We start from the raw sequence: 122,208 nt of genomic DNA on the forward strand, positions 1-122,208 counted from the left end.
CTTCACGCAATTGTATAAGTTACGGTAAACAATACATCCATGGAACTTACCGTATCAATTTTTTTATTCTATACTTGATCGTTTTCAGATAACGTAGACGGATACCGATTTTCCGTATGAACGGAACTGTGGTGTTGGGTTTTTAAACAATACTTGCATTATTGTGTGTGGACACATCCTTGTATTACGCTATGCATTCACCGCAGACAGCGTAATTTGGATTCAAACCTTTTAGGAATAACAAAGTCTGTCATATTACAACAATATCTGATTGATCAATCAATCAATATCGATAAATAGGTATAAATCGATCAATCAGATAAAATAATAGATACGTTGAAAAAAATAATAAAAAAATTCCAAAAAAAAATAAAAAAAAATATAAACAATTAAGAATTCATTAAAAAATCCAGAAAACTTTACATTTTCCCCAAAAACATGAAAAATAAAGATTAATTAAATCAGACTTTTGTAGTTTTAATCAAGTTAATCACTTAAAACGTTTTCACTTAAAAATGACAAAATAAATGGTTAAATTCAACCAAAACCCATTGGCTGCCAGCCAATTTGACTATTTTAAATTACATTTTTTTAAGGAAAATGTTAAGAATTATTTTTTCAGGTGGACAATACATCTTTAATCACAACAAATAAATTAATTAACCAATCAATATATTAAATAATCAATCAAAACCAATAAACAAATAAATGTACTAACCCATCAAGTAATGCATACATTAATAATAAAGTAATGAAATTGAGAAACCACATCGTCATAATTGTTTAGTGATGCTTTATTTAAATAAATTTACAAAATCAAATTGATTTTTAGTAAGTATACAATACCCAAGCTAAACTATATTCACAACAAAACATTTATACCTAGTGTCAATTTGCATATTACCACCTGGCTCAGGGATATAGGAACAACAGTAGCCAATCAAATTATTACCTATTTGAATAATTATCACCTGACACCTGTATCTTTCACAGTTAATAAAATAATACGAATATTAAAATAATAATAAAATATTAATATAAAATATATTGAAATATTACTAACCCTCTGGTTAATTAGCATTAAAATCCGTCCCCAAAAAACATCGTAAAATTAATAATTCTTCTCTTTATTTCTTTAAATCATGGCATACATATTGGCTGCTTTTTTTTCTTAAAAATTGCACAAGTTCTAATTGAATACTAATATACATATAATCAACATATTAGCATTTTACATTGAAAGCCTCATCTTTGAAAGCTATGCATGACATACCCAAATGGCACTGTAGTAAATTAACAATATTTTGTACTATTTCTGAGCAAATACATTTTTATTTGATACTAACTAAAATTAGAATTTGAAAGGAATTCTTTAGTCATAATTATATAGGTTATGGGAACGTTAGTTCAATCACTTGTTTTTAATATAAAATGTTACTTGATGTCGTAGACAGCGAGTACACACTGTAAAAAAACCAAAATAGTGATGTGCCATATAAGGACATGATGCCTTATGTCATATCACTACCATATTTGGGCACATCACACTTTTTTGTGAAACTAGTTTGATAATGTAGACTGTGCTTAAAACAATGTGTACATTTAAAATTGTATGTGTATAGTGTATCATGTAAACTTTTGATGGTAATACAGTTTGAAGAGTAAAGAGTCTTTCTGCTGTTTATCTTTAAGAGTGTGTTTGTTGAAAGTGTTTAGAATCACAACCTCTTTGACATTATGTCACTATTGATGACAGTGTGAAAGCGACTTAAAGTGACTTCAGTTTGCCAACATCATCACCTTTCACACACGATAAGATAATCAATTTGATTGTAATGAATTAAAAAACTTGTAAAAAAAATACAAACTGTGAATTAAATATTATTTTTTTAGCGCTAAATTGTTACGATATGTCACACTCCTGCTGTCATCAATAAGATGTTCATTTATAAATAATTAGTTGTTACTACTAAACTAACATGGACTTGTTGTGGCATGGTAGTGTGGTGCTTAGTATGTTTGCTTACAAATCAAAGGTCATATGTTCAAATCATGCAACATTACTTGATTTGTAAGAACATTATGTATTTATTTATCGGCAATGGTTTAAGACTCACTCGCTTCATGTTTTTAATGGTATATCTTTTTGGATATGGACTATAAAACCGTAGGTCCAGTGTAAACAAATTGCTTGTGTGCAGTTTAAAGAACCTAGTACATCTATCGAGACAAGTAGTATACCCCGGTGTACTAGTTTAAACATAGCTACTGTCTTAGTAGGCCTTATAGTTCCGTGATAATCAATGGTTGTGAAACTTACAAAGATGAAGATGAAGAGAGCATGTATTTACATCCAGTAAATAATCACACAATGCTAATATAAATTTACAATAAAATATTGTCATCATTAATTTCAGCCCTATAAGTAATCTGGATTTACTACAAGTCCTTTCTTCTTGCGACCCTGAACCGGTGACCCACGTGAACTTCGCCTTATACTCATTTTCTCACGAGGGCTCAGTATATCCGAGTTACGTGGGCTACCGCTTGCGTTGCTATTTCGTGGACTCGTTTCCGTTCCATTTTTATATTCAAATGAAAAATTAGATTGGCTTGTCAGTTGCTCATCTTTTGCACTTTCTTTTCTATCCATTTCAGTTGAATTTGACGTTTTGTGGTAATTTGATAATCCTGGAATCTCATCACTAATTTCATCAAGAGTTCGACGGTTTGTTTTTCTTTCCAACGCTTCTTCTTCGTCAGAACTTTGGCGATTTATGACATATTTGGCTTTGCTGTTCAGAATAAAAAAAAACATATGTAAAGACAGTGCTAGATATATTATAAGTAATACTTAAGTTTTTTATTTTATTTATTTATGTAAAACATATCTATACAGGATAAAAACATATCAGGTATAGATATTGCACCTGTTTTACATATGGTCCTATTATAGAAAATAGAAGGTTAAAACATGCTAACAAAATAAAAAGATATTTAACAAGATTTATCAAGGAATTTTATCATTAATACAAAAGTTTGCAATTAGAATAACACCTTAGTATAGCAATGATATTTACCTAGTAAATTATATTTTACTTCTTTTATTACATTAAACTGGATGTTAGTAGTGTGATTTATTGTACTAATATCATATCTCAAAGATAGTAATAAAATGCATTCCTAATAAGAAGCAGAAAAACTGCTTTGAACTGTCATACATCTCAGATCACTGAGGAGAAGATCTGAACATCTGAGATGTTCCTCTTGAAGGGTGAAGGACAGGTTGAATGTCTCTCATAAAGAGGAGATTGCTTCCTGAAGTCCTTTGGAAAGGATGCCTCTCACGTGGAGGAGGAGATGATCTTCCTCTTTTGGATGAGTTGGAAAATAACATCCAGCACAGAGGAGATCATCTTGATCTTTGCAAATAGATGAATATAAAGCTAGTTAAACCCCATATCATGCAATGTTGCCCTTCTTTTTTACTTGGCTTATTTTGCATTTATAATGCTAATGTTTTAAAATATCTTAATAAATGGCACCATTTCTTTAGTTATGTCAATTCTCCACACCAACAGCGAGTCATCATTGCCAATAACAGACTAGTAATGATTTAGTAATGAAAATGTCATTACTAAAGCCATATTGCTTCCAACAATGACAAAATTGATAAAACATTACAGTGTACAAATAGGTAAACACAATAAGTATTGTCTGGTAATTCAAAATAGAAAAACTGAAACTAAATGCACACTTAAAAACTTTATCTATTTTAGTTAGTTTAGTTAATTTAGTATTTTTATTTATCTTTTTAAGCCTTGTCTACACTATCAAATTTATGTGACTAAAAAATGTGATGTGCCCATATATGTACATGATGATGCCATATCACTACCGTATTTGGGCATATCACTACCAATGGGAACATCACACGTCAAAATAGACAGTGTAGACAGAGCTTTGGAACATTTTCACAGAATCTAAGTAAAACATCATTCTCTAATAAAGAGTTATCTCATATTGAATCCAAGTTCATTTTTCGTTAATTTCATTTTAATAGATTAAGACATAAATGTGTTGTAAGTACATTAAAATTACTCAAAGAGATCAGCTTCTGCTCCTAATAGTCAATTGTCTTTTTCATCATTAATTATTCGTCATTTAACCGCTGACGTGTTTTGTAAGAAGCAGAGTATAATTTTAATATCTTTCACAGAAACTCTAAAATTTATAATTTTTATTCTGAAATGGTATGATAATTAACTGATAAAATAGAATTCCCAAATTTCATGTGAATGATGGAATAATATTACTGATTTCATGGTAATGTGAATATTGTTTATTAGGTGTAGAAAATAGAAATCACATTAACTTAGAGCAAAATAATTGATAATCATCCTATACCTACTTGAAGGAAAATATAATCCAAAATATCATCGTAATGAGACAACATTCCATTGAAACATAGAAACTGCATAACAATGAGCTTTAAATACAGTGTGTAATTAATAGGAAGTTGAAATACAAATTTAATATGTACTTTGAGGCATGAATGTGGGCGAAACCTAGCGCAAATCAATTAAGATTTTAAATATTTTGCCACCGCTTAACGACAAATCTCGTTGGCGCTTTAAAATAACTGTGTTAATTAGTCCCTGTAGAATTGAATATCAGAACACCGTTTCATTTGATACCTATGTTGATGATGATATAATGTATTTTCAATCGTGTGCAAATCGCGGAAATGTTTTTAAGGAGCTTTGCAAACTTGCGCAGTATCTATCTGGTTTGCTTCAATAATAAATTCAAAGAAACTTTATAAATATATTAATTGCATTAATTGCATTATACAATACAAATGTAATACTGATTAATGTATTACTCTTTGAAACATAAAATATATATGTATAAATTTGGTTCAAATTTACAGAAAATTTGGCAGCCATCAAATATATAACATTGTTAAATTAAACGGTTTTTTCTTTAGTTTCTATAAATTGACAATTTTGCCAGAGGGGAAGTATGTTTCTGGAGGTAATATAATAATGTTATTTAATAAAAATACAAACTGACATTTTATAAACTATCAATCTAAAGCGAGAAGAGCAAAATATTTTCATTATTTAGATAAATTGCTTTTCTACGTAGAGCTAACAGGATGCTACAAATTACACACACATTTTAATATTTTCTAGTATTTACTTTAAATTATTCATAAAATTTTGTTTTGTTATGTTTTTGGACAATTAGCTGTTTCCTGTTTGTGATAGTCGTTCAAATATTTCATTTATTTACATGAACTATGAGACACTTTAATAAAATATGTCTGGTTTTGATAAAGTTGAATGTATCCATATAAAATGGTTTCAATCTATGCTACATTATAAATATTTATTATAATGTCATAAACACATTATGCATGTAGAACATAAATTCTAAACCGCCCAGTGATATACTGAAATTTAATTAATTTATTTGAAACGAAAAGATGAGGAAATCTGTGGGAATGAGAAAAAGTTCGCACCCGGACCTCCTGCTTTATAGATACGTTTTCATTGTGCAATTGGGACTGGACCGTTTTAGAGGTGTTTACCACCTGTTGGTCCTATCCTTCACTAAGGTGTGTTTTGTCTATTTTTTGCATTAAACATCTCCATTGGAAACGCTTATTTTAAGATTACAGTCTGGGAAATAACACAAACTGTAGGAAATATGTCTAAATTTGACATAAATATACAAGGCCATTGTTTAATAAGAAAATGAAACAAATTATGCTAAAGACTTATTTTTTACTATGTAAATGAAATAAAAAATGAAATTCAAGGATTACAAAGAGAATTGAACCTGAGATGGTGCTGTTCATGGCTATTTGATATTTTATAACAATCACATTTGATATTGTGTAAAACATATCAAAATATGAAATTAAAATTGTCCTGTCATATTATGCTAAAAAGTGTTGTTTAAGAGTATGTATCTGTCCATGGTTAAATATATTAAAAACATATTGAGGTCTACATTTGCTGTGCTAGACTCTCTCTCTCTGTATTACTGTAATGTGTGGATTAGTTAGGAAGCATTAAGAAGATAAACATTAGTTATAAAAACAACATTAATGTTGCAGAACATTATGTGTCCATACAATGTGTTGTACATTAGTTAATAAGTTGCTATGTATTGATGATTTTTAATGATATTGCAATATATTTTGATTTATTTTGTTATAGTATTATATGCATTTTTAATGTTTATACAAATTTTATCCTAAATGTTTTTTATACAGTCAGTGCAATAGGAGACCTACTAGATAGTGATTAAGTTCGCTTTTTAGGAATCCTGTCTCTGCCTGGTTTTGTGTGATGTTTTCTTGTTCTTTGTCCACGTTTTTTTATATTTTATTTTTATGGGGACAAAATAAATGAAATGAAAAATGAAATAAGTTCAACCGAAGTATATATACATCAACAGCAATACACATATTACCATTGTAATTAATACTTTGATTAGATTGTTTATAATATTCAAAATGATACTTAGAATTTAGCTTAGATTATTATATATAAAATGAAGGGTATTGCATATCCAAGTCATTCGTTTGAAGTATTACATGTCAAGGTGAACCTGATCAACGATTACTCATTCTAGCTAATCACATTCTCTTATTAGAATTATTAACTAAAATTAAATACAACAATTTAAATTAATCTTTAAATCTATATCACCTTCATTGATATGTTAATCTATGGAATTAATGATTAGGATTTATATATAATCCATTAATATTAATCCCAAGAGTTAGTCCCTTAATCTCAAGTAATTGTGTAAAGTTAATTTAATATGTCGATAACTATAATAACAATCGTCAAATTTCTCTTTACAAATATGCGGGATAGTCATTTTCTACTATTCCCTTGGTTCTTGTATTAAGATCAAGGTAATTAAAGACATATTTCATGATCAAAGTTGATAGAAGTCAAGCCCATGGACTTGAATCATATTCATGCTTCTTATTTGAAACAACTTTGTCTCAGATGATAAATTAAGAAACAATTGAAGTATGCACTGCACGTAGGCACTGTATAAATTCAGGATAGTGTTTGGGGCGGGAGGTGCACGCTCTCCCTTTTGACACCTACAATGAAATCATGAATTACTTTTCTGATATATATTGCTAGACGCGATTATGAGATCATATTCCGAATATGAGCACTGTTTCTATAATTTGACAGTATGATTTATATATATTAATGTGCTAAATAACACTCGCCTGATAAAAAAAATGATGGATCTTGCCCCTGTATGTGGTCAGTGCAATGCAATAACAACAATGTAGATTATTAGTTATTAGCTGTACTGTATCTACTCTACAACTACTGATAGCAGTATGGCTAACTATTACGACTACTCTCACAAATAAAACTATTCTACACTATCATCCTTACGACTATTACAACCTCATTCAGTTTTTTTTCATTCCAAGGTTTAGCAAATAAAAACTAATTTTCACTAAAAGCTCAATAATTTGCAAATATCTGTATCGGTAATGGCTGGAATTAGCTGACGCAAAAGCCAAGTAAAGCGCTTCCCCCACCACGACTGCTCATAAACAGACTTGTTTGTCACTGCTTCTGATAAACGAGGTTTCGTCATCAGAAATCATGTTGTTTTATGAACTTGAATGAACTCAGATGCTTTCAATACTTTGTCTATAATAGATATTCCGACAATAATAATGTTGCTATTGTTATTATGTATCAAACACTTTCTATATGAACTCAAATGCTTTGTCTATAATAGATATCCCGACAATAATAATGTTGCTATTGTTATTATGTATCAAACACTTTCTATATGAACTCAGATGCTTTGTCTATAATAGATATCCCGACAATAATAACAAATGTTTTTATTGTTATCAAATACTTTCTATATGTTACAGAAATATTAATAATCACATCATAACAATCATAACAGCTCATATTAGTAATAGATCATTTGCGTGGAGCCGGCCATATCAAAACCTATACGCCAGCACGCAACTGAATCTTACCAGGTGTAGGAATCGTATCAGATTTCGATGAGAGTATTTTTAGGGAATTTTCTCTACCAAGAAAGCAGTCTTGTATTTCTATATTATATCACATTCACAAACAGGCAAACTAATAAACAAACAATAAACAAAGACAATACTTTAAAAAAAAATGGCAAAAAACAATAAAAAAAAGAAAGTTTATGTAAAATATTAGGCACCCATCACCACAACTAGCAAAATGCATTAATACTATGCTGAAAAAAAAAACAACATAGTAAAATGTATAGATTGGTAGTGAATTGAATGATGATGTGACTTGTTGCATGTTGAAAAGATGCTATAAACGAGTCACAAGAAGTAAATAACAAACAATTTCACCAAACAAAACACATAGTATTAGCCACAAGCATAGATTTAGTGATTTTTATTTCCTTTTTTTAGTAAACAATCTACCTTTAATATCCATCAGTTCTTGATTTTCTGAATAGAAAAGATTAAGAGAAAAAGAAGAGTGTTAGTACAGAAGAAAAGCGCCAAGACCGTCACCGTCACTGATAAACATTTGGTTACTTAACATTGTTACTCATAAAGCATAATAATAAGCAAGAAAAAACCCCTAAGGTTGGCGTTGTCCTTGACTGGCATGTTAGAATGGCCGCAGAGTAATATTTGAAATAAGAAAAAAAAATTAGTTAATCAATCTTTTTCTACATTTTATTCTGAACAAAATGTATAGCTAAATAAATTTACTTGGAGAAAAACTAGTTGTGAAAAAAGAAACCATAGAAAAAAAAAACCTCAATAAAAATAAAAAAAGCAGAAAATTATTTTATCCAATATGTAACTGTTTTCTGAAATATAATGTATCATGTCTACAGTTTTGGCAACACCGCATTCCAAAAATCGATAATTCAGATATTCAAATTTTCTTCCCTTAGGCTGAAACAATTCACTTGTTAAGATATTTCTAAGTTTACTACCTGTAATTGACAAGTACTATCTTTGATTTAGCAATAATGTTTATAGTCAAATACATTTAATGTTCTGAGTTTTCTAGCTGAACTTTCAAATGTTATCATCCTTGAAGCCTTCCTGGATACCTACTGTCACCCTTGGACACCTACTGTTGCCCTTGGATACCTACTGTTGCCCTTGGATACCTACAGTTGCTCTTGGATACCTACTGTTGCCCTTGGATACCTACTGTTTCCCATATATACCTACTGTTGCCCTTGGATACCTACTGTTGCCCTTGGATATCTACTGTTGCTCTTGGATACCTACTGTATCTCTCCCTGTCCTTAGATACTAACTGTCACCTTGGATACCTATAGTCGCCATTGGGTACCTAATACCTTCTTAGATACCTCCCTGTCCTTAGCTATTACCTTGCTGGATACCTAATGTCTACTTATTGACAAACACTGCTACACAATACAAACTATTAGGACCTGTATAAGTTAATTTTTGTACAGACAGAAACTATTTTATATTATTATTAATATTTAATTTCATCTACTAAAAGCCTCGAGGAAGTTTTCATAATGTAGAAATAAAATATTAAACCATTCATATTCAAAAAAGCAATCCTTTATAGATCATATAAAATGTTAATTTAATACATACAATGAACAAAAAGGATGAAAAGCTTAGATAGTATAGCAATACTGTGGTTAGTAAGTTTGGCTTGCCTGTAGCTAAGTTCTGATTAGTGTGAATTAGACAATGTCAGAAGATGCAAATACACTTGAATGTGAATTGCACAAAGTGTATACATACTTATGTATTGACTTGCACACTCAAAACACACTCAGTATGTCAAAGATTGACAGAATTGGCACATTATAAGGACCTACTAGAAAATCTACAATATTAGGATTTATAAACAACTTTATAATAGGAACAAAGAATAGCAATAATATGTATTTATTATGTCATCTTGTATTTTAAATTTTTTTTTTGTAAAGGGACTTAAAAATATTTCTCATATGTAACACGAGTTGATTTGAAATTACCAAATGAAAAACATATATACTGTACTAGAAAAAATCAAAATCAAATAAGTTAAAACTGCCTCAATATAAATTTATTAAAACGACAAGATTTAACTTGTTTGATTTTGATTTTTTCTTCTACCCTGTTATTATTAATTATTATACTGTACTGGAGTTACCAGAGCTTACTCTTTTTTTTAATTCTATAATTAAAATAAATGTTTATAAAATGTTTTTCTTTTTTTGAATGTGTTTAATTAGGAAGCAAGTACATTCAACAATAAATTATAGAATAACAGATCGAATAATTAAGTCATGAACGAACATGAAATGTCCCTGACAATGACATCAAATGTATTCTCATACCTGTCCTCATTATGAATTAAATTTATTGTTGTTCATCTTCAACTAGGATAGAATTTCATAATTTCTTTCAATTGTGTCAGAAAACCAATATCATAGCCACCTATGAAGTCCAGATTATATTCCCAATGAAACAAAATAATATTAATGCATAAATATCATATTTCTTCTTGTCCTTGTAACACACATATCAAGGATTTTGTGATATAAAAACACTATTAAATTATTTTTTTTCATTCGATATCAAACTAATATCGATTGCTGCCAAATAAGTGTATCATATTTTATTTGAGTTACATTTTGAATTCTGAATGGTTTGGTTTGAAAGTTGAAAACTTTTATTGGAAATACAAGGTAAAGTTACACAAAAAATGAACTGTCGCTGTAACAAATAACGAATCTTTCAATTCCACTCTCCTCAAATGAGACTTAGTTTATAAGCACGATAAATTATTAAATAGTTTATCCATCCTGTAATTGGCAAGTTACTTGCTGTTGAATGCGTATGAAAAAAAAAAAAAAATTTTTGGGAAGAGTACTCTACATCTCAACTTCAGGCAGTAGTATATGAATGTTGCCATTCTACTTTCTGGGATGTAGCTTTATAGAAAAGTCAAAAATTGTTAAAGCTTTTAAATTGTCGTTTATGATTGTTCAACCCACTTGCGTTGCTCTTACATCCTTGTGTTGTGTCCTAATGGCAACAAAGCTTAACGGTGGGTGAGAAAATATAAAACAATATTTTCAGGTATCTATTTTTTTTCTTGGGTGGGTGCTACGTTGATTAGGCTAGGGGGTGGGAGGCTTTAAAGGCCCAGCACATTGTCTCACTTTGTCTCTATGGATATCTTCACCAAGGCTAGTTATCCACACACAAACACGTATTTTACATGAAATAACCAAATTGATTTATCTAATGTTCTTGGGCTGATATCCAGATAATTGAAACAACGGAAATATTCCTAATGGTTACATCTGATTTAACATTTAATCCAAAATATGTAACAAACACAATAAGACATTTTTCAACAGCATTCGTATGAACATAATAAAATGGTTTAAATGTTAAAGGTAAAATCGATGAACAGATATTCTATAAAAGTGAAAGTACCATGTTGAATTAATATACATTTCTTTTCTATTTTTTATTTGTTGTAAATCAGCGTGAATTATTTTAACAAATTGAATTTAATAAAAACTACAACTTGGTCTTGTCTGTTTCAAAATGGCAGATGTTAGAAGTAAACTAAAATACCTCTAAAGCAAAAAAAAAAAACATGATTGAGAGATTACATCACTAATACTTTGGCCCTGTCTGCCTAAGATGGATGTTGGGAGGAAATCTAGGGAGGAGGGGTTCAAAAACAAGGATGACAAAAGATATGATTGAGAGATGAGATCACAAATAATCTAACTTTGGCTGATCAAAAACAGAAGAAATTTAGGAAGAAGGAGGTTCAAAAACAAGTATGACAAAAGATATGATTGAGAGATGAGATCACAAATAATCTAACTTTGGCTGATCAAAAACAGAAGAAATTTAGGAAGAAGGAGGTTCAAAAACAAGTATGACAAAAGATATGACTGAGAGATGAGATCACAAATAATTTAACTCTGGCTGATCAAAAACAGATGTTGGGATGAAATCTAGAGAGGAGGACAAAAGACAGTGTTGACAAAGACGCTAATACTATAACTCTGGCTTCTCCAGATTATTAAAAACACAGATGTTTGCGGTGGAAATCACGGACGGTTTTTACATAATACCGGATCATAAAGACAGCAGAAAGTCTTGCAAAAACAACATATTGATTATAACATAAAAAATATGGCAATTATTTATCATGGTAATGAGAATAAATTACCTAGTGTGTCTATTGCTGTAAAAACATCAAAATATAGCAAAGCATCGTTGTAAAAATTGATTTTTTGTCTGTGTGTGACTCGGCATTAAAATACACTTTAGCGGTTAGTTCACTTTGGTATTTAAAATTTCAGAGAATCTATAATATTGGAATGTTATTTAATTCAGAGAATTGTATGTCCATATTTGGTCTTAACCAATGAAGTACATTAAACGATTAAAATACAGTACATCTCTGATATTGTTAAATATGTTTAAAAATTGGCACAAAACCACCCTAAATAGCACTCGTATGGGACATAACATTAAGAATTTAAATTATTTATTTCATTTGATAAAATATGTCATTGAAAACTTTTGAATAAGAGATAATATTTATTTACTATTAGTAAACTTAAATTTGATTTCAACAATATTTTATGAAAATGCTGAAGCTCATTATAAATACAAGAAATTCATAGACCATCTCAACATATGAATACTCATTCTCATCCTGCCTTCAAAGATGCAAATATATTATATTTTTTCTAGGTAGATTTAAAACCTGAATCCCACAGGGCTTATTAGTATTCTCCAGATAATAATTCTTATTCATTATTTCCATTCTATTACATGTTATTGTGTGAATAAAATATATGAATAAATTATTACATAATTCCCACAGCACTGATTCTGTACTGTACTGTATAATAATCTTGTATTGCGCCGGTTTCCATCAAAAGGATCGGTGCCTATGGCGCATCGACACAACAATGAAATGAAAGAAATAATCATGGTATCAAAAAATCAGAGGTAATGTTACAATTCTTGATTTAAAAGAGTTCAATGAAATTGAAGATTTAACATGTTTCGAAAGTTGTATAACATACAAATATGGTAATTACTTGTCTAATATAGACAGTCTTTATCCCCCACTAAAATTAACAACCATGTCTTTCTAAAATAAAACAATGACTATTTTTATTTTTTTGCAACCCAACAGATAATTTTTTTTTTCATTTATGAACTATTTAGCACTATTAAACTATTTAAATATTCTCACTGGGAAGTTGTATAATATACAAACATGATAATTATGTTCTTGTCAAGTATAGACAATACTGTAATAGTTATTTTCATCAAATAAATTGCATGTTGTCTGTAAAAAAAATGTGTATCAATTTTTTAGATTATTTAAATACAAATGATTGATTCATTGTTCTTACACAAACTGTAAAATATATATTTCCCATTTTTAAGTGATTATTTTGTCGTATATCCGTAATAATTGGTAGTCTAGTCTGATTTGAGTACATGATTAATGTAAATGACAACATATTAAGGAGGCTTCGCAACATTAGGAGCACGATAACAAAAACAGATTCGTCACACATTTTGAAACTTCTGTCTGGTTTCATAGAATTTGACCAGAATCATCCATAACAATGACAAAAGCAAAAAATGTTTTCTAATATTCTAAAATGGTTTTATATTACGCTTTTCAAATGTAAAAATTGATGAATTAAAAGTAACGTAGTGTGTGATGGGTAAACAATAAACGTTGTCAATTAAAGTCGCGTCCAAAAACGTGGCATGAAAACTTGTTGACTGATCTTGAGATAAAGAAGTTGAATAAAGTGGTGAATATTATCAGAAATGAGATTTAACTAATGTAGAATAGACAGAATTATTCAAAACGGGCCTTAATAACAGCGTCATCAATTCATTACTATCTTATGATTGGTAATAACAACCGCATTAATATAAAAACACATTAAAACATTTGTAGCAAATGTATAAATTCTAATTTGCATTCATCGCTTTAAGCTAAGCAGTTGAATCGTGGGTAACTAGAACGAGATCGATTAATTTTACTTTCAAACTGGTGACTACAATGTACAAATGCACTTTTCTTAATGACGTCTTCTTCCTTCCTTAAATCGTATTCTGGTAAAACACTACATGTGAAGGATTGTGAGAAATAGGTTGTAAGCGTGCTTCTGACACATGCTTGTGCATAATTCATTCTTTAGTACTCAATATATTGAATTGCTGTAAATCTCCTGGTAAAAATACCAGGATAAATAAAATATGACTTTTAATAATGATGAATTACAATGTAAAGTTTGTAAAATCAATGTTTACTTTAATTTTCAACAAGCTACATCATCATCATCATCAAAAAAACAAAAAAAAAAATGCAAAAAAAACCCCCAAAAAAACAAAAACAAACAAAAAACAACCTCAAAAAACCACACACTCTCTATGCCAAAATGAAAATTCTATTTTTAAAAATTTGTCTAAATATTAAAAAAATTTATTTTAAAGTGCAGTTTGTTACCATGATGTTCTATTTATTTGTTTCATAATTATTGAGATGATTATACAATACAAAAATACAATAAAACTTCATAATTATACCAAAACTCTGGGGAAATTCATTTGGTTGTGGTAGTACAATTATATTACTAATAACAATAGTTATTAACTTTATTTAGACAACAATGATGATAGTTTAAGTTATATAACAAAAATTTGGAAAATGATAATGATGAAGTGTGATAATGATAAAGACAACATAAACAGACAGTGAAGAAGAAGATTTTAATAAAATGATTACCTTGAAAATGAGTCTTCTGAACCAGAATGTTCCGAGTAAGACGCCCTCAACCCACCACCATGTCGGTAATCTAAACTACTTCCGCTGCTAAGTCTGTTTCGAGATGAAGTTGAGTACGTCCGGCTGTACCGCCTCAGAAACGAATCATCATCGCTTCCTTCATCACTGTAACAAAAGTTTAAAATTAATGATAAAAAGAAAACATATAGTTATAGTAGTACAGCCAACTCTTCCAAGTATGTCTGGTTTTCCGAAAAGTCTGGTATTCGAAATGTGTTTTTATCAAGGAATTTGGGACCTTTAGGTCCCCAAGAAAAGTCTGGTATTGGGAGAGTTAACTGTATTAAACTTTAGAAATGGGAAAAGTGATTTTTAACAACTTATATGGAAAAAATACCAATTTAAAAATTTTAATTAAATACAATAACATGGAAACCAAACATTTCTTTATACGTCTAAAAATTGACGGAAATTGAAAATATCACAACTTACAAAAAGGTTATATTTTACGAATTTCTTGCATACTACTCTAAAATTTAAATCAATTATCAATTTAAATTCTTAAATCTACGTTGTAAAATATAATTTAATCATCGAACAATTTATGGTTTTACTTAACTTTTGATTGCAAAATGAATAAAACAATTACTTAACAATTACTTAATGCCGATACATAAAAAATGTAATCAAAATTTATGGATATATTATTGAATAACAGCTTATGAGAATGTATATGAATCAAATACTAAAGCAAATCCCAATGGTATTGAAACAATTACATAGAAGACATACAATCGCAGGATACAATTTGGATTCTTATATATCCGTCAATTGTATAATTTCAAGTTTGAGAATCTATACCTTGAGAATGACAAGATTGAACCAGATACTTTGGGATTGAAAGCAAATTTTTAAACCACGTATTCAAATCATTTCATTCAAATATCGCTAGTGTGCAAAAAAATGTTTAAAAAATTACAGAAATTGATATTTGAAGAGTAAAAACAAAGCAGGCTAAATTTAAAGAAATATATGCTGCCCTGAAACTTTAACTCAAAGGAATGTAAAGGAAAACAATGTTGATGAAGTGTGTTGTACTGCATGTAATTTTCATTAAAAAACAAAACAAAATTGTACTGTGTATTTTGCCATTTCTAAACAAAGTTAAATGTATAGTTTACACAAAATACTTGTATTTCTTTGTTTTGTTAGCTATTATAATTATATTACTATTTGGACACACCTTTATTACGAAGGAGTGCCTGTGACAAAAAAATGTGCCCATATATGGACACGATTATGTTGAGCATTATCACTACCATATTTGAGCATATCACTACCATATTTGAGCATATCACTACCATATTTGAGCATATCACTACCATATTTGAGCATATCACTACCATATTTGAGCATATCACTACCATATTTGAGCATATCACTACCATATTTGAGCATATCACTACCATATTTGAGCATATCACTACCATATTTGAGCATATCACTACCATATTACTATTTAGACACACCTTTACAACAAAGGAGTGCCAATAAAATGAAGAATGAAAGTATTTATTTTTATTTCATCGTTTTTGTTTTTATTTATTATTTTATGTAGTAAATTGTATTAGTTTAAATGTATGTGTATTGTTTCTGGGGTCTTTCTCGAGACAAGAAACTTGATTTCTTCTAGAGAAGACCCTAAATGATGGCTTATTACTATGTTTTTCATTTATGTACACACCTATATATTATACTGTATAATGCCATTGTTGAACAAATAAATGTTTTTTGAACTGAACTGAACAGATGGCAATTAAATATTGTTATTATCTATTATTCCCACAATGCCTACTAGTACTACCACCACTGTGAGAAAATGACATGTTTCTATTGTAGTGTTATAAACAATATATAACAATATATAACAATATATAACAATATATAACAATATATAACAATATATTGTTTGAAGGTTTGCATGGCGAAATCGAATGTTGATATAAAGTTTGCAGTACACCACACACTGAAAAGTTCAACAGTTCTTTTCAGTAACTAATACACGTGGTGTACCGCAAACTTTATATCAATATATAACAATAAAAACAACCTTGACAAAAATACTGTTTTTGTTATTTATAGCCTGGCTTTATAAATTGATAAATTAATAAATATGGGTTGATATGATTAAATATACCTATAAAATATACATAAATGTTTAATATCCTTATAAAATATACATAAATGTTTAATAAATGCTGATGAATATACTTATAAACTGAACGAATCAATTTGATTCAATAAAAGATGTAGTCAATCCAAATTATATTGAATATATTAAAAGTAATGACATAAGCTTTGAAACGCCGTACTTAATTAATGAAACTAAACAGAAGCCAGCGACTATGAAATGTTGAAACCAAAAGCTTCTCCTTCTTGTTAACTTATACAAATTAATCAGGTGAAATTGTGTGAGTAAATGATAATTAATAGATTGATTTACTTCAGCGCTACAAGGATAGTGTTGGTCCATTTGGGGTTTGTAACGATCAGTAATTTATGCCGGTGTAATCTTTTGGGATTTAGTCTATGAGTGAATTTGGTCTGGGTAATAGTAGAAGTTAACCACAGCTATGCCAATACACACAAGTCATAGGCAATCAATATAAATAAAATTGCTTGAAATATCAATGTTATATTAAGGAATTATTACTACTGGTACAATCCTGGTGTAGCAATTGGAGCTACAAATGGATAAATTATCTCAATATTTATTTTAAAAATAATTTTGATATTGAAAATGTGTGTAGTTGGTCGCTTTTATAGATGCTTTAATTGTAGAACGTTTTTTTTTTTTTTTTGGTTTTTTTTTTGTCTCTTTCTGTGCTCTGTTCTGGGTTGAACAACTAGCATAGGTGTTTAGCACCTGTTGGGTCTTTTCTTGCCTTTTATATTTGTTTTGTCTTCTTTGTATTGTATATGACAGAAAACTGAATAAATAAAATAAATGGTACCGTAAAAATGCTCATCTTGATATAATCTGGGATTGAACTATGGTACAGTTCTATTTACTTTCATGTTTAGTTTAGTGTATAGTCCAACTATACTCAAATGAACTATACTCAAATGAAGATGTTTGCGATATATAGTATTTATTTTCATATTTATATATTTGGACTTATTATTTTTGTTCTCTTTGTTATGACTATGGATGTGAATTTCCGAATTAAAAGATGAATTATACCAAATCACCACCCCCATACTCACGACTAACATTCATTCGTCAAACCCCGCATCCTTATTATGACATGCCTTCTAAAATCTATGCATACATTACCATTACCATCATTTACCTATCACCTCGAAAATCAAGAAAATCATTTTACCTATCAAATCTACTACACAAAACAATATTTACATGCCTAAAAATAGTAGAAATGTGACGTACATGGATGTCACCAAAAAAAAAAAAATTTTTTACATACATTGCCATCTGGTGGATATGGACAAAATTAAAATCTATAAATAGAGATGACTAAGAGGTTTTACTGGTTTAAATAAAAGTAGTTTACTATTCAGTTAAAAAAAATGAAGCCCAAATATAAAATGTATGTATAACAGCTTTATCCAGCTATCATTCTTGTATACCGTACAAGAGTGATTTTTATTAAGCTCTGTCCACACTAATATGGTGGTGATATGCCCAAACATGGTAGTGATATGACATCATCATGCCCATATATGGGCACATCACATTTTGTTGCATAAAGTTTGATAGTGTAGACAAAGCCTTAGTTTGTATTTATCTGTTTTTGTATCTCAGAGCAAACATGATTTCTATGTATATGCTAAAATGCAAATGACAATAAATGGAAGTAATTTTCCACTAATGAATGAATGTAAATTCTAACTCATTTTAATATTCTAACTCATCCAAAGCAAATAGTAAACCAGGATTCACTCTAAAAACAGTAGCTATAAATGAATGACTTTATATTTACATTACATATTTTATTGGAATCCATAAAGAAGAAATCAGACAAATATCTATGATTGCGTGCAGAGAAAAGATAAAATAATCTAAAAGTAGGACACAGAAAAATAGAGAAGCTCAGGATTTACCATAATAATTAATTACTTACACAGCACTAAGTAAACCCAACAACTTTTTTGCTTGTTTTACATTTCAATTAATTTAATTGAAGAATATATTATGTTCAAATACCAGCCAGAATTAAACAAGGTAAACTAATAAATAAAAATAACACATCTTGTGAATTTCAATCTTTTTCTTCAACATGGAGTCATTCTGGTTTTACTGTATTTAATATAAAGTTCAATTTCATACATATTAATTTTTAATGATGTATGTTTTTGTAATCAATCGTTATTAAATATGCTGTGTGGTTTTATAAGCACTTTGGTGTTGAACTCAAAATGGAGCTGTAACTTGGTCATGAACTGTACTTCCCATCAAATCCTGTGCCGGTTTCAGCCCAGACTTAGGCTATGTTCAGACCCATGGCGTTAGACCGTTTTAGCGTACAACGTTACTAACAAGGTCACATTACAAACGGCAGAGAAAAAAATGAGGTGTTCAGACCCATAGCGTACGATTATCGTTACAACGGAAGTGCGTCATTCAGGTTGGTTCTAGTTGCATATTCATGTGCTCTTACCCACGTGTTTAGGCCTAGATCTCAGCCCTACAATTATGACAAAACTTGCCGTAAATAAAACATACCTCAGCATTTATTTAAGAAAAATATAGTAAAGCCAAATTTCTCTTTCTATTGTTTTATTTTGTAGTAAAAAACATTTTTCCCAAGCTCTGGCGTTACGAAAATAAAGCAGGCCTCCTAATGATGAAGATGGAGATTGTGTTAACCACATGGGTGGAAAAAATTGATTGTGATTACCAGTCAGTTAAAAAAAACCCCTTAACTTGCTAATAAACCCCTAAACTTGTCCAGTCTAGTCTGCCTTGTGTATATGAATGAGTGACTTGATGTCCCACCACGCTAGTTTTTAGCTTGAATGAAATGCGTGAATGGCTCTCAGCTTGGCCTAGGCCTAAAAGGGGACGGGATCGTAGTCACTATGTTTAAATACAAGGTGAATTTATTTATGTCATTTGTTAGAAAATATAATGGTAATCAATTGATACATGTAGTTTGTAGCTTAGTTTTTTTTAACAGTTGTATTTTTAGCCTAGTTAGGCCTTATTTATTCTGGCCTTTTTGTTGTTGAAATCCATCTCTCACACGACGATACAAGATGTCAGCCTAGGTCAAACCTTGTTTCGCGTCATAACAGGAAACGTTCTGATTGGATACAACGTTGACTTACAGTAGCGTCGTACGCTAAAACGGTACTATCAACCGTTTTCCACTACAACGCTACAACCGTTGTACAACGCGTTGTACGCTAATCCCCAACTGTTCAGACACACATTCTTTTAGCGTCGTACGCTAAAACGGTCTAACGCCATGGGTCTGAACAGGGCCTTAGTGCAAATAACTCACAACTCTTTCTACTCAAATGAGACTACAACCTTTATGTGACAAAAAAAAAAATGTGATGTGCCCATATGAACATGATTTCATATCACTACCATATATGGACACTTTTTTTTGTCAAACTAGTTTAATAGTGTAAACAGAGCTTTAGTTTATAAGCATGATAAATTATAGTTTATCCATGTTAAGAAAATATTGACAGAATATGTCAGTTTAGTACTACAAGACCTGGCGCGTTGTTAGACAAACATTACTGATGTGTATTTAGTATTATACCAATGATGCTATAAATAACTAACACTAACTAACACTAACTAACCATATTCAGTTAGATTTAGATTTAGAACTACAAGACCTGATGCGTTGTTAGACAAACATTACTGATGTGTATTTAGTATGATACCAATGATGCTATAAATAACTAACACTAACACTAACTAACCATATTCAGTTAGATTTAGATTTAGTACTACAAGACCTGGTGCGTTGTTAGACAAACATTACTGATGTGTATTTAGTATGATACCAATGATGCTATAAATAACTAACACTAACTAACACTAACTAACCAATTCAGATTCAAATGTATTTATGATATGTAGACATTCATCTAATGTATGTTATTCTGAAATATTGGTTGAAACATTCACTTGTTTTAAGGGCTTTTGGTGGAATTTCAATGAAAATATTATTCAAATGTATATTTACTCAATCAATTTAATATATTTACACAATTATAGCTTAATACAATATGGATCATGTACAGTTTAAAAATGTGGCTTTAGGTGGTAAAGGGAGATACATGCAGACATGGCTAAACTACATGATGCTAGGCACTGCACGAATAATACTCACGCATTATATTTATTTAAGGGCTTGGAAATCGTTTACAGAATTTAAATAAACTTGCGATCATAGATGTCTACATACACATAACATTTAATGTTTGTAGACATGGTTTAACTACATGACAAAACAGTACAATGATTGATAATGTATGACCGGGAAAGAGTGAGCTCATTTTCCCTGGTATTAACAAAATAATAATTAATCTGAATATATGTGTTGTAACAGCGAGTTGTGCATAGTTGCTTGATCTTGGAAGTGAATGTTGTAATCAATACAACATGAATGAATGGCTAATGGATGGATCCACACAGCTCTCCTGACACATCTCATTCAATCAATTTAAATGTGTCGTCAAGGAAAACAGTCCACAGTTTTAAAGCTTATAGCTAAATGACGCATTAAGATGATGATGCCACGTTTGATGGTAAAAACAATAGCTGCGTAAAGGCTAGATAATCATGGTAGATTCAAATGCCATCTTCCTCTAACAGGTAGAATTACTTTAATTACGGAAATACTCAATCTAGTCACATGATGAAGCAGGTAAACACTATCTGGTGACAGATTTTCAATTTACAAATTTTAAAACAAAATGTGGCAACAGTTGTAGATATTGAAAAAATAATTTGAAGAGAGTTTATCCATCCTGTACTATTGGCAACTTGCTCGCTGTTTGGATGTGGATAAAAAAATTATTATTTAGCCCAAAACAAACTATAATTTGAAGAAAAAACTGTTTTAACCGACACCACGACTGTCAGATTGTGTGTTAAATCTAACTTATTTTGTCTTTTTATAAATGAAATCATTATTTTTATATTTTTTATTTTTGCAGAAGTGCATAACTTTATTAAAACTACAAAATTGTTAGATGAACATCAGCACATGCTTAATAATTATTGCTTAGACCATTCAGTGGTCCTCTGAGATTAGTTTTGTCAAAGTTTGTCTACAAGTTCTACTGTTTCATAATCATTCAATGCTGTTTCAATATACTAAAATACTCCTAATATCTACAAAGCTTTTTTGACAACATCAATTGACAGTTTTTCCTGTAATCACAACAACTACTGTACATTATCACTCACCTATCTAATTCACTATCACTTCCTATATCATCTTCTAACGCACTTTGTAAATCTTTTATTCGTTTAAAAGCCAACTTCAGATCTGATTGTAATCGTTCATTTGTTTCTTCTAAATTCTGTACATCAACCTCCTATAAGTGAAAAAAAAAAGAGTGTTTATTTATGTATCCTAAAAGTCTCAAAGTCTTAGTTAGTTTAAAGAATGTTTCAAACAAAATATTTTGGCTTGGCAAAAGAGTTTCTTTTTCTGGGAGAAGGTACATTTTTTTTCACCGTTAGATTGTTTTTCCAATTATCAAACCCCCAAAAACCATAATTACAAAGACAGGTAAACTTACAAACTCGTGTTTCTTTTTGGTGGCATCAACCTCCTTTCGTTGTATTTCTGAGTATTGCTCTCTAAGTTCCCTTAGCTCTTTCTGTAGTCGTTTCATAGCATCTTGATTTCTTTGATCTTTATGTGTCTTCTGTTCCTTCTCCGATGTTACCAGCTCAAGATTTTCTTTCAATCTTTCCATTTGGGCCTGATATAATAAAAACACATTTTTATTATATCATAAAGCAACCTTATGGGAATGTATAGATTATTATGAAGAATTATAGAAAAATAACTATGAATGGTGTTCAATGTAAGTTTAATGGATCAGATACAAAATGCAAATCGTTGCGTTGTGAATTCTACGTTTATGTCCTCATTTGTACTTGTCATAAAAATTGAAGAAGCAACATTAAAATGTTGAAACATTTAATCTTAAACGAATGCAATCCATGTTGATTTCAGAATACACATCATTACTTTGGTTATAACATTATTTTGGTAATAACATTAATGTTCACGTCAAAAGGCCTGTAGCAGTATGTTTCCTTTCTTTAAACATCCTGAATGATACATAAAATCCGCAAGAAATTTTTTTTTTCAAGCACGTAACTTTTGTTTTAAGAGCTCTATTTCCAATATTTCATATGCAATATTTCATATATCAATATACATTAAATTCAATATTACATTAATGTGAATAGATTTCAGGGATTTCAGTAATATATTTATTTTCCATGGCTTTGAATGAATGAATAAACTGAACATGGAAGGGCATGGTAGAATGATTTAATAGAAGATATCTGCTTTAACAACATTCACCGTGAATCAGGTATAGTGTTTAGACAAGCTTTCGTAAACAGTGATATTCTACGGACAATAGAGCATAAAACATGGCATGGATATTAAAAGATAGAATCTTAATTAAGCAGGACTGTACACAGCGTGACCATGGCAATTAAATTTATTTATGATTTTAAATTCAATAATTTATTTATAACAACATTTTTTAATGAATTGGTAAAATCCAGGTATTGAAAATGTATGTGAGGTAACAACATGTTGGTATTATGTAAATTTTAATTATCATGAAGATTATGCTTATTATAAGTTAATGTATTATCATGTCTATTATTACCATCATTGGTTTTACTGGTATGTAAACTACCATATTGTGAATTCAATTATAACTTTTTTTTAAAGCATAATTTTTCTGAGAAATAAATACAATAAGATTTTAGAAAAGGTTGATATTATTATTTCAATCTGGTCACATGAAAACATACAGTATAAGATGTTTTAAAGATGTATTGTCCCTTTGTCAAATTCCGAAAAAATAAAAAATAAAAGATTTTGAAAAAAAGTGGGTCATTTTGAAGTATCATAATAGTTATTAACTTTCACCAAAAATTAGTCGAAAAAAAAATCATTTAACTGAAATACAGACGTTTTTTGGTTCAAAAAATAACTTTGACTTCCAGTCAAAGTTTTCAATCAAAACATACCTCATAATGCAACACGCTTATTTGGCTACTCTGTATGCATACTCATAAAACTTCCTCGCGATCTGTGTGAAAACACCTTCTCAACCGTGAAGAGTTGTAAACAATCCTAATTAGCATCATGCATAATGTATACTCGTGGTTTGAAATCTTTGTTTACTTTCGCTCGCGACGATTTTCCAGACGAAATGTAATTAATTAATTTAGCTTTTAATTACGTAAAATTGTTGTTTTTGACTCAAATTTTCGACTTAAAGTGAATAACTTTATTATTACTTTGATATGGCCAATTTAAATTTAGAATATTTTGACCTTCATTTTTTTGTGTTTCAAGGGACAATACATCTTTAAGCCCATACACTTTTTTAACCAATTACTAAAAAAAAAAACAACTTCCAAAAATAATTTTATTTCTTTTATCAATGTTTTTACTTCTTTTTTTAGGTTTCTTGTCTGTTCATGGTAATATATTTATTGATTGTAAACATTTCATTCAATCTGGCCCCATTTTGTGACTTTTTTAGATGTTTTTTATTAGGGCTGTAGCCACCAGTATGGTTGGTAAAGTTTCAACCTGACCACTTTTTGACAGAGGCCTTTGACAACCCAGTCGCTTGAACAGAGATTGTTCCTTTTTCCTGTGAAAACCGCACCACTTTATTTCTTGTGGCTACATCGCTGTTTTATTGAAATAAACAGTGCAATAATTAAGTTTTTGTGATTTGTTAATTCTGTTGCAAGATGATAAGATACCTTTAAAATCAAAATCTGGGATATTTATAGTCGATAAGTGTTCAGTATGAATAAAGTTGAAATTTTATAATAATAAATATTATTTGTTTCATTTAGAAAGACAAGAACTCTAAACATAGAAACCATATGTAATGGGTATACAGTATATTGAGAAGATCTAAAAATAGGTTGCTCTAACCTAGATATTTATTTTATTTACTTAGTCACAAATCCATGCTGTGGTGATTGTACCCTGCTTAAAAATGGAATAACCCTTGGCTGTTGGCTGAATAAAAATGGTTTTGTAATACAGTTGATATATACCTAGTAATCATGCACATACAGTGTGTGTACTTACATAGACACATTCAACATGGAAATGCAATTAAGAATGGTGTAATTCGAATGATATATTGCATGTTTTATGTACTATAATCGGTAAGCTTACAATATTAAGCCACGGGCAGATTCTAAGCAAGACTTGCTTTTTTTAAAGACATTTATTAGAATTGAATTATTCATTTGAAGGCATAGTATTATTTATAAATAACCTCCCCCACCAATTCCAAGCCAAATTAACTATACTAAACCATAAAGATATTAATATCTCTATGCACTAAACTTATTAGCTCTGTCTACACTATCAAATTAGTTTGATAAAAAAAAGGGTGATGTGAAGAGAAGTGCTAAAATATGGTAGTGATATGACATCATCATGTCCATATATGGGCACATTTTTTTAAACATAAAGTTTAATAGTGTAGAAAGAGCTTAAGCCAATTGATATACTATGCAGAGCTTAACCCAATATATTATGCATACGAAAGAGAGTGAATATATTGTTGAATTAATGGAAATACTTGAAATCTTACATCATTTCTCTGCCTTGTACTGTGTTCCAAATCCAGCTTAGCTTCCAGGTCTCGTATCCTAGCCTCCAACCTCGTTACCAGGTTCTTCTCTACCATCGTCTGCCCCATATATTCCACTTTATTACTAAGTTCAATAACCTAAACAGGTGATAAATCAAAGTGAGTAATGCAATAAGTAACTTAAGATAAAACTGTAAATTGACTTTTAACTTAAGTAAATCATTGTTACATGTACATTGATGTGACTGATTTATAATAATACAAGTGTCTATGACCGCAGTGTAAACACACCACTATAGCTTGGTGTGGTCCTACAAGCTGCTTGTCTGATTATAATTAATAAATTTATGTTGGTAAAGCACTGCTTCCTCAGACTTTAGCAATCAGTGCAAACTTAGTGGTATGAAACAGGGGCGGATCCAGCATTATAGAATAGTGGGAGGGAGGCGCTAAATATTTCATAAATGATAAAATCGATCCGTCGGGTTGCACAATAATAAAAATAGTCATTATTTTATTTACAAAACGACATGGCTGTTAAATTTTAGGGGTAGCTAAAGCCTGTTTAGCCCCTGCCTAAATCTGCCTCTGTGAACACCAGGTTAATCACCTGAGAACTATTGTATTATTTAAAGTTAGTAACTTCTAACATTTTCCTTTTTTTCTTTATCAGTGTCGCGACAACTTGTAATAAAGCAATTCCTTTGGCATCCATACGTTAATTACAGGGCATACATTGATATTGAAATTAACTTATTAATATCCCAAGAGTCTATGTAGAATCATGAATGTTGAGACAATCTACAATCAAGATAAATTTAGAATCTAGAGGGAAGACAATTTAGGGTTTATATTTCCTACATCCATCTCATACACAGGTTGAATACTGGATAGTAGGAACTAAGTTTGTACAGCAAGGCAATTTAGACTCCTGGGTGGCAGGACAATATTGTATTACAAACTTAAATATAATTGCTTTAAAGCATTAATGCTCAAATATTTCCTTTAAAATAAAAACTAGCATTTTGATAATATCAAAAATCCTGTGCCATTAGATTCCTGCTATTGTCATTAAAATCATATTCCCTTAAGTCCCTACTTTGAAACTATTTATAATCATGGCGTAGGAACAATATGATTATATTAACACGTTCTTGGTGCGTTGTCAAGATAAAAATAGCTGGAACAAACTTTCTGTGACATTCAATAAATGAGTCCATCCGGCACTACACCTGCATCTAGTTGGCTACATATCACAGATATAACATTTATTAATTCACATAGGAAATTACAATTCTCATCCTATTTTTTACGACAGACACATATTTGGATGTCAACACCAAGTGTATTTATTTGTATGGGTGCTCTAGATATGAAAGGTCTTCATTTTTTTAACTTCTACACTTACTGTAAATCATGCTCATAATGTGTCTACTGACCTACTTATGTGATATAACTGCACCTATGTCACACTTATTTATTGTTTATAAATTTATTCATAATTTAAATTTCATTAATTCTATAGCATGATGACAGTAATTAAAGTGGCGTCTTTAATATTATTGGATATAGTTTGGTAATTATTGAAATATACATACAGGGATTCATTACTTGAAAAAACAGAAAAAGAATTATTTAAATTTAAAGATGTATTGTCCCCCAAAAACATGAAAAATGAAGATTAATAAAATAACACTTTGAATAGGCCATTTTGTAGTTTTAACAAACTTAATAATTTCCATAGAAAAAAACTAAAAAAAAAATATCTTTACTTATAAAATGACAAAATAAACGGTTAAATTCAACCAATTTGACTATTTTTTGCTCTAAATTACAGTTTTTTTAAGTAAATACATTTTTTTTCGATCCAATTTTTGGTCAAAGTGGATAACTATTAGGTGACATTAAAATGGCCTATTAAAAAAAAATGTTTAAGAATTATTTTTTAGGGAGACAATACATCTTTAAGTAGAGTACACTACGTAAAGTAATTGATATTTACTGCAGAACATGTTAATAACTGACAAAAAGTTTCATTTTGCTGGATAATTAATAATAGTAATAATGGAATGAGGAAAAGATTAAGGTCAAGGTGAGGTCAAGGGCAAACTGTAAATCTTATAAAACAGCTTGCAAAAAACATTTTGTGAGAAGCGTGTACGTAATTAAAAAGTAATCTGTCACCTGTACGCCACTTGCAACAAACATTAACTACTGTATGTTCTTAGTCATGCTTGAGACACAGTTCCATTTGATGGATAATCACAGAAGAACATTATTTGGGTGGATGCAATAAAATGGGGGGGGGGGGGGGGACACAAAATGTTAATCCAATAGAAACAATATTTTTGTGTAGTCGAAAACACTTTATAAACAGTAGTTTGGGTGATATAGAGAGTTCCATAACAGAGGGGGACAAAGATTTTACTAGCCAATGAAAACAATCATTGTTGTGTAGTAGAAAATATTTTTTAAACAGTAGTTTGGGTGATATAGAGAGTGCCATAACAGAGGGGGACAAATATTTTACTAGCCAATGAAAACAATCATTGTTGTGTACATTGTTGTGTAGTCAAAATATTTGTTAACATTAGTTTGGGTGATATAGAGGGTGCCATAACAGAGGGGACAAAGGTGTCCATCCACGGGTATTTGGACAATGATTTTGTTTGTTTGTGTTTACCTTCTCCTCTAGCTGTTGCTTCTGCTCTGTTAAATCTGAAATCTGCTGCAAATTTTCTGATATTTTAGCATGATCGTTTGATGCCTGAAATGAATCATAAATTAATATTTATTTTATTAATAAAAAAAAGTCAAGTTTAACTGCATGTATATCCTCTTATTTTCATTTGATTTCTTGTATGTATTCTAAGTTGCAGTCACTCACATAAAACTTAGCAATATAAAGCTCTGTCTACACTATCAAACTTTATGTGATGTGGGTATATTACTACCATATTTGGGCACATCACACTTTTCTCGTCAAACTAGTTTGATAGTGTAGACAGAGCTTTATACACAATAAACATAAAATAGAAACTAATCCAATACCTGGAATACGAAGGATTTATGTTTCTTAAGAAGTTCATTAAAATCTTCATCTTGGTCATCAATTCTTGACTGCAACTCATTGTTCTCACGATTTAAACGAGATACTTTCTCTTCAGACTAAAAATAAACACAATTAATCAAAACACTTAAATCATAAATCATTAGGTATATTAGACTTGTCGCTAACAACTTGCTGAAACTCAAAGATCTACTCGTAACTGCTCGGATAGGGACAGCGAGTAGTTTAAGGAGCTAGCTCTCATCAAAAGACCAATAGGTGTATGCGACTGGTCATTTTCGAGCTGCTGAAACAGCTTGCAAAAGATTTACTAGTAACTGCTCGGATAGGGACATTGAGGAATTCAAGGAGTTAGATCTTCTTAAAACAGACCCGTAAAAGTTTAAATATAACACTTTTTCATGTATAAAGGTAAAACTGTCCTGTCTGAAATTTCTATTACCATATATAGCAAATAGATTTTCTATATTACAATCTCTAAAAGGTAAATTATATATTGAAATAATGAATTACATAATTTACAATAATCTATTATTTATTCTAATAATTCAACTTGCAGAATTAACATTTGAATTAATCACACTAATAATTCTTGCTAAATGTTCTTGCTCAAAGCTAATGTGTCTAGTAGCAACAATTATTAAATAAAATGATCATGTATATGTTATTGCCCCGAGCTATTCATTTCGAGTCAGCATCTAAAATCGAGACTTACTTCAGATTTAGCCCGTAAGGCATCGTCAAGTTGGGACTGAATATCGGCAAGTTCCGTCTCAATACTTTGACGAGCTTTCACAGCTGATATGACAGTGTATTGCGTGTCTTCCAGCTAAAATGAAACATTCATGTTTTAAGTCAACTGCAGGTCACAGGATTAATTGATATTAACATACAATAAGTCATAAAAGTAACTTAAGTAATAATGCATGATGCTAAAAGCTAGTCTAAGGAATTAAAATATTGTTTGAAGGTTAGCGTGGCGAAATCAATATTTCCCTTATATTCCCAGTTTCCTGGACTTTCTACATTCTCACTCCTGAGGACGATCGAAAGGTCGGGAAACTTCTTTCTCTTTTCAGAACTATATACATGTGGTGTACCACAAACTTTGTAAAAGGAATTTGTTTGTTTTACCATTTAATATTACTACAAGCATATGCTATCATTGCATTTAAAAAAAAAATAATTGTGCTCAATAGGCTAATTTTTACTATTTACATATTTATTTAAGTTTTCTTCATATAGAGTATTTATTGTATTTGTTTTCTCTTTCATACCTTTTAGTGGCAACTTTCGTTGCTGTTGGTTTTGATGAAATAAAATAAAATAAAAGGCCTCACATTTAATGATTTGATGGCTGTTCTGTATATCAGAATTTCAGGAGGACTGCTACATGAATATTATAACAAAGGTTAATAAGAAACAACAAATAAAAATACCTCATTCTTAAGTTGTTTGATCTTAGCACTAGTACTAGCTGACGTCTGTTGTTTGTCTAACACCGTCTGAGCATCACTTAACAATGCTTTAGTCTTCTTAAGATCCTTACGCAGTCGACGCTCAACATCCTTGTCCCCTTGAGACGACTTGTCACGTAATTCTGTCAGTTTTTGTTCTAGGTCTCGTTTATCTCGAATGGCTTTCTGCCGTTCAGAATATTCCTCTTCAATTTGAACCTCCAGTTGTTTTAACTAGAATAATAATAAAAACAATGATGAGAAATACTGTGGTAATTACCATTGGTACCACTGTGTACCATCATTACCCATGCTGTTACCATAGGCACCTACATTACCATGAACCATTATCATCATGACATCATCAAGAATAGACATCTATACCAACTTTGCTAGTCTTATCCATCGACAAGCCCTTTTATAGGCGCCACAGTACAAGCTTTAATACAGGATCCTCAATAATGGTCTTTAAAATGTCTTAATTATATTATATGTATTGTTATTGAAATCAATAAATGTTCTTGAAATGAAATCTATTAGGCGTTACAGTACCATCCAGAAACATCTACTATAGCTACATCATCACAACAAGCTCCTCTAACTACTACCTATCAAACTTACCTTGTTCTGGCAACTTGCCCTCATACTTTCAACTTCTTCATCTTTTGCTTCAAGTTCTTTCTGATTGGACATTTTCATTTTTTCATTCTGCATTTCCAGTCTTAATTTGGCCTGAAAATAGAGAATAAAATAAAAGATAATTTAGAAGTCATATAAAACAAACTCAACCACCATAAATCCTAAATCATCAGACAGATCCGCTGGAAATGAGGGTTTAAACTTCTCATCATCAAACTAAACTGACGACAACAAACCTGTAACATGTCCTTTCTTAATTCTCCGCCTTTCTTTACGTCTTTCATTTTATAATTACAACCTTTTCTCGTAAAATCTCAAAGTTGTTTATATTATTACAGGTAAATGCCTCCCATTGTTTACATAAGCTTTTATATATCTTAGCATTGAAATACATAATCTTTTCCTTCCTGTATTCAAAGCGGATGGAATGACCGTGACAATTGCCAATGGAAGATTATAAACAAATTCTAAACCTCAACAACTCTGAAGATAAACAAATAAAGTTTGAAATATTGAATCATAATTGCTTTCCTCACTGTTTTTCAGACTACACTTTATATCCTGTATAAAACTTTTAAGCGTTGTTTACACTATCAAACTTTATGTGACAACAAATGTGATGTGCCCAAATATGAATATGATGATGTCATATCACTACCATATTTGGACCCTTCTTTTGTCAAACTAGTTTGATAGTGTAGACAGAGCTTTAGCTTGCTTGCTGAATGAATACCATAAATTCCTGTTGATACTAGTGTCAAAATATTGAATCCTATCCTATGCAGTATGTAACGCTTTCATATTAAATGTATGTATGTAAAATAGGCCTTAATAAATGCTTGTCTATTTATATTAAGAACAGAAACATGAAATAGAACATGTTTAATAATAACATGTTGAAATAATAATTAAATAATCAATTGTAATTATATTAATAATATAAAAATGTAAGTAAACTTAAAGTGAAAAACAAATCCAGTGAATTTTAATAGAAGCTTAAACTAGGCTTGGTGTTGGAAACCATGTCAGATACGTGGCTAGAATCCTAGGGACACTAACACATGTGACTTGATTCATTGCTTACAGGCACAGACATGCTCAGTTCATTATTTTGTATCTGTCCTACGGGCCTTCTACAATCTTCTCAGCTGTCAGAAACACTTTTCGTGTCTTTATAACAATGGGTTCATTTTTAGAAAAAAATAAATTAAAAAAATGTATGTAAACTAAAAATCTACTTGTAGCTTCGATTCTAGTTACCTTAACATTTTCATTTTATGTAAAAAAATCAATAAATCTATTAATGTTCTTTGCCTGATTTGTTTATATACTATACTAGTACTATACTATAACGACGATAAGAATTTAATAATAGTTTTTTCTTTGAAAATAACAATTTCTAATCATATACTGTTTTTATAGGTATAATAAAAAATATAGTCTATAGTCACAGAGTTGTGATAAATATTAATGACTTTATTTTGGTAGATTTTCCCTAATAAATCTTGTTTAAAATTTAATTTTTCTTGATTTCCAATAGCGTGCATTCGTTTAGGATCACATTACTACTATGATTAATATAAGTGAAGTACGAGTTGAATCTAGTTGACAATGTTTCATGTGGGCAGTAGTATTTTGAATTAGACCAAGGATAAAGTCATTTGTCATCTGTTTTTACATCCTCAATTTACGTTTTCATATTAATACACAAATCCACCATGACTAATTTTATTTTTGGAGGACAATTTAGGCAGAAAGATTAATCTTATTTACATTAACTTTTATTATACTGTATCTAGACCAATTCTATAATAAAGTGTGCGTATCACATGTGACCCAACAATGTCACATGTGACAGTGTATTTACCCTTTAAGAATAATTGCTATGAAACGCACTGTTCATATGTATGCATATCTGCACTAGACACAGTTCTAAGACTCCATAATTATCAGTTGATTATTAAGAATTGGGATAAAAATTATAATAATATAAAGACTTTGGTAATAGCCGAGATAAATGAGACTTCATAAACTATAGAACTAACCAGATTTAAAAAAATAGCAATGTGAAAATATGTGACAAGATTGCTTACTGGACTTAGTAGACTAGAAATATGCTGGATCTAAGATCAACATAGTTTTTGACTAATAAGCTCAATGCATTCAGGTCAGTTTAGCATAAAATGTACTTTGGTCGGTTGGATCACATCTGAGAGCCTCAAAATGCATAAATAAATGTATCAAATGCGAAGGCAGTATATTTTGAGGTTACTGTTAGCATAGACATATCAAAGTATTTAATGATCTATGCTGTTAATATTATCTATATATTTATTCTTTTCCAACCAACAGGAGGAAGCCCAAACAAACAATACACATTGAATAATACACAAATTATACTAAATGAATAATAATATTATTACAAACATACGGTAAGTAACAAAACATTGTAAACATTTTTAATTATTAAAATAAAAAACACCTTGGCAGCATCACTCAATATTGTCATTATAATTATTATCTTAAATTATGGTTGTGTTGTGGAAATTATTATTATGGGATGTACCTGTTGTAGCATTTGAATCTCGCCAGCTTGTTCGTCAAGCTCCTCTTCTTGATCTTGAACTTTGGCCTCAAGGTCACGCCTCGCTTTCTTCAACACCAGGACGTCCTTTTCATCTTTACTTCCGTGACTTGATGCATCGTTTAATTCTGATTGTAGATTTTCCATCAATGTTTCTTTAATGGATACCTCTGATTTCACATCCTTTAATAATTAAAACAAACATACACTTTTCACTATTTAACAATGCATCATTGTTATACATTTTATGTCTATTTATAAATGTTAAGCCCTGTCTACACTATCAAACTAGTTTGGAAAAAAAAAATTGTGATGTACTAAAATATGGTAGTGATATGATTAAATATGGTAGTGATATGACATCATCATGTCCATATATGGGCACATCAGATTTGTTAGTGTAGACAGAGCTTTAGAAATGTATACAGGTATTATAATTTTATAGATAATTGTGACGACTATGTTATTGTAAATTGGGAATTTCTAAGATTTTTGTATTTGAGATTTTAAACCTGTGTTTTTAAAGATTATCCCCTCATTTTTAAAAAATATTACATTTATAAAGATCACATTTCTTTAGGGGTGAAAAACTACAGATTTCTACGAAGAAGATTCACAATACAGTATGGAGTTAATAAATTATTTGGCAAGTGAGGTTAATCATTCTCTTATATCATCCAGTAAGCAATCCCAACGGCATAGGATAAAATATAAGCTGCACTAAGTGATGCATTTTTCAGGCAAAGAAACTTTAATGTACAAATCATGTCGCATCGCAGCTTGAACTTGGCATTAGCAAATGGCTAACTTGGGACATTATAAATTTATTCCTTAAATTCCCCTGCAGCAAATAGTAAAACAACATGGTTGTTCACGTTACTACACATTATAATTAGTAGAGAAGAATTAATTCATACGTTGTGGAATCTGTACCAAGTAATGCAGCTCTAATATTCGCAATGTTATATAAATCAGTAATTCCAATAAAAGTTTATATCGTGATATAAACGTGGATCTCGAGTACACCAGCAGTGAACTGATACTAAGTATCTGTCAATGATGGCCATGTGCCCTCAGAAGATGATGGCTACAAGAACAGTTACAGTAACCAACTATACAATTCTGGCTGCCAATTTGCCAAATATAAATAAATAAAACAATGAAAAAAACACAACTTGAATCAACTTAGTGTTACATTCAAGAACCACATACTGTGACAATAAATGTTTACAAAAATGAAAGTGGGCCGGATTTGTACGTGACATTTTCTTGTCATTGTTCTTTTTTTAAACCTTATTATTATTCAATTTTATTTTCATAAGATACATCATTATGTAATAACATGAGAGTTTTTATTACGTTTCATTGTTGTTATAGACTATGTTGCTATCTTTTCTGCAATTGAAGGAAATAAATGTATATTTTGATTTGATTTGATCTATATGCATTATCAACAAATGTATTTCATTTAAATTGTATTGAAGAATTCAAGGTCTTGGAATGTAATCCTCAAAGCTTCTTGCTAACTAACCTCAAGTTCCTGCTTAACATGATAATTTTCTGATTGTAAAATATCTCTTTCACGCTGCAATCTTTCTCGTTGAGTTTTTTCTTTTTGTGCATCTGCATGTACTTTGTGCAGTTCATTATCAAACCTAGTATTAACACAAGGGTGAATTTAATGAATGAAATAAATATAACAGAAATTGACAGCAAATATATTAGCCATTTACAGTTTCATTAAAAAAGATAACTGGCTTGTACTGCAGCTTTTTTTGCAATATATCATTAAAGAAGGTAGTTGTATGTGTAAAACATCTTAACCACCAAGCTACAACCTCACTCACGCAATTCAGTGGCGTAATGCAGAGGCTTGAGACCCCTGGTTTAGGCAATCTAAGTGACCCTCCAAGTTCCAACGCTGGAGGCCTCAGGCGTTTTTTTAGCCTTTTCGGCATATTTTTTTTTCCTCTGGGCACTGCTCATTCTCCCCCTATAAGCCCCGGGGCCCCCTGGGTTTAGCCAGTGAGCGCTCATAGCCGTTATGCCACTCACTCAATTCAACTCTGACCTTTGGTCTGAACAACCACTGAGCTACTGAATGAAACACCTACTTTCTTTGTTTTTTCTCCAGTTCATTGTTTCTTGCTTGCTGACTCTCCAAGTGAAGATGTAAGTCTTGTGCTTCTCGTACTTGCTTCTGATTCTTCTTCTTTAGTGTTTGCACCTGTTTCTTCCAATCATCAATGTCACCGTTTGCTTCTATTAACTATAAAACAGACGTCAACTTAATCAACTTTAAAGCCAAAAGTGAATTCACTATCCAGGGCTCTCACCAGCAGGAGTACTGGTAATTCCTTTTGTTTTTGTGGTTTTTAGTTTTCATTCTGGAAAATACTGTACTAGACTTAGCCTACTCAAGACAAACATATACAGCAGATGCTCTACATAGACGAAGTTAGCTAGTCTTTTGGAGATAAATTGTTTTCATCATGAGATAAAAGACATTTGACAGGATTTGAACCAGGACCCTGGGAATGACTCCACTATCAGGAGCGTGGTTAGTACAATTTGCTCATAAGAAGATAACATAGTTAGCTAGCAACATTAATTTACCTGTTTTTCAAGTGATTTTTTAATGGAATGTTGTTTTTCTGATTCTTCTTCAAGTTCATGTTGTAATCGTTTTTTCATCATCTCCATTTCTCGTCTTAATCTCTCATACTTCTGTTTGTAAATTGAATCTGCGTAAAAGAGAATTAGTTTTCAAGTTCTTGATTGTACTTACTTATTTGTTATCATATATCGTATCAGATCATTTATTTTTGCCATTAGAAATTACAGTGCATAAAGCTATAAAAACAGTACAAAAGTAAATAAATTAGGTAGGATTATCTAAATGTAAAAAAATAACAGTCAAGAGTTTTTTTACGTACAAATGTTATTGTTTTAGAAATAAACGATGGAATGTTTAAGTGTACAAATATTCCAAATTTCAAACAAATGGTAAAAGAAAAATATTCATAATTTAGTATTATAATAAAATCATTTGCTGTAAAAATTGTACTGACAAATATAAATAATGATTAAACTGATAATGATGTCATACCTTCTTCTTCTTCGTCACTGTCATAATCTGGATCAATATAAGACGTCCTGACAACCATTCTTGCCTCCATTACTTCCATCTCCATTTTCTCCATCTTGCGTTGTAAATTGGAATGTGTCGTCTGTAACCAATCAATCCAAACCAATCAATCAAACGTTTATTTTTCTTATCTCAATAATAGTAATAATAATAAAAAAAAAACAGTTCATGTAAAGCAAAATGGGGCAAAATCCTAGAAAGCACAAGCTTGAGAAGGGCTACCAAGAAATAGAATGCACTTAAATATCATTAAATAAATTAATCACAAATTAAATCATTAGTCCTGTCTTCTGGAAATCTATTTTGTTTTAAGAAAGCATTTTGAAGATTTTAAATATTTGGGGATTCCAAAATTTAAGATAAATTCTCTCATTTTTTAGAGAGTACTTTATTATGTCTTACCTTGAGTTCTTTAAGTTCCTTGTCAAGTCTAAGTCGCTCTGCTGTTTCAGCTTCTAACATCTCTGTGGCGTGGTTAGCTGTTTCGTGTTCTTCTGTTAAATCTGCTGATATTTCAGCCATCTGTATGAAATATAAATTGTGTGTTCATGTTAAACTTTACTTTAAGAAATCAACACAGAGTAATTTTCTTCTCTGAGACCAATTACACAAATATCAACTTTTTTTCCAAATAAAAACTAAACAATAATCTGGTTTACCTTTGACTCCATTTTCTCAAAATTTTCTTTGAAGATATTGCGTTCCTTTTCCATCCTTTCATACTTTGTTTTCAATTGGTCCAATTCAATCTGTAAAAATTGTAAAAAAAATATTTTAAAAATGACCAGAAAACATAGATATTGAAACAACTTAAAAGAATCAAAGTTGAGTTGTTTGGTACTTAGTTCTTACATCTTTCATCTTAAGTTCTTCTTCAGTACGGTGTATATCCAAAAGTGGTAGAACTTTAGTGTAAAGACGCCACCATGGCCATGCTTGCACTTTGACAAACTTTCTTACATTGCGTTGAACACAAGTTATTGCCAATCGCTGAATCTACAAAAACAATTGGAAACATTATTTACATTAACAACTATTAAAATGTATAATTTCTGATTAGTCATGAAGTCTTGAATTTAAGATGTTATATTATTATTTATTGATTGAGTCTCACATACAACAAGAAAAAAAATAAAAACAAACAAAAGACCCAAATGGAAATACATTTTTTTTCTTAAACTTTCTTGGGTTATCCTCAGTTCATTCAGTTAATATTGTGATCTTGTACCTTTTCTTTTTAAACATTTTTTGTCTGTAAAATTGAATGAACTGAAATTAAATGAAATTAAATGAAAGAATGGAGAGGTTAACACAGGTGAATACACACCTCTAAAACTCTGTATTTTTTAAACTTTATATATAAATGAGTATACATAAATAGGAAAATTTATTGATTTTTACAGTTATTTTAATCATTTTGAAATGTAGTAAAATATGTTGTTTTCGCCTAAAAGTATAAAGATATTGACGATATGTAAAACAGGGTTGCTTCAGTTTTTAAACCTGTACAAACATGTTTTACAAAAAATCGAATGTAACAACGAATAAAAATCAAAAGTATTGAAATCACATGCGTCATTAACTAGGATTACAAATGGTTACCTGAAGGCATTGGATTTTTATCTTTTTAAAAAATTCAGTAGTCTTGTCTAATTTATATTATGTTTCAATGAATCAAGAAAACATAGTTGTACTGATTACAAATGTACAATGTGTATGCTGGCCGCAAGACATAAAACACAAATTATATAATATATACCTTTAAATGTTTGAGTTTTCTTCTGGCTAAAACACCTTTGCAACGTGCTTGAAATTCAGTCACTATGTCACTCACTTTATCATCTCTCTGCTCCTCAAGGCGAGACAGAGATCCAGGGCGGAAAAAAATCTGAAAGAAGAAGTTATGGAATACTAATGAAAGAGATTCAGGATGGAAACAAACTTAAGCATAAAGAAGAAGAGATGAAATAAAAAGCAAAACAAAGAATATGAAAGAAGAAGTGACGGAATACTAATGAAAGAGATTCAGGATGGAAAAACCATAAAGAAGAAGAGATGAGATACAAAGAAAACAGAATCTGATGAACAAGTGATGGAATAGTATTGCAAGATGGAAAAAAAGAAGAAGGAATGAAATACAAAGCAAAACAAAGAATCTAAAAGAAGTAGTGATAGATTAATAATGCAAGGGGTACAAGATGAAACACATAGCAAAACAAAGATAGAAGAAAAAATGAATCTTTTTCATGTAAATACAGTAGTCATTAATTACCTTAATCTCACTTCGATATCGTTTGGTTGCACAAATAGGACTTTTTGAGAATTGCTCCATTTAATAAGATCAATTGGATGGAAATCCATCAGTTGAAATAGAATAAATTGTGTTGTACCAAGACAGCATCACACCAATAAATGCTAAATAGACCTCATTTGATATTTGGGGTACAACCCCACTTGAAGTTAGTAGGCCTAAAGGAGGTGATATGTGTTTAGAGCCGAGTAATATAAACAAATTACTATGGTTACTACTAAACACACAGATATCAGCTTAAAATTCCAGAAATTCTTACGGGCAAAACCTAGCTAGGTACATCACAAAGGAGAATCCAATAAAATCGTTCTACAGTAGGCTAGATGACATAAAATCCAGAAATATTCACTATAAACTCTCAGTACCAGATATAAACAAACAATTTACTCATAGAACATAAGACATTCTTCTGAAGGCAAAATAAACCTAGGGCATCAGTTCAAATATACATGAGTAAATCCAGAAATATTCACTATAAACTCTCTGTACCAGATATAAACCAAAACTTTTCTTCTAGACCATGGACAATTCTTCTAAATGCAAAATAAACCTCAGTCAGTTCAAATATATATGAATAAATCCAAAATGCAAATATCATAAAACAAACAGATCTATAGGACTATGTAGAATAAGTACAACAATGTTGTGTGGTAGACAATTATGGTATAATGGCAACCTGTACTATGCAATCTGTTGCAGGCATTACAGAACACAAAACAATATGATTGATAATGGTGTAATTAAATCATACATCTATGCTAACTCAATTTAAGTACAGCAGCACCTATTGATACCTATTGATAATTAGTCAATTATCTACTAATAAATTAGAATAATTAACTACTAAGATTGAATGTATCAACTTTAAGAAAGGATTAACAATAAAGACTCCAAATATAGTAAGGTAGATGTATTCATTTGCTATACATTGGTTTGTCTAAAGATGCTGTGTACTAGTTCTTGTTAATTAGCTTTATTTTACCACAAATCTAACAAAAGGTGTGCATGATGTAAACTATAATTCAAATGGAGAAATAGGTTAGGTGTAAGAAAGATAATCCAAATATAATCGATTTAAAAGCTAGAAATCCAGAAATATTGCCAAATTCTCAGTAACAAATGTAAGCAAAAAAATGATAATTAGCCTAGTAGAACCTAGGGCATAAAGCCAAATGAAGTAAAAGGGGAAACAACTCCTAATCAATGAATACTGACTTGTTAAAGTATGTACATATTAAAACATGTAAAAGCCTGTGAATATAATATCTTACAATAATCCTACCAACATAACACAAATCATGTACAAATCATGTAGGTTTATTTCTTCTCAAATGCTGTCGATGAAATCATTTAAAAAAAATAAAAACAAAAACTGAATATTCTCCTAAATTATAAACCTACTACTATAATTGGACAAACCAAACCCTTCTCAGACAGTATACTTAAGTTTTGCTTTCTCTTCCATTGATATCCTTAAGTGCTAAGTAACTTGTATTTATATGTTGTAACAATTGTTCCTATTGATCTTGTTGAAGAGCTAAGTGTTTACTTTAACAATTACTTTTTCCAGGGTTTATGCTAATTTATTGATTCTGTAGTTACTTAGTTGATAGTGCTTAACATTTAAGTTTTCCTCTTGGAAAGCCTATTTATACTCAATTTTATTTTGTTAATGTTCTAAAATTTTACAACATGAAAATAACATTACTAAACTAGAAAAAACCAAACAATATACTATATACATAAAATTGTTTTACAGTCTCTTTGGAGATTCTAAAATCTAATAAAATATCAATATTAAACTCCAACAAAGTTCTTGCGCATTACTTAAAAAACTTAAATAATTCTAGACAAACCTAATAAATGGTATCCACACTTCAAAGCAACCTGTTTGTACTACATTCCTTGTCTTGGTTAGAATAAGAACATGGACAACATTGAAGAAAGGACTCTACTAAAGAGAGACTTCTCAAAGTACTACTAAGTACAGTAGCAATACCAGAAGCACACTATTAAGTAACTTGAGCTAGTAACTTAAGCCAGGGAGGTACTATTAAATTCAGGTTTATACTATGCATGTTAAATTACCAAATAATTACCTCCTCCTTGACTTAGATATTTTACTCAATGATAAACATGTGCAACAGTTTATACTATATTTCTTTGAAAATCTGATATATTCCTCTTTTAGAAACTTAGATAATGAAATTACAATACTTATTGAATTAAGTGGCTGACTTGAATAATTACCAATTTTGATAATTTGGTGTTGAATACACAAATAAAATAAAACAAAGAATGTGGTATATAAATTACCAATATAATATTACTACTAAAGTATAACTTCAATGGTAATGAGGAACCAGCATGAGAGACTGTGAAAGACCTAGAGAGAAATGGCATGAAAAATTACCCCTAAAGCTCTGTCTACACTATCAAACTTTATGTTACCAAAAATGATACACATGATGATGTCATATCACTACCATATTTGGGCACATCACACTTTTTTTGTCAAACTAGTTTGATAGAGTAGATAGAGCTTAAGCAATTGCGATATAACCTGGCTAAAAACAGCACAACATAAACAGTTATGGAGTGAACCTGGAGAGGCCCTCACCTTTCACTTATTATGTTTGTTTTGGTAGAACATTGGGTTACAGAATGTGTTCTAAATGTAAATCGATTAGATTGATACTCGTTCAGTACAATTAAGTATATTTTATAGAGGGAGCAATACATTGAGAAATTGCCTCTGTGGTAAAATAAAAGTATGCATAGATATCCACTAGGATGTCTGCATTGCATAATCCTATTATATTAAAATGCAGTTGCCAAGGACATTACCAAGAATGCGTCAATTTTAACGATTATAAACTTTAATATCAGAAAGTGCGGATTATAAAATTGTGCTGTGATTAACATCAAGGATGCAGAAGCAAGGGTTAATGACCTTTAAACTATTAAACACTGAAAGGTTAATGAACTGTGAAATGCCAGGGTAAAGTCATGTGATCTAATAAGAACTACAAATTGCAGTTTGAATTACAAGTTCAATTACTAATGGGTATGAAGGTCAGTCCAGAGGTCAACTGCTTTAAGCCAATAGGGTAACACTATCCTCCATTTGTCATTGTGGTCATTTTACTGATATGTGTACACATCTAACTATACTACAGTCAACTCACCAGGCCAAGTATGTCTGGTTTTCCCCGGAAAGTCTGGTATTCGGAATGTATTTTTAATGGTAACAAGAAATTTGGAACCTTTTGGGAGAGTTTCTGGTTTTCAGAGAGTCCGGTATTGGGAGAGTTGACTGTATAAGAATTGCATAAAATATACAATAAACTGTTTTTAATACCAGTTTTGTAAACTAATTTAATATAAATTACCTGGCTAAGACCAATACGAAAGTTAGTAGCATCAACATCCAAGCATTGTAGTAAATCACCTACAGCCTATAAAGAAAAAGAAATTCAATTCAACATTAAATAACACATTGCATCAAAAGTCAATATTTACCAACATGTATTGTACTAATAAACGAAAGGTGGGGATATGACATCAAGAAATATCTGTGAACTTCAAAGAACTTCAGAGAAGGAGGAATGGAAAATAATTGAGGAGTGTTACACTAAGCAGTGGATGACACATGACTTTTCAGTATTCATAAAGTAAAACAATGTCACTTAGTATTGACAAGAAGCTCAAGAACAAGCTATAACTACATTTTTACTGAGTGTCAACGAAAAGTGGTCCACCAAATCAATCGCTCACCTTCTTTTCATCCAATATCGGTTCTGTCTTCTCGTTGCTGGTATCCAAAATATCAAACTTTCTGCGGAATTCTGGAAACATCATGCATTCTGGGAAGCCTGAAAAACAAAAAAATTATTTTGAATAACTGAAATTTGAAAATAAAATCTATTGATGTTATAACACACAGACTTTTGGAGGGAACTGTTGAATTTTTCAATTGCGAACCGACCCTACGACCACACCCGGTTACAGGGACCAGAGACACTGACCCTACGACCACACCCAGTTACAGGGACCAGAAACAGTAACAAATTACACAAAAACACCTCATTATGATAATAAAATTATCAATGGGTGCAAAAAAACACAAATATTATCAGTTTTAAAAATATTATACTGGACTGTTACCTTGTCTGTAGAGTCTTGTAGCTTCCAGTACCTCAAGACCTTTTAACTGAGCCACTAGTAATGGGATGTCTAAGGGTAGATCAGTAATCGCTGCACTGGAAGACTTATTACTTCTGGTCTCAACTAACCCTGCATCAGGCTTAGGTAGGATACACTGAACAAAATGCTGCTTGGTTCGTCTGATGCTGTCTAACAAGCCGTCCTACAATAATAAGAAAATAAATATGTACCTTTTTCTTTCTACAGAAGGAACTACAGACAAAGGGTTAGGTTCAGGACAAAAGAAAGTGTTTGCGCAGGGGAATTAAAAGTGACGTGAAGGTAAATATTGCAACAAAAGACTTCACTCTATTTAGAAATGGAAATTCACTCTATTTAGAAATGGCAGTATATCATAACAACATAATATAACCAAATAAAACTGTCAATTATGTCCTAACCATGCTATATCTGTAAATACTGTGTAGATTAAGGTAGTTTTTTTTTTCTCTCTCTGGGTCATGGTGAGACAAGTTTTTTACTTCTAATCATGACCCCAATGATGGCATTCCTTTCTCTTATTTACCTCTTCTTGTGTTTGTATTGTATTACTGTTTCTTATTGTTTATTATTCTTGTATTATTTGTCTTACCATTATTGAATAAATGTTATATTGAATTGAATTGAGATAAATTATGCTTACCGTTTGAAATTTAACTTGCAAACACACAGATTTTCTTTTTATAGCAGCGGTACCACTTGTCCAAGCCCGTCGTATACTTGAGGCACGGCGTAGGGACGAAGCACCTTCTATGCCTGCAACAGAACCCATCATAGTTGCAGGAAGTGATCCAGACATGCTTATAAACAGGCTACTGATGTTACTCCTATGAAATGAAATTTTAAAAAATATGTATTTATTTACAATTGTGATATTTTATTTAGACAGCCTTATAAGATTAACATAGAGCATGAATAGATTTTCACATAAACATGAATTTCAATCTAACTTTCAAATTGTTGTTGTTTGGCCATAAGAAGTCCTTTTAAAGCTCTGTCTACACTATCAAACTAGTTTGGAAAAAAGTGTGATATGCCCAAATATGGTAGTAATAAGGCATCATGATGTCCATATATGGGCACATCACATTTTGTTGTCACATAAAATTTGATAACAATGATAACAAACAAATACATTGCTATCTTACTTTTGTGAATCTTGTAGAAGTGAGATAGCCATCTTGACTGATGCATTTTCTTTGTTATACTTGATCCAGTTCCTAATGTTGTACTGTACTGAGATGCTTCCAAGTAGATGATTCAGTACAAATGTGTTCTTCTCAGCTCCACTACAAAACAGTCCATCCACTGTCAAACAGAAATACAACCAATCACTTTTAATTTTCATTATTCTTGAATTACAAATTGGTTTCTACAAGTTGCTCTTAATGATAAAGTCTTTTATTTGTGCTGGATCATTCATTCATTCATCTTTTATTTCGGAAAAAAAAGTAATTCTCCATAGCTCAAGAACAAATTAGTGTCTACATTATTATAAACAGATTTTTTTATTCACCACAAAACTAATGTTTGTTTTGTTGAAAAGTTGTCTTTAGTGTAGGAAAACAAAACCTTTTCAAAAAAATATCTTTGGAAGGAAATTAATTTAATTATGTTTGTTTGATTAATAATATTTATCCTAAATGAGAAAATTTGTATAGGTCCTCCATGAACAAGATCTTTTTTTTTTCATTCCTCTTCCTGCTAATGGATAAAGCATGATTTGTAAATGTAAACAAACTTACATTTTTTGGATTCCTCATTGTAATTCAACTCAACAACATCCATAAATGAACTATCTGAAGCACTCGGAAACATGGACTCCTCATCCAGTAACCATAGCAACCCCTTTGGAAGACCTCCATCTTGACCAGATGTACGAATCTAACAATAGGAGACAAATTTTAAATTTTTAGGAAGGAATATTATTATTAAAAGTTTCAAGATGTTTTAAAACATACTCTTTCTTGTGTAAAATAGCTTTGTAACTGCAATTAGATGTTGCACATACAGCACATAATTTTAATTTATTGTATTAAATATTTTGAGTATTGTGTACATCTTAAGTAGAGACTTACTGATTGCTGTCTGTCTATCATTTCAACCATTGCAGCTGGAGTTGACTCTTTCTCATCAAATCCCAAGTCAATGTTTTCCTGAAAACAAATCAACATTAAGAATTAAGAATGAAAAGAAAAAGGAACTCTAATGCAACACAAACTGATACTGATATTTGCATCGATAGTATGTGTTTTATTAATAAATACCATAAATCTTCTAATAGTAACCCACACTCTATAAGCCAATCTATAATAATAACCCACTACTCTAATAGTAACCCCCCTTCTAACCCACCCTAAAAAACAATCAAAGAATAATAACCCTAGGTTACAATTAGAAGATTTATGGTAGTTTAAAGTATAGTGTTGTTGATCACTGGGAAGAAGTCTCAAGCTGGCTACACTATCAAACTTTGTGAGCCAAAATATATGGACATGATGATGTCCATATATCACTACCATATTTAAGCATATCACTACCATATTTGGGCACATCATTTTTTGGAGCTTTACTTAATTGAGTTTCAAGTTACCTGTGCATATCTGTCATGTTGAGAAGTGAATGTTGATTCATGAAACAAAAGCTGCAAACGCTCTTGCGCATAGTTGCTAAACAAATCCTGCAGGTTGGCACCTTCATTGCGACCCACTGATGTAGGGTTCTGGAACCCACATGAGTCCAACACAAGTATAGAAGCTACTGTACGGTATGTAGTTGATAATTTCCTGCAAAAATGAAAAACTAGGTTGTTGAGGTTTGTAAACTCAGTGAATTTAATAATAGTCAGATAGTTAAAATGACAGCCTCAAATTTAGTGTAGACTAACTCAAGTTTTTACAAAAAATAACCAAAAACCTTTAGTTAAGTTAGTGTTATGTTAAGCTCTGTCTACACTATCAAACTTTTTGTGAAAAAAAATGTGATATATATATTATATATGGACATGATGACGGCATATCAGTACCATATTTGGGCACATCACACTTTTTTTGTCAAAGTAGTTTGATAGTGTAGACAGAGATTTAGGCTTCCCTGACATTTGTTGCATTTCTATGATATTTTGTGTACTAAAGAATGTATTTAACAAATTCTTGCTCTTTTTATTTGATACTCACTTGTTAATCATGGACACAAGAGCATTGACACATTCCTGATAAAGACCAACCGCCATTCCTTGAAGAGCTTCTATTGCTGAAGAATTACTGCCATCACCAGATGGTGACTCCCTGCCTTCTGTGATATTCCTAGCCAATGGACTTCTTGTTGGGGTTCCTCCTATTCTGGGGTTAAAACAAGCTCTTGCTAACTCCTCCAGTGACGATCCGAGGATACTAGCAGCTTTTTGGGCTTCAACGGGCCTAGCAAACTGTGAACGTACACTCCCTGCTCCTAAAGGTTAAAGGTTAACAATGTTACTATAATGTTATTTTAATTTATTAGTATTGCAACACTTAATGCAAACACAAGTTATTTGAGAGAATTCAAAACACTGTTTTTGTTTTATATATATTGACTAATTGCCAAGGATAAAAATAAGCAAATTCATTCACTATCCTCCTTAAAGGTGGCAATCCTGTTCACAAGACAAACATTAAACTCAAGATGCTCTACATAAACAAAAGTCTTTTGGAGTGGAGTTAAATTGAGGAATTGAGTGAGGAAGTATATCCCAATGTGCCTGCATGAACAAAACAAATTAACATGACCTAGTAACCAGTTCCAAAGTGCCACAAATCAAACCTCTATATTACTTTGTAAATCATCTGTGATTACCTTTCATTGCCCCTGCAGCCCCCAGGTGTATAATAGCAGCCACAACACTCCACAATGCTCTACACTCCTCTGATGTAAAGCCCAGAACTTGACAAGCATTCTGTATCTTGTTCCACCCATTCAAAGCAAGCTGCTTATCCTCAAACTAAATAAATAAATATAAACAGACAATGTCATTTTTGGGAAGTATTTTTGAAATAAGAATTAGCTAAATAATTCCATTAACTGCTTTATCAATACGGTTCGACTAAAAATGGAATACATTTAATTTTTACTGAATTAGTTTTTTACCTTTTCAATGCTGAAACACAAATATTTACATGAAAACACACATAACAAACTACTGATTGAACCAGTATGTTCAATTTACTAAACAAATACCAATTATAAATTGTTTTCAATATATGCTAATTAAACTGAAATATGTTTTGAATGCTAATCTGATCAGATCAGTGTAAATCTCAACCGTGCCATTTGAATAGACATTTATTATTTAGAGTCTAATATATTCTATTTCCATCAAAACAATATGAATTATAGATAAACTGAATATATAAGTGAATCTGATGGAAAATATGAAACGAGACAGTACTTTGTGAAAGTACTACTGCCTTACAAGATAGAGATAAGCAAGTCTTTTGACACTGATCATAAGTCTATACAAAAATAGTTATAAATTGTGAATAATACATTTAGAACCAGAATAAAGGGGACACCTTTGGGACACAAACAAAGTGTGCTCTTAATAGGACTGTCGTCTGAATAGGAGTGTACCAAAGGTTTTACTATATTTTATCTTACTCACCTTGCAATTCATGAAGTAGTTCTGGTCAGAAACTTGACCAAGATGAAGTTCTTTTCTGTGTAAAAAAACAGAACAAAACAATAAAATTCATCTATTTATGGTGTGACTGCAGAAACATTAATAGGAACTTGGAATCCCTACAGAAACTCCATTTTTACTTGTGATTTAAATGTGATGTGTCCATATATGGACATGATGATGTGATAACACTACCATATTCGGGCATATCACTACCATATTTGGGCACATCACACTTTTTTTGTCAAACCAGTTTAATAGTGTAGACAAAGCATAGTATATTACAAATGTTGTGAGGTGTTTTCCCAAATGAATAATGAACAACTATAAAAGATTAAGCTGACTATATTACTTCAAGACTGTGTCTGCTCCTGCCAACAATTGATAGAATATATTAAATGTTGGTTCATCTTCTGGTCGTCTCACTACACGGTATTTCTCTAACATCAAGATCTACAGAAACAATTACAACATGTTGTATTCAGATATTTTATTCTCAAAAGATATGGAAATACAATTGTTTAAATGTCATACACATCCAAACAGTGAAGTGAGTTTACAACTCTGACACTAATTCAGGACTTAAGCCAGGACCTTAGGTTTGAAAGGCAAGCATGTTAACCACCAACATTAACTACAACAATTTCAGTGACAAGTATTTAAGAGTGCTTGTCACCAAAAATCAGACATATTCGTAATTTAGTGGCAAGGGTCAACATTTCGAATTGGCTCATATTTTGCACATTGGTAGACCTTGATGTAAGTAAACCTGATGTGTAGTTTGTTTGGTAAAATATCGCTTAGTTTTCGAGAAAATCGAAAAATAACGATTTTCGGCCAATTTTGTTAATTTTTGGTGTATAATTTACATTAAGTTTAACAGCCTCTGGAAGCCAAACGTAGCTACCTAGCGTTTAAATATTTTACACTTATGTTAACTAGCATCTTGACAATAATTAAGTAAAGTTTCAAAAAATTTGATGAAATTCTAAGATTTTTACTAATTAATTACTAATTAGCATATATAAAACTCTTAAAAAGTAGGGTAAAAACAAACGCGTTTTTTTTCATGTGCGACGAATTTTTTTTTAATAAAAAAATCATCAATCTAAAGTTTAGATACTAATATTTATGAATCAAGTAAAAAAAATTTGGGGAAACTTATTTGCGCTCCGCGCCAGAGCCACAAATTTGTAAGAAATTCAAAGATTTTATCTGTCGGCAAGATCAATCGGATGTACCTATTGTTCTCTATTTACATATTTAAGGTAAATTTTACTATGAGAAACAAACTTTAAAGGTAAACTGAAAGGTCCTGAATAATTTGGATTTACGTTTTAATATAAACACAAACTAAAAATAAATTTCTAGTAAAATTTAAACGACTAACCCATGATGAAATTAAGCAATTACTATCTGAGCTCAACATTATAACTCGCTTAGCTTCATCAAGCCTGTTATGTTTTCCACAAGGTGAATTTATTCTCGCGAATTGAACATTTTTTGCATGCGCAGTTTATTTTTATCAACAACGTGTTCCATTGGGCGTGCGCGTATACGCGAAAATGTTTGATTTGCGCGAATAATTTCGCCTAGTGGAAAACAGGCTTTACAACATAATTTTCTTATCTTCTCATATAGGGAGTTTTCGCACGAGCACGTTAACGCTATTTTCCAAGCTCCGCCCACTTTGTAAACAACTTGATCTGTGCGTGCGCAAGCATTACGAAAAACTTTAGTTACGTGCGTCGAGAACCTTATTTCTGAAAAATAGCGTCAATGAAAAACGTTAACCAAAACATGATTAAACATGCCTGGCTAGGCTTAGTCTCTAAACCCAAGGTATTCCGTGATTTGTTTTAATACTTGTGGCGTATGTTGCGTGCGCTACACATGTGTTGCGTTCTACACTTCCCGTCGAAGCGCGAAATCAAAACGAGCAAGTACATTAACGCAAATGTTCGCTGAACTCTGTTGTTATGCAAATGAGTAGAATGGTGACAACCGTTAACGTTCATGTGCTCGTGCGAAATTTCCTAATAATTCGTGGCCTAAACAATAAATTATTGTTTTACCATTGTTTCACCCCTTCGCTTTATTAAAAATTTACAGAACGCGACTTAAAATACTAACAATTTAGACAACAGAATCATCCCACATATTAAATTGTTATTTTAAAGAATTCTCACAGACACAGTTTTACCTTCGCTGCTACCTTAATCAATCGAGCAACTGCACGTGGAAACCAGCTTTCCCAGCAAATCAATGTATGGCTTCTTGCGCTTTATGGTTATATCTGTGGTATCAAGTTCAAGAGAAGTACACATTTCTTGCAACATTGACAAAGAGAATTTGGAGAGCTTTTCTTGAGCTTTCAGTTCACAAATATTATGCCTTTCAAACATTATTGGATGCTGCAAGCCTATTGTGTCCAGTACGGTTTGCGACAAAATTTGAATTTCTCTTTCTTTTTCCGTTTTTGAATCGTCTCCATTTTCTTGGACTTCGTCACCATCTTCATTACTATCGTAATCATCATCTTCGTCATCATCATCATCATCATGAACGGCTGCATCTGTCCTCCTTTTTTTAGCTAAGCGTGAGAAAAAACTTGCAATCTGCTGTGCTGTTAAAAATTCACTCTTGCTAAATAGATCCGATCTCATCTCTCGTGAGACATCACATGGATCAGCTTTCTGTCCTGTCTGCTCTCCAACGTCAAAAACATCAATAAGGTAGGTTTTCTGTGGAACAGAAAATCGGGTTTTTTTTGCAGAGGACTTTAACGCCCAGCCCATTTGCAGGTCGGGGCCAATGTCAAACCGTGGCAAATCGTTGGTTCTTGTTGGTTCTGGATTTTTAGAAGTACCCTCTTCTAGTTGTGTTGCGTATAATTTCATTGCCCTGTCATATAGTGTTTCATGTTCTAGTGCGTTCTTGTGATTTTCATAATCTAAGTGTTTCTCTAGGGAAGAGTATCTCTGATATGACCTAATGCAACCTTGTTCGCGACAAAAGAACAGTTTGCTGGGGGTGCCAGGACTTTCTTCACTTTCTATTTGTTCGTCGTCATTTATATCAGCTTGTTCTTCATGAGATGTCTTGGCTTGTATTCTTGCTTTTACTGTAATAAATGATACTTGATTTTGATCAGACGTTGTATCCTTGTTATGAATTAAATTGGGTAGTTTCGAGGGCACACAGAATTTACTCAAAAGTAGATTTTGTCCTGCACCAATACCATACGCCATCCACACCTTCATGGACCTGTTTCCGTACTCTATGTTGTTGATGTGACTCACGCCTTTCCATTTCCCTGCTGCACAAATAGTACCAGTAGGTAAAGCACAAACTATGACTTTCACTCCAGGAATGCCTCCAAAGGACTCAATTGCTGCCTTCATCTGCTCTGGATTTTCAATATCTTTTCCTGAATTAAGATATTTATTCATGTGATTTTTGATATGGGCTGCCTTGCGGTCACATGCGCCCTTCCCCCCTTGAGGGTCCGAAAAATCAATACGTCGGATTTTGATCTTCGTTTCTTTCGCTATCTTTGGTAACGAGAGTAATGTTAGGGCAGAGTGGTAGCATCCTGCATTATCTTGACGCAGATACACAGAGTGTATATCGGGTGCAATAGATGGCAGCTGCCTCAACACATCGTCGATGATTGCCACAACAGTAGTACTATCCTGACTGCAAGATTTAAAAATATGCACAAACGTAAGCATCTGTACCTCTCTATCTTTATTCTTTTTCGTCAAGACCGTTATGTGCCACGGAAGTCCACGCTTTCCAAACCAGTCTCTTTGGCTTTCGCGGTATTTACGTGGTACAAACTTCATCGCCCAGTCTAAAACAATTAGGGCACAACCAGGATTCAAATCTCCTAAAATATTATGTCGTGCAGCGTCTTGGTTAATGGATCTTAAGATATGCGCCTTCCACGTCTCGATGTCTTGGACTGACCGTGTAATTACGTACTCCATGTCATCTTTTTCTTCAGAAGAGCAGCGCACTTCGTTTAAAGCTTCAAGAATTTCAGACAAAGCTTCTGGAAATATACGACATCTGTCACATCTTGCATTGTGGTCATGATCACAGACAGTGGTAATATTTGTCTTCGCAAGAACTAAGAGCATACGCCCTACAATGATCGGCAACTTCAGAATGGTTAGAAATGTGAATCTGCAATAATATATAAAAGGAATTGTATAAAAAATGTAATTAGTCTTGAATGTTTCTTACATGCTTTACTGAGCAACATACAACGCGCTACTTTGCCTTTTTTATTATATTGTTTTTCTATTTATACTGTAGCAGTTATCAAGATATTTAAACAAGATTGTTATTACCTTATAGTCACCTTTTAGGTAGCGCTTGGCATCTTTAAGTTTTTGGTTTGTTTGTTTGGCCCAAGTCAAACCCATTTCATAGCAATCTCCCAGCTTATCAACGATGTTCTCCAGGTCATCGAAGGCTTTTCCACCATTGGCAGAGATATAATCAAGGCCCTGTAAGGATTTGCGTACAGAAGCAGAACAAACACTGAGAACTCTACGCAATGTACTGCGGCTCATAGGTTGAAAATTCTTCTCTTGACAGTAACTCTCGTATTGAAGAATACATTGTTCTGGGATAAGATTACGCACAACATTTGGGATTTTTATAACTCTGTCTGTAGAAAGTTTTAGAGTTTTTTCTCCAAATGGCAAGTCTTGTATAACTTGAGAACTTGTTATAAAGGTAACAAAGTGGTCAATTTTCCCTGGCTGTACGCATACTCTAGTGTTCTTTAGAGGTTGAATTACAGAACCTCTACCATGTAACAATAAATGGTGTTTGGCCACGTTAAAACGGTATCTAGTCAAGTTAGGTATCCATTTCTGCAGTTCCTTGAAGGTAACCTTATCAACCATGATCGATAAAATCTGACGTCTTGTACTCCAGTGGTTAGTATGAAGATAGCATTCTGATAGAGCATCTAATAGAGAAGAATCGGTTCTTTCGTCAGCTTCTGTGGTTTTATCACTTGATAAGCCTTCAAGTAGAGTAGTCGACTGACCAGGTGCGATTTCTTCCAGGCACATAGAGACAACTTGACGAGCCTTGCGCATGTGGAAACGTTTAGTACGGTCTGAAACTTGCTCCAGCGGTGCAGATAAAGGATATCTAATTGGACTGACGTCCCTTGAATTGAGAAATGCATTTAATTTTTCTCTTGGTGTAGATTGAATTGATTCATCTTCTGAGGTAGCTGAAGCAAAAGTTGGATCGCAAAATTGATATAGGCTCATTTGAGTATCCATAACATCACACGCCGGTGTTTGACAAGTTGGAGTGGCTAATGGCATGTAAAACTAATCCTTATTACTTTCCTGAAAATAAGAATAATATTGGTAAAAAATTACTACTGACTTTGATTCAATTATTGACGCACTGATTCGTGATATATATAAAATTATGATGACAATGGCAGGGAATGCAGAAAATATTCCTCCTACCACCAACATACGAAAAAAAATGAACAAAGTAACATGAAACACATTATTTACTTAATCTTTCCGCCAATAAATGCGTATTCATAAATGTCATACTGTACGGTATTTTTTAACTTACAGTTGTTAGTGCGCTCATCTGATCGACGAGACTAGGGTTATTTGTTTCAGTGTTCGAGGTTACAGGTAACAATGACTTCAGCATCTTACGGCAAGTTGAACAGATACCTGATAAAAAGAGTAAAAACATTTACTTACAGGGTTTTGTTTAACAGTTTAAATTACATTAAATATATAAAAATAAAAAAATTAAATTATATTTACCTGAACCAACTTGCAGGAAAGTTCCTGTTTTCTTTAATATTAGTTGCGAATCTTCTTTGCTAATACCCCTATCGCACTTGGGTCCCTTTCCTTTGCTTTGGATGTGATTAGAGAGATCAGGCGGCACTCTACATCTGTTGTTATTTCCTCGAGACCAACCTAAGCCAAGTTCCGATCGATGCAAGGGACAAACAGTCCAACTATGTATATCAGCGGGCAAGGTAAACATGGCTGCTCGACTAAGAATTAGGTCTACCTCACTATCGATGCCCGTAAACCTAAACATGTGTCTGTGTGCAGCGATTTCCTTCTGGCATGCTTGTAAAGGTAGGACTTCAGTGCTCTGTTTGCGGTCTTTTCTATCGAATCCACAAGCTCCGTCAACAACCGATTTAAAAGAACATGAAATCTCCATCTTGTTTGAACTTAAAGCCATCAGACAATAAGTATATATAAAAATTATTTTCAACACGTCTTTACATTGTAAGACATAAACTAAAATGGATAACAAATCATTTCCGTTGTCAACGCCAATGAAGATATCGTTGTCTATCGAATATATGCAGTAAAGTGTTTTGTCTACTGTGGTTAATGTTTTGAAACATTCTCGTTGAGTAAGTTCGACCAGGTTCGACAAACAGGAAAACGATAACAAGTTAAAACAAATGTGTTTTTCAGTTTTATCCTATAAACTATGAGAGGATGGAATAATTTATAATAATGTGGTTTGACAAAGAATAAGCGAGTGATTTTTAGTTACTTGCTTAATTTTGTATATTGATTAGTAATTGAAATTTTACCAGAAACGTATTTTTAGTTTGTGTTTAAATTGCAACTTAATTCAAAATTATTCCAGGAACTTTCAGTTTATCTTTCAATTTTGTTTCGCGTAATAAAAGTTTAGCTCAAAGCGACTTAGATTGCTAAATAGATAACAATAGGTACATCTGATTGATCTTGCCGACAGATAAAATCTTTGAATTTCTTACAACTTTGTGGCTCTGGCGCGGAGCGCAAAATAGTTTCCCCAAATTTGTTTTACTTGATTCATAAATATTAGTATCTAAACTTTAGATTGATGATTTTTTTATTTTAAAAAAATTCGTCGCACATGAAAAAAAACGCGTTTGTTTTTAACCTACTTTTTAAGAGTTTTATATATGCTAATTAGTAATTAATTAGTAAAAATCTTAAAATTTCATTAAATTTTTTGAAACTTTACTAAATTATTGTCAAGATGCTAGTTAACGTAAGTGTAAAATATTAAAACGCTAGGTTGCTACATTTGGCTTCCAGAGGCTGTTAAACTTAATGTAAATTATACACCAAAAATTAACAAAATTGGCCGAAAATCGTTATTTTTCGATTTTCTCGAAAACTAAGCGATATTTTACCAAACAAACTACACATCAGGTTTACTTACATCAAGGTCTACCAATGTGCAAAATATGAGACAATTCGAAATTTTGACCCTTGCCACCTAATGTTTGATTTTTAGTGACTGGCTCTCTTAAACAATAGTACCTAGGTTTATTTATTTGAGCAAATAAATTTTAAAAAATTGTAGCATTTTAAAAATAATAATTGTAAAAGTACCTGAACTGAACCAGCTGCAATTTGACCAGAGTAGTCATAATCCAACGAGGTCACTTGGGCAAAACGTGTAGCGTTTGAATTCTGAATAGTTCTGGCATTTCCAAATGCCTCCAATAATGTTGAAACAGCTTGCATTTTATCAGCTAACAAATAACAAAAAACAGTAAGTGATTGAAGAAATGGTTCATAGAAACCAAAATTAACAGAATGGTAAAAGAGATTTTGGAACCTTTTGGACCTCAATCAAGGTTTGGTTTTAGGAGAATTTTAGGTTTTTAAAGTCTGGTATTGGGAATGTTGACTGTACTCTACAAGTACGATTTTGGGGGAACAAGGACGAAAAGGGGAGGATCTTTCCATGTGTTATTGCTTTTGCAATAATTTAATTTGCACAATTTTTTTTAATTTTTATTGTTGATATATTAAGATATTTATTGATATGCTATATTGTCCAGCAGGTTGACACATATGCTATGTTCTGCTTAGTAAGAGGATTCACAGGCTCTTGTCATAGGGATTTAGTTCCCTTTTGTGTTTCCTGCCACTTACTTTGTAGTTGTTTGTTTGATAGACAATAAAGAATAAAAGACAAGGTCTTAATTTATAGTAATACCTGTTACTACATTATTAACCGTTCCAGCAGCATTAGCCAGGTAGCCTATGACATGTTTAGCATTTGTAGATTTCCCGCTGCCACTTTGCCCCATGAAAATAATGGACTGGTCCATTCGTGATGTAAGCATGTTCTTGTAGGCCGTCTGAGCAGTTGCGTAAATGTGTGGGGGCATGTCCTCTGGTTTGCACCCCTTAAACATCTGAAGAACCTATAGTAAGGCAACAAAAAGTGGTTATATTTTTTTTCAATATATATTTAACAATTCATTCTTCAAATATTAAATGACTTTGAAACGGATACAATTAACGTGATTTGATTTGAACATTGAATTGCTGTTTCTCATCATTTTATCTTACTTATATAAAAATACTTACAAAATGTTATTACTATTACTATTACAAACAACTGACATAACTGACACAATTTTTACTGGATATTATTTCACGAAAACAGTAAGATTAAAGTGCAAAGGGAATCATGTGTTTTAATTAATTAGGTAACTTTACTAATAAATTTAAACAAATGTTAATCAAATAGATGAATATAAAGAAAAGTATTAGTTAGGTTGAGTCAAAGTATTTAAACTAAAGCTCTGTCCACACTATCAAACTTTATGTGACAAAAAATATGATGTGCTCATATATGGATATGACGATGTCATATCACTACCATATTTGGGCATATCACTACCATATTTGGGCATATCACTACTATATTTGAGCATATCACTACCATATTTGGGCACACACTAGACAGAGCTTTATTCATTCACTACACATACTGTTTGACAGTTAATTACATACTTGACTTTAGAACCGTTTCTTTTAATGACTTATAGAATGGAATCTTTAAGAGAGTTGATAACGTTGTCTCATGGGGAATCATACAGTTTTAAACAAATGAGGCTTAACTTCACAAGCAAGTAATGACTAGTATTGAGTATCTGTCTCCCGATCTGTCTCTATAGCTTTGAATTAAAATTACTTTAATATTTCATTAATAGAGTGCGCTGATAATTGTAGTGCTTTAGTTAGATAAAAAATGATACAACAGAAGACAGATATAAATCCAAATGCATCTATATCAACCTTGAACAACAAATAACTAATCATCGTCTGACGAAGATCTGATGGTATCAGATCGAAACGTAACAGTACTGTTGGCTTACTTTTTACAATTAATTTATCCTTATTTATTGTATATAATTACTAATTAGTAAATGTTTAGTGGTTTGATATTAAATTTAATAATGATTTTGAAAATTGTGTGTATGTGAAAAAAAATATGAATTTTTTTTTTTAATTATGAAAACGTTTATTGAATTAAACACTACTTACACCAAGTACTCTCTGTACAAAAAGAAAATCAATTTTAGAAATATAATTGAAAAACTATTAAGAATCATTACAGGTAAGATTTCACCTGCACAATTGTCTGCAAAATCATCTACTAAAGAGGGGAGGAGATTCTGTAAATTGTAACTAAAAGTCATAAGATATGAAATCTAGTCCAATCTCATGATGGCATATATCGTATATGGTGGCCATATTGCGCTGTGACAGTGGCCATTATTTCTGCATCACAACAATTTCTGATGCAAACAACATAAACTTTTGTTATGCTCAATATCTCTTTCTTTTTTATTTATTTTGTTGTTTTATATTTTCATAAATAATAATATTTTCATGTATTATACATACTGTGTATGTATTGTCAGGGGGGGGGGGGGGCCTCATGAGACAAGCTTTTGCTTCTAGTGCGGGCACCAGTTATTATTGTTATAACTGAATAAAATGTGTAGGAACGGAATGAATATTAATCAACTTTTACCATATGGTCTTACCTTATCAGAATAGATAGGCAGTGAATGCATTGGATTGATAACTAGTAGATTCCTACCACTAAATGTATGTATAAGGTTGCTAGCATAGCGTTGACGTAATGTATGTAACACGCCAGACTCGTTGAGATATGGAAGCTGTCCAAGACCCTCAGCTCGATCATATTGAGGAGGATTAGCCTACAACAAAAATAAATTAAGAATCAAGAAATTTATTAATAATAATAAAAATAAACACAATTTGTGTTATTAGAATAAGGTTCAAGTCTGTAGCCAGCATTTTTACAGGGGGTTCTTTTTTCATCAAAAAGGGGAAAGTGCAAGCGCAAGCAACTGAAGAAAGATAAATTCAGGAATAGTCTAGTAGATGAAAGTAATAAGTTTACTGGCTAGCTATCGGTTTTTATTCTAGGATTCTATTTACTATTAGTATTACTTTCGCTGATGGTCTGTTTGAAAAGGGCACTTCAGTAAAAAGGACGGGGTTCTTTCAAACTTACAAAACCCCCTTAGCTACGGCCTTTTATTTATAATGTGTAGATAATAATATAAGATTACCTTCTCAACATCATCATCATCAACTTCAATGACATCACCACTGTGTTCTAACTTAATCTTGACACGCCCTTCTATAATGCCATCTGAAGGTAGTAACTTGGCTGCACTGAAACCACCCCGATGTAGAAGCCACACCTTCTCTGCATCTATCACAGCTTTCTCAGATGCCAACTGATCATCAGATTTGGCCTGTAAAACAAAAAGTTAGATTAGAATCAAATCAAACGTTTATTTCTTTCAAATCAAATAAAATTGAACACATTGTTTCTAATTTTCTTAGTTTTGTGAAATTAAAACAGAGTGAAAATCAAAGTAATGTACAGTATGTCTTAAAATTGGTTATCAAAACATTAAAGAGGCAAAGACCCCTTACCACACGAACAAATCATTAAACTATGAATCAAATTAAAATTAATTAGCAATTAAATTTGCTAAATTCATCAACAGCGAATGTGATTATTCACCTTCTTTGTACAGTACATAATATTATCAATATACATTAATGCAGTATGAATAGATTTATGAATTTAAAATTGGTAGAACAATAAGACAGTACAATATGGTGATAACAATGATGACACCAACAATGATGGCAACAATGATGCTAATGATGTTTATGACAATAATGATGACATTGACAACACAGATGTTGATGACAATTGATAACAATTTTAACCAATGATGATAACTCTGATTTCTTGGAGCCAGATGTATTCAGTCTGTAGTCATCTGATAGCTAATATTGATTACATACACTGACTGACTCATCTCATTATGTTTAATTGTACTCAAGTCACATCACACAACATCAATACTATACTGTACATTAACACACATGATGCCACCAACATTAAAATGGTGGATGTCTTAATGCAAGTTATAAACAATTTTTCCATTCAATGGATGAATGGATTCGAACAGTAATAGTAATAGTGTGGACACATCTCATGTCATAAAGTCAAATTATTATTACACTGAGCCACATTATAATTAATGTTCTACTTCAGTAAAACAATGTCATTATTCATTGTCATTTATATTGCTTTTAAAAAAAAAGGGTAAACAAAGTACAAAACAATCTAAATATTGCAACAGCTAATTATTGTATTAATTGTACAATAACAACTAACATTACATTTTTTTTTTTTTTTCATTTCATTTATTTCAATATCGTCATCGCAGTCAAAGCTGAATTACAAAGATATTTACATATTCTCATTCTTCTTCACCCTCATGTACTTTGTACAGTACAACATTCAGAATACATTACTTGTCTTGGATGTATTTTTTAAACAATATAAATTACATCACATATAAAAATGAATGCAATAAAAACAATAATTCAAATTATTAAAATCCTGTGACATACAGTTGTGCACATTAGAAAGTTAAAACATGGTGCCTGGTAGTTACAACATCCATTAGATAAAATGTCATACTATACATATCTAGAGTTTTAATTACTAATACTAATACTACCAAAGTATACTCCACTAATTAATTAACACTCCTAAGGCAACAACAAATACGAAATAAAGTACATACTTTAGTAAATATAAGCTTAGTCCGAAAGGTGATCATGTTGGATACTCAACTTCTCTTTACTAGTGTTCCTAACTATATAACGGTGGTATGTTTTAATGCATAGTTAATTAGTATGCTATGTATGCTGCTGCACCTGTCCATAGAGCTCAAAAGGCTTTATAACTTGTCATATTTCTATGATAGACAACTAGGTAAACATCCTAGGGTTACGGCTGGCAGTTGATGCAAAGGCTTGGCCAATTAGCAGTGATTACAATCAACGTTTACATACCAGCCTGATGAATTTAGAATTGTGTTTACACCTCGGACATCAAAGGACTGACCAATAAAAGTAAGTACTTTGTACTACTTGGTGACCTATTGGCCATCATGAAATCATGTTGGAGTTGAGAAAATTTTACGATAGCAATTAACATACTATGAAGTATGAGATGCATGAAAAAAGGAACATTTGTTATACTGCCACAGAAAGTATTAACAGTTCATTCAACAACTAAATAAACATTTTTATAGTCTGTATTTTCAGTGCAGGATCCAGGAAAAAGTAGGGTTTTGTCAGGCTGAATATTCTGTCAATTAATTAAGAATTGATTCATTTAATAAATATAATGCCAGAACCAGGAAACTTGTAGACAAAAAAAGAGTATACAATTTATAACAGCAAATTCAACTTCTTGGAAAACATGTTAAGCCTACAAAAATCAATAAATCATGGTAACATAGTGCCTGGTCTTACACCTCTTATACAGTGTAAATAAAACTCAAATATGTAACTGTATACATTTAACGAGTCCCTGAAGTCAACAGTGTATCACCTACAAAGTCTATACAATAGTGTTTGGGTTTCTGGCAAGGAACTGTAGGAGCTGTACCATTCAGTGAAAAACAAAATCTTCAGGAAACATCAGGGGGGATTGACATAAATAAAAGAACATTACATTACTGAGGCACACAGATTACAAAAAAACCAGAAGTGGTGTCTACAGTCTACTGTATAAGTACTTTACTTACTTCGATAAACCAACATAGACCTTTTTATCTTTGATTTGAGGAGAAAACTTAAGTTCTCGAAAAGTATTAAAAATCCTCCTAGACAGTAGAATTGCACACGAGCTGTGTCCCATGTACAAACCAACTTTACAGTATATGCCATCGATTAAACATTCTAGAAGTAACTACGATTTACCGAATTTTGCCCATACGTAAATTTATATAGATACCAAATAAAACTCATAGAAATTAGGTAGCCTTTTGCCATTTTTCTCCTGACTGTAGTGTAAAGCAAATGTCCATGCTAGACTATGTTTAAGGTTCAAGTATACTTGCCCATGGTAAACTGTCAATCTCCTTCACAATGCTACACTTATTATAAGATTCCATTTAAACTGTTGATATCCTTTCACACCAATTATTCCACAGTATATAGAGGTAAAGTATAACAGTATTCACACACTCATTAAATCCTGGCAAACTGGAACCATTTTAAGTATAAACTCCTTAGAATCGTGAATACTGTTGTCATTTACTGTGTGTTAGCAGCTTAGGTAAGATTTAACAAATGAACTATTTAATATGAATGTGTTGAAGAATCTTTCCCGACATAAGGATCTATTGTTTTCATTGCTTTGATTGTGATTTTAGATTAAAAACCATCAAAACACAGAATTTAACGGTTGAATGAATGATGAATAAATGAGGGAGAAGAAAAGACAACATAGGAATAACCAGGTCATTGTTTCTTGGCTTGAGTACAGAACTAGCTTGAGACTGCATAGAACGATTGGTGTGAGGTCGATTGGTGTGTGAGGTCGATTGGTGTGTGAGGTCGATTGGTGTGTGAGGTTGATTAGTGTGTGAGGTTGATTAGTGTGTGAGGTTGATTAGTGTGTGTGAGGTCGATTGGTATGTGAGGTCGATTGGTGTGCGAGGTCGATTGGTGTGCGAGGTCGATTGGTGTGTGATGTCGATTGGTGTGTGAGGTCGATTGGTGTGTGAGGTCGATTGGTGTGTGAGGTCGATTGGTGTGTGATGTTGATTGGTGTGCGAGGTCGATTGGTGTGTGATGTCGGGTGTTGGTGGTGGTAAGGAAGGGGTCAGGAAAGGAATGTTGATCTCTACACCTACATCTTTCTATTACATTTTTAGTCCAAGCTTTACCTTACAAAGAAATACTAAAAGTATTGAACTGACGTTGACCTAGTGACCTAAATCTCACCGGGTTCACGCATCCTGCTACTGTACCACCCACAGTAACTTTTTCTAAAACCAAATAGATTTCCTAATCCTGGCTTTACAGTACTTTGTAAGACTGACTGTATAGCTATGCATAGAGAAAAAAATAATATTGTTTAAATATCAATCATCATCAGCATATGTCTGCAAAGACTGTAAAATTAATATTGTATTAAAGTCAGTGTACTATGAAGTAGAATAGATTTTGGTTTTTTTAATCTTTAAGTTTTCTTAAGTTTTACTGTTTCTTTAGGTTTTAAACTGAATCACTACTGAGTAGTAGCAAGTACAACAAAGTGCAAAAGGTCATACTGTAGCATTACACTGTAGCATGATGAATGTGCAGAATCATGTCCTGAATCATGTACACCCATAACATAGTTTTGAAAGAAATTGTCCAATACTTCCCTTTGCCTGAGTAAATACAACAGCATAGCCATGATGAATGTACATTTCGATTTATTTTAATATTGAGAGCCTTTGGAACACAAGTCACAGCAGAAAGTGGAACCTACCAAGTATCGATTTGCTTGTTTACTTGTCTTTTTAGAAAAGAACAAGAATATTTCCTTCTCTGATAAATCCTCCATAATTGTTGGCAAATATAAATGTAGCGTACAGGTACTATAATCCACGTGTCTATGTAAATATTCAAATTTTACAGGTCTGACATTTAGTAGGTCACCGGTAGGTCTCACTCTAGTGTCAGTGATTCTTTTAAAGCAGCATCAATAATAGAAAAAGATTTTGATTTTAACAGGAAATACCACAAAAACACAAATATAATATTATCATCAGTCAGCAATAGGCTTGTGAAACCATCCAGAAACCACTAAATAAACTACTGTATATCTTCCAAAATATCTACTGGATATTTTCTGTGTGGATCACTGTACACCCATCAAATTAAAACACAATGTTCACAGTACTGTAGAACTTCAACGCCGGTGCTGAACTTATCGACAATCTTGTTAACAATTTTTGAGTGAATCAGATGAATAAAATACTAAACTATTAGCCTAAATGACCTCAGTTTTTAGTAAAATGACTCACAAACAATTGTGATTGGACAACTTTAACTAGTTCTCTCTGATCTCACAAGTTTTTTTGGTTTATTTTTTCTGCTTGGTTGAACCTCAAGGTAAAGTTTAACCTTAGGATTATTTAAGTCTATGCTTTTATTATTCTTGTACTGGTGGTGTAGACAATTAGGATAAAAGTATGGTAAATATGTGGTATTGTTTATGAAATAGAATAACATCTTTTTTTTATTCACACTTCATTTGATACTGTACACAGCACAAAGTCAATCTAAAACACTTAAATAAACAGCACATGTCAAATGAATAGGGAATCAATTTTATGAATTATATTGAATAGATTTGATAATCCTTTGCAGAGGTCCTAACTAAACTATACATCCAAAAATAGAGGGCGTTGTCTAAAACAAGCTCGGCCATCAGCATTATACCATTATTTTATAGTAAAACATAATATAATATGCACTTTCCCAGATTTTTCCAGAGCTGGAAAATTGAAAGTGGGGGATAAAGGTTAAGAAATTCCAAACTTAGAAAAAAAGGTCACTTCCTGTTTAAAAAAATGGCAAAACATCACATATTTATAATAGAAATAATTAGAAGCAAGTAAATCAAATGTCATTACCTACAAAATAATATTGATTTCATTCTAATATAGGATTAAAATGTGTTGATCTGTTTGCTATTCACCTGCAAGGACTATACATAGTATAATACATTTTATGCATGATTGCCTTTTAAGTTTCATTCAGGCATGGAGGTATACCTCCATGATTCAGGTGTGTAAAAGTGTACCTGGACACACGCTATACCTGTAATTAAGTAAACCATTGAAATAATTAGCCAAGCAATTATCTAATAATGAGATAAAATTCTCAATGTACTCCTTGAGAAACAGTCCTCTTTTTATTTACCAGTATTAGGGTTGACAATAGTGGTTTTACAAGGTATATACTGTAGAGTAGTATCAGTAATAAAAAGAATATCAGTACAACGCCCTCTAAATTTAGGCAGATACAGTACGCAATTCTTCTTTTCAAAAAAATTCAAATGACATTGGATTTAATTTAATTTAAAGTGTTCCTTAAGTTGTTAAGTACCCTACTTAAATGATTACTTAATTGAATTACTGTGTATTGAATAATTATCCTTCAAAATGTCCACTGTATTCAAATGCAAACGCATTTATTCTAAAATGTTCTCAATTCGAGTTTTATCCTCAAAAAGTTGTTTAGAAATTGAAATGCAATTACAGTTTCATTCAGCCAATATTTAAAACAACTGTATATGCATACACACACTGTCCATATGTTGTTATTTAAGTACCTTGATCGGAAATAAAATAGTTAATAGCAGAGGAAATTGTACAATTATTAAAAGGAAATCCCTACTAAGTACTGGTGTACAGTGGTATGAAAGTATGATTCCAAGAACAGACTTCAGCACTCTATGGTATAGGTTAACCAAGTACATGTAAACATACAGTAGATATAATCAGGAAAGGGCTGATCAATTAAGTGATACAGCAAGTTTCTGTTTCTTATGGTGAATAATAAAAGTAAGAAGCTATCAAAATCAATGAACGAATAGCAACAGATCCGTTCATATTATGAATTAAAATACCGACAAACATGCAATAATTAGAGGTAGAGACATCCTGCATATCAACCTGCATGAATACCTCTAAACAATTCAATAATACACCTACAATAGACAATGCATACCAACACAATTATTATACTATCGGTAGATTAAAGGAAATTACAAAATAAGCATCATCGCATTTAATTAATAACAAACCATAGTAGTCTAGATTTCTACAGCTGTTATGGTATCATAATTGTAAATCTGCATTACACACAAACTACAGGTTCCATAAAGCTGTACACTTACGTTTTATTAGATTATTTGAAAGCATATTTACTGCAACTGTATCATAAACATTGTTAATATTAATGTTATTAATTTTGCCAGATGAACTGCTGGCATGGATTGTAGTACTGTTTTGGTCGAGCTGGGTTGAGGGGAGCATGATGCATTGCACATATTGTTAATGCAATACTGTACTCTTAATTTTGTTGCACTAACCATGTTTGTACTTATATCTTTGGAAGTAGAGTGCTGTCCTTTTTGGTATGTTCATCTCAAAACATTTTACATCCTGTACTTCAAAACAAAGTACAGGGTAGACTGATCTCTGATTTGACGTCTGTACCTTTTACCTCCATGCCAGGTGACCAACTTAACTAACACTTACAGCAATAATTATGTACAGAATATAAAGCTACTGTACCAATAGCAATGGTAATGGACATTATATTAAGAAACTATTAATATAATGTATGTCTGTTTAATAATTCATGAGAACCAAGTTCATACATACATACAGAGAAGTTGGTAATACAATTATAAATTACTGTTTTAATATTCATCATGAGTCATGAACTCATCTTAGTACAGCAGTTGAATTATTAAACACATGTTAATGAGGGGTGTGGAGCAGAATATTGAATTTATCTGAGTGATGTATGGAGAGTGTCTTAAAATCCTGTCTGACACAGCAGTTCAGCAGTTGGTAAACTCATGAAAACCATGGTAGCCATGTGCGTACAACTGAACTGTAGAGATCTATGACCCAGGCTCACTGCATTAGAGCAGGTCTACTGTACATAGGTCTCAGTAGGTCTGTCTGAAATGATTTGAGGATACTGTAAAAGTTGGCAAACATTGTCCTGTGCAGTTTAAATATCATACATACAGTCAATCCTTATACAGTACTGTATGTTGGGATGGGAGGGAGAAGGGTTTTTTTTTTTTTTGGGGTTGGGGGTTTCACTGTCATGGAAAGGGACATCGGTTCATTATCTATTCTACAAATTCTAAATAAAGCAAATTATTATTTAATGCTTAAAGTACAATAGGTCATATTTGACATTAAATGAGACCTGGCCTAATTTTGAATACTGTAGCTCAGGGTTGGCATTTATCAATATTTGCTTATATTTTTGCTTAAGGTGAAATATTTAAGAAGTGCTTAAGCAAATAGCTTAAGCTTATTTATTAAACCGTCTTAGCAATGTCTTAGCATAAAAATTGTCTTAGGCAAATATTACTTGGCGCATGCGCAAAATTAAACTCTAGAGGGCAGCAAATTATGTCTTAAGACGAAAAATTCTTGCTTACGCATGCGTATTAGCTTTTTTCTCTTAGCGATGGCGGCGCTATAACATTTTATCTCAGTATTTTCACTCCCAACAAGAGAGGGCGCATTCTGGCTACTATTGTTTTTATTACTTGAAATAGAGAAAGAGCACAACAGTCGGAAATACATACGAAAATCATTCGCTCTAAACTTAAATCAAATCAACATTTATTTATTTTTATCAATGACAGCGATCATTGGCAGCCGATACAGTTTTCTAAAAGTTAGTCAATTGGATCGTACCTATCCCGAAAATATTAGTTTTGCTCGTCCAATTTCTAGGCCATCTTTATGAAGATCGATATCATTATTGTAGCGTCCGTAGTACAGGGGAAAACGCACTAGCGTTGCCTTTCCGAATGTTCAATGTTCCGGCCTAGCGCGCTCGCGTTGTCAAAAAAGAATGTTTCTGTTGCAGAAATGAGATAAGACGAAATTTTTCATCTTTAGGCAGGGTGTTGTTCGTCTTAGATTTAAGACAAAATTAAGCAAATTTTTTTGCTTAGATATATTGATAAATCTGACTAAGGCAAAATCAAGGATTTAAGGCAAAGTTGAGACGATTTTTTTGCTAAGCAAGTTTGATAAATCCGGCCCCAGTTTACTAAAGTCCCCTAATATTCTTTCACGACTCCCTTGCTGATGTGGTGGTAGTTCTGTCAATAAAACATACTGACACTGACAGTAACATAATAATCTCCCAATATTTCTTTATTGTTTGACACCTTTTTATTTGTTAATGTCACACGCAACCTATTGATACTTTGCTTTAGTTTGTTTAGACGTTATTGTTACATCAGCATTATTTCATTACTTTTAATTCAGATATTCTATTCAAGTTTACAAATATTCACTCACACAATACAATAAAGTTCACCAAAATATCTTTACGGTCAACAGCGATTCTATTCAGACAAGGAAGCTATAATGTACAATACTGTATCATACAGTCTAATGTACTGCATTCATTTATTTTTTTAGGCTTGTGGATAACATAAATACTGTAGATATTTTTTATTTTCTTCCTCTCAATCTAGATTGATTTTAGTTCAAACTCTTGATTGGTTTGGGAATGATTTCAATGATAAGAGATAGGATATTCTATTGAGCCTTGTGTGCAGTTGGTGATGGCTTTAAATGCATCTTTACAATGATGATCACATCACTCAGATTTATAGATTATATCTAAACAAAACTATTGTATAATTTATCTAGTGTAAATCCTCCTCATTTATTTCCTCATTCCAACTGCAGTAAGATCTATTTTTGGTTTTTGAAGCACGCTTAAAATTTCAAACAAAACATGGACTTTATTTGAATACCAATTACAACAACAAACTAAGTGAGGCCCACCTAAGGATAGCAACACACTTATGCAATTATGACTTAACTTTGCTGCCTAAAGGGAAATATTTGAAAATAACCACTGGTATTTTAAAGATCTGTACTTACAGAGTGACCGTATCAGTGTACTATGTTTTAATGCGATATTATTGTGCAAGCAAATGCGGGCTTATTTTAATTTATTCCTTCCAGCAGACAAATAGCAGAACACAAAAACAAACATGATGCAAAAACAAATGAAGTGTTGAGCTGAGGAGAGGCAAGAGCAGTACAATAACCACTATCACCGGGAATGGTGTGTCCCTCTACTCCAACTTCACTTCAGTTTGCTCGCATTGTACAAACAATTATGTATCAATTAAAAGAAAATTAATTTAAAGTAAGCCTACAGAAGAATGAATGATCTACAGTACTGTAATGATACAGTAATCCATTACAAAATGAAAGAAAAAAGGCCAGCCCTTTGGTCAGGTGACTGCCATTCCAACTAGTTACTGGACACTTTTAATTCCTTGTTTATTTTACAGATATTAGCTTTCTAATCAAAGTGAAACTCAATCTTTGACTGAATTAAAATTAGAAAGTCATTACCTAATTAATAGACAGGTGAAATGTCAATCATAAAATTAATACACTTTTATGATTAAGCTTCAGTCCTATTCAGTCCTAGTACAGGTATAGAAAATAAAACTGTAATGTAAAAAAAAGGTATAAGATCTTTGGGGTTGCACCATGTCAAACACAATGCCTTTCAAATTATGACGCACAAAACAAATAGAATAAAGTAAAAGCAAATACAATAGTTAACCTGATAGCCTCAGGTATGGCATTTTACTGTGGAAGACTGATCCCACATTTTATCTTGATATCATCACTGCTGGTATTTCATAATGCAATAACTTATAGTTCATTCTGCACGAAATTGGTACAAATCAAACTAATTAAATTCATGAATGTTTGAACTGTAATCTTCAAACTAAAATTAGTAGGTTTTGGACTTTGATTGTAACTGCCATAAATCTGTAATGACAACCATTTATTTGACAGAGGAAAAATACAGTGTATACAGTAACCCTCCTTTGGGATACTTCTACTCAGAGGACACTCCTGTTCAGGGGACACTCCTGTTCAGGAGACACTTATCCATACAGTTTTCAAAATGAAAGAAGGGAAATACTGTATAGTACAGTACAATAGGTTTTAACACTCCACTATTCAGAGAGGACACCCTTATAACATTATAAACATTTTGGTGGGTACTGAATGAAGGTATAATAGAAATTCTACTGTATTCCTATAAACAAAAAGTATAAATCTAGGAAATATACTGCATTGTATTTACTATTGGACTACTGTACAATGGGCCTACTACTAAAACAGTACACACAGAACAAAACTTGAAATATCCAATAATATTGAAATCAAATTATTCTGTTGTGTATATGAACAGAGTCTTCATTTGTAGAGATGATGACAAAAACAGATGTAGACTTGATCACAGTTACATTACACAAAGACTAATTCTTTGTTATCACTATTACAGTACACATCTGACATCTGTTCATGTTGAACATACAGTACTGTACAAGGAACATTTTTATCAGTATAGCATATTATTAACCAATGCTAGATAAGACTACTGTATGTTTGCTAAAATGGTATACAGTAGCAAGCATGCAATCAATATATTTTAATGAAAATGTTCCCAGAACTTTAGGAAATCATGATAATCTGATAACAAGCTAAGCTTTTAAAAATCTGGCCAGGACAGTCCTACTGTAGACTAACAACTTTGAGTTTGCCAATTGTATGATGCAAAATTTAACTTTTAGTCACACAACTTTGAAATGCACTTTCATCAATCAATAAATTGAAACTTGATAAATTTAGGAATTTATGAACACTTCAAGAAATTCAGCAAATGGACTGAATTTAATAAATAGTTAATTGGAATAAAATTAATTTATTAATAATTAATGTTAAATTATTGCATTGCTACATCACATGGCTACAAAGACTACGTTTAAAACAAAAATGATTTTACCGTTTGCTAAAAAAAATATTCTTACCTTGCCTCTTGCAAATTTAAGACTACCACTCCGACGTAAAGACCCACTTTTCTTTGGTGTGCCATCATTACCTTCGTAGCTGGAGCGAATACTTAATTCAACAAGCTCCGCTATTGGCTGTACTTTCAACGTAACAGTATCACTAGAACTCCTAATTTTAAGAATGATATCTTCTCTTGGTGCGTTTTCAACGTTAAATCCATTCACTTCTATCAGCCGGTCACCTGGAAGAAGGCCGGTCATATTTTCTTTAATCGACGCACTCGGTTCGGCAAAATGAATCACTCGTTTTACAATACCACCATTCATCGTCCTTTCCTCAATATTAGATCTCCGCAGGGAAAATCCAAACCCACCGTTTCCTTGTCTTTGAAGTATAATTTCTCGTGTACGAGGTGGTTTTGGCGGTATGATTGGAGGCAATCTTAAATCTAAACCTGCATATTTGTCTTGATATTGAGGGATTGCAGTCGCTGTCGATTCAGACGTCGGTAAAGACTCTTTAGTTTCAAGATCAGAAAAACGTTCGTTGTACATTGTATTTTCTGCCAACAGACCACTATCATTTAATTTGGTCACAGTTCCTTCTATTTCATCTGGTCCGTAGTTAGACTTCATTTTTAAAATGCTTTTGGTCCTTGGTTTTGGTATTGGGGGATTTGGAAGCTGTCGACCCCCTCCATCTGTTTGCTTTTCTGCGTTCAGGCTAGTTTCGCTGTCTGTTGACCGCGTACTAATCAGCGAGTTACGATTGGATCCCTCAGCTGATGACTTTGAAACAGTATCGTTGGAATCACCTTTACCGCTGCCAAACGCTCTACGAAAACTACCTTTTTTATCTTTGGATGGTGTTTGGTAACGTTGTTGTGCCTCATGCAGTCTTTTCATTTCTTCTACTGTCATTTTTTCTTCATGTTTTTTGTCTTTCTTACTGCTTTTCTTCTCCACCTTTTCCTTATCACTCTTGTCTTTCTTCTTTCGTTTGAACATTGTTTATAAAAATATGTGGAGGTTGCTCATAAAGAAATTACTGAAACAAAATATTTGTGTTGTTAATTTATGCTTGTAGTACACTGTACTGATTGCCAAACTAAACTGTGCCAAATTAAGCAAGAGGTGTCGTATAGGTAGATACTGTAGGGTGCTGCTATACTGTAGAATAGGCCAACCCAAGGCAAGGCTAAATAAAAAAAAGTAATACAAAAAGCTAATTTTTGAAAAGATCCCAAATATTCTAGACCTGTATCAATTTAGCATCATAAAATAAGTTATATTCCTTACTACCCATAACCAACCTGTTCTAGCTAGGCACCACCCGAAATCCAGGTAAAAAAGGACCCGCCCACCGTACTACCACCAGCTCACTACGCTAGATAGAGAGATGTCTTCACTTCACTCATACTCATCACCTGGCCTAGCGAGCCTAGACCCTAGCCTGCCCTAGCATATTATAAAATTGGCCTTTTCAACGACGATAATAAACAATCAAAACAATAAGCAGACAAAAATTGTATAATTTCTTACCTACCCCACTGTTAACTAACATTTAATGCAGGTATTATTTAGCCGCGCGCCGACGATTGAGACCTAAAATTGAAACTGTGTTTTTGCATTTTGTTTAGCGCCCTCAATTTTTATAACAGCGTGAGACTTTTTCCATGTGTTTTTTCATTAAGGTGGTTGAATGTATTATGTAATTTAAAAAAGATTTTCCTCACATATACAAAACAGTTACAGACAAGCAGCAGTACGCAATGTATAAAGCAACTTTAATTCAGTTATTGATTACTTACTTTTCAAATTCCTTATGTATGCTGTACACCAAAGAAACGGAATCTCGTGAAGTTAAAGAACTTGGCGGGCTATGGAAGTTCAGAGCAGACGACTCAGGTGGAAGCAAATTAGGATTTGAAGAGAGTTGGCATATTAGACCACTGGAAGAGGTAATTTTCATTGTATACTCTTACTCAAACTTTTTTTAACTACAACTTTTTAAGCATTTTATCGTTTTTTTAACTTCTAAATTAATTGTAACCGCTTTTAAAACTTAAGTTTAATTTTTGTTTATTTTAGCCTATATAATATCTATCTTTTATCGTACTAGGCCTAATATACATTTGCCAATCTTTAAGAAGAATTCCTATTGTTATTTTTTTTTTTTTTTGCAACTGAGTGGCCCTACTATAGACAACTTTTTATGATTTCTTTTAGAAAAAAGTTTACACAATGATTTAGTCAAAATTAGAATAATATTATTATGAATACATATTGTTACTCAGACAGGTTACGTCATTGACATGCCAGTTCCGTCCAGCTTCAATGACATCACTCAAGATCGAAAATTGCGAGATTTTGTCGGTTGTGTGTGGTATGAGAAGAACTTTATTCCACCAAAACACTGGAAAATGGTAAAACAGAGAATATTCCTTAAATTTGAAAGTGCGCATTATCATTCTACTGCGGTAAGTGCTGATATCTTTCTTTAAACAACAAACATTGTATTATTAGTATTGCTATGCTTATGAAATGTGACTACTGTAGGCCTACATCATCATAATTAATTGTCAATTGTCTTGAAGTAGTTTATATCAGAGACTGCTTTTACGGATTTTTTTTCGAGAGCTTCTCCAACTTTCGTCTAATATAACTACTTAACAAATTGCAAACGTTCGGCGTGTTTCCAAAATGTATAATATTGTATTATAATTGTTTTTATTTGAATGTTAATTGTCAGATTCCAGCTCATATGTACCAAAATATTGTTCTTACCATTAAAGCCAAATCAGCGTCTAACATGATCTATTCTATGTTTTTATTTTGATTCTTCTTTTAAGTGGTTAAATGGACAACACATTGTCTCTCATGAAGGCGGACATCTTCCATTCCAAGCCGAGGTTACACGGTTAATACATTTTGGAAGTGTTAATCGAATAACAGTTGCAATTAACAATACTCTAACTCCTGAGACTCTCCCTCCTGGTACCATCAAGCATCCAAGAAATCCAAACAAGTGAGTTGAGAAAATAAGTTGACGTCGTGTTACGAGGGTCTCTGAAAACGCGCACGTTAATTAACTTATGTGTTGGTCGTTTTTTAGTTATCCGCTTGGTATACCAAGCGGATAACTCCTTGTAATTGTATGAGATCAATATTTTTTTTCTGTATTATTAGTTATCCGCTTGGTATACCAAGCGGATAACTCCTTGTAATTGTATGAGATCAATATTTTTGGTTATCCGCAACTTAGTTGCGGATAACCCATGTGATTGTAAATATCTTTTTTTTCATCTTCTTCTTTGTTATTCTTCTTTCTTTCCCGGATTTTTGTGCGTCGCATATCCCCTATTGCTTGTGAATATATCTTTTGTATAACTTTGTCATTATATGGACATTTACCTGAAGTTGTGCACCTCCATATTTTTAATGACGTTAGAGTCGCGCAGCGTAAGTTACGCGCAATTTTATGAATTTCAATGATTGGTCATAGATTATAAACCAAAAGTCATTTTGTATTGACACTTGGTAAAAATTTAAGTCATATCAAGGGCAAACTTTCTATGGATTAAAAATGACATGTTTCACAAGAAGTTACGCGCGCACGCGCATTTAAAATTTCAAAATGCGCAAAATTAATTTCTAATCAACTTTCTACGCTGATCATGACATTTTGAGCATGTCAAAAATTCCCACGCGCGCGAAAAAATTTATGCGTAAGGTGCGCACGGAGCATGAAAATCATGTGTTTTTTTCTTGAATTATGATTTTACAGCCTTTCTTAGTCATTTTAAAAAAGATTTACATCATTTCAAATTAAAATGACGTCATACGAACATGTTGATTTAGACCATTTGCGCGCGTTTTTGTTTAAAAAGTTACAAAATATTGTCAAAATAATGCCTATTTTGAATCTATTATAGCTCTTCAGGATCGAAGGTGACCCCCAATTTTTTTAACTTATTATGCAAGAAGATAAATTGTAGAAATGATTTCATGCAGAATGTTCACCTCTCGGATGTTATGACGTCATCGTATGGCCACACGCATGTAAAATATAGGATTTTTGTCTCTTTCGTTATTGCTCATCACATTCAACAGAGCGCATCTCGCTTATACGTATTCCATTTCCCCCGAGATTTTATTATTGTCTACGTCAATCAACTATCTTTCGCATGAGTTAAAAATATTTTAATTTTTATGACGTCATCATGTCTAAAAATGTAAATAACGTAGGGCACTTATTTTTATCATTACAGTAAATTTTAATCTGTTATAGCTCGTCAGAATAAAAAGTGATAATCATGATTAAAACGTTTTCTGGAAGCTATTGGATTTTAGTTACGAATTCATGTGAATATTTTGCCAATTAGATGTTGTGACGTCATCATATGGCCAGTTTAATTCAAAAAGTCATTTTTCATCTCTTGCGTAAAAGTTCATTGCATTTAAACGAGAGCGCATATCACTTTTACGTGCCCAAAATTCTTCAAATTTGTATTAATGTAATTATTTAGATAATCAGCTTCTAAAATAGTTATGTTTATATGTCAATTTGATGACATCATCGTGTTAATAATTGGATTTAAAAGATGGGTCTCGTAATTTCGTCTATGCTACACTGTATAACATATACAGTGTATTCTGTAAATACTGTAATATGCTGTATGCTACAAAATAGGTACAATTCAGCACTGTAAACATATTTATTTCATGTCATAGGATGGCATAGTAATTGTCGAGGTTCATAGTTTAAAGTATCTGCATGTTGCATTTGCGCGGATAACCCGAACTCGTCAAAGTGACGAGTTCAAATCTAGTTTTTCTGTATTATTCTTCTTTCCTTCCTTCCTTTTTGTGAGTCGTGTTCCTCTAAAATGTGTAAACATAACATTTCATAACTTTGACAACATATGGGCATTTACGTGAAGTTGTGCACCTCCTATTTTTGAATGACGTCATAGTTGCGCAACGTGACTTATGCGCAATTTTATGAATTTCAATGATTGATCATAGATTAAAAACCAAAAGTCATTTAGTATTGACACTTTGACAAAATTTAAGTCATATCAGGGGCAAACTTTCTACGGATTAAAAATGGCATGTTTGACAAGAAGTTACGCGCGCACGCGCATTTAAAATTTCAAAATGCGCAAAATTAATTTCTAATCAACTTTTTACGCGTTTCTTGTCATTTTGAGCATGTCAAAAATTCCCACGGGCGCGCAATTTTTTAAGCGCGCGGTGCGCACATAGCGTTAAAAACATATTTTTTTCTCTTGAATTATATTTTTCAAGCCTTTCCCAGTGATTTTGAAAACAATTTAGACCTTTTCCAGTTTAAATAACGCCATACGAACACGTTGAATTAGACAATTCGTGCGCGTTTTTTATGAAAAAGCTTAAAAAATCGTCAAAATTATGTCTTTTTTTAAACAGTCATAGTTTCTAAAGTAAACCGTTAACCGTTTATTTTTATTACAAAATCTAGAAGTTGATGAGTTGTAGATATCGGATCATGCATCAATAAGGCTAAAAAAACATTGTGACGTCATCGTATGGCCACACGAATGTAAAATATAGGATTTTTGTCTCTTTCGTTATTGCTCATCACATTCAATGGAGCGCATCGCGCTTATCTGTATTCCTTTTTCTCCTACATTTATATATTGTGTAGGTCAATCAACTTTCTTTAGCATGAGATAAAAATATTTTAATTTTTATGACGTCATCATGCCTAAAAATTTTAATTACGTGGGTCATTAATTTCATCTTTACAGTAAATTTTAATCTGTAATAGCTCGTAAGAATAAAATGTGATAATCACGATTAAAACGTTTTCTGGAAGCTATTGGATTGTAGATACGAATTCATGTAAACATTTTGTCAATCGGATGTTGTGACGTCATCATATGGCCAGTTGAATAAAAAAAGTCGTATTTTCATATTTTGCGTAATAGTTCATCACATTTAAAAAGGTGCGCATCTATATTTTACGTATTCAAATTTCTTCTACACGTTAATATGTTGTTCCTGAGATAATTTCCTTCTGAAATTGCTATCTAAGTGTTTCATTTTGATACCGTCGCCATGTTAAAAATTGGAATAAATGGCGGGTCCCGTAATTTCACCTATTCTACACTGTATGTAATATGTATACAGCTTATACTGTTTGCATGTATATACTATATGACACAAAATTCAGCACTAACAGCATGTCATATTCTTCAGTTCTTGTCATAATGCCATAATCTTTATCTGTGTGCAATATTCCAACGTATGACGTGCACGTGGCGTTTGTCGTGGTGCGGATAACTAACTCGTCAAAGTGACGAGTTTCATGTCTAGTTCTTCTTTCCTTCCTTCCTTTTTGTGAGTCGTGTTCCTCTAAAATGTGTAAACATAACATTTCATAACTTTGACAACATATGGGCATTTACGTGAAGTTGTGCACCTCCTATTTTTGAATGACGTCATAGTTGCGCAACGTGACTTATGCGCAATTTTATGAATTTCAATGATTGATCATAGATTAAAAACCAAAAGTCATTTAGTATTGACACTTTGACAAAATTTAAGTCATATCAGGGGCAAACTTTCTACGGATTAAAAATGGCATGTTTCACAAGAAGTTACGCGCGCACGCGCATTTAAAATTTCAAAATGCGCAAAATTAATTTCTGATCAACTTTTTACGCGTTTCTTGTCATTTTGAGCATGTCAAAAATTCCCACGGGCGCGCAATTTTTTATGCGCGCGGTGCGCACATAGCGTTAAAAACATATTTTTTTCTCTTGAATTATATTTTTCAAGTCTTTCCCAGTGATTTTGAAAACAATTTAGACCTTTTGCAGTTTAAATAACGCCATACGAACACGTTGAATTAGACAATTCGTGCGCGTTTTTTATGAAAAAGCTTAAAAAATCGTCAAAATTATGTCTTTTTTTAAACAGTCATAGTTTCTAAAGTAAACCGTTAACCGTTTATTTTTATTACAAAATCTAGAAGTTGATGAGTTGTAGATATCGGATCATGCATCAATAAGGCTAAAAAAACATTGTGACGTCATCGTATGGCCACACGAATGTAAAATATAGGATTTTTGTCTCTTTCGTTATTGCTCATCACATTCAATGGAGCGCATCGCGCTTATCTGTATTCCTTTTTCTCCTACATTTATATATTGTGTAGGTCAATCAACTTTCTTTAGCATGAGATAAAAATATTTTAATTTTTATGACGTCATCATGCCTAAAAATTTTAATTACGTGGGTCATTAATTTCATCTTTACAGTAAATTTTAATCTGTAATAGCTCGTAAGAATAAAATGTGATAATCACGATTAAAACGTTTTCTGGAAGCTATTGGATTGTAGATACGAATTCATGTAAACATTTTGCCAATCGGATGTTGTGACGTCATCATATGGCCAGTTGAATAAAAAAAGTCGTATTTTCATATTTTGCGTAATAGTTCATCACATTTAAAAGGGTGCGCATCTATATTTTACGTATTCAAATTTCTTCTACACGTTAATATGTTGTTCCTGAGATAATTTCCTTCTGAAATTGCTATCTAAGTGTTTCATTTTGATACCGTCGCCATGTTAAAAATTGGAATAAATGGCGGGTCCCGTAATTTCACCTATTCTACACTGTATGTAATATGTATCTTATACTGTTTGCATGTATATACTATATGACACAAAATTCAGCACTAACAGCATGTCATATTCTTCAGTTCTTGTCATAATGCCATAATCTTTATCTGTGTGCAATATTCCAACGTATGACGTGCACATGGCGTTTGTCGTGGTGCGGATAACTAACTCGTCAAAGTGACGAGTTTCATGTCTAGTTCCTTTTTGTTGTTCTTAGTCTCGTTTTTCGTTTTTGAATCGTTCCCGTTTTTTAAAGTTTGAGGGCTTCATGCATGTCAGCCTTGGTTGTTTTGAGTCACCCTCAATAAAAAAAGTTTAATAAAAAAATAAATAAAAAATGTAGGCCTATCATTGTTGTTTCTCGTGGTGGTCTATAACCCAAATCTTTCTTCATATTTCCATCTTCATTTATTTTCGCAATTTCTTTTTTTTTTCAGGTATCCTAAAGGTTATTTTGCACAGAATTATTTCATGGACTTCTTTAATTATGCAGGAATCCATCGTCCTGTTAAACTGCACACGACACCTAACCTATACATCGATGACATCACAATTGTCACTAACGTAACGAAAACAACAGGTAGGCTACTTCACTTTTTGACTCTCTCTTCGCTCATGCGCTGGTGTTAAAAAATTCAAAGTTATTTCTTGGACTTTTTTATGAATCATCATTTGCCTATGCAAAATATATTCAATTGTCACTAGACCACCACGGATAAATCTTTTGACGATTTTTTGCACGCGCGCGTAATTTGTTTGTCACTGGTGCATATCACTGACGTCATGTTTTATAGGAATTGTCGATTACGTCATTCATGTTAAGGGGTCAAGTTGTTCATCCATGGTTAGCTACAATATACGGTTGCTGGATGCAGACGGACACGAAGTGGCTATTGGTCAAACGGCTAGTGGTCAACTACTTGTTCCAAATGCTAATCTCTGGTGGCCGTACACAATGAGTGATCATCCAGCGTACCTTTATACTCTTAAGGTAAATATAGTATGCCCTATCTTTTAAATGATATGCTAACTACTATTTTGGCTCCTTTTCACATATTGTACTCTTTATGTATAGATGTAAATACAGTTGAAATTGAACTATAATAGTTTCAAGTTTATTGCTTCACTCAATACAAAATACAATATAATAATACAGAAATACAAACATACATAAATTAATAAATACAATTTTGTGAGGAGGACGCATTAAGCCAAGGCTTTAAGTTTGGTCCTTCAGATAAATAAATATATATTTAATTATTTAATTTAAATAAGAGAAAAAAAACACTTCTTTCTTTCGTCAAATTGACAAATAAAATTAAACAATAATTAATAAATATATAATACGAAAAGTCAAAATATATAACATGGATGATCATATTATTAAAGAAATTAGCCGGATTCTCAATATTAAATTTTTTCAATATCACATGCAAATTTAGTGATAAATTGCAAATAATTCGTAAATAAAAAGACAAAAACAGATTTGATCATCAAGGTTGTTGAAGCGCATATTCTACGCTGATTTTTTCAAGGACATCCTTTTTGATTTCCGTTGCTTTGTTGCAACAAACAATGGTAATATGTATTTTATTGTAATAAATTATGTATGTAAAATGTAGACCTATTTTATATTATTATGTTATTATTATTATTATTATTCAAATTATCATAATTAAAGGTAAGAATTGAAGACAAGACGAGTATCGATGTTTACGATCTAGCCGTGGGAATTCGAACAGTGAAGTTGAATAAAACAAAGTTTCTGATCAACGACAAACCGTTTTACTTTCTTGGAATTGGCAAACACGAGGATGCTGACGTAATAATACTCTCTATTTTCATTGGGCGAATATATTCACGCGAATTAAACATTTCTGAGCTCTGATTGGTTGCAAAACGCGCACTGTTTTACGAAACGCATGTGAAGCAAACGCGTTTGATTCGCACGAATAAATTCACCTTTTGGAAAACGGGTTAATTATGATCTTATGTGTAATTAATTGACAATTAACAATTAAATATTCATTCAACAATTAATGCATGTAGAACAGCCAGGTTGTGTGGCTTTGAATAAACTTATAGCGTGCGTTAACATATTAAAATTTGACTAAGCCAATAATAATTATACAATTTTACAACGGGTTTGGTACACGTATCGAGGCCTTTAATCCCACATGGTAAAACCTATATTTCAAGCTATACTATTATTACTTTTAGATTCGTGGAAGAGGTTTTGACTATCCAATAATGGTCAAAGACATCAACCTGATGAAGTGGTTAGGTATCAATTCGTTCCGTACCAATCATTACCCGTATGCTGAAGAGATACTGGACCTCTGTGATCGGCATGGAATCGTTGTCATTGATGAGTCTACTGCTGTCGGAATGAAGAAGTAATGTTCATCTCCAACCAGCAACAAATACAAAAGTATCTCCTAGTGTACAGGCTGAACTCTTGCCATTGGCTGATTCCCACTTATAGACGCGAAACGCGGTAAAAACGTAACAAGTGTTGACTAATCATGAAAAAGCGATGTATCATCGTCGCTTTTGATTTGTCAACTCACTTGCGTTGCGCAGCTGCGCGTACGCCCTTGCCATCCAATAAGTCATAGGAACCAAAAGCTTGCTTGTATAGGAGGAATAGAGAGATTCAGAAGAAAAATAACAAAACAGTACAATAATTATTTCACCCAGGAGACATTTTCACTTTTTTTCATATATAGAGCTGAAAACTTTGGCGACATCTCATTTTACAATCATATTTCTGTAATGGAAGAGCTTGTAAGCAGAGACAAGAACCATCCAAGTGTTGTGATGTGGTCTGTGGCGAATGAGCCCAACTCAACACTGGCGGTAGCTGGGCCTTATATGAAGTGAGGGTTAATACTATTTTGATGATATGATATTTTTTATCATTACACAGAGAGTTGTTTATAGAAAGTTAGGCTCCTAGTTGTCAATTCTCAGGCCTAATGTATAGGCAATGTTGAGTTACAACACCTGAAAGAGGTTCATTCGATCAAATATGTTATGCCTACTATGAGGCGCTAAGTGTAAATTATAAAATACAAATAATTTAGTCAAATAATACATTATTTGCACCTCATACTAACTGATTATTATATATTTTCTATTTAGAAATATTATCAAATACACGAAATTATTGGACAGCACCAGGCCCGTCACCTTGGTAACTGGAGGAGATTTAAAAGCAAGATTTGACCAAGCAGTGAGCAAACTTATAAACCGTACACTTTTACATTTGAATAAAACATTAATTTAAAATACTAATTCAATGCAGATGTTGATATGCATTATTTTGTATTTATTTATTTCAATAGGCAAAATATGGAGATGTAATTTGTATGAATACGTATTATTCGTGGTATGGTGATGATGGTCATTTAGACGTGATTTATAAGCAGGCGGAGGCAAACTTGAGAGAATGGTTCGATATGTACCAACGACCGGTCATCCAAGCAGAATATGGTGCTGGTTGCATTGCTGGATTTCATACGGTAAACATAAGTAGGATACCCTGATAATGTCAACTTCTTGACGAATCCGTAATGCGAATGGTATATAGGCGCGAGGTATTTCAAAGAAAAACTGCCAAACTTGTAGTTCCGGAGCTTATGATCCGCGAGGCGCATCTTTTACCAATTTTCAACGGGGCATCAGACCACTTTTCTCAGAACATTCATTAATTCAATTCAATAGGCCTATTTATTTAGAAACAGTTCAAGAAATAAAAGCAGCAGCTATGGAGAATTGTGTCATGTATTCCTTTTTCCGAAAAGATAAAATGAAATTTACAATAACTTAAATGGTAGCAATAAATAAGAACTGTTTCTGGGATCGGAAAAAGAAGTAACAGAACTTGTCAAATACAGTGGTAACTTATAATATTTACATACTTTCTTAAAGGATCCACCAGTAATGTTTAGTGAGGAGTATCAAGAGGAATTCTTAAAAGAGTATTTCAGAGTGTTTGATGAGCTCAGACGTGAATTCTTGGTCGGGGAGATGGTCTGGGTTTTTGCAGACTTTATGACGCACCAAAGTACGTACTCATTTTTCAAAAGTATCAATAAAATAATGGTCTATTTCTGCTATATCAGTTTCTAAGAAGTTAGTACCTAACTACTTTAATCATTTTTTATTTTCAGGCACCAAGTTGGCTGGTGGTAACACAAAAGGAATACTGACCAGGCAGAGGCAACCCAAATCAGTTGCAAAAATCATCAAACAACGGTACCACCAAATTGGCAACTCAACCACTACCGAGTCAGCTGATCAAGCTTACTGTCAATCAAAATGCAAAAATGCTAAATAAAGCACGTAGCAAACGATTTGAATTTCGCGCTTCTTGTAACGTCACACCCATTTTACGCTCGCGTACAAAAACGTTGTGTTATTTGTCGTCGTGATTCAAATAAATTACTCACAAATGTGTAATCGATACACGAGTATAAACAGGTGTTTGAATCATCAGAGAACTCATGAGGATCTTTTTTGAATAATGAATTAATAATCTGTTATTTGTAGGCCCTATTATTGTTTGTATTATGTTCATTGTTTGTATTATTATGTTCAGACATTAATTTATTGTAAATGTAATTGTTGTAATATACAGCATTAAATTTATGAAAGGTTAGTTATTTAATTAAATGATACAGTACTATTGTTAATAAATGTCAATACTCGTTTGTTGGTTATGAGGCATATACTAATTATCATGTAACGTAACAATGAGATACGCCCACGGGTCACGTTGATATTGCAACTAATTCTTTCTCAACTTATTTCTATGTTCTAATGAAACGTACCATTAGGTCCACCGAATAAATAATGAAATGAAAAATCGGAATGGTGGCTTAGGTTTTACCAACCCCGAAACCAGTTCTAGAAAATACCTAGATGGTGTCTGGCGGGGGATAGTTTCACCATGTAGTTTAAAGTTCTATTTATTTGTTTTAAGCCGAACCCGTTCAATTCATTTCAATGTAGATTTATACCGAACTAATCTTATTGCTTTAGCGCCCTCAATTTAATTGGGATTAATCGCGTAAGGATAAACAAAGAAAGCAGCGAAGATGAATGCTCGTTGGAGTACGACGATTCAGTTTGTCATTGTTTACGTTTTAAAATCGCACTGCATGCTTTATACAAAAGAAACAGAATCTCGTGAAGTTAAAGAACTTTGTGGAATATGGACATTCAGAGCAGATACCTCAGAGGAACGCAACTTGGGTTTTAAAGAAATGTGGTATACAGAATCTCTTGCTAAGGTACCGGCGAGGCTGACTACACACTAAATCATGCTATCCACTGAACTGTAACAGTACAGATGGTATTATTAGTCAATGCATGGATTAGTAAAATGCATTAATCCATGGTCAATGGGAATATCTATTAATTAAGTATGGTTGAACACAGAAAATAATAAAATAATATAGTGATACACTTTACGTTTCTCAACAAAGATCATGGAGGTAATTTATATTTTACCTCTTCTGTTATTGGTCAAATGTTTGCCCTATTGTTGTACTATACCAAGTATGCCTACTTTTGAGAACAAATACGCAGGTACAGGTTCCTAAGTATTACTTGCAATTTGTTTAAAACAGTCATTTTTCCTTTAATTTATGCATTTTTCTTTCAGACAGGTGACGTCATTGACATGCCAGTACCGTCCAGTTTCAATGACATCACTCAAAACAGAACATTACGAGACTTTGTCGGTTGGGTGTGGTATGAGAAGAACTTCATTGCTCCAAAAAGTTGGAAAACAATAAAGCAGAGAATATTTGTTAAATTTGAAAGTGCTCATTATTATAGCATTGTAGTGAGTAAACTTCTGTCTACACTATCAAACTATTTTGACAAAAAAGTGATGTGCCAAAACATGGTAGTGATATGACATCATCATGTCCATATATGGGCACATCACATTTTTTGTCACACAAAAGTTTGATAGTGTAGACAGAGCTTAAGGCTTATCTGTCGCAAAAGTAAAGTATGTTGGATGAACAGTACGGTATGCCTACAATTATTTAATTCTAGCAACAAAATTATTTTCTTGTTCAAGTGGCTGAATGGAAAACAACTTGTAACACACAACGGTGGGCATCTTCCATTTCAAGCGGAGGTTACGGGCAAGTTAAACTTTGGATCTAGAAATCGATTAACAGTTGCAATAAATAACACACTTAGCCCTCACACACTACCACCTGGCACAGTCACTTACCCAAAACCTGGCAATCGGTAAGTATTAGGGGTTGGTATCAACAATTGAGGATGGGTGGGAAAAAAATAAAACAGTAGGTACCTAGAGGTTCTTGAGGGTGTGCCTAAGTGGATGGAAGAAAAAAAGATTTAAAGTCCACCCAGCATAATTATACTATGGTTGCTGCTTTTCTTGTAATCCAATTTTCAATTTCAATATTAAGTACACAGTTTTTTTTTTAGTTATCCAAAAGGCTACTTTGTACAGAATCTTCAGATGGACTTTTTCAACTATGCAGGCATTCAACGGCCAGTTAAACTATACACTACACCTATGCTATATATTGATGACATCACAGTTACTACTAGGATATCAGGAACTACAGGTATCTTATACAGTAGAACCCCTTCTTTGGGACATCCCTATTCAGGGGATACCCCTATTATTAAGGGGATACCCCTATTATTCAGGGGATACCCCTATTATTCAGGGGATACCCCTATTATTCAGGGGATACCCCTATTATTAAGGGGATACCCCCATTTTTAAGGGGATACTCCTATTTTTAAGGGGATACCCCTATTATTAAGGGGATACCCCTATCATTCAGGGGATACCCTATTATTAAGGGGATACCCCTATTTTTAAGGGGATACCCCTATTATTAAGGGCACACTTTGTTAGGTCCCTTTAAATAAATAAATATTATGGCATATAAAATATGTGAAAAAAAGCACTATTTAACGATCACACTATTGCACGCCATTGGACCCACAATCATCCAATGAAATGACAGGAATTTATTTAGGTGTTATATAAAATAAGATACTAAATGATGTAGAACATCCCACATTATATTAATTTTAACTTTTTAAGGACATGTGAGTGAGATATTTGCCTTAAATTTTAAGTACTTTCACTTAACTCAATAAATATTTAAGTAATTCCAAATTGTATTCACTTAGATAGGAGATTTTTTGTGAATGGTGAATATGGCCACAGCACCAAATTCACCAACTTTTTTACATTACTCTATTCCTATTCATTTCCTACATAGTACTGTCCATTAAACTACAGAAATTTGAGTACATAGCACCACTTTAATTGGTACACATTGTTTTTTAAGGTATAGTAAACTACAACATCACTATTAAAGGGATAACTTCAACAGTCAACTACAGCATAAGTTTAACTGATGCAGATGAAATAGAAGTAGCCAAATGTCTTAAGCCAAGTGGTCAATTGAATGTCTCAAATGCCAACTTCTGGTGGCCGTACACAATGAGTGACCGTCCAGCTTACCTGTACACTCTCACAGTAAATAGAAATTACTTTTTTTAAAACTACTCTCAACATTTCAACTAAACAAACAAAAATAAAACTAACAAATCGCTGTCAGGACCACATGTGCAATATCTATACCTGATATTATTTTATCCTGTCTAAATATGTTTTTTTTAAATAAATAAATCTCCTTAATAGGATTTTTGTACTGTATTTTGAAAATGATTGCTTTAAATTATTTTTCAAAGGTTAAAGTGACAGATGGTGTTAGTGAAGATACCTATGATTTGACTGTTGGTATCCGTACAGTTGAGGTCACAAAGACCAAGTTTCTGATCAACGACAAGCCATTTTACTTTCTTGGAGTTGGCAAACATGAGGATGCTGATGTAAGTATTAAAGAATTTGATTCAAGACAATAAACCTCATCATAAATTCATGAAAAATAACAGCACAGCCAACAAAACTAAATGGCACCAATTAATGCTTTTAGATTCGTGGTAAAGGTTTGGACTATCCTATAATGATCAAAGACATCAACCTGATGAAGTGGTTAGGTATCAATTCGTTCCGTACAAGTCATTACCCATATGCAGAAGAGATCATGGACCTTTGTGATCGGCATGGCATTGTTGTCATTGACGAAAGTCCTGGAGTTGGCATCAAGGAGTAAGTGAATTGAGTTTCATGGAAAGATTTGGGAGGGGAAAGTAAATAGAGTATTAATACTGTATATAAAAAAAGGCACCAACACATACTTTGGAACCCTTTGGAAGTATGTAATTTTCAAACAAACCATGTTTTTACAGAAAAGAAAACTTTAGCAACATTTCTCTAGCACACCATCTCGATGTCATGAAAGAGCTTGTGACCAGAGACAAGAACCATCCTTCAGTTGTTATGTGGTCAGTCGCAAATGAGCCTAATTCTAAGCGGGTAGAATCCGGCCCTTACTTTAAGTGAGTATGAACGAAATGTATAGTATTTACGGATAAAAAATTGTCTAGGATTTGGTAGTGTTTATTTCACTGAAATTCTGAAAATGAAGTTTTTCAGAATTGTCTTGCAAATACTGGTCTACTGAAAAAGCATTCTGAACTACTTGATATCACATTTCATTTTACAGGACTGTTATTGAATACACAAGAACACTGGATAGTACTCGACCTGTGACCTTTGTGATTGGAGGCGGAAGCCAGCCAGATATAGATCAAGTGGTAATTTTAATATTTTGGTACAAGCGAAGCTTTAAACAAATTGTGATGGTACAATCTTGTAATGGTCATACAAATTGTTTGAAACTGAAAAGCATTACTGTATCCAAAATAGAGATTATGAGATTGGATCAAGTTATTCACAGTTATTTTTGTTTTCAGGTCAAGTATGTTGATGTTGTGTGTATCAATACTTACTATTCTTGGTATAGTGACCCAGGTCATTTAGAGGTCATACAATACCAAACGAACGACAGTCTTAGAGGTTGGTTTAATAAATACCAACGACCAGTCATACAGACAGAATATGGCGCAGATGCAATAACTGGTATTCACATGGTAAATAATCACATTTTGGTTTGGGGTCCAAGTCTAAAGCTCTGTCTACACTATCAAACTTTATGGGACAAAAAAATGTTATGCAACCATATATTGCACATCACACTTTTTTTTGTCAAACTAATTTGATAGTGTAGACAAAGCTTAACAAACAATAGCACCGTAACAAATTTGAAGTATGGGTTAGAATTGATAAAGATTTAAATCAGAAACATGTGAGAAATACATTATGTTAGGTCTTTTAAAATATTTCTAGTACGGTATTTCATTATACCAAAATACACTACATTCTGTTCTTTGTTTTAGGATCCTCCTATGATGTTTAGTGAGGAATACCAGATAGATCTGTTAACAGAGTACTTTAAAGTGTTTGATGAAGTTAAGAATGAGTTCTTAGTGGGAGAGATGATATGGAACTTTGCTGATTTCATGACAGTGCAAAGTAAGTGCAGTAACAAATGACTCAAAAACAATGTATTGCAAAACTACACATATTCTGTGGTTTAAAAATAGGGAAAGCTGTGCATACTAAGTGTACAAAAAAGGTTGTTATATTAGCACTATTGAATCTCCTTTTCAGGTACAACACGAGTGGGAGGGAACAAAAAAGGTATTTTAACGAGGCAGAGGCAACCGAAATCTGCTGCCTGGATTGTTAAACAACGATATCACCAAATACGCAATGTTTTCTTTGGTAAATGCGAAAAACCAAGTGCTTATTACAGACAGAATTAAGTGAACGCAACAAGAGTTGTATACAATTTGCTAGCAATATTTACCAAAATGCAATGTATCCGATATGTCTTCCATAAATTTTGATTCAGCTACGAAGTAGAGGTACTATTATTTTTGTTTTACAGTAGCTGGACAAATGTCAATACAGTACTAAATAACACTTTGTCAAATATGTTTTACCATGCACCTAACTTGTATAAGTACAGTATAGTGTAAAGCTTTGTCTACACCATCAAACTAGTTTGACAAAAAAAAAGTGTGATGTGCCCAAATATGGTAGTGATATGATATCATCGTGTCCATATATGGGCACATTTTTTTGTCAGAAAGTTTGATAGTGTAGACTTTTTAGTAAATGTATATTAACAATGTAAATAAATGACAGCCACAAAACAAATTGTTAATTGTTTGGTTTATTCATACAGGAATACCTGAACCTTGTAATCTCAGTTTACACATTTTATCAGTTTTCGAGAGAATTAATCAAAAAGACCAAATCCCATATCATCATCAGATTCTTCCTCTTCTTCTTCCTTCTTTGCTTCTTCTTTCTTCTCTTCTCCTCCTCCTCCGCCTGCAGCTGGAGCAGCAGCCACAACAAAGGCAGAAGGATCTGCCAAATATGCTTTTGCCTGTTTAAAACAAAATTATATTTTATATGATTACGAAACAGGTCTATTTAAATATTGCATTTTATACATTCAATTCAGGGTGATTCAGACTAGGTTTACACCCAAATAAAACAATTTCAGCTGAAACTGGGCATAATTAAGGGGCTACCCCACTCAATTGATTTGTGCGATTTATGAAAGGTATTACAATTGATTAAAACGGCTGAAAATTCACATCCCTGACTACAAGAATTAAAGGAGACAATGGCTACAAACGGACCATTTCACTCAGAGAAATGCAATTATTATTATTTTACATTTTGACAACAAAAAGATATGTAATTAAACATTGAAGGTAATCTTAGGACAACTTACAGATTCAGCTTCCTTGAACTCGATCTCAGTTGCACAAGCAATGGCAAGGACGTTCTTAAAGCCATTGATAATGGAATGAGGAACGCTAGCCACTGTTGGATAACCAATCGCAAGACTTACACTTGCAATGTTTCGTACTCCCTACAAAAAAACAAGATTGGATAAATATATCAAAGCTGTAGTATATGAATATTCAGAAAGCTAATGATATTGAGACTTCACTTCAGAAATGTTAATTTTTGCACAAAATGTATTACAAAGCCTCAAACTCTGTCTACACTATCAAACTTTATGTGACAAAAAAAATGTGATGTGCCCATATATGGACATGATGATGTCATATCACTACCATATTTGGGCACATTACACTTTTTTTGTGTAGACAGAACTGTAGCCAAATTTTAAATCACATCACAACATATTGTTTGAACGAGTTAAATACAAAGAAAGGTATCGATCCTTTCTCTGTGAATGAGTAACATTCAATTTCTTTACGAAACATTTTACGAGCCATACATTAGGTTATTCAATGCCAACCCCTGCCAATGCTTCGATAAACTACCAAACTCTTAGCATTATTCTTCAATGTAAGTTATGTAGTATTTATTGCTTTCCCAAGATCAGTACAACCTACCTCCATGAAACGCTGGATAAGGTCATCGTTGGTGATATCCAAGATGGACGGATCGAACACTGTTCCAGCCTCAAACACTAAAATATATACAATTTTCAAAAGATATTATCTAGAATTTGGACAATCTTCGTCAACTGCCAATACAAAGGGATGAAAAATAAAATAGTTTTATAAATTTCTGAAGATATCAAATATCATATCAAACTCTAGGCTGGACTAACCTTGCATGATCTTGAGACCATATGAGAAAGGAGAGATCTTCAACATGTTCAACAGAGTTGCTTCAGAAGCTCCAACCTTCTCATCTTTTTTAATCAGATGGACTTCACTCTATATGAAAACAACAAACATGAACATATCACACAGGTATGTAACATGTAAAGAATGCTTCAAAATTTCCATTTTAAATTTGCAATTTTATTGTTTTTATTGTGAGGCGATTGCATACTATAAGCATTCAAAAGCGCCTTGAGCATTTTTTGGTAGCAAAGTATGGTCTAGAAATCTTTATTATTATTATTCACAATTTATCTCTACAAGAACAGTAAAAAATATATATTTTTTTTAAAATTATCAAATTTTATCAGACAGCACAAGGCATATTAGATCATGCACATCACCAGTACCAGAGGGTTCTGCCATTTCTGGCTCTGACACTTAACGGCAATGAGATCTCATGTGAATATCATCATTTAAAAGAACCTTTACTTATATATATTTAGAAGGAAATAATTTAATGTGGCAAGAATGTCACCTTACCAAGATTTCAATTGTTCCCCTGGCAATTTTTGTCTGAATCGACAAAGCCTGGAAGAAAGAAGTCTTCTCTGGTCCAAGACCGGTGTTCTGTGCTGGTACACGGACATCGATGGGGGCGATGGCACCTGCCTTGGCAGGAGCAGCGACCTTGTTATCAACAATCCTGTCGCGAATTTCAGTCAGTTCAAGCTTTGTGAAAACGAATCCAACATTTCCCTTGATATATGGCAGAAGTCTATCGATTTTCAGAAAAAAATTAGTACATAGTTTAAGTTATATATTAGTCAATTTAGTTTGATCACAAACAGAAATGTTGATAAACTCACAAATTAAATATTTATAAAGTGGTAAATTTTTTATCAGACAGCACATGGCATTTTAGATCACCCACATCACCAGTACCAGAGGGTTCTGCCATTTCTGGCTCTGGCACTTAGCGGCAATGTGATCTCATGTGAACGTCATCATATAAAAGAATGCTGCGTAGATACACGCTGACATAGAATCAAGTCAATACTTACTTTTCCAAAGATGGGTTCTGGTCAAGATGACTACGGATAGCTTTCCTCATCATTGTATTCTTTCCCATTAAAACAACTGTCAACAAAAACAAACATGTTGGTAAAGAACTAGTGACTAGTCACATGTCTTGTACTAAAAGCATACATTACATAGAATGACATGGATTACAATTAAAAGGTTTGGGTTTAAAAAATAAATACCTAAGGGTCACTTTTAGGACAATTAGATATTTAAATGATATATCAAATGTATAAACTGTTGCCATATTAAGTTTCATTTCACACTTGTTTTACAAAATGGAAGATGGTGTATACAAATTTAAATTATTTAACACAGCTTTATCTTCCAAGTGTGAATGCACCTTTAAAATGAAATATATGTTGTGGAGAATAGTAAGATATTGAATCTCACCAGCATATCCTCTAAGAGAAATACGGATGGTTTGCATCTGCTTGGAACCAACATTGTCCACACCAACAATGAAACATTTGGGATATTCATCAAACAGTTGCTGCAAAAATAAAATTGTGATTAATGACACCTTTGTCCTTAGTTTTCCATATTGTACGTTGATTTTCTGATTCTACTTTACTTTTTTCTCCTTCTTGCGATTATACCAGTATTTTTCACTTACAATGATTTTTAAGAAGTAGTTTGACTTCCACGTGTCTCTGTCTTCCTTGGGCATCTTGGCGTGCTTCAAGGATTACCTCTACTGGGTTTAAAGACTAAAAAAAAAAAAAATAACATTTAATAAATAAAAATAAATAAGATTAAGCAAATTTCAAAAAGCATGTCACATACATTATTACATAGTCTGGGCTCCAGACGGAGTTTTGTAAAAATATAAATATTTTTGCACATATGGCGTTTCATACGTGTATTACTTGAGTTTGGATACTCCGTCTGGGGAAACACGCATAAGTCACGTGGTTTGACACCAAGAATTCTTGGTGCATAAATTATCAAGTTGACTAGTTTCAGCCGCATGCCATTGGCTACTCACTCGTACGTCGTTTTAATATTCATATTTCAGAATTTCAAAGACTCAACGTCTAAGACGATGCGCATGCGCTATGTTACGTTTAGACAATGTGTACTTGGGTACATTGATGAAAGTTTCTGAAGGCTAAAAATGATTTTATATGCCTAGTAGTCTGGTAAACATTTGATGAGGATTTTCCCAAGAACATGAAAACTCGTCTTGATATGATATGATAGGCTATAGCTTCTCCGCCAAATCTAACATTGAATGGATCATTTATTATGCGGAGAAAATTTGATTTAATTCCCACCCAGACCCTGTTCTGTTCTGTGTGGTGGTGTAGCCCTGTTGTGTGCCGGTCGGTGGTGGCATGTACCTTATTGGCGTTTTTGGAAGGTCATACGTACGAGTTGAGTAGCCCTACGAAGGAGGCCTAGGCCAGGACTGGACTAAACAATTAATATTAATAAACAAAACAACTTGGCAACACGATTTTATATTTCAACAGTTGTTCAGTCTCGATCGTACATTCAGCACATTGTACGTACGTACGTCCTCGATCTTTTTCATTTTGAAACAAAATGATCATTGGTTGATTCGAAATCCATATTTACATACCGCCCGCCCCATATAGCCAAATACGGTATGATAACCTACGTCATTCTTATCGGATGTTTGCGGTTTGCAAATCGATTTCTATACGTGTTTCACAAGTCTGTATTTTCAGACAAAAATCGCGGTCGAAATAAAAACAAATAAATAAAAAAAAAGACAATAAATACAGACTTGGGGCAAGTCTAATTATTACACTGTAATTTTAAATATTTTTGTTCTTCATTATTTACATTAGACATTATTTAGCTTATTATTATACACATAAAACTAGAACTCTGGTTATTCGACACTAAGCTAGCCAGATCCAGCTAGCCTAGCATACTTTACATTCTCCGCGACCGTACTCCATTCATGACTCACTGCACTAAAAAAACTCTCCAACACACGTCACATTACAGAGATCACCCAGTACACAGTCTAGTCACAGACAGTTCACCGGCGTAATTTGTCATGTTTTATCTGTATTATTTCATTCATTTTTATGAACTATAACGAACAGTTAGGTAGTTAAGTAATTATACTATTTTATGTAACTTTAATAATATACACAATAGTCATAAATATGTTATAAAAGAATATATTTGCTAGATCTTCATACCTAGATTGTTAAACGTTCAGAGTTACGTGAAAAAAGAAAGACACATGGCGGATTTTCGACAGGATAGGAAGTACCCACAATGCAATTAAACAAATGAGCATCTTTAACTTGTTTAGCTTGCTGCCCTCTGACGGTTGGTCTCACATGTGCCAAATACTGTACAGAGAACAGTGATATGTAATGCGATTACAACATATTTGATATTTAGCTGGTAACGCAGCATTTAAACAATTATTTATCAAAACAAATTTGACGCACTATTTTCAGAGCAATAAGGGCTCTCTGACTATGTTTTGTCCTCCTGCGCCCTCAGTTGTTTGATAGATCTCTGGAAATCAAATCCCATTGCGCCCTCACAGTTCCTGTTCAATAAAATTAAAATTCAAGATGGCAGCCCCCATGGAAAGTGAGAAAACGATTAATGTTGGTGAATTATCAGATAATAAAGTGTCTGATATACCCTTTTCGACGCTAAACTTAATGGATCAGCTGCTAGGAGCAAATAAGAATAAGACAAGCTCCGAAATTAGAACATTTGGAATTCCACATCCATTTAAACAGAAAAATGAATTGTTAGTGGAGGGTGTTTTTGAAAGTTGTACATTCAAAACAGTCATCAGTTGTGTTTTAGGTCAGTTTACAACTTTCTTATCGTACGGAAGATGTCTGGCCTTGTTCACTTCTTATAGTATTAAACTCTATATAATTAATATTATTAATAACAATGAAAATATACAATACATAGAGCATTTGGCTTGTTTATGATTTTACATTTTAAATCCATGTGGCTTGTAATTGTTACTGTTTTAATATAATGATAATTACTGTATTATTAAACATTAAAGTTTTTCCCCCCATTTTTAAAAAAACTAGGATTTGGTTTAGGAGCAGCAATCGGACTATTTGCAGCCAGTGTAGATCCAGTCGACCCCGACAAATTAGCAAAACAACGAGCAAGAGATGTCTTGAAAGATATGGGAAAGAAGAGTTTTTTTCACGCAAAGAATTTTGCAGTAATTGGTGCAATGTTTGCAGGAGTTGAATGCCTTGTTGAATCAGTAAGAACTTACATTTTTAATGTTCAAGTAGATTTGTCTTATAAAATGTTGGAAACTACTGTAGTAATATAATGTACATTAATTTCATAAAACTTAACTTTTGTACTGTACTTTTGAAAATAGTAAATAATTGAATAAACTGAATTTATAGAAAATAAAATTCATTCCATTCTTCATCGTTTCCTATGTAAAATAATAAAATGTTTGTTGTTATTTTCAGCATCGTGGACAAAGTGACTGGAAGAACAGCCCAATAGCTGGATGTGTTACAGGAGGAGCTATTGGTTTGAGAGGTATGATGGTACAGTAGATTAAAGGGATACTTAAAACATATTTTGCAAAGTGTCTCCTTAATATCAATGTCCCCTGGTGTCCAAAATATATATATATATAAAAATTTAATCTCTAACTCTGACAGAGTGTTCTAGATGGCGTATGATAAATAAATGCCGATTCAAAATAAATGAGGGGTTCTACTGCTGTTTCAGAAATATTATCGTTTTAAAACTTGCAACTTCAAGAAGAATGAATCTCCAAAATAGTGTCATTAATAATGCTGATTTGTTTTCTTTTCAGCTGGACTCAAACCAGGTATTTTTGGTTGTGCTGGATTTGCAGCCTTTTCAATGGCTATTGATTATTACCTTCATTCTCATTGATGTAAGTGCAATATGGACATAAGCCTATAGATTACAAATCACACTGGTTTAAAAACAAATGTTCCAACAAGAGGAGATAACCATCAAAGTATTGTACTGCATCAGTGTAAAGAGAACACAATGATGACTGGTAGTAACTCTGGCACCGGAGATACAGTAAAACAACATTCAAACAAAGTAGCCAATTACAGTAACAGTATTACCATACCAGAATCAAACCCTTTGATACGAAATGTTAAGAAGTATAAACCATAGTAAAATATATAATAATTTTAGATGTTTTTCATTAAAAAGTCAATAAATAAGTTTTGGTAATGCTGTACTTCATTTTTGTGAAACATTTCTCACAAACAAATACAAAACATACGGATTTGTTATAAACTATATTTTATAATACTGTGAAGCATATTACAAACATCAATTTATATCGTATCATAATTGCATTTACATATCCATTTTAAAAATTAAAATTTTACTTTATATGTATGCAAACTTGGTAAAATAAAATTGTTAATTTAAAAAAGAGCAGTTAGATTATTACTAACAAAACAAAAACATTATTTAAACCCAAACCCCTATTATTATCACTACAAACTCTGGCTAAAGATTTTTTAATATCTAACCTACTACTATGGCATACTACATTAACAGTACACTCTAATTTAATATTAAGTATGTTATATAATAATATAAAATACAAAAATGCTATAAAAAATTGTTTGGTTTAAAATTATAATCAATTTTATCTCATAAAATATTAACAGTGAACATGGGCTGTGTCTGGAAAAATAGAAAAGGAATCTGAATTCTCCAATCAAAAATGTGGCTTTTAATATAAATATTAAAAGCCACATTTTTGACTGGAGAATTCAGATAATTATTTATTTTTTTTTTACATTATTTTGTCAAATGTTTCCTAAGTTGACCTTTGTTGGGTCTGCCTGTCTGTCTGTGTACAAAATTAAACTGGTATCTGTTGAATTACAAGTGGAATAGATTGGAAATTCCACCATATCTATGTACCAGCAATGATTTTGGTTGAAAAATTGTTCTGCATTATTCCTTTTCCACTGTCAGTGTTATAATTCATAGCTATTCCACACGCTTTTAAAGAAAATAAAACAATTTTTAAATAAATAATTTTCTTCTTACTGACCTACCGCTAAATATGTTCTTGCTAAATAATGATGATCTAACTACATGCAATAACATATAATTCAAATGATTTCAAATCAGATAATACTCACCACTGGGTATACTCTTCATCATTACTATGATCTTCAATCAATTTTTTAATAGCAATTGGTGGGTTTAAGTTGTGTTGATCAGCATGCTGCCATCTCTCCAACCTGCTCACACCTGAATAAAAATGTTAATTAAAAAACACAATGTTTTAATGAGCATTAAGAGTATGCCTATTATATGCATTAGTAATATATTTTTATTAAATGTATGGAGATCCACCATTTTACGTAAGCTTGGTTCCCACTAGGACATAGACACAATGCAAGTGATTTGACTAATCACAATCAATGGATGTTTCAAACTGTCGCTTGTCATTGGTCAACAAGCTTGCGTTGGGTCTACGCACTTGTGTTGTGTCCTAATGGGAACGAAACGTTAGTATAACACTGAAAACAAAAGACAAGGTTTTATTATTCTACTGACCCACACATGGGCCATACTCCCACTTCATGTCAAATGTCCTCAGCACGTTCAGTTGTTTTTGACGCAATTTTTCTGCATGTTTGTTACTGTCTGTTTGTTGTGATTCTGCAATTAATTAAGTTAAAGTATAAATATTAAATAATTCAGTATTTATAATATAAATAAATAAACACAATTCATCAGATTACAAAAGGCTTACTTATTAAGTTATAATGTTATTAATTAAAATATTTTACATACATTTTATCCATTTGGTTCCTTAAAAAATATATAATATAAACAACAAGCATACCTTGTTTTGATTATTATATTATACTACTAGGCCTAGGATAGAGTAGTATTGAAGTAGAAACCCCGGTTGCAGAGGCCTAGGCCTACTACTACACTGTAGACTACTCACTGTGCTATGTGTGTCACTCTTAGTCTGTGTTCGTTTTGTTTATGAATACTAACAAATTGGCCTAGCTAGGCCTAGAAATTAAAATAAAAAATACCTGTTATTTTCGGTACATGCTTTACTTGAGATTTTGTTTTCTTTGGTAACTTTGATTCATGGCCTTTTTTCACGGAAAAATAGTCAGTTACCTTAGATGAAGACATTATAACTTAGATAAAATGTTTTTCTGTATAACTATAACACAATTTAAAGGCCACTACTGACACGCGACATGCCCTGACTTGTGTTTATTTACACACGAGATGTTTGTTGTCCTTCAATTTCTGGTTCTTCCATTGGTAAACAAGGTTGTATTGATTTTTTAGTCAAGTAGTGCTCCTGTAAACACAAAGTAGACCTAAATTTATTTATATATATTTTAATTAACAATATAATGTATATTAGTTACCATTACTGCTTATAGTACATTTTTTGAAACAGTTAAAAAAAAAAATTATAAATCTACACCCTTTATAAAAATGGAGCAATACACTATGTTAAAGGGCATTGCGCATGACTGATAAAGTTGTAATTGAAGATTGAAATCGCCGGAAGAACTTTCTGTAAAAATCAGGCTAGGTATTCCTGTCAAATGATGTCTATTATTAGACTTATGCTGTGTTTATTCATGGAAAAATAACGTTAATTGTTTGCTCATTCATTTTCACGATGTCGAAAAGTGCTAAGATGCGTTTAAATGAGCGCAATGTGGCGTATTTTGCCTCATGTAACTCGCCTGTTGATAAGGAAGGAATATTGAACAAAAAAGGTGACTCGAGCCGTTTTCAAAGGCGATTTTTTGTCCTGAAGGGCAATTTATTATTTTACTTCGACAAGAAAGGTGATAAAGAACCACTTGGGTTGATAATATTAGAAGGATGTAGAATAGAATTAGCAGACTTAGACGATAACAATATGTTCCAGATATCTTTTCCGGGAGAAGGTGTGCGGTCTTACACTTTGGGTGCAAATACACAGGATGAGATGGAGTCCTGGATGAAAGTATTATCATGTGCTAGTTATGAGTATATGAAAGCAATGGTCATTGAATTACAGCGACAACTGGATGAACTATCTCACAACGATAGTAACATTGCTGCGGCACGACAGTCGCATCGATACAGCCAGTACACCCCGTCACGCCAAGACAGTGAGAGCAGCGTGAACGGGGCACGGTTATCCGACGTTCACAGCCACAGTACAGGAAGTTTGGATGAAATACGGGACAATCCAATGCCGCTTCCCTCAAGCTCTGCTGTGAGCATTTACGATAAAGGAAAAACAGAATCGCTTGCACATACCGGTGCTCCTCGTAAAAGTCCATTTCACAGTAACCGTAACTCCGAACATGAACCGGTCAGTGGTCCGTCCAGGTACAATAATCCTGCCTACGATATTTGGAATCCAATAGATGATGATGCCGCCATTAGTGATACGATGTCTTCAGGCACGTCAAGTTCACGAGAATCAGAATACGAGGAACTTCCTGAAGGAAGGACAAAACCTGTCTCGTACGAAAATGTTCCTGTAGTGGATACACCGCAAATACGTGCACCTAGTCGATTGAGCGCTGCTTCATCGAAGATCAAAAAGAACAATCCGTTCTCACGTTCTGCTCCGTCAACCGTGACCAGACCCCAACAGAATATGTATATTGATAGCGAAAAACGAGCGCGGTCATTTGCAGAATTACATCAAGATTTTGGGGTATTTATTGTGCGTATGGTGAATGAAACTAGACACAGGCGCACGCTGGACCCCAATGATAGTAATTCTACATGAAACCAAATTATTGATTATAGTTTGAATTTATTAAATGTAAAGTTATTCAGTTGATACACGTTGTACACAATTTGTTTTTCTATAAAAAAAAATGTTAAGTATTTTGCCAATTGTCACTGAACCATTGGTTCAATGAAACATACTCATCCAGTGTAATTGCCAAATATAATGCTCCAAAAATCTGATACCCCTTTCAAATAGCCTGGCAACAGACTGGTTTGTGTTTGTTGGTGTAGTAAACTCCAGAATTTTGATAGGCGGTGAAATAGGTAATTTTTATTTAAAGACCCCTTCCCTACATTTTTAGTGCATTGTTTCTCACTTTTTATCATAATTTACCATAAAACGTACATTTAAGACAAGGAATGACCTGTTTTAATGTTTTTAAAGTATATACTGTATATGTATTATTTTTACAAAACGTCACAAATTGTAGGGAAGGGTTCTTTAATTGAAAGTGTACAAAATATAATTTTGACATTCAAGTAAATGGGACATTTTATTTCTAATTATTTTCCATCCATTATTTATTAAAACTTTATTTGTTCAAATGCATGTTTGTCACCAGATTCAAAATACCAATTTATACAGACCAGTTTGTATTGATAAATTGAAAGCGTGTTCTTCACACCTTGATGTTGTAATCATTTAGTAGAGTGAATTATAGTAAAACACTGACAGTACATAGTATGTGTCCTTGCATGTAATAAAAACATTAATTTTGTTAAACCATTTATTAATATAGATAACAAATAGGCCCTGTCCAAGCTTAGTTATTAGGGAGTTTTTGAAACAGGTGATACGCCAATGTGTGACCGAGTGTGCAATTTACTGTGTGCATGCGGATACAAGAAAACTTCTGCTGCCCGTTGAACTGTTTCAAAAGCTCTCTATATTAAGTTCCGAGTACAGTAGGATGGTTTCATGGGCACAGTTTAAAATCGCTAACTTTGGTGGGTAAGAACCAACTTACTCAGGTAAATAACTAAGTGTGAACAGGGCTTGAATGAGGCCAATGTTGTCTGTAAATGTTAAAATAATATGACAGTATGAAAGGAGTTGTAGATATTGCATGCTTTGTATAACATGGACATTTACAATTATTCATACAGAAGAAAAATTATTAAACTGTACAGAATGACAGGGTGGTGATCAATTGTTAAAAATAGTAATTGAACAAGTTTGAGAATGCTATGAAGTAAGATTAAAGAAGCAGCTAAATAAAACAAAAATATATTATATAAAATGACATTATATTATTCAGCAGTAATAACTGATGATGTACAATATACCTGGACTGTATGCATTGGACCACATTTGTAAATTGTTATAGAGGCATGCTTATAACAGTAAATAAAAGTCTACTTTTCTATTGAAAAAAATGTATGTTTGTTTTAGTATGTCCTAGTAGTAGTTTAACTAAAAATAATGGAAATACAGTTCACATAGGCCTACATGGGGTATGTAAGGAAAGTCCCAATAATCAGCTTTTGGCCTCTTTTGTCACTTCTTAGAACAATAAAACCATTTGTTTGTTTGCCAAAATTAATATAAATAAATATAAACCACTGTGCATGAGTTAAAACTGTATCGGAATTGAATACCACAAGTAGATAGTACAGTATACCACTGTACCACAGGTAGACTATACTGCTACTATACAGTATAAAAGCAAATTATGTATGTATGGTGGCTAGTTTGTCATTAAAACCAATTTCCTATAAACACACTGGTCAATGTTTTAATGTCGCATAGTAAGCGGGTGCCTACGTTTCATTAGAATCCAACCCTGGGTGTGGTCTTTGACAAGCTCCTCTCTAGATACCTGCCACAGTAAATGCTGAATGATGTAACATACCATGCCTTGATGTGACAAGTCAAAGATGTCCACCACAGTAAATGCTCTGTGGATGTGATGTAACACACTGTACCTTGATGTGACAAGTCATACATTCAACACTCACTTCCTTTCTTGGCTAATGGCAGTCATCAATTACCTGTTTAGACTCGTGATTTGTGTCTTCCTTTATAAATTAGTGTAGAATATAACATAAGACACTATATTAAAGAATGATTTCGCTAAAACAATAAATATATTATTAGAAGGTATATGAAAGTTCCAAACACAAATCAATACACCAAAGGCCCTACCCATTATGAAAAGGTTAAATATTTTCTATTATTTTAATAAACTAATAGGTTTTGCATCAATAAATAATACAAATTGAACTACAAAACATTTGATATAACATATATAACAAGCAATTAACCTCAGTTGAAAGTGATAGTTCATAGAAATTGAAAGTAGATAGTGAAGTACACAAGGATAATTGGATAAGGAAGTGTATTCGTAATTTAGAACCCTAGCTCGCTGTTCAGGATTAAGGAGTGGCTAAATGATTTTATTATGCAAAAAAAACCAGATACAATACTGTATAACAGAGGTTCAAACCAGAAAACAGTGCAATTGGTCACAACAGAGGGGGGGGGGGGGGGGAGGGTCACACAGGGGAGGGGGAGAGGTTACACAAAGAGAGTGAGAGAGGTCACACAGGAGAGGGGTAGAGAAGGTCACACAGAAGAGGGGAAGAGAAGGTCACACAGAAGGGTGATTTTCCTGATTCTGATTTACTTTTTCAAGTTTGTTACAATCGACAACTCCTGTGCTTTTCTAGTGAATAATAGATAGCCGAGTGTAATTGGGATATCCCAGAGGAAGTTGTACAGCAAGTTCAATTGCAGGAAACGTAACTATTGGTGATGACCTCTAGTGACATGTTACTAAGTAACCAACAAAGGAAACACTTCTAATGAGGTGTACATCACATTAATCTAGAAACAAAATTTATCAAAATAAAAGTGTTTATACTCTAATAATTCATTAGTATGTGGTTCTTTGATTTCGGACACCGTTATTAAGCAAGTACTTTTCCGTGACACACCCAAGGGAACACTTGATGATATAAGATGTCCCCTTGTTCATATGGGTTCTCCTATTAAGTACAATATTAGCAATCAAGCACACTCGCTATTGGTAATCAAACTCATTTTATTGTTCAATAAATATATGGGAAAATAGAATAATACTTTCCTCATGATATGATATTCAGGCATTAACATGCATTCTATATTGTGAGTAATATAATATACAGGTATAAACGTGTCCTATTATTGACATGCATTATGTATAATCATACACATTTCTTCATGGTATAAAACACACTAAAAAGTCTATTTTTGACAGAATTTAAACAATTCTTGAAAAATTGAAATAATGAATTTTCAAGTTTATTAGTGTTTATTTCAACACGTTTCTTAGTTTATTCTATTAAAAAAAAGTAGAAAAGTATTATGGTTTGAGGCTCAAAGAACTGTCTTTGAGTAATTACTGTAGATGTCCAATAATAATAATAATAATACAAATTAACAAATATTGGATTTCCAAGTATAGGAAGAATACTGTACTGTGATTCAAATGTTCTTTGCATTTGTATGATAGCTTCTCTTTTTTACTAATTTAATATTTGGTCAAATATCTAAAATACACAACTATTTATATTAATAAACTAATAATAATATATAGTAAAACCAAGCAATGGCAGATCAAAGAATTAAAAAAAAAGGGGGAGGGGCCCTTGGAAGCTAAGAAAAAAATCTACTACCAGTGGAAGAATTAAACAATATGTTGGTTTTGCATCATTATGACATTTTTATTACAAGTCTATTATATTTTTAGTAATTAAATTAAATGTAAAATGTATCATTAATTAACTGTACGTTGGCAAATATGAAGATATTTTACAGATAAAACTGTGAGTAGGTCACTTTAGCTGCTTGCAATCAAATCAATAATAATGACTATCGTATTAAAAGTACTGTATGTGTTTTGTATATAAGGCATTTGTACTAAAAACTGCTATTCTGCCCTCAAATTATACAAGATATGTAGGCATTGAAAACCCACATTAAACGGCTGAAGACTTTGAGAATGTCCATTACCAATTGCACAAATTGTTAATACGCTAAAAAGGTATTAATATTAAACTATTTTTATAACAGATAGATATATTATACAAAATAAAATACAACAAAAATCTGTTGTTTGTTAAATACAATGATAATGCATCACCTATATGATACAGAATTGTTGTCAGTTTGTTCAAACAATAAACCACCATTTGTTCTAATAGAAAAACAAAATATCGAGTTAACCTTAACCTCATGCTCCTTTCTCACAAATTAGCTTTTCTTTGATATTTACAATTTTAATAAAATTTCTTGGTCCTTATTTGTCAATCTATGACTTAAATCTCTGTCTACACTATCAAACCAGTTTGACAAAAAAAGTGTGATGTGCCCAAATATGGTAGTGATATGACATCACCATTTTCATATACAGGCATCGTCACATTTTGTTGTCACATAAAGTTATTAATATTCTCAACAAGATGCTGTGTTAATATGAATAGTGTTCTACCAGACTGATTGAGGGTAAAACAAGTTATCCAATCGTACTTATACAGTACATGAAAGCACCAAATGGAAGAATTTTCATAACGTTTTTTCCACTACTGTTGGTAAATTTTCCGTTACACAATATATACATACTGGATATAGCAGTTATAATCAATATTTGAATTACAAAATGAATAATAATGAGTTTACTTTATCTTTCTGAAAACCAGAAACTCTCCCAAAACCAGACTTTTCTTGAGGTTCAAAAGATCCCAAATTCATTTTTACCATTAAAAATGCATTCCAAATAACAGATTTTCCAGAAAAACAGACATATTAGGCCAGCCCAAAGGTGTCCGGTATTGGGAGAGTTGACTGTACTAGATAGATGGTCAAACATGTAATGACCATACTGACCTCTTACCCCTAAATCTAGCAGAGAGAAGTTGAGTTAAATTAGACCATCTGAATTATTACATACTGAATACATTATTATAGAAAAAACAAGCTTTCTATAATATTCTAAATTGTTAAACTATACAGTATGCCCAAATGTATCTAGAATACACTACCTTAGCCAAGGTTACTAATAAAGCACCAACACTAAGACCCAGTGGGTCTAAAACACACTACCATAGCCTAGCTTTACTTAATGCGGACTAATCAATAAGATGCACCAATAATAGGTTAGCCCAAAGTGGGTTTAGGATACACCACCATTTCCCAGTCATTTCTGAAGCATTAAGCACCAAGTTGGCCTTGGTTACACAACCCAAGGGAAATGTCGACAACGTAAGCCTAGAAGACTCTAGGATACACCACCAAGGGAAATGACAACGTAAGCCTAGAAGGCCCTAGGATATAGCACCCAGGGAAATGACAACGTAAGCCTAGAAGACTCTAGGATACACAACCCAGGGAAATGACAACGTAAGCCTAGAAGGCCCTAGGATATAGCACCCAGGGAAATGACAACAATGTAAGCCTAGAAGGCCCTAGGATACCCAGGTTCATGGCATAAAAGCACACATTAGCAAGTGGGAGATATTGACAGGAAGCCTAGGATACACCACCCAGGGATATGACATCAAAACACACATCACAGACGCGCACAGGTTTGGTCAACTCATACTTAACGATTGGTACCATCTTAGATGAGCACTTGGAGCACAAGACACGACCACAATGACGACTGAAAAGAAAAGAAAAACATGTTTTGTTAATGTTGTCATTATTTTATTAAGCATTTCAGAGGGATTTCTGACAAATTCCAAATAAGTTGTTACCAGTGATGTTTTCTTGTTTTTATTCCAAATTTTATAGAGCACTCTTGACATACTTCACTTTCAGACCATGTTGGTTCTTTTGATAACATATCTGGAAAATCAAAACAAAAATAGCCAAATATAGATTGAATTACTGCAACACCTTATATTATATACAGTAATTTATGCTTAATTAACTATTAAATTCCCAAAGACATAGCATAAATTTATCTTGACAATTATGTCTATACATGAGGATTCTGACATAAACCATAATATAATACAATTTTATCACCACACAATTTATTCAATTCTGAATAGCATATCATATTGTTATTAATATCTGTTCTTATCCGTGTTCTGTTTTATACCTATTACCCCCTCTATGTATAATATCTGGATCTGCACACTGACTAGACAATAAACTCTTCTCTGTAAGATCTATTGTATGTAACAATGTAAATATCTATTGCTGAATAAATGTGAATTGAACTAAATCATACCACTCAATGTTCACTCAAGCATTAAGGTTTTAAGTGGTGTGATACAAAAAGCTTATTATTTAGGGAATGCATGTCATTTTTCTATTCTTAATTGTTGTTTTACTAAACCTTTAGGCCTATAATAGCAAAACTTCATCTCTCTTCACCCAACCATTAAGCTAAAGTGGTGTGATACAAAAAGCTTATTATTTAGGGAATGCATGTCATTTTTCTATTCTTAATTGTTGTTTTACTAAACCTTTAGGCCTATAATAGCAAAACTTCATCTCTCTTCACCCAACCATTAAGCTAAAGTGGTGTGATACAAAAAGACTATTATTTGTTTTTCTAAACTTAACTGTTATTTTACTAAACCTTTAGGCCTATATGGGAAAAAAGAGCATGTACAGTAAGTATTTCATAATATATTATAGTTTGCCATACAAAGAATATATCTCTATCTCTCTCACTCAACCGTTAAGCTTAAGTGGTATGATACAAAAAACAAGGCTGAAAAAGTATTTAACAATAAAGTATATCATAATACATTATGTACATTGCAAAATATAAAAGACACAACAAATATATATATATAAGTACCACAAACAATGACTGAAATGATGATACTCACCAAGCATTCTGAAAAGAAGTTGTTTAGTAGCTACAGGCATATTGAATATAGATTGGCCTTGTTTATTCAATGTTCCTAGACTGGCTCCAGACCTCACTATTGCTCTACATAAACCACTATTGCCGTTTTGGTAAGCTAGCATCAATACTAAGATAATGAAACAAAGTCACATTCATCCAGCTACTGCAGTGCTAGCAATATAGCATGTGTATTGTATGTATGTTTTATTGTTTGTGTTGTTCATGTTCAAATCCAGAATCCACTGTTACAGGCATATGTCGTTAAAAGAGTCACAGGTCTACATATCCAATTGAATTGATGGAATCAACACAAACATACGCATTCTAGAAAACAACTATACCCCAGTATTGCCGCCGTTCTGATAAGCAAGAATCAGTACTAAGATAATGAAACAAAGTAACATTCATCCAGGTATTGCAGTGTTAGCAATGTATATACCACTGCCACTGTTAACATTTAAAAGCTCAAAATCAGCGGCACATACTGTACTCTAATAAGATTGGATAAATAAAAAGTTTATAAATGTTTTTTAAACTGTTACAGGCATATGTTGTTAGAGTCATGGTGCGATAGATCCAATTGAGTTGAGGGGATCAACACAAGCATACGCAGTCTAGAAAAAAACTATACACCAGTAGTTGAGGTACAGCCTACTTTCCCAATACCGGACTCTCTGAAAAATTTATATTAAAACACATTCCAAATACCAGACAAATTTGGGCCAGCCCAAGGGTGTCTGGTATAGGGAAAGTTGACTGTACAAACAATACCATAGCTATAACCAATCAAATGCTGCTGAAAAGGCTGCTACCTACTAACAAATGAATAAAAGAGCCTTATTACCTGTGTTGCCATCCACATTTTGTTTTTCAACTGGGTATGTTGGCATACATTCTTTGAATAAATCAAATATTGCTGCAGCATTTTCCCTACCATACTGCCCTAATATATGCATTGGCGTCTGTAATCTGGAGTGAGAAAAAAGAATCAATAGCACCTCTTACCTGTAAATGACATAACTACACAACAAGCTCTCAATAACTTAAGATATTAATTTGGAAATTGAATAAAACATGCATTGTTAATGCTAAAAAGATTGCGCATTTGGTACCATTAGTGGAGAAGTATGGGTTAAAAATGACTTTATTTCATAAGGCTATCCAAAATTGAATAGATAATTTAAATACGATGCTATTTGTTATATGTTTTGTTGGGTCTTTCTGAGACAGGCCTTGGCCTCTAAGTCTGATCCTAATTACTGATATCTTTATTTGTTTATATTTTTTACATCGTTTAAGTTTTCATTAATTGAATAAATGTGAAATGAAATGAAATATTTCATTTGTTTTGATATATTTGTTGTAAAGGACAAGTATTTAAATTGGAATCACCTTGCTTATAAAAACTAATCTACACTACTACAGTGTTGTTAATCAATAAAACGTCAATGAATTCAATAAAAGCTTTGAGGCACTGAAAATAAACTTATAAAATATACACTGAAGCATGACCTACAATTGCGCATGAGAGAGTGCTGTAGGACCCAACATGTATTTACCTTTAAGGCCACTATGGCAAACACAAACATAGTTACATTCTCATGAATACAAATTAGGATAAAAAAGTGCTACAGGAGAGAATGTTGACCCCTAAGGGCTTGGGTTCACTATTTGAAATTACTTGGACGAAACAGAGGCTTAAGGCACTCTTTGACATAGTTACATTCTCATGAATACAAATTAGGATAAAAAAGTGCTACAGGAGAGAATGTTGACCCCTAAGGGCTTGGGTTCACTATTTGAAATTACTTGGACGAAACAGAGGCATAAGGCACTCTCTGACATAGTTACATTCTCATGAATACAAATTTGGATAAAAATGCTCAGGAAATCAAGGGCATTGGTCACTATATACATTTATTTACACATACCAGAGCCAGAAGTCAATAGAAGGCACAGCTACATCTATATGAATACAAATTACTAGATTCAGATCACATTCTATTCTGAACACACTTTTAAGTAAACTGCTGTTAGAAAAAATACTGAAAAGCTTTATTTGTCCATTACCATAATATAAAATAATAATAGAAATTTTTCTTGGCAAATATATAAAAAGTCATGCACAAATCCTAGGCTACGTCCATAATCTCCTAAGCACTCCACAATCAACTCAATTAGTTTGTTGTTTAAATCTTAAAGGTACTAAGTTTTGACTTACTTTAAATTAACGGCTTCAGCATTGATTGATGATTCAGTTAGAAGTACCCTGATGCAGTTTAAATTACCATGATAAACAGCAGTGTGAAGCGCTATAGGCAAAATAAAAGTTACATATTCAATAATGTATTATTTATGAACAATATCATAAGATATAATAAATAAAAATAGATAAATAAAAAAGAATAGAATATCAAAAATAAAGAAACAATATAAACTATTTAAGCTTTATTTGTGAGGGCACCTTAAATTGTCAGAATATGCAGTTTGGGTCACCCTCACCTCAATAAACAAGGTTAAAAAACAAACTTTTTTAAACATTTCTTTTTTCTATATATTAGAATTTAACACATTTAACTTTGTTTACAAAAAGTGATAACCAAAAAGAACAAAAGTTGATAATTAAGTGGCCTCACAAGAAGTTTCTATTATTTTTATGAAATAACAAAAAAAAAGAAGTTTGTTTACCATTATTTCCATTAGTATCTAGAGCATCTACATTGATAGAGTTGTCAATGAGAACACTACAAAGACTAGGCTGATCCACCTCACACGCCATGTGAAGAGATGTTTGATTCTGACTGTTCAGGTCATTCACCTGTGCACCAGCTAACAACTGTAATGAAATTTGTCACATTTGTCACAATCATTGTCAGATTTGTTACATTCATTGTCACATTGGAATCATTGTCAGATTTGTCACAATCATTGTCACATTGGAATCATTGTCACAATCACTGTCACATTGGAATCATTGTCACATTTGTCACAATCATTGTCACATTGGAATCATTGTCACATTTGTCACAATCACTGTCAGATTTGTTACAATCACTGTCACATTCGAACCATTGTCACATTTTCACATTAGTTACAACCACTGTCTGTACAATCTATAAGTTACTCACCAAGTTACGGACAATGATTTCTGATCCTGCTTGCACTGCCAGGTGCAGCGGAGAAAAAGCCGAGTGGTCTTGCAGTCGTGAATTCACATTTGCACGGATACTAATTAGAAACAGTACACTTTCTATGTCAGAATTTTGAACAGCTACGTGCAAGAAATTCCTGCCTTTGTTGTCAACCTGAAATAAAATGGTTGATATTTAGTAAACAATTAATCTAGGTTCTAGAAAATTCTAAACTCTAAAATTTCTGGAAATCAGAAAATGTAAAAAATAAATATTTTTGATTGGTGAATTGAATATACTGACCTGTTCCGCAGCCCTTGGCTCTCTGTCCAATATAGCCTGTGCAGCTTTGTTATTCTTGTGCGTCATTGCAGCTGCAAACGGGGTCAAACCGGATTTGTCTCGCAGCGTCAGGTCAAGCAAGGGGTGTGACATGAGAAGACCAATGATGATTGGATGCTGGTTTGTTATTGCGATATGAAGAGGTGTCTGGCCATCTGCATCCTGTTAAAAAATAACAACTTGTACATTATTAAAACATTTTTTTTGTACTGGGTTCATCCTACTATTTATTTCTATATACAGTATTTCTCTTAACATTGTTATGTAGTACATTTCTTTTCCATTGACATTGTGTTTTTAAATATGCTTACATACATATTTTAGCTTTTATTTTTTAATAGTTAATTAACATATATACTTACTTTTTTTTTGTAAAATTCTTAAAACATTTAAACACTTAAAGTGACTGATACATTGCTCTACTTATAAATAAATAATTGTTGTTTAGGGACTGAATTGAAATGTACCAACATTACCTTGGCGTTGACATCAACCTGAAATTCTACAAGACATTGAACCACCTCTTCCAGCCCCCACTGACAAGCCTGGTGTAGAGGTCCTTGTGCATCCATACAGATATCAGAGCCTTCACCATTTGGACCTGGTCTACGCGGACTATTTACATCACATTGACTGTAAAAACAAGAATACAAATTATTGTAATAAAAAATAAACATCTTGTTAAGCCAAGTCTACACTATCAAACTTTATGTGACAAAAACAAAAAAATGTGATGTGTACATGGACATGATGATGTCATATTATGATCATATTTAGGCATATCACTACCATATTTGGGCACATCACTTTTTTTTCAGATAAAGTTAGATAGTGTAGACAGAGCTTTTAAAAACTTCAAAAAATATTCTTCTAGTAATGTTTTATTTTGGGTGAGTTTATAAAAACCGCTGCCTTTATGCAAGTGGTATGAATGTCAATGGTGACGACAAAGCTAAGTAAACTATAACTACTAAGTACTAAAGATATATTTATAATAATTGATGGATGTGTCACCTTCTAATAAGAAAACATGCAACCGCTTCATTGTTTTCATCTATAGCTCTGTGTAGCAATGTCTGTTGACAGTCTTCAGGTCCTTTACCCCAGCTTGTGGTGTCACATCCATGGCGAACCTGCAACAACAAGCATTTAAACAATATTTATTTTAATATTTCTGGCCTTTAAAACATTCTGATTTTCTTCACAAAATGTATATATTATTCATTTTCTCAAGATTTTAGTTTTTTGTTATTATTATTGAAGAAGATTTCACTGTTTTTATTTTGTGAAATAAAATTTAGTTTGAATTGAAATTTAAAAATTCATACCAAAGTTGAGGCGACATCTTCTTGCCCTGTCTCAAGTGCCATCCATAGGGGTGGGTTACCGTCATCATCTGGGGTATTCATGTTTGCTCCTCTCACACACAAAGCATCAACTACAACTGGTAAGTGTCTTCTGATGGCTAATTGAAGAGGAGTTTCACCGGCTTTTGTTCTGAAATGGAATATCAAAGCAGCATTGTTAGGGTAATTATTATTTACTGATAATCTTTATTTTTTTATTGAAATTCATTTTTTTTAAATGCGCCTTGAGAACTCTTGAGCGATATGTGCGCTATATGAATCCATATTATTATCATTACTTTTCCAATTCAGCCCTTTCATTGTGAAAACCTCAACTAACAAAAAGTTATTCTGCAAAATGACTGTTAGACTCAATAGCTGTGTAGTCACATGGTGGGTCGAGAAAAGGTTACCTGATATCAAGTTTGGCTTGATGCTCCAAAAGGAAGAGGGCGCTCTTTGTATCCTGTTGTAAAATAGCAGTGTGTAGAAGAGTTGTACCCTCAGATGTCATGTGATTGATATTAGCACCACCGCCCAATAGCTGAGCAGCAAATGTGTGTAAGCCAGTCCACAGGGCTAATCCTAACACTGTTTGCTCATTGCTGTCGTAAATATTAAAGTCTGGGATTATTAACAAGCCATCTTGCGCATCCAGTGCAGTGGCTAAAAAAATAATAAAAGTATTTATCAATATGCAAAATTATTTTATATGCAAAAATACTTTTACCATGAAATTATTCATTTTAACAACGGGGTACAAATGAAATTTGGTTGGTTGGTTTACATTTTGATTTACATACAATTATACAGTGAATACAAAAAAAAAGTGTGTAACCAATGAATCTTACGAACTTGCTATTAAATACATGAATTGAATATATATATACATATATATATACATGATTTCGTATCAAGTCAAAATGTAAAATAAAAAATGATTACTAACCTCTGTGTTCCAAAAACACACTAACAACGTCAGCATGTTGATGTGTAATAGCCATGTGTAGAGGTGTCTGTTTAGATGCGGTCATGAGATCTGCTCGATCTGCTTCAATGCTCAGGTCCTCAAGTCTTGACGATACATCCTGAAGTGTTTGTGTGTTTGGGTTTGCACCTTTCTTGAGCAGTAATGCAACCAGGTTGGCTAAACCTTGCTTAGATGCAATATGTAATGGTACTTCACCCTATAAAATACAATGTAAGAATATTTAGTCGAATTTAAGACGGTAATATGCATTTTAAAGCTCTGTCTACACTATCAAACTAGTTTGATAAAAAAAATGCGTCTAAATATGGTAGAGATATGCCCAAACATGGTATTGATATGACATCATCATGTCCATATATGGGTACATCACATGTGTTTGTTACATAAAGTTTGATAGTGTAGACAGAGCTTTAGTGAAACTAACAAATGGTGTTTAATGGTAGCTTTCCATTCATCTACTTCTAATAATATCCTGATAAATATAGTTTTATTTTATTTCTTTATCTCTAAGTGTTTATACCTGATTATTGGCTATACTTGATGAGGCACCATGTGTGACAAGAAATAAGCAAGCTGTTTCATTCTTAACTTGAGCAGCAAGATGCAGCAAGGAATTACCTGTAAGAACATAAATTAGTAATTATATGATACAGTAAAACCCTACGAAGGGGACACCTTCAGTACTTCTCCTGGTGTTCTCCTTAATAAGGGTGTCTCTCGAATAGAGGTTGGCCATAGTGTTAAAACATATATTCCACTCATTCATTTCACAAAAAAGTGTCCCCTTAAAAGAGATTTCCCCTGAATAGTTATCAACAGGTTTAGTTATCATCCAACTGTATGTCAATACCATTATTATTACAATAAGTACCAACAGCATATTGTTAGTAAGCTGCAACTGCTGGTAAAGTCAACTTGAATTGTTTACTTAGTAGTTTAGTTTACCTGTACTGGGATTAACAGCATTGATTTGTTTGGCAGTGGAAACAGAAGCTTAGTAGTTTAGTTTACCTGTACTGGGATTAACAGCATTGATTTGTTTGGCAGTGGAAACAGAAGCTTAGTAGTTTAGTTTACCTGTACTGGGGTTAACAGCATCAGGACTACATCCTCTTGTAATAAGTTTATCTGCAAAACTGTCTGCACCATATTCATCTGATGAGTCAAAGGCCAACCATAATGGAGTCTCTCCTTGTACATTCCTAAGATCTAAATTTAGTCTATACAAAAACAATAAATTAATTAATTCAAAACAATCAATCAATTTAATCAATCAATCAATTTAACCAATCAATCAATTTAACCAATCAATTAATTTAATCAATCAATCAATAAATTTAATATCAAATAGCCAATCACCAAACAATCAGCTAATCCATTCAATCAATTACCAACTTATTAATAAATGAATCGAACAGTACATCAACCACTCAATTAATTGATCCATCTCTATATGCTATTCATTAATATTTAATTACTTACTGCCTATTTGATAGTAATAAGTTAAAAACATCTTTGTTCTTTGATGAAATACTTCGATGAAGTGCTGAGCTGCAAAAATGATAAAAAGGGTAGGTGAAAAAAAGGTCAGATTAGTTTTGTATGTAAATTAATATGTGGTATTTAACACTTAAAGATGACAGAATATTTTAATTTGAAAGCTTTAAGGTAGAGAGAAGAGCAGGTAGAGTTCATGGTTACAGGATGATTCACTACTGTTTAAACATTAATGGAAATGTGAGTGAGTGACTTAGTGAGTAGTAAGTCCATACTAATAAGCTCACACACCACACTATGACATATTGTACAATAAAATGTTACCTTTCACAAGAAAATGGTGAATAATCTTTTAGATTTATCACTCTGAAATGAACTTGTCTATTTTAAAGTAAAATGATCAACCTTTAAATGTTAGAGTGCAAGTATAGATAAAATGTATGTCAGGTACATGCACAACATGACTTGTACACTATATAATGAAGACATAGTAAATTGTACTACTTTCAAAATCTTGTTAATACACTGTGAACACACTATAGCGGTTAAGCCACTGGTTTTACTAAACTGTTAATTCAGCAAAAATTGCATTTTTCTAAAAGGCAATTTAGAAAATAAAATATTTATGATTTTAGTAATTTTCAGAAGGTAATACATCAAATATGTAAACCAAAATGCTGGTTCTCGTTGGACTTCCCAGAATCAGTTCTAACGTTGCTCGCATACATTATCTTTGGCACAAGCCTTTAGCCTGCAGCTTAAAATTAGGTACATGACTTAGATTACATGCTTAATTATGGAAAGTTACCTTACACTGTTAAGTGTGTTAAAAAGGACCCCACCTGAGGGAGATGAGAAGAAGAAGGTGCTTAACTGTTTTTTAACCACGGAATCTAAAGTACTTTGCATAATGCCCTCAATTTTCTTAGCCAGGGGCTCACTTGATGGATTGAAATAAAAATTGGCATACTTATAAAACCATTGCAAAAACGTGACTTAATTTCTTTTTCGAATCTTTTCAAGTATCTATATCAAAGTAAGCCCATTTATGTTTTAAGACTGTATGCTATACTTTTCTGTATGTATTTATCAAATTATGTACATATGTTTTATTTTTTTCTGGATATCTGTTACGTAACTTAGTGTAATTACTTTTAAACTTGTATCTGGACCATTTAGAAAAAGCAGTACTACATCACTGCAATCCAGTCAAAAGAAAGAATAAATAAATATCAAGCCTAACCATATGAGTGTGCAATGATCGATAACTTTGCATTATAACTTCTTCACTCATGCATAACAAATATATGTAATATAAACATACTGTAGGTATATGGAGGTCACAGTAATGTTCATTGAACTTAATGTCATTCATAGTACATCAACTTACTTTCCCAGTTTATCTTGTAGATTAACTTGACATCCTTTCTCTAGTAGTAGTGAAGCAATGTTCAACATACCAGTCATAACCTCAGTACTGTTGATATTAGGATTGTATGACGATACGATATGTAGAGCTGTCTCAAGTTCTTGTTGACTTACTATGTTTAGTTTAGCATTGTTTTGAATGAGAAAGGTTGCTGAGAATTCATCTCCTATTAAATCAAAAAAAGATTGAAATACTGTGTTAGAATGTTTCTTCTTTTTTTTCTTTGTTGCTTTGTAAATATGGTACCTTTTTCTTTCTTTTTTTTATATACACTGTACAGTACATATTTTTTATGTTTGTTGATGTTATGTTATGTTTGTTTATTTTTTTTTACCGCAATACAAATGGTTTTTGTTTTTTTTGAGTGCCAAATTAAATTAAAATATACAGTTCTTTAATAATATTGTAAGTATTACAGCACAAACCACAGAAAGTAAAAAAAAAAACACAATTTAATTATTTAGCAAGTAAAACAGTACCTAATATACCAGAAGTAAGTAAAAAGCATGGCTTTTACTCCATAAAAATAGACCAAGTTTTATGCTCTTAATACCATATACCAACAATAATAGGCCCAGGCTCTTACCTCTTAACAATGCTTTGTGTAGTAAACAATGGCCTTTGTTATCCATTCTGTTGACATTCACCTTATGTTTTATGAGTTCAATTGCAATACTTTCTTGTTTACTAGATAATGCCAGGTCTAGCGGTAGATCACCTTTGTCATCTAACTCATCAAGTTTATCTGGTAACTATACAAATTAATGATATAAAACTAGTAAATGTAATATAGTAATTGCAGTAAATAAGTATCTACTTATTTCTAATTATGGTATCTAAGTCTATACTTAATTAAAGGACAAACATCTTTAAATAGATTATACTGTAGATCAAGTAGTAGGCACATTTTATATATTTTTGGTGCATAAAGCCTGTAATATGCTGAGCATGACAATAACATTTTGAACTATAATAGTACGGGTGTAGTTTAATGCCATGCAATTAGTTCATTTATTATTAAATTGAAGAAACCTTTTAAATTTATGATCTTATAACATTTTTAAAAAATGTTTCTGTCTGTCTGTATATAATATACCATAAAAATGCTGTATGCTTAGTTAGTATGTGTACATGCACGTGTTAAAAACATTATGATAAACTTATATATAAAAGTTGGCAAAAAATAACTCCATCCTTTTAACAAATCATCAAGAAAGAACGCAAATTGTAATGGTTGTTAGATAAATAACTTGAATAAGTTATAATATAAATAAATAGTGTGGATACTTATGCTATTGTGTTTATAATACATTATTATGTATTAATTGTTTTATAGGATAACATTCTCGTGCGTTATTTTTCACCGTTCAATGGACTGACTTGTAAATAGTTTACCAAAGCATCAAACTCCATGAGGTATAAGAAGACGACGTCTTCTCTGCGATGTCTGATGGCTGTGTGTAGAGGGTACGTCGTCTTTGCCTTGAACATCTTGTATAAAAGGGGTGCGGTCATGCTCACAAAGTCTTCACTCGTGAAATCATTCTATAATTTAGTAAAATTATGTTGTAAAAATTTGATTATTTTTACTATTATTTATTGTCATTTATATATTTTAATTAATTGTATTTTTAAAAATTTAAATGAAGGCAAATATATCAGTATCATATAAATGAGAGAAAAAAAACGCTAACAAAAATATAAATGTACACTATACTGTATATATATATTATTATATTTATAACAGAGTATCATAATAAAAGTGGGACAAACCCACACTTGACAAAACAAAATATTTACTATTAAATTATCATTAATTTGTATACTCTAAAAAAAATAATCAAATTACCATTATTACTGTAAGGGCCTTGAAAAACATTAATATGGTGAACAAATGAGTTTCTGTTTATAATGTTGTACGGATATAGATATTGTCATTCATCCAGGGAGTATAAATAATATTATTATTATGGTAATGGATTAAATGCAATTATTTGAGACATAATTCTAATAATAGTTTTAATTTCAACCATTTTGACAATGACATCATTATAAAAAGTGGGTCATGTAAAGATTATACAAATTAAACTATAACATCAACAATTAATAAATAACTGATTGTTGTGTTAAGAAGTTATTATGCAGATGACTCAATATCATTAAAATAAGTAACTCAGGTTCTTTTAAGAGTAAACTACTGTACTTCATTCTTTATTTCAAAACACATTTTTTACAATATTTTTTCAATTTCTTGTAGATGTAATTGTAGAACCAACTACAGTATTTGTTTTTATTTGTCTCTTTTGGGTTGACCAACTATAGCATACTGTTTAGCACCTGTTTGGTGTTTCCGTGCCTTATATTTATTTATTTTATTTTTCCTATTTTAATTTCACCTTATTTATAGAGGGTGACCTTAAACAGCGTATGCTGACAATCAAGGGGCCCGCCTCATGTCTGTGTGTGACAGTGGCTCTGAGTGTACTAGTACACCGGGGTAACCCCCTACTCATCTCAAAAGATGTACTAGGTTCTTTAAAATGTTTTATATTTAGCAGAAATTTGAATGAATAAATAAGGCTAAGAATACAGTAAACTCACCCAATGGCTAGATATCAGCTCTGAGCAATAATTTTTTAAAGATGACGCACCGATTTGTTCTGCCGTTTGATAGAATCTAATACAATTACGAACGGTTACCGACGACATTAGTGCTTTTTCACATCTACAAATAAAAATATAATTTTAGTCAAAAAGAATGTTTGAATTTTTAAATAGTGTACATTTACAGCTGAATTGAAAGAAAAAAAAAATTAAAATGTGAAGATGCTTACATTAACAATAAATTATACTTTTATTAAAGGAGGTTATACAGTATTTAGAATTCATGTTGTTGTTGATTCCGTTTTCTACCTTACTGAACTGGTAATTAACAATTAAAAGCCAAGTGAACTAGGGTTTGTCAATTAAAGCTTCAAGTGTAAATAAATACTCATACCTATCTCTCAAAACATCAAGTTCAAATGTACTGGCTGCACTCATCAGTTGCAGGATAAAGTTGTCATCTGGTTGCAACTCAACTTGGTCTGTGTAAACCCATTTAAGTAGAGTCATTGCAACATCATATGGAATACCTGTGGTGAACCAATTACAACAGTTAACAATAGTAATGTCATTTATTTTTATCATGTTATTTTTATATTTGACCCACTATACCGTATGGGATGTTTAGTTTTTGTTTGTAGCCTAATTCTTTCTGGTACAGTCAACTCTCCCATTTCAATGGACTCTTTGAGACAACCAGAAAGTCAAGTTACTTTATAATACAGCAGACATGGAACATAGCTTTACATTTATTTGTTGGGGGATACTACTGACCCACCTAATAATGATACTTGGGGATACTACTGACCCACCTAATAATGATACTTGGGGATACTACTGACCCACCTAATAATGATACTTGGGGATACTACTGACCCACCTAATAATATTGATACTTGCAACCATGATAAACTGTTATAAAATATCATTTCTTAGTAGTTTTAGCTTTAGGTCCCTAGTAGAATTATATAATTCCTTGTTTAGGGATCACATAATTTTTTTAATCGTTTATTACATTGAAACATAAGGAGGCGCAGTCCACTCCCTGCGGTAAGGCCTCACCTTGCCACAATTTAGTTTAAAAATATCCTGTTAAAAACAAATTTCCAAACCACACAAGGAATTAATATATTGACATTTTATAAGTTCTGGGAACAACTTTTTTTCCGGATGCGCACTCCCTGATTGAAGGCTCACCTCACCACACTATTATGGTAAGAAATAGGCGTGTTTGATCAAAACACATTACAAAAATAACAAGTAATGCCTATGACATAATTAATCTTGTAACCTACTTCTATTAACAAGCATTACTGTACTTGCATGTATACCACAAAATACAATACAGTATAAGAACTTTTCTTAATGTTCAAAGTACCAAATTATTTTAAACTAAAAATAAATCGCAGATATTTTGGAAAAGACATATTACAGTTGACCAGTCCAATGGTGACCAGTCCAATGGTGACCAGTCCAAAGGTGTCCAGTATTGGGAGAGTTGACTGTAGCAAGTACATGTTATAACACAAAACAATGTTTTGGTTGCTACATATTTACCAGTTTTATAAAGGCAATATAGAACACTGTAGATTCAACCGGTTTAATTCAAAAGGCAATTGCTACAAAAAGCACATTATATTTACAATATATTTGACCCGATGATCTTACACAATTTTCTATTATTTTCAATTTGTACTGTCATTTAAATTATATTTATAAATTGAATAAATTAAAAATCTATAATTTACCAGTAAAATCTAAAGATTGCACATCAGCCAAGTTGGCCACGCCCCAATTATTGCTTCTGGCTCCAAGCACAAACCGATGAGCTTTCACCTCCTTGCCGTCTACTGCAATTGTTAAATCACTAAAAATGAGAAGAACTGTAAGTGAGACAATGCTGTTGCACAAGTCAGTGGTTTTTGGGAGAACATTTAAATGTACTGTAGTCTATAGTGTAAAGCTCTGTCTACACTATCAAACTTTATGTGACAAAAATGTGATGTGCCCATATATGTTCATGATGATGTCATATCACTACCATATTTGGGTATATCACTACATATTTGGGCACATCACAGATGTACATTGGAAATTGTAATACACAATTGGTCATCATCATTATAAATGTGTTAACTTGATGGCAGGATCGGACACAAAATATGTTTACAGACACTTTCAGTTGTCACTCAGCATTTAAAAGCCGTTTAATTGGTTCTTAAAGCAAGTTCACAGGTATTTATCAGCTATCATCTGCTATACAATTGACTGGGATTAACATTTAAGCTGTTTAAAGTGTATGTATTAATCTAACTATCATTGCATTAAGACCTTTATGCTCTACAGTTAACTAAATGTTGTCATGTGACCTTGAATTATTAACTGAAGCTCATGGAAATAAGTGGATACTTAGGTATTGGAAATTACATTCATAAAAGTATGAGTATTGCATGTAATCCAACATAATACAGTGAGTGAGTAAGCATATCATTTATTAATTAGCACAGAAAGTGATGTCAGTTTAATAGATATAATTAGAACTTATAGTTTATAATGTCAGTACGCTCAACATTAGTCACTTTTAAAAAAATGATATAGTCTATATTATGAACCCACTGATCAATTGTACATCCACATCACAGGTTGTAAGAAAAGTAAGAGAAAAGTATATATAAAACCTTGATGATTGTACACTACATCCAAATCATAGATGAAATTGAAAAGAGAAATTTGATGATTGTACAGTACTGTACATGCAAATCCTAGATGCAAAGAAGAGAAACCGTGATGATTGTACAGTACTGTACATCCAAATCACAGATGCAAAGAAAAGAAACCTTGATGATTGAACAGTACATCCAAATCACAGATGCAAAGAAGAGAAATATGCCAATCCGGATGAATTTTTTTATCAACTTTTTTTGTGTAATTATGATGATCATTCATGGCGATCACGTATTTGGTTGTAAATGAAAGTTTGCTGTTAAAGCCAACATTATAGAAATAATAAGATGGATGATATGAGTACTAAGATGATTAATTCAGTATGACATACATCTTAACATTTGATTGATTACTTTTTTGATTAAACATCCATTTACGGTTTTAGGTGTCTAGACGACAGTAAAATACAGGATAATTGTAAACTTTAATAATTACTTTTTTATCATCGTTTTACCAAATGGACTTTACTTTTACTTAAATGAAAGTGCTTCTATGTTAAGTACGGGAAGCTGTTAATAGCAATTACATTAATGAATATTGCATTGACCACTTAAGTTTTAATACAATATTTTACAATGTTTAATTTATGGGTTTTTTTTAATAGACACTAGTATAGTTTAGATAAAACCTGTGAATTGGTGAAAATGTATGATGAATAGAAGCATAATGAAAAAAAGAAAGGAAGAAAATAACAAAAAACTATTTCTTTTTATTCACTTTCTTAAAATCAAGTTATTATAAATTGTTGTTACCTATAAAGATCTTTATCAAAAAGATCAGCTACTGTGCGCAACAGTCTGGAAATAAAATTGTCTTCATCTGGTCCAGAAGCACCGGCGGTGGCAATGTTGTATTTCTTCTCAACTTCGACCAATCGTTGTTGAAGTTTCACATATTCCTGTCGTAACAGGTCCAAGTGTTTCTTCAGTTTTTCAGCTTCTGTAGTCAAATAAATTATTTTATTTTAAAAGTATACTTTAATAGGGCCTAGAATAGATAAATTTATCAAGACTGATGAAATTAATTATAAATTAATTATTGAGAACTCTGGAATATAAAATGGGGCCCTCACTAGAAGCGTAAAGACCTCACTCACACTCGCTCCTAAGCTAATGTAATGTTGTTCGATTTATAAAGCGCTTATACAATCAAAAGATTGTCCCAAAGCTAAAATATTATTAATAATAACAATTTTAGCTTTATTAATTAGACTAGAAAAACATTAATTTAAAGTAAAATAATGCTGTTCATAATTTTTTTTAATAACTTCAGAATATCTAAAAATATATTGTGCGCTAGAGCCATCATAGATAAGATCGAGGCCAAGCTAATTAACATCTCACCGAGGCAGAACGACCTAGGCCGTACCGACTCCGGCATCGCAAGTTACGTCTCCGCCGATTTGTATCACAGCAAATGCTGAAAACTCGAAGCGGAGCCTAGCCTAGCTTAATTTGTTCATTCACGTAAGCATTAGAACTAATTTTCATTCAACGAATAGCGATATACGGATATATTATTCATACATTTATTTTGCAACATGATATTACACAAATGCAAATATAATACACTGAAAATAAATGAATTTATTAACTTCGATCACGCCCTACCTTCTGCCATCTTGGATTCAGGACGCCACCTATAGGTAGTTGGAAGAAGTTAAGAACATCGTTTTCAAAACAGAATTATTATCCACATTGGTTTTGTCAGTAGTATTAACTATTAGGTTCGTTCGTACATTATAAAAATCGTCATTCTCTCGTATTCGAGAGCGAGCTTCTTTCCAGCCTTAAAAATTTAGCAGCATTGTAGTTTTGTCCCCAGAATTTTAGGTATTTGAATGTAAAATTATTAATTATGCCATTGAAAAACCTAGAAGAAGGAGTGCTGCAGCGCAGTGTTTTATTATTATTTTTTTTTAAATTGTTATGTTTCTTTGGCCATTTTTTAAAAACACATCTACTAGCTAATAACGATATAGGTCATGGTAATATGAAATCCAGAACATTATTTCAATCTCCCTTATGTAAGCAGCGACAATACAAAGCAATCTTTCTATTGTAATGATTAATCAAAGATGGCACACTGTGACTATCTGTTCTAAGACAACGCGTCTGTCTATAATAGTAGCTCACACCATGCAATCAGTAAATTGCCTAATGTCGGCACTTCAGTCAGGAAACAGACAAGCCCTCGGGCGGCGAGAGAACTTCACGCGCACATACGCAATTTAGCGTAAAAGATGGATTAAAGGTCACGTATGTATAGACTTACTCACATTATAATGTAACAGGTTGAAAGACAACAATTTGTTTCGACATTTTAATAATGAAAATGGGGCACATGCAGTATATTGCGCGCTTAATATAAGTCCAAAGATAACGGTAATGAGTAGGCCTACGCCAATATTAGCTATATAATATTATGTACAAGGTAGGTATGTTCACATGCCTTTTCATCAGATCTCTATTATATACGACAAAGGTGGGATTGAAAGAAAGAGAACAGTAATAAGTGAATTAATATTTAACCTTCAGATCACTATGAATTTGAATACGGATGACAGCCCTTCCGTACCATTGACTTAATTGTTCCAAATAGGCCTATGCAATTTCCGTGGGCGAATTCATTATTCTCTTAGAAAGGAACAGATATTGCGTTTCGAAATGCCATCTAATTTGTTTTATATTAAGGCATATTTTGTCCTTTGAAAAAAAAACTGACATCACGCGAACGTCAACTCATTGAGCCTTTTCATGGTGACGACATCGACGTACATATACATTTTCAATATTTTTTTTCTGCTTCATATAAAAGACTTGTTCCCACACTCAGGACAGACGTACGACGCATGGAACAACGGATCACGTGATTTCTCGATTTTTGATTGGTTATTTATTATTTTGACTGTCGTTTCCGCGCGTAGGCCTATATCAATCCTTGTGTAGCTAGCGTCCCGCCGGTATTGGGAACCAAGGTTATCAAATTCCACACAAACAATCTTTAGATAAAATTAGCATACGAGTGTATTAAAATGAAGAAATAAGAGAAAATACAAACATCAGTCATCAGTCCAATTCAATTTATGTTACGCGTGCGACATGTCACTTTATTCGCCTATTTAGCGATAGTATTTAGTGTTCGGCATTCCCGGTCCTTTTTATTTTCTAATGTCACCTAATTCGAACAGTTCAAGATTATTTTCGTATAATTGCACAAAAGATACGCTTAAATTTAATGTCATTTAAAAGCATTTCCATTATGTTCGAATAACTATCGACATTTGTTGGATTAAGTAAGATCTATGGCTAATCGATTACATTTAGTTCATCTATACATTTTATTCAAATACATATGACTATCCTGGATCTCGCTCTCTTTACTATAGCGTTCATTTTCAAATATTCGCATAGAATCGCGGCCACACTCTACATGATGGCGGACCTACCCTATG

General features: G+C 32.4%; 10 protein-coding genes across 12 annotated transcripts; 4 read left to right on the forward strand and 6 right to left on the reverse strand.

The window, feature by feature from the left end:
* Positions 1-773: 773 nt before the first annotated feature.
* Positions 774-71,237, reverse strand: LOC144835229 (unconventional myosin-XVIIIa-like). Of its 3 annotated transcripts, XM_078690279.1 has the most exons (38): positions 71,197-71,237; positions 69,673-70,702; positions 58,241-58,429; positions 57,686-57,862; positions 55,840-56,050; positions 55,227-55,369; positions 48,158-48,258; positions 47,788-47,842; positions 46,983-47,127; positions 46,325-46,598; positions 45,742-45,934; positions 45,227-45,304; positions 44,894-45,032; positions 44,297-44,456; positions 43,792-43,975; positions 43,110-43,311; positions 42,720-42,817; positions 42,335-42,400; positions 38,391-38,519; positions 37,484-37,627; positions 37,291-37,380; positions 37,034-37,153; positions 36,593-36,713; positions 36,100-36,227; positions 35,598-35,752; positions 35,015-35,138; positions 33,466-33,666; positions 30,882-30,992; positions 30,243-30,494; positions 29,519-29,632; positions 28,785-28,901; positions 28,417-28,500; positions 25,734-25,871; positions 22,650-22,835; positions 22,312-22,442; positions 14,856-15,020; positions 8,489-8,515; positions 2,659-2,795 (listed from the first exon to the last, which is right to left on the reverse strand). In XM_078690279.1, exons 2-37 carry the CDS (start codon positions 70,660-70,662, stop codon positions 8,491-8,493), a joined length of 5,940 nt encoding a protein of 1,979 aa, XP_078546405.1. In that variant the 5' UTR covers positions 70,663-70,702; positions 71,197-71,237; the 3' UTR covers positions 2,659-2,795; positions 8,489-8,490. The 3 variants fall into 3 exon arrangements, with proteins under 3 accessions (XP_078546403.1, XP_078546406.1, XP_078546405.1); XM_078690277.1 differs by lacking the exon at positions 8,489-8,515 and having other exon boundaries at positions 774-2,795; positions 71,197-71,234; XM_078690280.1 differs by lacking the exons at positions 8,489-8,515; positions 69,673-70,702; positions 71,197-71,237 and adding an exon at positions 59,786-59,840 and having other exon boundaries at positions 774-2,795.
* On the reverse strand, positions 50,022-53,132 carry LOC144836046 (uncharacterized). The gene is made up of 2 exons (XM_078691218.1): positions 52,164-53,132; positions 50,022-51,971 (listed from the first exon to the last, which is right to left on the reverse strand). The coding sequence occupies exons 1-2, from the start codon at positions 53,115-53,117 to the stop codon at positions 50,022-50,024; spliced, it is 2,904 nt and encodes a 967-aa protein (XP_078547344.1). The 5' UTR covers positions 53,118-53,132.
* Positions 53,304-54,045, reverse strand: LOC144858665 (uncharacterized). The gene is made up of 2 exons (XM_078714763.1): positions 53,631-54,045; positions 53,304-53,534 (listed from the first exon to the last, which is right to left on the reverse strand). The coding sequence occupies exons 1-2, from the start codon at positions 54,043-54,045 to the stop codon at positions 53,419-53,421; spliced, it is 531 nt and encodes a 176-aa protein (XP_078570889.1). The 3' UTR covers positions 53,304-53,418.
* Positions 71,238-71,431: 194 nt separating the features above from the next.
* On the forward strand, positions 71,432-82,050 carry LOC144835238 (beta-glucuronidase-like). The gene is made up of 12 exons (XM_078690291.1): positions 71,432-71,615; positions 71,952-72,134; positions 72,507-72,682; positions 77,766-77,908; positions 78,123-78,319; positions 79,010-79,150; positions 79,549-79,724; positions 80,058-80,207; positions 80,473-80,563; positions 80,676-80,852; positions 81,262-81,397; positions 81,504-82,050. Exons 1-12 carry the CDS (start codon positions 71,484-71,486, stop codon positions 81,668-81,670), a joined length of 1,869 nt encoding a protein of 622 aa, XP_078546417.1. The 5' UTR covers positions 71,432-71,483; the 3' UTR covers positions 81,671-82,050.
* A 360-nt stretch (positions 82,051-82,410) lies between these two features.
* Positions 82,411-87,520, forward strand: LOC144835223 (beta-glucuronidase-like). Its single transcript, XM_078690274.1, has 12 exons — positions 82,411-82,625; positions 83,000-83,182; positions 83,426-83,601; positions 83,806-83,948; positions 84,690-84,880; positions 85,096-85,236; positions 85,341-85,516; positions 85,657-85,806; positions 85,974-86,064; positions 86,224-86,400; positions 86,707-86,842; positions 86,981-87,520. Exons 1-12 carry the CDS (start codon positions 82,431-82,433, stop codon positions 87,133-87,135), a joined length of 1,914 nt encoding a protein of 637 aa, XP_078546400.1. The 5' UTR covers positions 82,411-82,430; the 3' UTR covers positions 87,136-87,520.
* A 19-nt stretch (positions 87,521-87,539) lies between these two features.
* LOC144835224 (large ribosomal subunit protein uL10-like) lies at positions 87,540-92,305 on the reverse strand. Its single transcript, XM_078690275.1, has 9 exons — positions 92,235-92,305; positions 90,671-90,764; positions 90,448-90,547; positions 90,036-90,111; positions 89,515-89,749; positions 88,977-89,085; positions 88,756-88,832; positions 88,122-88,262; positions 87,540-87,767 (listed from the first exon to the last, which is right to left on the reverse strand). The coding sequence occupies exons 2-9, from the start codon at positions 90,722-90,724 to the stop codon at positions 87,615-87,617; spliced, it is 945 nt and encodes a 314-aa protein (XP_078546401.1). The 5' UTR covers positions 90,725-90,764; positions 92,235-92,305; the 3' UTR covers positions 87,540-87,614.
* A 315-nt stretch (positions 92,306-92,620) lies between these two features.
* On the forward strand, positions 92,621-94,265 carry LOC144835247 (mitochondrial import inner membrane translocase subunit Tim22-like). The gene is made up of 4 exons (XM_078690305.1): positions 92,621-92,865; positions 93,108-93,292; positions 93,513-93,585; positions 93,869-94,265. The coding sequence occupies exons 1-4, from the start codon at positions 92,622-92,624 to the stop codon at positions 93,949-93,951; spliced, it is 585 nt and encodes a 194-aa protein (XP_078546431.1). The 5' UTR covers position 92,621; the 3' UTR covers positions 93,952-94,265.
* Positions 94,266-94,347: 82 nt separating this feature from the next.
* LOC144835249 (DNA polymerase delta subunit 4-like) lies at positions 94,348-96,288 on the reverse strand. The gene is made up of 4 exons (XM_078690307.1): positions 96,114-96,288; positions 95,620-95,724; positions 95,199-95,310; positions 94,348-95,055 (listed from the first exon to the last, which is right to left on the reverse strand). The coding sequence occupies exons 1-4, from the start codon at positions 96,217-96,219 to the stop codon at positions 95,031-95,033; spliced, it is 348 nt and encodes a 115-aa protein (XP_078546433.1). The 5' UTR covers positions 96,220-96,288; the 3' UTR covers positions 94,348-95,030.
* Positions 96,289-96,604: 316 nt separating this feature from the next.
* Positions 96,605-99,468, forward strand: LOC144835243 (uncharacterized). Its single transcript, XM_078690298.1, has 2 exons — positions 96,605-98,620; positions 98,738-99,468. Exon 1 carries the CDS (start codon positions 96,725-96,727, stop codon positions 97,835-97,837), a length of 1,113 nt encoding a protein of 370 aa, XP_078546424.1. The 5' UTR covers positions 96,605-96,724; the 3' UTR covers positions 97,838-98,620; positions 98,738-99,468.
* A 1,397-nt stretch (positions 99,469-100,865) lies between these two features.
* Positions 100,866-120,374, reverse strand: LOC144835232 (rabankyrin-5-like). The gene is made up of 24 exons (XM_078690284.1): positions 120,365-120,374; positions 119,507-119,693; positions 117,779-117,897; positions 116,425-116,560; positions 116,028-116,151; positions 114,822-114,971; positions 114,013-114,178; positions 113,388-113,592; positions 111,983-112,051; positions 111,578-111,720; positions 111,021-111,118; positions 110,459-110,696; positions 109,923-110,175; positions 109,492-109,660; positions 109,178-109,296; positions 108,640-108,796; positions 108,125-108,325; positions 107,819-107,995; positions 107,379-107,526; positions 106,912-107,002; positions 105,535-105,659; positions 104,671-104,817; positions 103,579-103,669; positions 100,866-103,484 (listed from the first exon to the last, which is right to left on the reverse strand). Exons 1-24 carry the CDS (start codon positions 120,372-120,374, stop codon positions 103,352-103,354), a joined length of 3,456 nt encoding a protein of 1,151 aa, XP_078546410.1. The 3' UTR covers positions 100,866-103,351.
* Positions 120,375-122,208: the final 1,834 nt, after the last annotated feature.

This window comes from Antedon bifida, chromosome 2 (assembly GCF_963402885.1).
Source record: "Antedon bifida chromosome 2, ecAntBifi1.1, whole genome shotgun sequence".
NCBI lineage: Eukaryota > Metazoa > Echinodermata > Crinoidea > Comatulida > Antedonidae > Antedon > Antedon bifida.

Coding starts and splice junctions, on each gene's coding strand:
- LOC144835232 (XM_078690284.1), bottom strand. Junction 109,297..109,491: donor AAGATGTCGCCTCAACTTTG/GTATGAATTTTT, acceptor TTGTTGTTGCAG/GTTCGCCATGGATGTGACAC. Junction 108,797..109,177: donor GCATGTTTTCTTATTAGAAG/GTGACACATCCA, acceptor TTGTTTTTACAG/TCAATGTGATGTAAATAGTC.
- LOC144835238 (XM_078690291.1), top strand. CDS start 71,484: ATGCTGTACACCAAAGAAACGGAATCTCGTGAAGTTAAAGAACTTGGC. Junction 80,564..80,675: donor AAGCAAGATTTGACCAAGCA/GTGAGCAAACTT, acceptor TTATTTCAATAG/GCAAAATATGGAGATGTAAT. Junction 81,398..81,503: donor AGACTTTATGACGCACCAAA/GTACGTACTCAT, acceptor TTTTATTTTCAG/GCACCAAGTTGGCTGGTGGT.
- LOC144836046 (XM_078691218.1), bottom strand. CDS start 53,117: ATGGATACTCAAATGAGCCTATATCAATTTTGCGATCCAACTTTTGCT. Junction 51,972..52,163: donor ACCTAAAAGGTGACTATAAG/GTAATAACAATC, acceptor ACCATTCTGAAG/TTGCCGATCATTGTAGGGCG.
- LOC144835247 (XM_078690305.1), top strand. CDS start 92,622: ATGGCAGCCCCCATGGAAAGTGAGAAAACGATTAATGTTGGTGAATTA. Junction 92,866..93,107: donor AGTCATCAGTTGTGTTTTAG/GTCAGTTTACAA, acceptor TAAAAAAACTAG/GATTTGGTTTAGGAGCAGCA. Junction 93,293..93,512: donor TTGAATGCCTTGTTGAATCA/GTAAGAACTTAC, acceptor TGTTATTTTCAG/CATCGTGGACAAAGTGACTG.
- LOC144835229 (XM_078690277.1), bottom strand. CDS start 70,662: ATGTTCAAACGAAAGAAGAAAGACAAGAGTGATAAGGAAAAGGTGGAG. Junction 37,381..37,483: donor AAGAACTTAAGATGAAAGAT/GTAAGAACTAAG, acceptor CAATTTTTACAG/ATTGAATTGGACCAATTGAA. Junction 36,228..36,592: donor CAGTGACGAAGAAGAAGAAG/GTATGACATCAT, acceptor TCTTTTACGCAG/ATTCAATTTACAAACAGAAG.
- LOC144835224 (XM_078690275.1), bottom strand. CDS start 90,724: ATGCCCAAGGAAGACAGAGACACGTGGAAGTCAAACTACTTCTTAAAA. Junction 90,112..90,447: donor TTCTCTTAGAGGATATGCTG/GTGAGATTCAAT, acceptor TTTTGTTGACAG/TTGTTTTAATGGGAAAGAAT. Junction 89,086..89,514: donor GGGGAACAATTGAAATCTTG/GTAAGGTGACAT, acceptor GTTTTCATATAG/AGTGAAGTCCATCTGATTAA.
- LOC144835243 (XM_078690298.1), top strand. CDS start 96,725: ATGTCGAAAAGTGCTAAGATGCGTTTAAATGAGCGCAATGTGGCGTAT.
- LOC144858665 (XM_078714763.1), bottom strand. CDS start 54,045: ATGGAGATTTCATGTTCTTTTAAATCGGTTGTTGACGGAGCTTGTGGA. Junction 53,535..53,630: donor TTTCCTGCAAGTTGGTTCAG/GTAAATATAATT, acceptor TCTTTTTATCAG/GTATCTGTTCAACTTGCCGT.
- LOC144835223 (XM_078690274.1), top strand. CDS start 82,431: ATGAATGCTCGTTGGAGTACGACGATTCAGTTTGTCATTGTTTACGTT. Junction 83,602..83,805: donor TACCCAAAACCTGGCAATCG/GTAAGTATTAGG, acceptor TTTTTTTTTTAG/TTATCCAAAAGGCTACTTTG. Junction 86,843..86,980: donor TGATTTCATGACAGTGCAAA/GTAAGTGCAGTA, acceptor TCTCCTTTTCAG/GTACAACACGAGTGGGAGGG.
- LOC144835249 (XM_078690307.1), bottom strand. CDS start 96,219: ATGTCTTCATCTAAGGTAACTGACTATTTTTCCGTGAAAAAAGGCCAT. Junction 95,725..96,113: donor GCATGTACCGAAAATAACAG/GTATTTTTTATT, acceptor AATTAATTGCAG/AATCACAACAAACAGACAGT. Junction 95,056..95,198: donor GATGAAGAGTATACCCAGTG/GTGAGTATTATC, acceptor TTTCTTTAAAAG/CGTGTGGAATAGCTATGAAT.